Raw genomic sequence first — 106,817 nt, forward strand, 5'->3', positions numbered from 1 at the left:
TTTCCTAAGGGCTATTAAAAAAAAGATCATCTTAGGTGTGGAGAGAGAACTGCATGTTTAAAATATGAGCACCTCAACACACCCAAAAGGTGTGTCCCCTTGAAATCATTACCTCATGCCCTGCGCCACATGATCATTCCCATGTGAATGATCCAGCACACAATGGCTGGTGTAAACTGTCATTACTGGCTCCTAACTCCATGGGAGGAGGAGGAGGCACGGAGATCTCTATATGCTTCCCAACTGACATTTCTTTCTAAAGTGTGTAGAAACTGGAAACAATGTATGATTTCATTATCCATTCCTGTTACAGAAAGTAATACGATTTCTCCTATAAAAGATTTAAAAAACCCCAACAAAACAACAAAACCAAAACAAAGAAAACAAACACACACAAAAACCCCACGAAAATAAACACCTTTCACTTTAGCACATAAAGTGAACATTTACCTTGATCACCGCTTTCCAAACACAACCAGACAAACTGAACTGGTACATGCTGCAAACGTTACCTTTTTTTCCCAGCCTTTCAGGAGACAAGCAGTTCATCTAAAAAGACACTTCGGTTTTCCTTTCCTGTAAATTTAGAGGAAAAAAAAGAAATAAATACAAAAGCTTTAACTACAAAAAGCCTTCAAATGCAGAGTGTACTAATATCATACATTATAAGGATCTTTGGGAAATACATACTATCTGCAAAGTCAAGATTTTAAAGAATAAATTCAGTCTCTGAAGTTATTTATCACAAACACTTTGAACAACCCCCCCCTTCACAGATCTTTTCTAAGATACTTGAAAATGCTCTGGTTTACTAGGCCCCTCACTTGCCTGGGAAGACTTTTTTCCTGCATTTACACAAACACAAACAAATGCTTTACCAGCTCCACCGAATACTGTTGAGTCCACCTAGAACTCCCTCTGTTGGCAATGCAAATAACACAGTAATTTCACCTACAGGTCCCTCTGAAGACAATTAAAGGAAAAAAAAGTGTTAGAACAATTAATTAGCAGAATTATAACACTTGTAAACTTTCAGAAGTGGGCAATCCTTCAGGTTATGAAAATTGAATGGCATGGCAAGTTTCTATTTAAGTAGCTGAAATAATTTTAACAGCTTCTTGATTATGAACACCTGAACCCAACAGCTGTGACTCTTCCTAAAATATTTAACTTTATTCACCTTCATTTAAATCAGCTTGTTTTTCTAATTATCCTCAGCAGCTAATTGTCAAAAATCAGCAGTTTGATGGTTTAGGATTCAAATAAAAAAAAAATCTTTATATAAAAGCTCATTTATTAAACCCCTGTACACAACAATGAACACGTATGTACAGCAAGTTTACATGAAGGATGATCTTACAAAAGATACAGTGGTAATTAAAACTGACCCACATAAATAATTTATAAAAATATCTGAAATGGTGAATATAATGCTGGTAATCCCCAATTATTTTAATCCAATTGTCAGGATTTTTGCGTGGGAAATCTTAACATTACACCTTTTTAAAAAACATTCTGAATATATTAAACTTATCTACAGGATAATTAGCAAAATGTATAAAGTATAGATTATTGTACAAAGGACAAATATTAAAAAAATCACCAATACACCTGAAACTCAAGGACAATAGAAATCTTAGCCAAAGTAATGAACAGCAAACCACAAACTCTTTTTAGAGTTTCATGTATTGGCAAGTAAATTGCTCTTAACGAAACAACAGTCCTGTTACTCCTTAGTGGAAGGATGCAAACTGGGAAAATTCTTCTATATTTTCTGGCTGCATCGGTGGTCCTGGTCAACATGGAAGCCCTGCGCTAACTTCGGTTCCAAGGAAGAACGGGGTACAACTGTATTTGTCAAGATTTTCTCCTTCCCACAAAAGGATGAGGAAGATCATCTGTGTTTGTAAAACTGGTGGAGAAGGGAGCAGGGATTTGGATATAATGAAACAGAGGAAGACCAGTCATGATTAAGTCTTTTTCTTTTGCTGGTTTCTTGGGGAATTTTTTAACACACTTCTTATTCGGAGATAAACACCTGTTGACTCTGCCATGTTTTCAAATTCAAATGGTGTTATGCCTACAGCAAACTTGCTCATATCAGGAACAAGACTGGAGTTTTTTGCAGATGATTCAATCCTTGTGACCACCTTATCACTGCCTGTATTTTCTCCACCATGCACCTCATGGTTGGGAGCAGGCATGGTGTTATCCAGCAAGCCTTCAGAATCCATATTATCAGGATTTTCCTTTAAGTCAAGTAAACTATCTCCTGGATTAGAACTAGTTATAGAATGTTCATTTTCTGGTATCTGCTCACTGATGTTGGAAAACTCAGTTTCCACAGTAATCACCTTATCAGATGATCTTTCTTCTGCAACAAGATCTACTTCGTTCCTAGAAGGTGAGGATGTAACAGAATTTCCAGTTAAAGGTGTATCAACAGGAATATCAGAGTCACTGTTTGTGCTTTCTGCCTGCTCTAGTGCCGCCCAGATTAATCGCTGCTGTTCCTCTAGCTCTTCCAAGGTCAGAGTATCCTCATCCATGATTGAATCGACTATTTTTGGCTGAGGAATATCACGGGAAGGATTTGAGGGCACAACAGTCCTAGGAAGAGGAGGGTGGGTGGGTGCTGAAGACTGAGTTGGTGGAGGTGTTTCCTGTGGTAAAGGAGGAGGAGTTGACATCGATGGACATCCAGGTGGCAGCGGAGGTTGGAACTGAAAACTGTTTTGAGATCTTTGTGACACTTCCAGATCTAGAAACAGATTGAAAGACATCTATTAGAACCCAGAATCTGGCTAGGATAAGGTTCAACATGCCAATGCTCTGATTAACAAGCAGACTTTTGTCTTCTCATCCTTGGTTTTCAGCTGAGATAGAACAAACTTTTTGAAGGTTTTAATATTCACTATGTTTTTGGGAATTGCAACTCTGCTAGCCATTCAAGAAAAAAAAATACTCTTGAATGTACTGAGAACAAACTTATTCCATGCTGAGACACACTGACGGACTTCCTCATAGGAAATCCAAAAGGAAAGCCAGAAGTTTCTCCAGCTATTCTAACATTTAAACAACACTGTAAGTCCTCCTGTGAGTTTGACTCATTTTTAAGAAGCCATGACCTTGTAACTTCCTACATTATTTCATCCAAATATTTAAGGATTTGGAAGTCTTCACAACAGAAGTTTCTTTACAATATACCTGAAGTAAAGAGACTGGAATTTGTAACTTAACATTTCAATTGCTCTAGCATGCTTGAAACATCCTGCTTGGTATTGGAAGATATGACAATCACAGCAACAGGGAACACTTCTTGTAGAGGCCCAAATGCAGCTACAGTAGGACACTGCTAGCATGTGTTAGCAGTTACATTAAACCACCATAACAAATACTAACATATTGGTTTCTTTTTATGGACACTGATATTTCAGCTCAGAGCAAGTCATTTTGAAAGTAAAATAAAACGTGAAACTAAGAAAAAAATTGCAGAATAATTATACCGGAATCTAGGTCCATGTCAGCTGCTGGTACCTCCAAATTTTCTTCTTTTGGTCGTTTTGAATGACGAGAGCTTGACTGAGATGCGGCCCTTTTATTGCTAGATTTTGGACTTGGCTGAAGAGAAATTACCCAGAAAAACAAAATAAATTAGTATTAAATTGTACAAGGTAACATTTCCAGCCATAAGAACATATTTCAAGCAATTTCATAACTGTACAGTAATTTGGTGACTCAGTGTGTAAAGTAGACATCGAAGTTTGCGAGACTTAATGCAACCGAACAGAACTGTAATCTTGTTTAGGTGTAAGTGGCAAAAGAAGAGACTCTGCATTTCTAACACAGGATTATGACCAAGTTTCCATGTGGACACCTAGATCTTATGAGATCCATCACAACGCAAGTATTGTGCTTCCCTTCCTGGCAGGCTTCGAAATTACTGTTTAATTCCATATAGCATTATGCTTTGGGACTGAGGGCAGAGCATACACCTTCCATCCTCACCCGGCAGTGTTCTGCAGCAGCTAACACTAGGCTAGAGTTGCATTAGAGAAGACCTGAGAATGATACAGGACAGGACTACCATGTGTTTTCTCAATTCACTGTAATAACTTTACTGTAAATCATGACTACGGCAAGTAAGCTCTTCACTTATTAGGGAAGTTTGGAACTAAGATTGTTTTTAGGCTGTAAAAATGTATAGCAAACTTTTTTCACAACTGTTTATAAAATATTGCACAATTGGGATCTGCTTATATTAATTGAAATAATGGAATTTGTTCTAAACATGAGGCTCCTTTTTGTTAGAATAGATAAGCCAAGCATCAGCATTTCACACTGGTAGTGTCAATAGGAAAGTCCATTCCTTCATGCAAAAAAGAAGATATACAGAAGAGATCATAATTAGCTACATTAACTACAAGACTTTTTTTTTTTTTTTTTTTTTTTTTCCAAATAACAAAGAGAAATATTCACCGCATGAAAATTAGAAAGGTAGTTGGCAAAAACATCCTTCTGTTGAGATGGCTGCATGGGGATGGAACCAAATATCTGCCATTCCTACAGGGGAAAAAAAAAAAAAAAAAAAAAGAGAAAATGTTGCATATGGTTGGCTAATAAAATGACAGAGAAACACTGAGAAACTAAGCCAAGATGAATCCAAGTTCTCATCAAAAGCCTCATTTATCAAAGTAAATAGATCTTTAGTAGGAACTTCTGGCAAACCAAGTACTCTCTCTTGTGAACACAAACTACTGATGCAATGCACTATGACTGGGTAGTGGGAATAAAAAATCATCACCTTTTTGAAACGTCTTGTTAACCATTTCATAGCAACAACTCTACAACATTTGTAACACAACTACAAACCTACCCTTGAAATAACTGTTCAGATGAAAAAGGCTGACTTTGAAAAACTTAATTTTTTGTGAAAACTGAAAAAGACTTGAGGACAGAACTTTGGCTATGAATTTTGAATGCAAAAAACACATTTTGAGGCCACTAAATGGGGAGATGTAAAGACACAAAAGAAAATGCATAAGTGCTTATTTTTAATGCACAGGTATTAATATCAGTGATAAAGTTCACTACTAAGAAGGGGTAATTTTCATATTCCAAGAACATTCAGAAAATTTAGATATATAGAAGGAACAGGCACTTGTGTGTGAAGTTTTGTGTTTGAAAAAAAAAAAATAATAATCCCACTATCCTTCTAGGCTCCCGTTGGTCTCATAATAGAAATAATCACCACAGAAGCACTGTCAGACCATCCCCACAAGAGTTGTGACAGATATCAGACAGATGGATGTCATGGCAATTACCTCAACAGCCCCCAGTCCCAAAACAGGTGCTTAAAACTAAGAGCCTGTGTAAGGAAAATGGTGAGATGCAGAACACAAAACATTAAAGTTGACTAAAAGCAATTAACATCACTCAGCATGTTGTTGATAAGGTAGAAGACAGCGACTTACATCTGGGATCCCACTTGGAGTGGATATATTAAAACCTGGATAGTTTATCAACTTGGAGACATCGTAAGTGATGCGTTTTGCTTGACAAGATCCTTCATCTTCTGTCCCACCATCATCTATAATTAAACATAATTATTACTGATGATAATTAAGGATGTTACTGAAAAAAATCCATGGGATTTAAGAACAGGGTTTTGGTTTTTGGAATGCAAGCATTGATAGAAGGCTTTGTAATCCACAAAGGCAATAACAGCGACCATGTTTACCAGATACATGCACGAAGCTTTCTCAGAAACCTAACCTGGTATTCATAATACTACTATTTATCTGCCATTAGTAGCCTCAAGTCTTGCACAGTTTCACAGGAACTCCATGTTCTAGTATCAAGGGAAAATTAGAGTGAAATCACACTGACAGAGAGTCTTCATCTATGCAATCTAATCATTACAGAAGCTGTTTCACTGTCACAGCACAGCTAGGTGAAAGGGGAGTATTTTTACATGTCTTTAAAAACTTGATTTACAACTCTCTCACCCTCCCATGAGGAAGAAGGTTTACAAACTGGGTACTTTATTGGCTCCTGAATAGGGTGCCAATAAAGTGAAGAGCCTGCATACCAAAAACTGCATTCCTGCAGCACATTCCTTACCTTTTCCGTCATAAAGCGCCAGTCCTGAGTGCTCCATTTCAGCCTCCTTGAGCCAGCCTGGAGGATAACCCAGCTGGCGCATGCGATATATAAATGGAGGAAGACTCTTATTTGTGACACCAAGTGCATCCTGAAGTTCCCCACTAAGTTGAGAAAACAAACAGAAAACAAAAAGTCCTCCAGTAAAAACCCAGAACTGACTTTTGACAAAAGGAAGTTATGAACATTTTGTGGAATTTTAATCTGTCAAGTTAAAATAACTTAGTTTTAGCTCAAACTATGTTGCCTGTCAATCTCAGACATAACAAATTTAGGTCAAAACCAGCTTTGATGTTAAAGATAACTTTTAGCACTTTTGTTTCTCCTTACAAGTGTACATATGCTTGAACATTTTATGAGAATTTATTTTACACTGAGAACAACTTAATCAAATTGTTACTTCTCATTCATGGCCTTAACTGTAGCTATGGGTGGAACTTAATGCAACACTAAATTTACCAGTGATTTATTTGGAGTTTGCTACAGACATATTATGATTTTTTTTAAACATTTTGAATAGAGAGAAAAAGAGAGGAAGGGACACTCAAAGCTCAAAATTTTCTGAATCTTGCATGCATTTTTAGCTTCTTAGAAGTGTAATAAATTTGCAATTTGAGTAGCCAAAGAGTATAGTTTGTCTCCCTACCCTGGGCAAAGTGCCATAAGAAAGGGCAGGACTCTTAAGCTAGCCATGAGTTTTCACTTGAAAAATATCTGTGCAATTTATCAAACAAAATTTTATTTAGCAAACAAATTTGAACATAATACACCCACAGTTAAGAGTAGCAGATGGACTTATAGAACTCTGGAAAAGAGCGTCTGGCAGTCCAAAGTTAGAAAAGATATTCCAGAAAAGCAGTGCAACAGTTAGAGAAAGGAAAAGAGATACCTAATTACTCCTGGTTTAAATTTTCCAAACCTCTCTTCTACTTCTTCTGCATGATAACGCTGCTGAAAATTCTGACTGCTCGCTTCGCCACAAGCCTCCATAAACTCCTTTCTCTTCTCACTTATACGAGCTGCATTTCGTGGCTTAAAGATAATACAATTGGGAAGTTTAGATGTAGACAATTTACAATTTATGCACTCCTTCATCCACTGTAACTGGTACTCCTTGCCCTCAGCATGCTTCATCATTTGCCACAGGGACATGTGATACAACTACAGTTGCAATGAAAACTACACGCCAAAAAACCAAGAGTATTTGCACTGGATCTAATAGAGCTCTAAAACACAAGAAAGACTGTTCAAACTGAAAAGTGTCCCTCCGTAAATTAAAGGAGACATTCAAACCATTGTGCAACAAAATTAATTGACGTTCTGATTTAGTATGTTAGAATTTGTAAGTATGAACAGTAAAATCTAATCATCAGAGATGGAATTACCATTTGTACATCCTGACCCCAATGCATCTAATTTTTTTTTTTAATTGTGCAGTACACCAAAACATTTCTTGGAGAGCAGCAGTCTTTGGAATACTGATGTAGACTTTACCTTTGGACAGTCTTTCATTTGATGGTCTTCGGAACCACAATTGAAACAATGCGGTTTTGGCCTGATTAAAAAATACACAAGAAATTAAATGTGAAAATCATTTTGAAATATTAAATGCACTTAATTATTTTAAATCTTGTTAGATTTTTAGTTTTAGACAGAACGAAAAATGTGTAAGCATTGCTTGCTAATTTCATGTGCTGTCTTCTGCTTCTTTTAAATTGACTGATTAATTAATTAATCTTCAAAAGAGTAACAGAATGTTGTGGGTTTTTTTCACAGCCCTAAGTAGAACACAAGAAATGAGAAAAACACAGGCACAACAGTGGGGGAATACACGACAGCACTAACAGCATGTGGAGAAGAAAGAGCTAACTAAAATTACAGTGGAAAAGTAGTACTTCCAGGCAGAAATGGAGCTTTTATATCCCATGTAATAGAGATCTATTCCTTTAGATAATAGAATAGTCATAGAATAATTCAGACTGGATCTCGGGAGATCTCTAATCTGATCCCTTCATCAAAGCTGGGTCAGCTATGAGATCAGACCAAGTTGCTCAGGGCTTTATCCAGTAGGGTCTTGAAAATCTCTAAGGATGGAACTGTGTAACCTCTCTAGGCAACCTGATCCCATAGTTTACTGTCCTCCAGGTGGAAAAGCTTTTCCTTACATCATGCTGCAGATAGACGAGTATTCACTGAAGGATTTCTGCTTCTGATTAAAGATGCGAACATTTGATTAGATAGTGCCAATAAATTAAAACAAAACCTACATACTAAAGCTTATGCTACATCCAGAGGGAAGAAAGCAAAGATGTTAAAATAATACTTTTAACTCTGGAGTACAAATAAGGAACTCCTCAATTTAATATGCCTGTAGTACTTTAATACCTCTATTTCTCTTTTTATGCTTCCATCACCCAAACTCTGATCCTTCTTACGATACTGTCACAACTAGAAACAAGTAGGAGACCATGACTCCTTCTTTGGAAAGTCCTGGTCCACAGTTTGAACAAGTTATACATACTGTGAAATTGTGCACTGAAAACCTGGAATGGAACTGCAGCTGGCTTCAAGATTAACACTCCTTGTAAATTCATACCACGGCAGCAAACATTTCCAACATTATGGGGGGGAAATGCCAATCTCTTACAAGATTTTAGAGAAACATTTATTTTCTGAACATTAGTTTTTACCTAATTAGGATGGGAACCAGAAGAGGAGACAAAAAGGGTGACACAAGGATGAGTATCCAGGGTAACCCCCAATACACACAGATTACAACCTCTTGAAGCCTCTAATTACATAAAGTGTGTCTTCTGCTTCATCTTTATATAATATTCAAACAGAAACCTTTCATGGGGATCCAGGTACTTTATCATCATCATGAGCTCAACCCGTCAATCTTCTTTCCCTTCAGATGGTAGCATTTCTAATAAAGGCAGAGTTTAACTCAGCATACCCCTTGATCTTTGAAATTCTCGCTAAAAGCTTGCCTGGTCTTCATTGCACCTGAAATTAGTGACTTGAGATGCCATGAAGACCACATGAGTTGTCAGCTGAAAACGTGATTAACTTTATTTCTTACCCCCATAAAAGCTGTACAATTAACTCTATCAGTCTGTCATAAAAGTCTATAAAATAAGTCACGACAGGAGTTGTTCTACAAAACAGTAAGAATGATGATAGTACACCAGTGCAAGGATGACAAAGCAATCACTAAAAAGGCAAGCAACAGAAGGAACTGAGCATAAACTTCAGAAAGTTTTTTTACACATTGATTTTAGGCCCTTCCTTAAGAAAGTCAATAAACAAGAGAGACCTTCTGACTGCAAATCTCAGCATTCGTTTGCTTCCTTTAAACTCATTGCTCAAGTATGTTAAGGGTTTAGTATACTGGGGAATAAGCACAGTGTACATCTGAACTTTTCAGCCCAAAACTTTATATTTAAGGATAATACAAACCTTTTTGGTTTTACTTGTATTTCTTGTCCATCTAGGGAGAGAATCTGGCTGAAAACTTGCTGATATCTTTAGATTTCAATAAGGAACTGCTACTGGATGAAGCAAAATTTCAATCTTGTTTAAAATATCAGTGAAAACCTAACAGTGCTTTGAATAGAATACTGACTCTTCCCAATTAAGCTGTAGATGGGTCCTTGATATGAAGTCTATAGTATAAACTATACAACTCTATCAACTACAAACTATTTGCTATGATGGGCTTACATTGTTTCTTCCTACCCATTTATATCCAATAACCTAAAACTACAACCCCCTTGTTTATAGGCAGAAGTTTCAAGCTAGTAATTCTGATAGGCTTCACAGCAACTTTATTAATAACATATTTTGATAAGAGTTTCAAAAATATAACTCACTTCTCAGGTAGGTGGAGATAGGTCCTATCATGCTATTAGAGTGTGCTTTTGGATTGCAGGGTCAGCTGCTCTGTCCGTTTGTCTAAAAATGTTCGAGAAGACAAGAGGGCCACAAAAGTAAAGACTAAGAGGTTCAGTAGAGCAGGGAAGCACAGCAGTTTCCAGAATCTAACAGCTGCTTTTAAAAAAGAAAAGCAGATGCCAGACGCTAGTCGAACTGACGTGTTAATTGAGTGTAGTACTTCACGGTCCCTGATACACCATTTCACTTCGAGGTGCTATTTTAGGCTTAATATCATCTCAGGGAGCTCTAAAGAAAGATGCAGTGAGTACATTTAAAGACCAATACCAAAGCTAAGCTGGTAGACATGAAAGTTGAGCCACATTTAACTTTGCATTTTAGGAGAAATTCACCTGTTAGGCATGTACCTTCTTCAGCTAGAGGCTGGGAGAGAGTATAAATATCATTTGGAGAACAGGATATCTTAATGCACCTTAGCAGAGGCAGCTTTCCCAATGTAAAATTACAGCACAGTGCATATACAGTCCAAGGTAGGCACAAGAAAAGCCAGGTTAGCTGGCTTTTAAATTTGCAATTTTTGTTCCCATACAAGTAATCTTTAAACACTAGGAAATGACCTTTACTACAAGCTTGATAACTAGATATTGCAGAAATTAACTGTGAAACTGGTTCTTGTCCTGACTCCTTCTGGGGCAGAAGCAATACTGGAAAACTGCGGAGATGAGATTACTTGAGAAAAATGGAGAAATTTCTTGTCTAATTTATTTTTGTCACAGAAGACTACAATATTAAAACCCACTTTTTCCAACATTTCTTTCAATCCAACCTTTCAAATACTGGTGTTAGTAAGCAGCAAAGAACCAACTTTAAAATGTATTAGTTAAGAGTAGTTGATAATTAAATTTTAATAAAATACTGGTTTCCACATTCAGAAAAAATCACCTTGAAGCACATTTGAGTTTGCCAAGCCCTTTTCTTTTCCCACATACCAGATTTGATAGAGGGAGAATGCTTATTCATATCTGGAATGAGCTGTCATTCCAAACCTGACGGCAGACTGGCTCAGGAAATTCCTACAGTCACAAGACGTATTTATGGGGATATGGCATTCACTCCTCCCAAGCATAAGTCTTCTAAAAAAAATCAGCAAGCCAATCTTATCAAAACACTTGTATGTTTTGAATAAAAAAGTCATTAATTACTCACTAAAACTTTTCATTTATAATGAGTGATACAGTTTTGACAGAAACGTACAATCTACTAAACAGGAATTGAGCTCAATTTACCGACTGGAATTCTTTGGATTTGACAAACAGAAAAAACCCTTGTTTTAGTAAACAGGATACTTAGGTATTTCCCATCCTTCTGTCAGCTGTGGATTCTCATTTAATATAGGCTGTCCCAGTTTATCGAGACAAAAATTGGTAAAATACAGAACACTTCCTACAACCTGTAGAAAAAAAGTCAGAAAATTGTCAGAAATGTGTCAGTATTTAGGTCAGATTGGTAGTACTTCTACAAATTTACGCTGCTTGAAATACTTCCAGGTTTTTTCCCCCGCTCTGTTAAGAATTTACCAATAATACCTGCCCACTCCTGTACAAGTAAGTATTTTTTACATTGATGTAGCCAAAACATGCTAAACTTAACTGCTATTACACTGATAAATGAAATTTAACAAGATCTTATTTTAATGGCAGCGTATATTGAATAGGTAGAATGAAGAGTCAGACCTACCATTGAAGAGTATAGAGTCAAAAACTTACACTAAAAGCTTCTTTAATTTTTTTAACAGAATTTGAGCTTGCTGTTTTATAGTCCTCTTCCAAAAGAACACTGGAGGGCTGACATGAAAAGTAAAACCACAAATAATTTATTTAAAATAACAGTAAAAGGAAGAGCTCCTAAATTACTAAAGTAAGTAAAAGGCAATAAATCGTCTATTCTCTCATGGAACGGTAGTTAAACAGGAGGACAGAGATGTCTACGTTAGTCATAAAGCTTTCCACAGTCCAAAGTATGACACAGCTCATTTCTAATGTTTTCTTCGATGAGAAATATGCTGCATAAGAACATTTTTATTCTTATCTCAAAACGTAAGAGAAAGATGGAGAGAATCCTGCCATTGCCCCCTCTTATTCAAAGTGAATGCCAAAAAGTGGTTAAGTAAAACTCAAAATTCTAAACTAAGAGAAGAAAGTAGAAATTTCTGGCTGCTGTTGTTCATCTAGACTCTTATATGTACTAAAAGTTGGGACAAATATTATCAGAAGATGATACATTAAATTTGTATCTTACAGTCTTTTCTTGATTATTTAAGCCAACTTATTACTTTGTTTTTACTAAAATTTCAATAGGAACAATTTTAAAGAAGCATTTTCATGGGCAGAAAGGGTATTTTTTTTTTGTCCCGGTCCTCTCGTTTTAGAACAAATAGTTATATAACATTTGTTCGATAGGTACTTGATTTGCAAATTAAGCAGGAAAAGCCATCTAGAATTCATCTATTTAGCAGTGTAATATTTCAATATTCCCACTACAAAGATGCAAGCGAAGGAGCAGCTAATAACAATTTGATTTTAAAGTACCTGTGGCTTAACATTGATGGGTGTTGTTTCTTCTTCACATCTCTTCTGCTCCTCGTATTTCTGAACTAAATTAAAAACAAAATCTTCAATTTCTTGATGATACCGCCTATAACAGAGTGAAGAAGTATACAGATACAAAGAAATGAGAAAGGTTGAAATACATGCCAAATGTCCCTTTTTAAAGTATTTCTCATTTACTACTTCTTAAGAACTCAGAAAAGGGACAATCAACTTCTGTCCTCCTCCCAACCCCCACCAACATGAATGTAATCTATTATTAGAGAGCGCCCTTATATCAGTATGGCAAAACAAATCAACTCAGAGGCAGGAAAAATTTAATTTACTATATTTGCCCAGAACTCTCATGAAACTCCAACTGCTATTCAGACCGACTCCAAGTTGCTGGAAGTCACACTTCATTTCATGATAAAACCAGATATTAACTAATGAAAACAACAGAGCCCCTGTCATATTGCTCATTATCCTTTCTCCCCTTCAAGCTTACAAGTTCATGTTATTAAATAAAACATTCTTTGGGCAAACATGAATATATCCAAACAAACAACAGAAAAAGTCCCACTTCCTGTCAGGATTGCTTTTTCTTGGAAAGTACTTACTTAGAAATTACATTGTTCATAAATAATATCTGTAACAGAGGTCCATCAAATTTGGAGCTGTCCACTGAAATTCCACTAGAAGAGCAGAACAGAGACACAACTGTTACTGTTATTAGCTTTACTGTAAATATTCTCTATCCATTTTAACACAGCAAAGAGTCTGTAGTCCACAGAAAGAGGAAGGTTTGGCCAATACGAGTTCTGTTGTTTTAAAAAGTTCCTGTTTGCTTAAACAGAAATCATTCTTGTCCAAGCAAAGCAGTTTGCCTGGCATGAGGAAGAAAGAAAATGAGAGAGAACACAACACTACAGAAGTTTTCTTCTAACTGTGGTAAACTGCTATAAGCCCTTATAAATAAGATCTCTCATTTATTCAACCATTTAAATGTACTTGTTCTCACTGCTGAACTTTGCAAAAACCTGTTTTCCTAAAGGCCACATAAGTTTCATGAACAGACACACACACAAAGAAATAAACCTACAGCAACACAAACTAAATTCTCAATACTCAAGTGTAAAAGACCTTTTGTGAATGAAAATGGCATTTTGAAAGTGCAACATCTGAGCAGGGATGGGGGCGTAGAAACCAGGTTTCTAAAAGACGTGGCAGATATTGTTACCTCAGGCAGCTGTTATCTTGGACAAACTCTATTTCAAACACATATAGGTCATACAAAGTGTTTTAAGTCAGCATTAACATACCTAGGACGCGTCAGAATATTCAGCTTCCTTTTAAGTTCTTGATGTTAACATATTGTTAAGGAACATTACTCTCTTCAGATGACACAGACTCTTAATTAAAGGATCAAAATGAATAGGAAAACACCTAACAAGAATTCCACAGAATAACATACACAGTTTTAGACCTTCCTTTTCACTGCACAGAGGATTATTTACGAATCCACCTGTTGCTAAAGAAACACAATAAAATAATCATTAAAAAAATATATATATAAATTAAAAAAACCCAACACACGACCAAAACAGATCAAAGAGGACTAGCTGTGACAATCCAAATGGTGTAATTCATTACATGCACTACGGTTGAATAGTCACATTTCTAGTATTTTATTTTTAAAATACCTACAACCATCACAAAAAAGTCAACAGCATGTAAATAGAAACAGTATGTAAGTAGAAAACAAACTATAAAAAACACTTCAGATTCCACTCTGCTACAATATCTAACCCAAAAACCCTTCAGGGAACCAGTCCAAATATAAGTCTAAAATTATTTCTAGCTATGTTAAAAACGGATTTTCAAAGTGAACATACAGCTATTTATTTTTCTTAGAAAAACAGAAAGGAGGAGTCAAGCGTCAAGTGTTTTAAGTCACCTCGGCACTCCAGAACTCAACCACCTCCTTTGGCAACTGGAGCGAAACTGACACGGACCCGGACATTCTGAGAATGAAAGTTGTCCGTGAAAACTTCGTCTGAAGTGACAGAAGCCAGGAAAAAACAGCCACCGGCCTGAGCCGCGGGCTCGCAGCTGCCGAGGAGAGGAGCCGCCGCGGAGAGGCTGCCCGAGCCAGCCCCGCTCAGCTCGCAGCGCGCGGCAGGCCGCGCCAGGGCCCCGGCTGCGCCGACGGGCCACAGGGCCCGGCCTCACGGAGGGGCCCGGGCGGCGGGAAAGGCCGGAGCCGTCAAGGCTGGCCCGGAAGGGAACCGGCGGCAGGAGCGGCGCCCCCTCTTCCCCCCGCGCCCTCGCCGGAGCAGGCCCTGCCTCTCCCGTCAGGATATTCTCCGCCCGGAGCCGCCGCACCGTCTCCTCGCGGTCCCGCAGCCGTGCGTACAGCTGCTCCAGAGCTTTCTCGGGTCCCTCCTCCTCCTCCTCTTCCCCCTCGAAGCCGAGGCGAGGCGGTGAGGGCGGCCCGTCCTCTTCCTCGAGCTGCTCGAAGAGCTCGCGGTCCCCAAAATCCACCTCAGCCGCCATCTTAAGCTGCAGCAGGAAGGGAGGGGCTGGAGGGGCGGGGGGAGCTGCCGCGAGGGCAAAGGGCAGGAGGAGCCGCCGCTCTCAGCGGGAAGCGCCGGGCGAGCGGGCCCGAGTCCCCTTGTGGTGGCGGAGGACCACAACTCCCAGCATGCAATGGGCGCAGCCCGCTACGGCAACGCCCGGCCTCGGCCGCTGTGCCTGCTGGGAGTTGTAGTCCGTACTCTGCGGGCGGGAGCGGTGTGTGCCGGGATTGCAGCGGCGCAAGGCACGCTGGGAGCTGCAGTTCTGTGGAGAAGGGTCCCCAAAATGGGAGGCAGCAGCTTTACCCCCCGAAACCACCTGCTGCATTGGTACCTGCCTCACCCAGGGCATGAATCCCCCTCTCTTTACTAAAATTTACAAGTATCAAAATGACAAAAAAAAAGTTCAACATCCATCAGGAGCTGTGCTCTACACTGCAAATCTTATTTTAGAAAAAAATCCTACTTCAAAATCTTCCAAATAAGCAAAAGATAAAGCAAAACAAGCACTCTTTCTGCCTTCACAACTTGTTTTCCTGACTTGCCTTCACTACTTTCCTTAAAGCTTAATTAACATAAAGTAAGACCTTAGAGAAAAAATGTCTTTATTATTAACCAGGTTTTTTGCACTGGATTATGTGCCTATTGGCCCAGACCGCTAAATAACATCTACACAATGTTTCTTTTATGCTTCAAGAATTGAAAATAACTGTACAAGGTTAAAGTACAAAAGTACACAAGACAGTGGACACGAAATATTCATGTATGAGCATTTCCCATCTGCTGCGTGGTTTGAAAAGTAGAACTTTAACTAAAAAATACTGTCCTTCTATAGTTCTGTCAAGTTTAATGGAAGTGGGTATAACCTGATTACAACACTAACACCAGTATCACTGATCTGATATTTACAAAAAAATTGTATTTTTCAATAAATTAAAGTCAATGCAACACCCATGCAAGCTAGAATGCTAGCTTTTTGGTGAACAAGGACCCAACATTTGAACAAGAACCTTCCATAGTCCCAAACTTTAAAACTGCCTCTTTTTTTCTTTTTCAAACTGTATCCATTCCTCGCATTGAAGATGTAAACCCCAATCCCATTCCTCTTTGCGTATGAGTCTGTGATCTTGCCATTTCATACTGTGCATCTAGATTTCTGAAAACCTCTTCCTGTTGTTTCAGCGTTTTGTAACTCTCTTCATCAACTGAACTACATCCAGCTTCATCCTCACTCTAGAAACCAAACAGAACGAAACAAACGTTAGTGGTGTTTTCATGTACTGCGGGTGTCCTAAGTGTCACAATTTTGCATTACTGTTTTCAAAAGCTAGTAAGAATTCAAGCATATGCTTTTGTTGGACCATTCTAGTATAGCTTTCCTCTCACTGCCACAAAACACACAGAGGCCTTCATCACATTCCTTTGCTAACTCATTCAAATAAATGTCTCCAATTAACTCATCTATACAAACAATACTATTTATCAGATTAGGGATACTGGTTACAGTTACCACTGCTGTTACAGATTGTAACAGTTGCCTTGTTAGACAGAAACATAATGAAATTCTAGAATTTGAACTGAATTCAGATTTACATGGTGCTTGTGAACTTTAATCAGAAATACTTATAAAGTTCGTAACTACATCAGGCAGTATCAGGTCTTTACTGGTTAAGGTACACTTTAAAATAAAAAAATAAAAATAATTTTAAAAAAGAAATTACTGTCCTACAAGTAATAATACACTTAATTACACATTCAGAACTCTTTACCTTAATGCCCATCAGTTTTCTGAATTTGACATTTTGGTCCTTGTTTCCAAAATTTAGCTTTTCCCATATTTCTGCAGACTGCGATTTATCCTGTACAAGTTTAAAAAAAAAATCACTTTTTAACGTAATTTTCCATTACTATCACAATACAGTAGCAAGCAAAAAAGCAATATTAAAAACAAGGCTTATTTGTATCTATAACTTTTGTTAGAGTTTGTAATGCATTACCCTACTCCTGAAAACTTACTAGCAAGGTCTGCAGACTTGTTTTTGAAGTCTGGAAATGGACAGGATACAAGAATCAAATGAAAAATCACTACAGTCACAAAACAGAGTGGTCAATTATAGCTTCTAATAGCTTAGTCATCACTTTTCAGTAAAAAGAGGTCATCTATATTTGATACTTAGTTGCGAGCTGTAGGCAAACTGACAAAAGTAACATTAAGATCCAACTATACCTCTTAAGTTTTATGACATTAGGAGTTTTCCTAGGTCTAGTTATCTTAGTCCTTTGCCTCCTGAAGTTTTGGGCTGCTGCTAATAGGGAAACTTTGTAACAGGTATGAAAGTAATTTTGCTAGAAATAACACTGACAAGTATCCTTAACCTGTCTTGAGTGCAAGTTGTTTCCAAACGAGTTTTATGAAAGTGAGAAAAGACAACATTACCCCTTCCTTTTTGCCTTGCCAAAGCATCTTCCGCTTTTTCTCTTGCTCAGCAAATTTCATTGGATTCACGGCTGCTGGGTTGTAATAGCTCGGGACAGCTATTCCAGTCTCTGCGAGTGCTTTCGCTTGCAGTGCTGCCATCTGAGCTGCCATTGCTATTTGAGGAGTTACTTGTGTTCCCGATGCCAGCAGAGCAGCAACATTAATAACAGAACCTCCAGTGGCTGCAGCCGCTGAAGAAGAAAGATAATTTGCTATCAGACAATAAGTTCAGACTTTATTGGGCAAAAACAAACAAGAAGCAAACAAACAAAAAAAGAAAGCTCAAACGCTTCCCTTCATCAGAAATAAGTTGAAAGTGTCCAAATAAATACATGATAAAATATACGTTGTTTGTAAATTAAGAAACATGTCTCCAATATTTTCAGGAAACCAGAACTGAAAGTGAAACTAACGTACCTCATGCATCTAAATACGCCTGACCTGGTAACAGATTTCAAACTGTTGCTTAATGATGCATAAAGGAAGGGTCCAATGACTATCACAAAATCAACTACCAGCCTAACATACAACATTTTTGTTGTATACCCAGTAAGTGACAAGAAATCCTGATTGTTTTTATTGGGGTTTTATGCCTAGTTTGGTTGGATTTGTTTTTTCAAATGTGTTCTAGTTATGGTTCTTATACATGGACCAAGTTAACAATTATACAAAGACAGACAACTTGCACATCTGTTGGACAGGACTGTAACACTCAGCACAGGAGTCTCCACTATATTCCACCCACACTACTGTTTAGGAATGGATGTAATACACATGCACTACCTGCAGCCATTTCCTGTTGCTTCTGTTTTTCAACCATTTCCTTCTCTCTCTGTTCTTGCAGTTTCTTTGCTCTTTCCAGTCTAGAAGTAAGTACATGAGAATAAAAATATTTAGACACGCAAAATCAACAGCAGCAGCTTATTTATGTCACATATCATTAAAATCATAACAATTTCTGACCTTCTGGCTAATGCTTCCTGTGCATCCATAGCTGTATTTCGTCCCCGAAAAGGTGGTGGACTTGGACTCCGGCTATGACTCCTGCTGAACCTTCGGGGCTTTTCAATTCTTTTCTTTCGCTCTCTGCAACCAAATTTAACAGTTGCTAAAACAATGAAGGTACATATATACCTTAATATTTAATAAAGTTATTTGATCATAACTCCGAAACACTGCTTAATGATGAATTTGGGGAGCTCTCAAGAGCAGCTTTCACAGAGATTATACTAGAACAATGCAACAGTCACACTTGCCTTGTTACAAGGGAGAGCTAAAACTGAAGATTACCAACTGCAAATACAACAGAATGTGCAATTCTGGGTATTCATTTACCCTCTTATACTTGATGTTTAGAATAAATAGATCTGGCTCTAGAGATTTTCATTCGAAAACCTGACAAGGAAAAAGATTGTGTAACTTTTAGGCAAGAAAACTGTAAAATGGTTCGAGTTACAAGAATGCTTTAAAAACCACAAAAGACCTCACAGCACTGTAATTATGTAAAAAACGAGCATTTTTAAGAGGTCCGATTTAAAAACTGGACTAGTACTCAGGGAAGTTATTATTTCTCTCCCCTCTGTATAGTCTTCGCTAAATGTGCTTTGGACAACTGTTTGAGGACAGCAAAATGGGAGAGCTGGTTTAAACACATGTGGTTTGTCTTGGGTTTGCTCTTGGGAAGGACAGTACTGTGCAGAGAAGTATGAAGCATGCATTATCTGGAGCCTGACAATCTGAAAAGAACCCAGTTAAAATCTATTTTTAAACAAAATACCAAAATATTCTGCTCAATTCTCCTTTAGTAACTTTCACCCCACCTCCTCTCAAATAGAAGTCATTCTTATGACATATACATCTAGTCCCACTTAAGCAACAGCTGCTCAAAATACACATGTAAAGTGCTAATAGCGGTATCTCTGCCATGATCATTAATATCTACATTATAAAAGATAAGGGTTTATCCCTGTTTAAGCCTCTGACACTGATGTTTTAAACAAAAAAGTCACAGATACTAGAAGTGTCCAAGAAAGCTTAAATGACAGGAGACATCACTCACGTTTTCCCCAGATTTGCCATAAACAGTAAGTTGAGATGTACAAAAATATTTCTGCAACTTTATACTTAAATGTTATTATCAACCATTTGAGATAATAGCTAACTTGACAACAGCCACTCTAAATGGCATTCAGATATTCTGTTTCTTCTGTTTGCAACTTGGGCAGCATCTACAAACATCACAAAACACAGGCTGAAGTTACAAAAAGAGATCCTTGTTTACATGACAAATCTGGTAGAATACAAAGGAGGCGAAACTTATCTTTTCATAGAAGATGACAAGATGCAGATTCAGGCACTGGGAAGTGACAGATCTGCATTCCTGAGATAGGATGTAATGCATGTTTCAAAGATACCTTCATTTTTCCCGTGCTGACTATTGTAGTTTGGTCTTGTCTTTGGTCTGATGCTTTATTGCACTGGTAAACATCAAGGAAATAAATATTTGAGCTTTTGTATTTAAGTATTTCCATTTGAAACAAGCGGATGGTGTCATGTTTTCCACCCAGCATTTCATCAGAGCAATGCTAACAAAAGAACTGCCAGGAGGGTCTACATGCCCACAGAATGAAAAAGTTCGTTTAAATGCTAGTGAGCACAGATCACTTGAAATCGTGAGCTTGAGACTATGCAAAGAACCCTCAAGAGGTCAAGCTTTACTATTTGCAAATGCTTCTGTCATAGCCTGCTAACTGTAACACAGCAAATTTTGCATGTCATGAATGAGGGAGTTCACTCCATGGTTCAGTTTTAATAGGGTAGGTTTCCACATCCTGTTTATCTGGTTTGTGAAGAGTTTTCCTTGAGGCTTAACCCAGAACTTGATGAAGCATCCTAGCTACTGTTCAAAAATACTTATGCCTCACTTATTTTCGTTCTCTAGGATCTGTGAGACAAAAACAGTACTCGAGCGAAATGGATTCTTGCAGTATATCCATCATTATGCAACAAACCATGTCTCCAGCTGAAGAAATTCCTAAGCTATGACTATCCCTTACTTTTTCTTCCCACATTTGCTGTTCTGTTTCAGGTAATTTGAATTCAACTGCAGAAGCAAAAAACTCCTTGGGATGTGAAGTTTTCAGAGCCATTAAACACAGAGTGTTCAAAGTGACTTTCAGTAAGTGCACATCATCTATAATAAATGGAAATAATGGGGAACTGAAGCCTTACACATCATGCTGAAGGTGGCTTAAATACCATTAAATGCAAGTAACATGTACACCAATTGAAAACCCAGCTCTACTCACCCCAGCTGAAAGTTTGGTAGAAAGTGCACGCCAAAATAAAATGTGACACAAACACTGTAATTCAACTACTTCTTCAGAAAGATAAGTCTTCTTAACAGTTTCACAAGTGGTGATGGAGCATTACGCGAGTGTGCTAGATTCTTAAGTCTCCAACGATCCATCGTAATGTTGAGTAGTCATAACCAACTTCTACATCCTTTAAATATGTAATTTGAAATACTCTAGTGAAAATACTACTAAATGAACTGGAACACTGTCAACACTTTCTCAGGAGCACTGAAGGGACACCAATTTGTATTCAAACTACTTGTTTTACTTGAAACAAGCAGGAGGGAACAACAGAACTGTAGTAGCCACTAAGTCATATCTCAGCTTACTCATTCAGAAAATCCTACAGGGTTTAAAAATGCAAAGGTGATACATACAAATAGGCTCAGAACTCTGCACCAAGATATTGAAAGATGAATCAGTATCGGAAAACATTAACTTCTACACAGTGATGAAAACCTCAATTCTAGCATACTCCAGGTGAGGCAAGGATTTCGACTCTGTCAAACAGACCCAGAATATGCCAGTATGTGTCTAGCTAGAGTGTTTCAATCTGTGCTTCAAGAATTTAAGGAAGAAATAAAAGCACCCAAGACAGGGAGAAAAATTAACATGATAAATATTCTCACATCTAACCTGACAAAAAGGAGTTGGTAATCACTAACACAACAGTACATTCAGAGCAGAAATATTCCATCTGACTCAAAATCTCCATTAGCACTACACTAACTGCTGGCTCATAGATGACGAATTTTTAAGTAAAGTCTGTAGAGCTGATCAGGTTTAGCTTCTGATCAGTGTTATCTGCTCTTACAACCAGTGATTTCCAGTTAAACTTCCCTTTTACAATATACACGCAGAGAGATAAACACAGTACTTTTTTAAACTACTCCTTTGCCAACCACATTACTCTCATATCAAGCACATGAAAGGACCGGTTTTATCTTATTCTTCAGTTTTTTGCACTTAACTATCATTTAAATATCCTATTAAAAACAGTAAATTCAGTTGTGGTATAAGAAACCAAAAAGAGCTTGAACTGTGGTCATCATTACTACTCAAAATATTAAGTTATTGTATTTATTTTCCTTCTGCTTTATCAGTCAAAAGTTCTAAAATGGTGGTTTTATAAGATACCCACAAACTAACTGGTTAAATATTTCTAATTGCTAACATGAAATCATGCTATGAAAAGCCAAGACTCTGAGACACTCAAGCTGGCTAGGACAAACGTTTCTGTAAGTGTATACCCAATACTTAACCCACTGTATCAATACAGCTGAGAAAACACCAAACACACATTAACTGGCAAACCCATCATTCTTCTATACATCAGCCCGCCACAGAACATTCAACCAAATACCACCAGTAAGGGTATACAAAAGTTAACACTTACCTGCTTCTACTCCTAGTTCTGCTTTTACTTCTACTTCTATGTCTGTGTCTAGATCTTGATCTAGAACGAGATCTTATACGTCGTTTTCTCTCTCTGCTGCGAGATCGGGATTTTTTCCTATCACGACTTCTACTACGATGACGTCTGAAACACACGTCCCAAATTCTTACATATATCCTCATGTTTACACTCAGCTTCTACTTAAGGACCTACATACAGATTCGTCACCACAGGGCAAAATGCATCAGGCAGGGTGGGGAGACTGCAAATTACACATGAAGAGTTCATGCCTGGAACAGTTTAAGTTGTAAGACTAGGAGATGAAATGGGAAAGGAACTAAACACACCCACCAGCCACAACAGATGAGTTACACAGAGTTTATGTAAACAATCATACTCATCAATACAGCTACTTTCAGTTGTTCATTAAAGTGTATATCTCAAAACAAATACACAGCCAAACAAATTTAAGAATCCTGCATCAGATTAAAGGCAACAAAACTCCCCTTCTCCCCATGGTATTCCAACACCTTAGGGAACAGATGCCCAGATTTCATTTTGTGAGTCACACACAGTCCTTCAGCATATTATTAGCTGAAGCCTGTTCCTTGCCATCATGTTTGCTGCAGATCCTCAGCTATGAGCAGAGCTGGCTGAAAAGTTCTGCTGGCAGTAACCTGCTTGTCCTGAGTGATTCTCCTACCAGGAGCGTGCCAGGTGGCCTACAGCGCAGGGAGGCTTAGACAGCACTGCCTCTGGGCAAGTTCTTGATTAAGGAGGTAAAAAGCCAAAGCATTGCTAAAATGTATTTTCTTTCCTGTCACTGACAACATAGAACATTCAATACATTCTGTTTATGTATTTTCTATACTCTGTATACTAATTATAAATATGAGACAGATCACCTATGTAAGTAATTTTACGCAGAACCAGTCTGAAAAAAAACATAGCAGCAAATGCACTACCCAATGAAAACTGAAACATGCAATATAAATGGATGTTTTAGCATTAAATTAGGTCAAGCTGTACTTCAGAGCCTACACAAATCCCAAACACTACTTTTGCAAATGCTCTTGGAGAATAATCATGTAAAACAACTCACCTTTCACGAGACCTGGATCTTGAATGACTCCTCCCTCTTGATGATTTTCTCTCTTTACGTTTGTGTCGATCCTCACCATTTTCAGATGAATTTAGGCTCTCTCTTCCCTTGTCAGAAGAATGTTCTTTGTCATTGTGGTCTTCAGATTTGTGCTTCTTGGAGGACTTCTCTTTGGATTCATGTCTTCTTGCCTGTTTTAAGAAGAAGTTGGTTCTTTCAGGAAAATAGTGCAACAAAGAGAGTTAGTATGGGTATCAGAAGATAAAAAATGATAAGTTGTGATGCAACATTAGTAACCTTAGGAGTGTGACTCAATCATGAGTGATGGCTGTTTTACCTAATGCCACCAACTACCCAAAATTGCAAATGCACGCTATAACTTTTTCCCCTTTTCCCTCCTCCCCACTGCCTAAAGGATTCCTAAAGCATCCATCAAGGTATCTTTACAGTGTTTCCATATAAGAGTTCACAACATTGTAACAAAAACAACTGTCATTCTCAGTTGTCTCCTTTCCAAACAGGTAATAAGTACCTATCTTTAAGTACCTGATAATTTCTGAACGTGCATATATGCATACGTTTGTAATGAATATTCAATATTTGCTTAAGCCTACCACGTAGAAAGTTACTAAAATCCATACATGGTTGCAGACATATACTATTTTGTTTGCTTTTAAAACTAAAACAATCTTCTGTCCATCACTAGATAATTAGTTTTTAGAGCACAACTCTTCAGTCAGTAACTTCCAACAGTTTTCAAAAAGCAAAGTAGTAAGTGACATGGTTGACATCCCATTTTTAGTATTTAAAACTAACATGCATCACTCTGAGACCTCCCACAGTAGTTTTAAATTACATATATGCTGCTCTGCTATACTGCAATTTCTTCCTGCAGTGCCTCTTAAAAAAGGATTCCTTTTTATAGCCACAATGCCAAAAATATTTAGCAAGGTCAGGTCTGATTTTTGCCAGTGTTTTCCTTAGAGATTAAGTCATGACATCAACACCTTTTCTTAGTATATCCAGTTTATTTTGAAATCTTTCTAGCACAAAAGCATAGCTCACTTAAGTCTCATTTTTAAATAATGTTTTGTTTCAATTTAAGCGTGATACATTTATTTTAGAGTAAACCCCAATTCTTCAGGTTTGTGGGTTTTTTTTCCCTTACATAAATCTGTTAACCACTCATAAAACCTTTCCTACAATCATAACTGTCTCAAAAGAAACAAGTCTGGAGAAGATGCTACAATTAGCTTATTCAAGCCTAACTCCTTATTAACATATATCAATTTCTAAATATATTTCATTATAGTTTTTCAATAATACAATAATATTTTTTCCTGCTTTTACAGTACATTAACTCCTTGAATAATCAGTTGTTACATAAAAACACATCTGAAGTTTGTGATGTTACCTGTACATTAACTTTAAGTATGCATTTACATAAGTAGTTGTTCTGGTAGACAAAAAGAATTACTGATATGCAGTATTTAGGCTACAGACAAAGAGCTTAATCTTGCAAATGAATGAAAACAGTAAATATACTGTGAGACATTATTCCTTAACTGCTCCCTCCGTGAAACTTAGGAACTGTTAAATAAATTGTGTAAGATTAGATCCAACAGCATGGCAAAACACTGGACATAATTTTAAGCAAGGACCTTTATTTTCAACATTAACAGATCTATATATACTTTTAATCACGTCTTCCAGGCACACATTTAGTAATAAACCACGATGATATTCCATAACGGATTTAAGATATTTTTTAAGGGAAATATGAGTTTGAATGACTAATAGTTACCTTATCATGAAGTAGGCTTATAATTTTGCTATCTGAGTCTGCAGCGTCTTCAGTTCAGTCTCTTCGCGCATTAGCACGCTGAGTATGATTTATTATAGAAATGTTATCATGTGAGCTAAACAATATATTCAATTTCACAAAAACTCTCCTAGATTATTTTTTTCCTGCTTTTCTTTTTTTTTTTTTTTTTTTTCTCTCTCCTCATTTTTTAAACAGAGCTTCCATTGGCATGAGGGAAGTAGAAGTTCCTGACCTGGGTCAGAAGTTTAAGAGTCCCTCATCTGACCCAGCCTGCTATTGCCCCACATGGCTTAAGGGGTTTTTGTGACTATTTTGATGTCCATTTTTATTTTGCTCATTTTGTCTTTTCTCTGGTGGGTAAGCCAGTTACTTTCAAGGTATTACTCGTGCTGTCTCTTCTCACTCCCCTATATACACACGCACATTTATCTAAAAAAGAGAGACAGCCCTCTGAAATTTTTGCTACTACTGCCATGTTCCCAGCTGACTCAGCTTGTTTGTCAAGCTATGAGTCTTTACAATTAAAGGATGCAATAAACAGAGCTCAGTCATATGGGGTATTATTTTTAATACACTTAAGTAATGGGTATGTATCATTCGAAGTCCTGAACATGAGCCAAGAATAAAACTATTCAAGGCTTTTGGTTAATGGAAGCTCTGTGAAAGTCATCAAGCATACCATTCTATTTCTCCACATGAATTCTTTCTTTTGGCTGTTTCCACAAAAAAAGAAATTAAGTTACTAGTTTCTGAAAGCATTTTTATATAAAACTATTACCTTGTCAACATGATGGCTGCAATCATGCTTCACTATGAAAGGATCTCCATATCCATTTTTAAGCTTAAAGTTTCCAATTTCTTGTACTTACCATAAAGTCATTTATACAGATTTACACATATGTGCATTACTACAAGATACTTTAAGATGTATTGTACAATTACCTAAACGCTACAAATGTTAATTACCTCTTTGCTTCTGCTCCGGCTTCTGTGTTTTCTTCCTTCAGTATCTGTAGAATAAAACATTTATTGTTTTTTACCAAGTTAAAGAGGACATCGGCTGGCTATAATGTTTCTAGTTCCTTTCAGTTATTCCACCCCACTAAAGTAAAGAACAGAGATTTAGAAAACAAACAGCACTATTTGAATATCTACTGCAGAAAGCAAACTCTAGATGTTATACCCTGTTTTTTGTTCATGTTTATTTCAGCTCCAACAGCGAAAAACTAGCCCATCTCATATTCCAGTCACATTCTTGAGCCAGGTAATCTTACTTATTTACAACCATGCAAAAGTATCCCAGTCTAAGCATATCAAATTAAAATGAAGACAAAATAGTATGGTTTTCTGTTTGGTCTTGTCCCCCCACCATCCCCTGAACACCGATACCCTTTTCCTTAGCACTTCTATCACTGAAATAGAAAAGTTTCAAAACAAGACATTTAAGATACAAAACCAAAATTAGTAGCTACTTTTTTCCCCCAACAAGTTACTAGAGCCAAGTCTGTATGTTTTTTCCAGAAAAGCTTTAAAGAGATTTCAGTTCTACAAGCACACACCAGAACATCACTAAGCAACTCACTTATATGAAGACCATACCTGACTTCCGTCTTCTTTCCCTTGACCGTGAGCGTGATCTTGAATAATGATGCTTTGATGTCCTGGGAGAACTGGAGGCATCTGATTGTTCCTTTTTCTTCTCTCTTTCTGGAGAGGATTTTTCTGGGGCTACTCCATCTCGTTCTGTATCACTACCCTACATATGAGAACAGAATGTTTAAAAAAGAAAAACTTAGGACTGAAGAACAGGAAAAACTATTTCCCTAGTACTTCCTCTGGAGACAAAATTAAAATCATTTTCTGTAAAGACAATCTCATGAGTAGCCATGAGTAGTCCCAACAGTTCTAAGTCACAAAGGACTTGAACTTGCATGGTCTTCTACCAGCTTCAGTTTTATTTGCAAACGGAACAAGACACGTGAAAACTTCTCAAATGCTGAGTTAAATACATTATTTTGAAAACAAAGCAGCTAGTTTTTCTTAAACCACAACAGATATTACAGACTGTCAGTAATATATTGTGTATTAACTGTACACTTCCTTCATAACATGCTGCAGGTAAATCTTTGGATTTATTCTTCAGTTACTACTCTTTAGTCTGTCCAATTTGTTACTAATTTGCAACTGTACAAAGATATATCTATTGGAAAATCTCTTAAAGAGTGAGAGATAAAGCAGCTGTTCACTTCTCTGTTTGTGTGGTATACTGATATCTAGTTCAAAACACATCGGCATATGGACATCTGCATCAGAGTTTGAACTACAGTCTGTGATGCTTTAGAACATTAGATAAAGAGTAGAAACTGACTACCCTATTTGTGATCTTCGCCATCACAATCCTTAGCATTCCACATTTATCATCTGCTTATCTACACTTCCCCCCCTTCTACTCAGACCCTCCCTTCTCTATCTAAGGCTTCCAAAAAATTCAGTTACAAAGTGTTTCAAAAGAATTTTGGTATTTCTATAAATTTACATTTTGAAGTCACTTGATGTCCTGGTTTCAGCTGGGAGAGAGTTAATTTTCTTTCAAGGAGTTGTGTTTTGGATTTAGTATGAGAAGAACACTGATAATACACCGATGTTTTTGTTGTTGCTGAGCAGTCAAGGACTTTTCAGCTTTCCATGTTCTACCAGGTGCGTAAGAAGCTGGGAGGGAGCAAAGCCAGGACAGCTGACCCAAGCCAGCCAAAGCGGCATTTGACACCACATGGCATCATGCTCAGTACATATTTTGGGGGAAAAAAGGAGGAAGGAGGGGATGTTCAGAATTATGGCACTTGTCTTCCCAAGTAACCACTATGCACGATGGAGCCCTGCTTCCCCGGAGACGGCTGAACAGCCAGCAGATGGGACATAGTGAATGAATTCCTTGTTTTACTTTGCTTGCATGTGCAGCTTTTGCTTTACCTATTAAACTGCCTTTACCTCAACCCATGAGTTTCCTCGCTATACTGATTCTCGCCCCCATCCCACCGGGGGAGAGTGAGCAAGCAGCTGTGTGGTGCTTAGTCGCCAACTGAAGTTAAATCACAACACTTGAGAAGGGCACAGAGTATACCAACAAACAGTCTAAGCGAACCAGGTTTTTAAACATACTACCCAACTGAACTTGAGCCTGCCACATTTACCAAGGCTACTAGTCTCATTATTTATACACATCGCTACTCATTAATGCCCTTGTGCACTGCACCTTAGAGAAATCTCTCAGCTCTACGAAAACACAGCAAAAAAAAAGCTGACAGACTTCAACTAGATGGCCGCAGGGTCTTGAACACAGCCTTCACTTACTGCTTTAGAGGAACCTCAAAGATAGTGCCTATAACCTAGATGCAAAACTACAAGTCCATAATTCCTCAAACCATTTTACAGAAAAATTTATCTTAAAAGGCTAATTTATATAAACCTAAATTGCATTAAAAAAAGGGGGGGATTCATTTCTTCCAGAAGTTTTCAGTCCTCTTGTTTCACCACTGACAGGCCAAAGTTTCAAAACAAGAACTTAAAATACCAGATTGAACACCACAAGGTATTTAAAGCCAACTTCGAAGAGTTTAATCAGTTTAGAATCCCGTTTGTTTGGTATTTTCTTTTCTTGCACTCAAGACTATTTAATAACTTTTGAAAAAAATGAACCACTTCGGGTTCGAGAACTATTCATATTGGTTCTTCAACTCAATTATGGGACAAACACCTTTATATATTACCAAGCCATACGAACACCTTTATACGTTAACAGGCCACACAGAGAATAAAATTATACTCTTAGGTCGTATATGAACATAAAGGACCGTGATAACTACAGCAGATGCATTTCCTCTCGATATTAATCGTAAATACAGTAGGACAGCAGGCCTGTGACCAAACACAAAGAGAAATAATAGGGCAGGGAAAGCTACAGGAACGTGAACTGAGCACGGCCCAGCCAGCCTGGCTGCTCCCTCAGTCCCTCTGAGAAACGCCTGCTCCCATCGCAGCAACACTTCTCTCCCCGGCCAGAAAATGACACGGCCTAAGCCACAAGGCCTCTTCGTTTCTCTTCAAGCCCAGAGAAATAAAAGAGAAACTTCTGGAAACGGGGAGAAAAGTAACGGGTGAAAGGCGGCCACCCCTCCCCGAGGCCCATCATGGCGCCGGCAGACGAAGGAGCGGCGGGCGCCATTTTGTCTCTCCGCGCACACGGCCGTCCGACCCAGCCCTCCCCGTCTCACACGCTCTTCCCTCCCGCCCTGCGGCAGCCCCCTTCCCAATCCGTCTACTCCGCAAAAATCCCGACGGCGAACGCCACTCACCGCCATAACCGAGCGGCCGGGACGTCGCTTCCCTCCCCAACAACTCCTCACAAGCAGCTCTGCCTCCCTCAGCGGCCACAGCGCTCGGAACCGAGGCGACAAGCCCCACCCTCCCTCTCCGTTCAGGCGCCCGGATGTAACCGCGGGGCGGGGGCAGGCGGCTGGGCGCGCGGGAGCCGCAGTGCACTCTGGGGGCGCACAGGGATTAGGCGGTATCTTAGCAACAGTGCCGTTCGCGTTTGGAAGTGGTTTGGCCGTGCTGTGACCCGTAGCGGTAGTCAGAACTCCCGCCAATTTGAAAGCCTGAGGCGGCGGCGGGGCCGCGATCGCGGTTTGTCACCGGCCCCCGGAGTCGCGGTGAGGGGATGGGAGGGCGGATCGCGGTCCCTGTGGGCAGGGGTTTCCGCTGCTCGGTGGGGAGGGCTCTCTGCCGCGGGATTTGCCTCAGCCTCGGGCGCGAAACCTGTCCTGCGTTCGGTCGGGCCCGCTGGGGACATCAGCTGGGAGCCACATTACTCTTGTCACTTAACTTTGTCTTTTTTAGACACGTGATTTGCCTTTAGGGGGCTCACTGTACTACTCTACCTCCTAGATGCAGAATCACGATAGAATAATAAAATCGTGTGTGGTCATATAACTTTTTTAAAGCTTTGCAGCGTGTTCCTTTATCGCAGGTAAACATGTGGAATGAAATTGAACTTCTGGCAAACGATGACACAGGGACTGTGCAGCTCCCCGTAGGTTTAGGACACGAATGTGGAACTGCGTTGTACCAAGTGGATACGCTCCTTCAGATCACATCTTCAGAAAAGGTAGCGTTCATCAGAGCTGTGTTTTTCTTTTTCTTAATAATTACCAGAGCTTTGTCATATTGTATTCAAGATCCTTTCTCTTCTTAGGTCTCTGTTAACCCGCAGCTGTATGCATGCAGCTCAAGGGATGGCAGTATCATTGTTGTTGACAGATCCGTGGCACTTCTGGACAGCACTGGGCAGCTGCTCCGGATGCACATTCAGTTTGGTAAGTTCATTCCTTTGGAATTCCACTGGAAGTTAAAACTGACTTGTAAAATATCTATGTTAGGTTTATATAGGAAACTGTAGCAGGTATCTTGCGTATCTAACTAGCCCGTAAAATAAAGCATTATAATAAATACCTAAGTAATAGTGATTGGTGATTCTGTATACTATTAACTAAGCAAGCTGTACAATTCAATTAGAAGGCTCACTAACTTTTCACTGAAATGGGAATAATGGATACCAAAACCACTCCCTGTATGCCCTTTCCTGTATAGAGTTTAATCAAAATAAATAATTTTGAAGAAATCAAGACACTGTATTGTGCAATTCCTGTGTTTCAAATATGAATGTCTATTAAAAAACAAATCTTAATGTTTGACATTTTGCCATGTAACTTTTCAGATTCTAATGTGGATGTAGTTGGTATGTGTCAAGAAAACCAATTTCTTGTGGTGGGTGAGAGAAGTGGCAATTTCCATCTTATTCACATACCATCTAAACAAACCTTGCTAACCAAGGTACAGTAATTTTTCTGCTCTAATTTTGCTGAAAACCTTTTGTTCTTAGAATTTCTTGAGCTGCTTTTTTTCTTTCTTCCAAATATCAAAATGTAAACATTCTTGTTTTGTGAACACATCTTCTAGTTTGAACAAACAGATTAAAGGGACACTTTTGTTCCCATAAGTAACAAATAAGCACAATATATTTAGGAATGACATGTTTAAACAAGAACCAGTTCTTCATGAAAGAAAAAAGTTTAAAGTTTGAACTGATGATCAGTATTCAAAATATTTTTTAAATAAAATACAGAATAATAGTCTAATAGTCTTCACGTTGATCCTATTTTAGATTTTGGTTGAAAAATCTTCAAGTGAAAAGACTTACTTAAATCTATTTATTGAAAAAGACAATGCAAAAGCAGGTAGGAATTTGATTTTTTTTTTCCCTTGTCTCAATTTTTGGGATTTTGTCCCCCTTTAATATATCTCAGGGAAAGAGACTACAAAATAAATAATCAGATACAGCTTTATTTTGCATCGTACACATTAAATGCACTTTCCTTAATAGTTTCCTTTAGAGATATTGTGACAGAACAAGACTGGGATCTTATAGAAAGAACATGTAGTTTTTTAAATGTAGTTTTGTCATGAAAACAATTTGCAGTCTTATGGGTGCATACAAATATTATAATTTCAAACGAAACTCTTAAGATGTACAAACTTATTCTACTATTCGTTGAAGGTGACAAAATTTTTGTGTAAAAATAGCCTAATTTATTGGTCAGATTTTTTTCCCAGTTATTTCACTGTCCTACTCATAAACAAGTAGTCTCTTTGCGGTTATTGAATACTTCAGTTTGAAATATTTGTATTGGATTTTTTTAGGTGTTTATCATATGTTCATTCTCACAAGCAATGGATTCTTCTGCATTATGTGTCTCCCACTTGCTAGAACGCAGGAGGGTAAGATGATCTACAAACCACTTGGGATTTCCATTTGAACAGAAAGAGCTGTATTGAAAAAGCTTTTCCATGCGTCTTCCTAGTGGGAATAAGATATTGAGCTGGGATTTTCTGTGTAATCTTTGTTTTTAAAGGGAAACTGATATACAACTACTTCTGTAATACAATTGGGTTTGTATTTTTCTAATAATTCCTTTAGTTTACGTTCCTCTGAGTCACTTTAGAGAGAGTACCAAATACTATGGAAACAGGATTTTAGGCTATAATCAGTCTTGATTGCACTGAAGAATATTGGGAATAACTTAAACTTTTGATACTGTATAAGTGTAGTTATTAGTTAATTTTCTGTAACTCAGTACTGTGGCTCGATAGAAATAGACCCTGTCAAAGATCCTGGCTGAAGTGTTTTTCAGCATAGTTAGGTTAGAACTAAACTATCTTATATAGCATTTAGTGGCTTTTTTCCATTCTTAAAACATTTATTTAACATCGATTTTATTTTTTTTTTAATGCAGCAATTGACAGGATGGATATGATAACAGCAAAGAAAGTAAGAAATACCTGCTAACTTGTAACATATGTCTGAAGTGTATGTTTCATTCACTACTTACCAGTTTATTATTACAACTCATAATTATGATTATTACTTTTTCTGTACATGGAGAAGTGAGCAGTTCAAGGTTTTACCCACTGACTGTATAAACAATTTTTTTCTTCCCCTTTTGTTTCCTTTCCCTTCATCTTCCACCCCACAAGCTACAAGGACAGATAAAGACAGCTTTCATTTCCACAGAAGAGTATCACGGCCTTGGCTGTCAGAATTTTGTGATAAGTAACTCAGTCAACAAAATCCATTTGATAGTTGGGGTAAGTACTAAGAATATGTTGATAACAATCGTTATGGGATCAGTGACATTTTTTGAGCTGCAGCAAAACTTTTTCTCTAGCTGGTTGAAAAATAAGACAGTGAACTTTTTGCACTAAGACTTGTCTTTCATTTCCCTCACTGTATATTTAAAGGTTATCAGTTCTGCAGCCTGTTCGTAGTTTTTCTTGTAAGGAAATCACTGTTGTAATTTCGGAACTTGCTCTATTATGATGGATCAAGGAAAAATGTTTTCACCCTGGTCGTATGACCTTAGTAAATCACTGTAGTTCCTAGCCTGCACAGCCTGGTCTAATTGTAGTCTCAACCTTGAGCTCAGAGACAAAGCCAAAGCTGGCAAGAGCTTTCCAATCAGGTTCACATTCAACAAAGGCTTGCCAAAGTAACAATTAAGGTGCTGATTGAACAAAACCCTTAAGCTTGAATTAATAAAACTAATAAAAACTAATAAAAAAATTAAAATACAGACATATTTTGAAATGTTATTTTGGACTACAAACAAGTTTTTTTTGTTCATTCACTGAAGCCTATTGAATTCAATGCAGTTTTTCTCAGCGGGTTCAGTGTACATTTCTTTCAGGTTTTATGTTCTATGAGAATGGAAAGTGGATGTTTTTAGAAGAGTCGAAAATGTTTGGAGATGCTGACTATAATAATTACTATAGTAAAGGCCAGTCTTAAAAGGAGAAAGGACAAAATTTAAATAAATAAACAGATAAATATCTTTTTTTCTGAACATTGACATCACCCAGTAATAAAGTTTAAATTAGTTTTGCAGCTTTCCAAGTGTGTTTATAAGTTAAGGGATTGATTGAATTAGCAGACATGTCAATGGCCAAATTTCTAATGTATAACTGCATTTTACTTTGCCTTTACTGACAGGGTAAAGGTGATTATGTACTCTCCATGTGGGAGGTAGACACTACCAATAACCTGGTGTCTGTTCAAAGTTTTGCTGATTCAAGTCTGATCAAAGGTAAAGAGGTTTTTTTACTTTTTATAGACAAGCGTAGAATTCATATTTAATTTCAGAAAATACTAAGACATTTTATTATTTTTAGTAAATACACACATACCAAATGGAACACTTCTTGTAAAGGTACAGCCAAATATGGGCTTCAAAATTGTTGAGTTTAATAGGTAAATTACAATTCTGTTTAAGCTAAACTTTTTACAGACCTAGGAGGTTCCTTGAGGTTAAACATCTGTAGATTTCCAGTTCTTGGTTGTACATTTTAATGTTTTTTCTTCAAATACATTTCTATGTATTTGAACTATGTATTTGACTATGGATATTTTTTAGATGCAGCAAAATTTCAAGTTCTGGACAATCTGCTGTTTGTTTTAGATACAGAGGTAAGTGTAATTATTTGGTTTAGTCTTTGTTTTACAGCATTCTTGAACCAGCTCATAAAAATATTTTTTAAAGTAGTAGTTTTAAAATACATTTCTATAAAATAAAGATGCTTATATTTACAGAGGATCTTGATCTTACTGTGTTTTTTTAATTTTACTTCTAGTTGTTATTTAAGCTATAGAGTGTGTTAATATTCTGCTCAAAAAAAGACATATTCTTTTATGAAGACTATATGAAATCTCTATCTGATAATTTTCTTTTTTAATATCTAGAATATCTTAAGCATGTGGGATGTTTATTCTCTTACTCTTATTTGGAATTGGCCTTTAATACATATTGAAGAATTTCTTCTAAGTACAGAGTCAGAGTCTCCTCCAGTCGTACGGTAAGTAAAGCACCAGTTTTGAAAACTGAAAAGTTATTTATCATTACAGGAAACGTGCCACAAAGACTCGATTTTCTGTGGTGGTGAATTCTTAGAAATCTTTCTTGAAATCTTTCTAGTCAGTAGGGCAAAATAATTGAACTGCGGGTATCATTAGCTCTGTGTTGTAGAAAAGAAAACCTTGGTGCTTTCTGCTTTCTCTTGGTTTATCTGTTGTTTACTGCTAAGGGATCTTGCATGTAACCTGTATCATTTAGGAAATGCTTGTGTAAAACATGGTGTATAATAATGCTTATGAGTCTGATGTTATAGAAAAAGCTTGTTTGTCTTTTGGAGAGATAAACGGTAAGATCTTCATTGTGCAGATAAAGAAGCCAAAATATCTATGTGTGTGTATCGGTTAAAATACAAAAGGAATTAACAGCAATTAAGATTAGAAGACTTTTGGCTCTTTCCATTGCTCTGTGACAGTTTAAAAAAATAAGAATCAGATCAATTTGAAAAGCTTAAAAATGCCAGAAGTAAATGCATGTCCTCCACATGCTGAAACATTGTTATTTTTGGGTGCACTGTAGGGTTTTTTAAATGTACCACTTTCCATGGAAAACTAAATTTTCTAAAACTCAGAAGCAAGAATATTTCATGCTTTTAACATAAGACTTATACAGTATATTTTGCTTTCTTTTTTCTTTCTTGTTCTGTAGGCAAGGGCTCGCCAATGCTAAACTGATAGTCATGACAATACCAGATAATAAACAGGTATAAACTCTTTATCGGGGTTCTGTTCCTCAATTGTTATGCAGTCACTCATGGAAAAAAGAGGGGAGGGAGAGAAGAAAAGAAAATGGCTCAAAATTAGCAGCAAACAGAATTCTTAGGAGCTGAAATGCTACTATCTATATATTAAGATATAGTGAATGAAGGACTTCTTTTTTTAGTGGTAGGCAGATAGGGGAGAGCAACAAAATATACTACTGTCTTATATGCATTCACGGAGTTTTTTAGAGCAGTATCTGCTCCATGTACAGTCAGTGGAGGTAGCTGAAATAGCATGCCAGAATGAACATGATACAGGTTTAAAAATGAAACTTATCTAATTATATATAATAGGCCTACATATAAGGCAACATCTAAAACTTCATTAAACTTTCTCAAATTGTAGAGATCTGGTTTTGGTAAAAAATTATAAAAATAGTGTCTTCCATCTAATTCCACAAAAATCCAGAAATTATTCTGCAAGCATAACTCCGTCACCAATGAATGAGGAAAAAAAATATTCTGACGTTTGTTTTCACTTTTTTTTTTTTTATAGATGAGAAGTCTAATGGTTTTTGCATTGTCCACTATGCAACCCCTCTATTCTTTGGAAGTATCTGTTGTTTCTTCACTTGTTCAAAGTGGGATTGGCACAGTACGTTTAGATCATTTTTGTTGTTGTTGTTTGAATATAGCTGTCAATAGGTATAATTATTAAAGAGAGTACTGTGTTATTCTTGTTAGATTACAATGAATTTGTACTTGAAACTGCGCAGGAACTATACAAGGACAGATTAAATGATGTCGCCAAAGGATGGAGAAAAAGATACAGTATCTAGCAAACGGAACAGTTTAATTCTAGGCCCAGGTCTATTGCAATGTTTATTGTTCCTTATAAAGACTTTAACAAAAGAAGGTCAAAAAAGATGGCAAGAACTTTTATGAATTACGAACATTGTAAAGACTGGTGGAGTTTGTATGTGAGAAGACACCGAATCAGAAGCCTAAGCAGCAGCTCTTCATTGTAGTCGTGACAGTAAATGTAGTAAGCTCTGGATCTGATAAGCAATAAAACACAAAGCTGATGAAATTGCTTGCCTTGTAGGAAGCACTTGGCAGAAAAGACTATATATGCAGCTGCATAGTGGAGAAAATAATGCCTATTACGTCCCTTTTCTTTGATCCGAGGTGATAAAGTCAAGGTGGGAAATGCCAAGGCATATATTGCCTCTGTGGAATGTAGCAGAGAGGTCAGATTCTAAAAGATGTGAAGATGGACAGAGTGTGACCTCCTTATGGCTTGGACAAAATCAAAGTGTGTAATTTTGAGAAGCTGATTCACTCGTGTGGAGGGCGCACTGATGCTCACTGAACTGGGGTAGCAGAGTGGTTTCAGTCTGAAGTGTCCAGTTAAGGCCCTCAGAAATTTTAGATGGTGCAAACTATCCAGGAAATACCATGATAAGCATTTAAAAAAACCAAACTTATCTGAGAGAAAAGTAGTCGTTTGTTTTTAGATTAAGGAACATTTAATGTATTACAGTTGTGCTTTTTTATGACTAATTTCCCTTGCCACCTAATGATTTCTGTTATTGCACACTACAGGATACAATATACTTCTTGGAAGGAATTCATGAAAAACATCAGATGTAAGATAATGTTTTGTTTCTTACTAGATCATTATTATATTAAAATGGCAGATTACTTCTACATATAGTTGTTTCACATTTGATAAACTCACGTAGCTCCCTCTCATCCTTAGACCCTCTGAAGGCCCAGTTTCTATTGTTGTGATGAGAAGTTTAACCGAAGCCTTGCCGGAAAACAGGTACTAGTTTTGATTAAATGCCTTTTTTTTTTTTTTAAGTCTGTGGTTTGACACATATTAAAGTGGTATGCTTTACTTTATTTCACCCCTAGACTTAGTCGCTTACTTCACAAACACAAATTCACTGAAGCAGAGAATTTTGCTATTCAGTTTGGACTAGATGTTGAGGTAAGTTGTCCATTCTTGATAAATAAATTTGGAGATTAATTAGTATAACTGAACTTAAGAGCAAGTTTCTTGCCCTACAATCCAACAAAAAATGTTAAAAAAATATTACAAACGTAGTGGAATGTTACCTTTCAAAGCAACTCGCTATTCTTGAAAGCTGATTCAAAACTAGATGACTACATGGTGAACTATGTTTTTTCTTTACAATAACTAACAAACCTTGCAATGAGAAGTGGTGCTGAAGTACATCTTCTGATCAAAATAAGCGCTGCTGGTTCAGGAGAAGGCACGTTTATCCCTTTAAGTAGCAAGAAAAAGCATTGCCTAAAAAAAAAAAAAACACCAAAAAACACCCCGATTTTCACATGCATTTATTAGCACATAATCTGACTTAATTAACTGGTTTTTAATAAAAACACAGGCTTAGCTGGTGAGATAAAAAGATACCATAATTGTTAGGGACTAATTGGTGATTTGTTTCTGTAATGAAATCATTCAATGTACATGGACACACTTTATCTCAAAAACATTGTGAAGGAAATTGTGGAGTTTTCAGTTGAAAACTGTCTGCTTAAGACTTCATTGTGTCAAACTGAAAACTGTTGCTTTTCTTTAAACAGCTTGTATACAAAGTGAAAGCAAACACTATTTTAGAGAAACTTGCTTCAGCTTCTGTTGGGAGTTACGGTCACGAAGTCTGGCTAGATCTTGTGAATGAAGCCAAAGAAAATTTGCAAAAAATTCAGGTATGGTTTGATTTCTACTCTCTTTCTCTTACGAAGTAATTCAAATTATAAAAGACCTTGGAATTAACGTCAGTTGTGTCCTTATGCAAACAGGATAGCCAATTTGTTGTGGATTACTGCATAAATGCTCCTTGGCCGCTCTATGAAACTGCTCAAGAAATGTTGGACTATGCTAAAATCAAAGTAAGGGGTTTTATTTCTTTAAACTGCTTATACCCATCCATTCCTATTACATGCCTCTGTCCAACTCGAGAGGGAGGACAACTTCAAACCAGTTACAGTGATTCAAAAAGTAAATGCGTTATAAATTGTATGTTATCAAACATGAAGCAGCAGCAAGGCTTGTTCCAACCTCGTTCTTGCTATTGCTTACGGACGAAAAAGCTTATGGTTTTATTTTCACATCAGAAAGCAGGTTTTAGTTTTGAGCAGTAGTCTTTTAAAATACCTTTTAAATATTAATTTCAGCACTAAAATCTCAAAATACGTCACCTTTTTTGTTTTCTTTATTTTCACCTTTCCTGCCTTATCAAACAGAATCAGAGAGATACATATTATCTGTCTGATCCTGCACACATGTAGAAATCCAGTCTGAGTCTCACATTGTAAAATAAAGACTTCCGTTTACAGAGATACTAAGTTTTTGCTTGTTTCTTTGTTAAATTTGTAGTACTATCTGGCATGTTCTGCATGTACTGAGTTGTCAGCCAATCCATTTCATGTATTTGTTTCAGATCTTGAAGAAAGATGATAAAACCCTTGCTCAGTCACCTGATGGGGCTCTGGTCTCCGTAACTGAGGTGGGGACAAACTTCTGGGCCCCACAGCACCATATAATAAACAATTACAATGTAGAGTTTTAAAAACTGTATTACTGTTGAACTTTTGAAAAGTCTAAACAAGAATATATTTTAGAGTATGAAAGAGAACCACAGAAATGACAAGCTGCTGAAATAAGTGATTCTTTCGGTCATAGAAAGATTCATTTTCAGATGCTCTAGAAATTGAAGGGAGAAGCTTTCTTAAGTGCTCTTAGGTTTTTAGTTTTGTTTCTTATTTAGTCCTATTATGTTTTGGACAGGCCTCATCTGTCTTCAAGGCAATTCGGTCTAGTGTTTACACAATTGAAATTTTGGATTAATGCTTTATTAAACAAACTTACATAAGTAATTAAATGAAATTATTGAAAAGTCTTTCTTTTCCTCCATTCTTCACCTTTGTGATGGTTATTCGAGCCATGTAATATGACTGTTTGGTAAGCTAGATATTGACCTTAAATCTCTTGTCTGCATTCAGGTATTGAGAGCTCAGGCGAGGCTCACAACTTTTTATGGAGCTTTTGGACTAGAGAAATTCAGGTTTGTTTCTGTTTCTTTGTCAAAATTTAAAGTAAATTTAATTGTAACGGTTAAGTATGTGCCATTGAAATTAACTTTTTCATTTTTCTTTAAATTTGCAGTCATTGATCTTTAAACCTTTCCCTGTCTTCCTGCAGTTTCCTATCCTTTACTGTGGTGAAGGGAGAATGCAGAGAGGTTCAGTCATCCTGTATGTTGAAAACATACATTATCTGTTCCACATGCACTATCTTGTATAGATTTTTGGTCTTTAACACAGGAGGGGATGTGATTTTGTACATGCACAATCTAACACTACTGTTGTCTCTTACAGCATATAGTACTAGCTAGAAGAGCTTTGAGGTTCTCCCCCAAACTCCTTTAATGTTGACATATATCAATAACAATTTCTTTTCCTCCTCTCGCTTCTAGTGGTATTGCTTGGACAGAATTCTTGAATAACAAAGACATTTTCAAGAATATCCTTTTCGAGCTAGAAGAAGGAAACTTATCTTGTGCACAGTACCTCTGGCTTAGGCATCAGGTGAGATGGCATAGACATTTCTTTGGTATTTATGGAGAATGTTAAGTCTCTTAAATTTACCATCCTATTTAACAGAATCAGACCAATGCAGAAGCAAAGTAAGAGAAGCAGCAAAGATCTATGGCAGAATCTCATCTACTATCACAATGATTCACCTAGCTCCTTAGAAGGCTGAACTTATTGATTTAAGAATAAACTGGTATTTCTTATGTCAGACCACATATTTCTAGGTCTGAAAGCTGATGATTCTTTGATTTATTCTATGGCGGTTATAATCCTCCATTCACTTTTTTGCAAGCACAGCTCTCAGAACTTTGAAATGGACATTTTCTGGGTACCTTAAAATTCTTTAAAAAGAATCACAGACTTCTTACTGTCAGTGACACTTTCATAATAGTGGCTATGGGCTATTATATTCTTTAGTTCAGGACTTCAGGTCCATGCCTGTTGTTTTCTTAATAAGGCAGGATTATAGAGCAAGTCCTAAAGTAATAGGACATGATCCTGCCACTGTAATTTGCAAAGAAATTGCTTGAATTAGCTCTTGTTGAAGACGACCAAGCTCTAGATTTTTCTGAACAGGACTATGGTTTTTTAAATTCCTATCTATGATTACTGAGATTTTATCTTTATATTTGTGAACTACATTGCTTCTTCCTATTAGTGAAACAGCTTTACAAAGTACCGAATAAATGTATACTTCATATTTCTGTAATTGTTTTGATATTTTAGGCAGATTTTGAGAGCAGCTTTGATGAGAAAATGCTGGAGAACTTGCTTAATGCCATTCACTTTACTGTTCCTCTGAAGCAACTGTGTTTATGGCTTAAAAATGTCGTGATCCCTTTCTTAAGAAGAGTTGTACCAAAGGGACAGGTAGGTGTCCTAATAAATGCAAAATGTCATTTTCTCAGGCTAAGATAATTTTATAGACAGACCTACAGACTTTAATTTTCGAATGTCAGAACCTCGTTCCTCTATCTTTTAAATGACTTTTTTCTCTACAGTTTATATTTCAAGTGATTCTAATGGCAAATTTTATTCTTATAGATAGCATAACTCTACTTATAACTGTATTTTTTTCAGAAAATGTTAGCAAAATGGCTGGAACAAGGTGCTCGAAATCTTGAATTAACTGATAAGGTAAGTCATACTGCAGAAACTTTGCATGTCTTATATTTCTATATGTATAGTACAGTTTGCTAATATCAATTACTTTGGACAGGCAAATTGGCCAGAAAATGGACTCCAAATGGCAGAGGTTTTTTTCACAAGTAAAAATCAAGGTGAAATGGGACTGGCAGCTTTTGACCATTGGACTCCTTTGGTAAGAAATGTACCAAATATAAGGATGTACTACTAAGAGACTTCAGAACATATGCTCTGTGCTAGAGTTGGAATGGATGATGATAAGGTCACTAATGTTTTTGGTGAAAATTGACTCAATTCCATGAAAGGAAGTAACTGAGTTCCAGTTGTCTTGGGTTTAAAGATTAAAAAAAAAAAGTCAGTGCAACCTGAATACCCTTTAAGAGATGTATTATTAGTCTAAATATGAATAATATTATTGAATTTTCTGTAGAACACGAATAAGCCTGAGTTCTACAAAACACTTAAATTTCAGTAAAGATTCTCCTTATGAACTTAAATTAAAAACATGTCTCATCTCTGTCAAAGTTTTTGGAAATTAATTTCAATTAAGCATGTGTTATGTCCTGGAGAAAACAGGTATTAAAAATCAGCTTGCTGTAAGGTTACGAATACTGAATTTGTGCAAGCACAAGTAAATTGTCTATGTTATATATTCTAGTTATACTAGCATCTATAAAAGTGGTAGTATGAAAGTGAAGAAAGATAAAGCTAACCAGCTGTGCATTTTAGAAACTGGAAACACTGACATTCTATGTTAGTTAGACCTGCTGTCGTAAAGTCCCAAATCCCACATTCAAAGCGCATAATGGAAAGAAGATACATTTACGTTACGTTCAACCTGTACTTGATTTTCCTTTGTTATATGCCCTATAAATATAACAGTTCAGCATATATATTCATAAAATATTTAAGACGGCAAGGCATGAAAAATTGTGAGGTTTCTTAGAAAATCACATTAAAAATAGGGTTCCTACTCTAAAGAAAATGCCAGCTGTAGGTACATTGTTCCCAGCCATTTGTCTTACCTGTCCTTTAGACTTCAGAGAGTGAAGTGCTCACCCCTCTTACCTGTGCAGGCACTTCTAGTGCATCACTGTCTTTATATTTAGAAACAATCTTTTCCTAATATCTTACTTCCTCACTGCATTGTAAGTAAGCTGCTCTTGTCTTACACCAGCAATGTGGAGAATAATTTGTTTTCTTCCTGTTTATGAAAGCACTTAATGGTCTTGAAGATTGTAGTAAGTCTTCTAACGTTTCACTTCCAAACACTGTTTCAGAGATGTAGTGACTGCGAAGAAGTACATAGGTTAAAGAAGCTGGTAAATGATTTACAAGAACTGATAAATCTGTACAGGAAATACAACTGCAGGCTGGCACTCTGTGATTTTGAAAAGGTAATTCTGCAGGCACTTCGAAAAGTGCTTTTGGGTAGTGGATTGTTCCAAGAAGGAGAAAAATCTTGTAGCACACGATTTGAAGTCAGACAAAAGAGGAATCCTGATGGATTGGTTGGTTAAACTTGTGTTCATAAGCTGCTAAGACTATTTGATATGTCGTGTTTGTTAGAAATTTTGTTTCAACCATGGATATAAATATATAATGTGACAAGATACTATGAGAAGGTAAGGCTTAAACTCCATGATTTGCAGTTCAGTACAGATTGTATACTGTGGAGCGAACATTAGCAACAGAGAAATTAGAAGTACAACTGAACAATAAAAGAAACTTTGTTGTAAAAGAAAGCTTTTATTTGAGCTAAAGAAGGATGCTAGTTCTTGAAATCATTCAATTCATTTCAATGACACTGGATGTTGTATTATGAATTAGAAATATAAAGGATCGTGTTCTAACATGTCATTGTTCTACTTGCCACCCAGGAAAATGCAACTACTATTGTGTTTCGCATGTTCGATAAAATTTTGGCACCAGAGCTTGTCCCTTCCATTTTGGAGAAGTTTATAAAACCCTACCTGTGTGAGCATAATCTACAAAAGGATGAATTACTTCTACAGTATATAAAGGTATCCATATTTTCTTTCTTTTCAAGAAAACTATTTAAACACGAGTAAGGAGAAAACAAATCTGATGACCATTCTTATTTACACTTGAATTTTAGGGCAAGCTTTCAGATTAGCTTACTCCTATCAATGAGTTTTATAGTTACTGTTTCTGTAATAAGGCATTAACAGATACAAGGGAAGATAGCCAAATCTGTCCCTTAATGTCAAAAAAAGTTTCATTTTTTGTTTATATCGTAAGATATTCCTATCTTTTCTGAATTCAAATATCCTAATAATCTATATCAAAACATACAGGATTTGCTAGAACGTTGTCGTACACGGTCTGCTTCAGTGTTTGAAACTTCATGGGAGGCAAAGGCAATTGCTGTCATTGGCTGTATCTCTGATACAGATGTAAGTATATTTTACAAAATAGGCATCAAGTGGCTCTAATATGTCAGTTCAGAATGAAACACGTAGTTTTTTACATAAGCATATGGGTACATTTTTACATGAGGGGTATGAGATCAAATAGTACGCCATCTTAGTAATCTTCTCCCATGTGATGTTCTTTGCTTGAAAATTTAATTGTAGTTTTGATGTCATCACATGGAAAACTCATCAACTTTAATATGTATGAAACTCAAGCTCTACAGTGTCATAAATTACTATAAGCATTTTCTGATCTAACTTGATGCATTATATTATCATAATGAATGTCCTTTATGCGAGTGAAGATTGGATCAGGAAATAAAGTGAACAATACATCAAGAGATTACCTTGTAACTTATTTTTAAAAGTGACCTTTTTATGTTCCTTTTATAGTTGAAATTTGATGCAGTTGTCCAGATAATGCACGCTGCTGTAGTACCATGGAGCGCAGCAGTGGAGCAGCTGGTAAAACAGCATTTGGAAATGAATCATGTCAAGTAAGGCAACGTTCACAGTCTGCACTTCAGTTCTGTGTGTACTTTCAATTAGAATTCTGGTTTGGGGGTGGGAAATACTGTGTATCTGACATAATAGGATTATTAAACCACATAGCTGTAGGTAGCAAATAAATCAATAATAGTCTAATTTGTCTGTAGAGTAAAGTTACTACATGAAAGTTACCGACTGATGGAGATGAAGAAGCTTTTGCGAGCCTATGGCATAAGAGATACTAATCTTTTAAAGGACAAGCAGATGATAATGGTAAGTGATTAGCATTACTCTTCTTTCTGTTAAACAAAAATCCCTACAGTTACCTGCATGTAAAGAAGCAAGACTTTTCAAAAACTCTTAGTAACTGGTTATCAATATCCATTTTTCTTGTCCTGTTGGGACATGTTTTTTGCCTGAAAGCCCACTCTTTTCTTGAGAATTGGCAGATTAACTTAGCCCAACCTAATTAGCATAGCACTGATAATATAATGCTCTCTGTATGGGGGATGGGAAAGAAAAAAGGAAACTAAAAAATGGAAGGATAGGTGCTCTCAAGACTTCAGATCCTAAGGTCACGGTGAACGATACTCGGTGATTTTTTAATTTTTATTTTATTAATTTTTTTTGCATCTCCTTTTATGAGGGAGAAAACATGAGTATTTCTGGAAAAGTTCCTTGCTATCCTGTGGAACCAGATGAGTTCCCTGAATTTTGAGAGTTCCCAGGATAATTCTCTTCTCCAAGCCCAGTTTTCTCCCACTCATGCTTTACTCAGGTTTTCTCTAGACGGAAGTTTTAAACTCCTGGTTTTAAAACCTCCTTGGTACGAGCTGTACAACTGCAATGCAGAAGTAGTGTGTATATATGACTTCCCTTGTTGTCCTATACATCAACAAACTCAAGTGCGTATCTGTTTTCTTCTTACAGAGGCTAGTGAAGTACATTCTGAAACAAGATACCCCTACTTCTTTGGAGGATGCTTTGAAGATCGTAGCAGCATACATGTTGCCCACTGTGAAAGTCTACGTTCTGAGGATGATAGACCTGATTGACAAAGAGAGGGTATAAAATACTTCATGTCAGTTGATCTTAGAATTTAAAGACACTAAGGCCTGTTTTCAAACAGGGGCAATTTGTACTACTTACAGAAATCTTATATATGGTTTACATATAATTTTTTTTCTTTAAGGTTCTATTAATTGTATGCATAACTGCCTATACTTAACACTGAAAATTACACCTTTGTCAGAGTTTTAAATATCATGAGCCATCCTTCATTCCTGGCAAGAAAGGATGAAAATTGTGACTCGCAATATACAAGTTTGGAATTGAAGTCTCTACATATTTTCACATACTGTTTTTGCTAGAGCTGTTTTTGGACAAGTTGCTTTCTTGTCATCAACAACAACAAAAATAGTCTTCTGAGAAATGCTTTCTTCTACTGCAACGGTACCCCACATGAGTACAGACCTACCCCTTTAGCGGATGTCCTAACTAGAAATATTTAACTTCGCTTGCTACATTACACTAGGTGTGATCACCTTTATACCCTGTGTTTTCCCTGTGTTATGTTATTGGGATCTCTTTGACCTGTAGAAAAGGAAGCTTTTTGATTAAAGAAATCAAATTAACTCCTCTGCAAAATGGTGTTTCTCATGCTAACGTTTGTTCTACCTTATTAGCACATGGTATTCTTGATAATCATACTGTTTTAAAAATACTGCATAATTGCCAATGAGCAAAACTGTGTTTTAATTTGCCTATTATAACTCTTAGCGAGCAAGCACATAGATTTTACTGAAAGCCTTATAGATTTAGTAAGAAATTATTCAGGGAGTTTCAGGATGTCATGTCATAGTAAATGTATTTTATAAAGAGATTTGAAGTTCATCAGCGGAAGGTTAATTTTACCCAATTGGCCATCATGCAACCCTTGTATCAAAGCAAGAAAGTACACATAACTTAGCTTTTCCAAAGGAAATGCCCCTCCCCCCCTTTTAAAAAATTATTTCTGGTTTTCTTTTCCTTTCTTTTTCTTCAGGGAGAGGAATCTCTGACTTTGTTAAAATCTCTGACTCTTGCCGAAGCTGAGAAAGTTGCAGAAAGATTGACTGTATGGGGAACACTGGTATTACAGAATAAAGCAGATAATTCTGAGGAGGTACCAAGTCATTTCACATAGTAAATTGTGTGTACAGATTATTCTAAATACTATTTTTACTCAGATGGTTAAAAAAAGATAAGGGATGCAAACGTAAAAACTGTCTTCCAGCAAAAAGGGATGATGAACTGGTCCTGTTTTGGACTACATAACCTCTTGAAGTGTTTTCCAACTTGAGTTTATTCTGATTCTGTATGCTATGTAATTGTTTTGAGTTATTTTTAAAGGCCTCTCCACACAGTGGCATATCTATCTGAAAATTAAATTAATAATTTATGAATTCTGCTACATTATTATACCTCTAGTCCTATGTATTTTCCCATTCTTTCTTTAGTTGCTTGGAAAACATCTAGTTAAAAACTGTAGGCATGTCTTTGCCAGGCACCAAAGTGGGTTGAAGCTTCACAGTTGACAGTACACATTATTCTGAGCAAAGGAAGGATGGAAAAAGAGGGAAGGGCAGATATTTTCAAAACTCCTGTGAGAGCTAACATACTGTAGAGTGCATGTGTATTACAGCTGTAAAATATTTGCTATTTCTATAAAGGATGCATACAAACAATAACTTTCTGTTCCCTTACTTTTCAACTGGTTGTATCTTAGACTTAATAATTGTTGCATGAGGCCTTTGTAGAGCACTGTGTAGTATTTTCATAGAGCAGAAACCTGAGGGTCACTGTCTGTTACTCGCAACTTTTTGACCAAACAAAACATTAACCTCTTGCTTTCTTGCAGCACAAAAAACAGATGTCTATGACTAAGACACTTGTGGAAATCCTTAAGTTCCTGTTCAGCATTCAAAAAGGTAAGCTACAGCTTAATCTTACCTTTTGCTTGTAAATGGAGTCAGGAAGTAATTGTTTTTCTCCTCCAACAGATAATCCTCTGAAGAAAGATGAATGTGAAGCAAACCTGAAAACGTTTGAAACACTTGCCACCCTGCAGGTAAGTGTCTTTATAGTTTCAAACTGCTTTTGACTTACTGTAGTTATTCCAATTGTTCTTATAACATGGATGATATCAAAAATTAATTCTATTTACAACTTATATGCAAAGGTTGTTTTTATTATTGACTTCAAAGAGATTCTGAGGGTAATCTAGCAATTTAAATAGCACCTTGGAAGGTTCCTTATTACTCAGTTGTCCATTTGAACGAAAAAAGTAGATACTCTCCCAAAAGTCTTAATTGCTAACACTTCAAAGATTTCATAATTGAGTACTGTAATATTTTATTAAGGATCTAGTATGGTTTGTAAACTTAAATTCTTTAATGCATTTGAGCATGCAGTATCCTTCAGGTTTTTTCGTTTTGCTTAGCTACTGCCTAGCAAAATTCTCTAATCTATGACATAAATCGGTAATTGGTAGAAACTAGTAAAGTCAACTTTGTACTGAAAGTATTCCTCAGAATGAAACAAGAAATAAAAACATTAAAAAAAATAAAGGAAGCTACATAAATACTAATACATAATCTTTTTTGTTGCTGTTGCAGGAAGATTTTGAAATCTTTCTTTCAGTCAAAGAATTTAGGAACCCTTCACTGATGTCCAGGCTTCTTGAGACGCACATAAAAGCTTATGAAACTGTCAGATCTCTGTCCAAGTCTAGAAAAGAACAAAGGACGATCTGTAATTCAGAAGATGGTAAAACCAAGACCCGTTCTACAGAGTCAAGGTTGTACAAACTGGCTTTGCTCCTGCAAAGGTCAGAGCAAGAACTGGGAGAAAAACTGGCCTTGAGAGCACTAGATGCTGGAAAAGTTGAAGATGCTGTAAAAATATGCAGGTAAAGCTGCAGAGGTTTTCAGGATTATGACTTTTAATGGGCCTTTCTGTACTATTTCTGATACTTTGCAGAAGTAAGTAGATGTAGAGCAAAGGAAAGTATGTTTTGTTTTAGCTTTTTTTTTTCCTAAAAATTAGTATCTCAGCAATATGCTTATATTGCTTGTATACAATATTGAGTGGAGAGTTAAGTCGTAGTCTCTGAAGATTGCCATTGGTTCTGCCGTAACATGATTACTAACTAAAAAGAATCCCTACAGTTTTATAATGAGAGATAAGTAGGGCACAATATTAAATAACCATTTTGAGAGCTTCTCAGCTTACACAGGTAGAAGAAAACTGTTGTGCACTGACTGTACATACCATGTCATGGTTTCCAGCTGGTCTCTGCCTCATGCTCAGGTTGTCAGATAATTTAAACTTACTACCACCTCCCCCCAGAAGAGATGAGATGAAAATGCTAGATATATTTCTTATTGTTGCCATGTTCTATGTGCTTCAGTATTTATCTCTAAGGTGAGCTCCATTGTATTCTTTCACTTCAGTCACAGAAGTTTTAGATGCAGTGACTTATATAGATGAAATAAGTAAAAGATAATTAAATAATTAGAACAGAATGTGGCCTTAAGTGAAAGCCCTAAGGACTAGTTTTTTATTTTTAACTCTTTTTTTTTTAAATAGGGACTTCTACGAAAATCACTGTAATGAAGAAACAGGGAAGCTGCTGTTTTCAGCATGTCAAAGGCTTTGTCATATGTTGGGAACTGATGTTCCAATGATCACTCCTAATGACATGAATCTTCCAGCAGTGATCTATGAACTGGCTTGCCAAGCAGCTACGATATGTAGCCCAGGTAATTACTATTATCACTTATTTGTGTTCATGCTGGAAATCCAACTTTTCAAATAGTATTTAATAAACATGAAAACAAAGTGAGTTCCTATATATGCCTCTGTAAAAACAGGTGCTGCAAAAAATTGTTTCCTTTTAATAGGACGTATGAACCATCCGTTCATAGTATGCTAATAATATTAATATTTTTACAGATTTACTATTAGATTCTCTGGAACTATGTAAATATACTTCGGCTGCCAAGGAAATTTACACACAGTGCCAAATAGAAAACTATGGATTTACAGCAAAGGTATTTTCTGCTAACTTAAATATATTTTTTAACATGTCTTGATTGACTGAATAGTGTTTACTGTAGATACATTTTTTTCTCCCATTTTCCTAGCAATATTTCATCAGCTTGTTTAAAAAACAAATGCCACCACCACAACCCCAGACAGCTCTACAAATAAAAATTTCCCTGAATATTTGTGTACATCGGCATAAAGAATAAACTGATTTGAGTACTAAAAAACAGTGCAGCTCTGGCACGAGCATCATTCTCCACTTACATTTCAGTATAATAGATCCGGCTAACATGCCTGAAAATATTAGTGATTTTATTGAATAGCTGCTGCCAGGACTATGAGAGAGCATAGAGAGCTGACTTTTTAAAAGTGCTTTTTTAAAAAAAAAAATAGTGGGTTTGATTTTTAAATGCATGTCTTGTAAAACCATAAGATGGATCAAGTTCTTGAATAGCATCTTTGTTTTTTTGTTCATGTCAAGCAGTGCTTTAGGCTACGTGAAATGAATGGGCTCTTATTTTTTGAATGAAACAGATCAAAGTGGCTAGGCAAGCATATTTATGCACGAAATGTTATTTTTCTAAAAACTGTCCATTTGAAATATTTGCTTATGGTATTTGGCCAAGAGTGTTTATGAAAGCCTCCATTAAATTAATCAAGAATGCATTTTGACTGTACAACTAAATAACTGCAACATTAAGGGGAAATGTGGCCACTCTAAGTAGGAAATCTGTTTAATGCTACTGGCTATTTAACAAAAAGTAGTATAGTAGAATCCATTTTCAAATAGGAGGTTGTGTTCTGTTCCTGTATTTGAAACCTGGAACCTCTTGCAGCATTCAGTTTGTCAGTAGACTTATTAGCTGTTCTTTTTATTTGGTGTACTTTTGACAATGTTCTTATTTAGACAACGTCCTTTGGAGGAGATAAAGATCCTTATGAAGAGTGGACTTACGATGACTTCTTTAATGAAGATGGAGTGGTTCTTGATCCACAAACAGCTCTTCCAGTTGCATATGAAACTATTTCTTCTCTTCTGCCTATATGTGGTAAACTTGCTTTCCTGAATGTTGAGTCACTATACAATCTGTATTTCATATTGATTTTTATCTAGGAATAGAAATAATTCAGCACTTGTGTGGAAATTATCACCTCAAATCTCGATTAGACAAACTCATGGAAGAAATTTCCATTGGAGGAGGATGTAGAATGTAAAGATTACTTTGGTTTTTGTTCTGGTTCAGGAAGAGTCTGAATGTCAAATACCTGAAGACATGGAGAATGCTCTGGAGAAGCGTTACTATAAACTTGCCCTGTTCTTATGATCTTCTCTAGACATCTTCTAGTAGCCATGAATGGAGACAGGATTTTATCAAGATGAATTTCAGCTTATTCTAAAATGATCATCCTTGTACTATATACCATTGTAGATACACACAACTTTTTGAAAATTTCAAGTGTTATGAACAGAACTCTACAATGTTTTAAGTGCTGAAAAAGACACTTTCAGGTCTCTAAAAAAAGTGCCGAATATTTTACGTTATTTATTTTTAATACTTCTTGGTGTAAATGCTTTCTCATTTGTGTATTAAAAAGCATATAACTGCAAATACTGTTGCACAGTGCTAAATCTACCTATAAAGGATATGCTGATTTATTTGAATAGATTTATTACTTTCACAGATGAAGCGTTTATGTTAACTGTCTTATCAAGACAAAGGGATTTGCACACAAAGTAGTTACTGCAAACAATTGGTTTGTATTACTTCGTGTGCTTGAAAAGATATTCCCTCCTGTAAAATAACTTCTGATTAGGCACAGTAAAAAATAGCAGTCCTGGCTCTTAGAGGTGATGTGTCTTTATTTTATGTACCATCCCTGAAGTATCATGTTTTTAAGGTACTTCCAGGCTTCCTAGTGTTGCTGAGATCCTAGCACGCTGCCGATGTGTTTGTCTGTCTTTCAGAGAACAAGCTGTATCCTTTGGATTCCACAAGCCTGGCAAACTGCGCATTTATTAAAGGTATGGTGGCAGACTGACCATGCTTAAGTATAAACCAGACCACTAGAAAACGTGAAGTTTAAATTAAACCATTGCTTTTTAAATAGATGCCTGGGTGTTCCACTTAAAGCCATGTTCTAGGGGAATAGCACAGAAGACAGCAGTTCAGATGGTAATTGCTATAATTCAGCCATGTGATTTTGGGCATGTTGTCAAAGCCTGTACCTCAGTACAGAAATTCTGCCACTATGAGCTAGAATCCATTAGAGCCTTTCCAAGAGGATGGCCAAATTAATTACTCTGTATTAAATTAAAAGCCCTGAAAATTTAAGGTTTCAAAGGAAGCTAACACTTATCTTGTGTCATAAATTTAATGAAGAAAAAGAGAAACTGCACTGATATTAATTCCATGAACAATATGCTTAATATAAAGATACTAATTATTTTCTGGGTTTGTTTTTGAAATATATTACAGGACAGAACCTTCTACTACCAGCTCGAAGTCCCATCTGTGCAGTGCTACAGAACCTCATGGAGTGCAGTCAGTGCGAGTTAGCTTTGCGGATAATCATCTGTTCATTTGGATCCTGTCTTCAGCATGGGATATCAAACAACATGGATTTGTCCCTGAGTGAAAAGGCATGGCAAGGACGCTGCTGAATTTTGCTGAGAACAAGTCTTACAAATATGCTATTAACAACTTTAGAGTAGTTGCATAAGAATTTGATACGTATGAGAGAGGCTATTGCCATGACCTTATAAAAATTGCTACCACTTAATCAGATGTCAAGACATTTTGTGAAAGAAGCTGGTAATTTCTTCCCTATTTTTCAAGGTCCTCTGTTTCTCTTTGCAAAGTAGGTTCTGACCTAGACTTCTGGTCTTTGCAGAGAGCCCAGGAATAAAATGAATGTTAACAATGGTGTATTATGTTCTTTCACATTGTTTTATCATTAGTTAGGATGGGAAAAGTGGCAAGTAGAATATTCAAAAAACACTACTCAGTTCAAAAGCACTTGGAAACAAAGATCCTTTTTCTGTGGAGAAGAGATTTTTATAAGACCTTAATTAAATCTGAAAATACAATTACTGTAGTACCTCCTATTATGCTATAAATGACAAGAGAAGTTGAAGGCTTAGAATTTATTTTTAGCCATGTGCTCTCTTTTTTTGTACTAGCTACATGATGACCATATGCTAGCTGAAACCAAAAGCTTTCTCATCGCTATGAAACCAAAGTGTACTTCAGGAATTATGACCACTATCCTGACCTTACTACACAAGGTAAGAACACTCTGAATAGGCTGAGAGTTGAGCCTCTTTCTTCTGCTCTGTCAAGAAAAGTGCTGCCCTTCCTATTGCAAAAGCATATTCTGAAATTGTTCTGTGGCCAAACACCACGAAAACCTTCAAAAATCACAGACCTTAGAAAACCACAGAGAAGGGGAAGGGAAGTACTGACAGTATTTTAGTGGTGGGAAGGGACTGGGTTCCACAGCCTCGTGTCTCAGTACCAGAACAGGGCAAGGGTGGGCTGGATGGTCTGAGAACGTTGGCCTCCACAGCCCCAGCTGCTCTGCTGGGAGTTTCGTCTTTGTGGGATCCTTTAAGGACTCCTAAACTATTATCACAGAATCACATCATACCAGGTCGGAAGGGACCATAGGATCATCTGGTCCAACCTTTCCTGGCAAAAGTACAGTCTAGACAAGATGGCCCAGCAGCCTGTCAGCTGAATCTGAAGTATCCGTAAAAATGGCCTTTATGACCTGTAGGTTTTCTCTGTCTCATTTTCACTCCTGGTTTCATTTTAGATTTGTAGATTTCTAGTTGAGGGGAGTTTTTTAAAAAGGCACCTGCAAAACCTGCCATATGTCATTTTCTAAGGCAGTCTAGACTAAGGGAAGTGACTCTTAGCTTGGCTTCAGCATATTTAGATTTTAAGTTCTAAAACCTGAAATGCATTTTTAATCTTTTTTTTTTCCCCCCTCTAACTTAAATGCCAAATACACTTCCAAATTACAGAGCACTTTTCATGTGTTATACTTCATACAAAGAAACCTATTGAAATATCAATTCCTAAAGTTTATAACTTGTTCTTACTTTTTTTTTTTTCCCCCTGAAACACAGGTGTTCAATTGTCGTGTCATAGATCAGAACCTGGCATTGGGATATTGCACAATTTTGCACAAGGAAGACATGTTCAATAAGCTGTGGGATGTCATAAACAATACATGGCAAAATTACAGAAAAGTTTTGGTAAATCCACAAGGCAATGTATTTCTTCAGCAAATAGAGAATGTTAAGCAGTTTCTTAAAAAAAATACATCAGCAATGTAATATGGATGTGCACTAGTTTGCCATTATTAAGAGTATAGCTGATACTACCATCTGTGAGGTTTGTTTTCATTTTACACAGTTATGTGATTGTCTATGAATTGTTTTAAGTACCTCTGAGGATTTAGACCTTAGGATTCCAGATTTTCTGATTATTTATTATACTTGTATTAACCTCCCTTCTCACTGCTTTTAGGCAGTAGCTCTGGTTGGAGCACAGCTCGCTAACCAATGTGATGAAGCAGAAGAAAAACAAAAATTCCAAGAATTAGTTACTGATGCAGAATGGGGCATCCAACTGGCTAAATTTGGTGTAAGTTTGATCTTTTTTTTTTCTTTTTTATTTATTTATTGTAGGGTTTTAGTTACTATTTAAATATCAGTATATTCTGAGATGTATTGTGATTTTTAGACAGATTTCCCATTCAGATGTAAGGAAAGTTGGGGTTTTGTTTTGGTTTTAAATTTTCATTCTGCTTGTCTGCTTAAATAAAACTCAGAAACTGAGAAATGCAGTAACTGAGGGTGCTATAAAAAGAATTTTTAAGTGCTTAAGTATTGTTTGGCACAGGGCATAGTAAGCAAATGCACTTTTTCCTGCTCTGAAAATCTCTGGATTGAAACTAAAGGAAACATAAAAGATTAACTATATAAGGAATTAGTCTTGATATTGTCTAAAAGACTTATTTGAGATGAAGCTAAAAATGTTTATTTATCTGTAGATTTCTTTCGAGACTGTATTTAGACAACCACCCATAAGGAAGAAGGAACTCATAAGAACGCTGGTACAAAATCCGAAAGTAGACACAGATCTCATATTGAATTACTGCAGGTAATAACTGAAGCAAATCAATTGTCTTTAATTGTTGCTGGGATAAAACCCATGCCTACTGAAATCTCTTTTAGTTTAAATAAATTGTTTGGGGGTTTTGTTTGCGGGGTTTGTTTGGCTGTTGTGTTTGGGATTTGTTTTAAATACATACTGGTCTCTGGTGAATTTATTAATAAGGAAATAAGCACCATGACAACACCAAAGGTCACAGAGAAAATAATATTCTGTCCTCGTCTAGTACTTTCATGCTGGACAGTGATGCCGCACTGCAGCTCTGCATCGAAACGCTGCTTCTCCAGAATGCTAATACAAATCACGTTGAAGATGACTCTGCAGAACACAGCGAGAAGCAACTTCATTCCACATTACTCGCTAGAGCGCTAGAAATAATTCCTCTGCTGAAAAGCACAAAAGACCTGGTCACTAGCCTCAGTGGAATATTGTACAAGGTAAAGAAATGATTAAAAAACAAGACAAGAAAGCAACACACCAAACCAAAAAGAATCCCTGAAGAATGCATTTAGTCTCAAATGCTGCACATCACTTGAATGACAGATTAATAATTCCATAGAAATGAGAAAAGGGTTTTGTTTTGTTTTAAATTTCCTAAAGAATATAAAAGTTAAGTTTCAGTTTTCTACTTCTCTAGAAGAAAAAAATAGAGCGACATATCTAATTTTCTTTAAAGACAGGTAGAGTCTTACCTCCCTTAAAAAACAACCAGAAAATAATCAAACAAAAAAAGTAATTTAATACTATTTCTTCAGTGTTATGCCAATATATTTAGTATTAACATTTGAAAAAATTAACTCAGTGGTATGTTCTTATAGAACAAAACATATAAATTTTTTATTTTGAACAGCTTGATCCTTATGACTATGAAACCATTGAAATTGTCCTGAAAGTGATACAAAATGCTGATGAAAAGAACACCAGCATCCAGCTGAATCAGGTATGTCCAAACATGTTGCTGTTACCTTGCTAATGGCATCTGTATTCTGGTTTGTCTGTTTATTAGTGTAGTTATTCAAGAGTCTGTTGAAATTAATTGAGTTATTCTGTCTACACATCTCTCATTCAGAAAATACCATTCAAGAAAGTGATCTCCAGCTTTTTTGTTTGTTGGTTGGGTTTTTGTTTTGTTTGTGGGTTGGGGGAGGGATTTTTTGGAGTTTTTTTAATTATGTGTGAGTTTTGGGTTTTTTTTTTTTCTTTCCCTAGGCTTTGAGCCTCCTCAAACATCTGGAATCTTATAAAAGGATTTCTCCACCTGTGGACCTAGAACACCAATATGTTTTAGAGCACGGGATTCCCTTATCTCCAGCTGCACAAACCAGACTGCCCTTTCATCTGCTGTTCTTTAGAACCACACAATGTTTCTGGAATATTATATGTACGTTCAGTATTTTTTTGAAGGCTAGATATCTGTATAATTCCCTTTCTCTGCTATAATGGGTATACAGTAGATGTTTCATATTAACTGTATTTCTTTATTAAAGCTGTTTTCATCCCAAGTACTTGTGAAAGCACTTGTGCTCCCCATTTGCTACTGGTGAGGTAACTGGCTGTCAGTGGAGCTAAGAAAGACAATATATACAATGCAGAATTCTGTTCTCAAATCCTTTTCTAAGGACTTCTCAAGGACCGAAGTAATCCATGTATCCCGCTTCCCAGGCCAGTGTGGATAATTAAGATTGTATTCTTTCTCTCCCAACGGAGGTCTGCATCTAACAATAAACTGAAAATACTGAATTTCTTAGAGAAAGCTGCGAGTGGACTGTGACACTATCATAGGCAGCTCTTTTTCCTTTCAGCTGCAGAGCTCAGCGAGGAGTCCTTCCCAACACTTCTGTTGATTTCCAAACTAATGAAGGTATGTAGCATCTTGAAATAATTTATTTCAAAATTATTCTTTTTCCTCCTGCACAAAAAAGAGCTTTCGTCTTTCTTTTGCACGATTTTGGTCTCACTATAGAACTTCGGACAACTCTTAATCTACTTTAATGTTTTTCTAGGTTTCACTGGATACCTTACACATGTCTGCAGCTCGACACATCTTTGAAAAAAAATTGAAACCAAAAATATTTGAAATGAGAAGCAGTGGATATACATCAGTTGTTAACAAGGAAACAACTAAAACAGTACAGACAATTCAGTCTTATCTGCTGTCTATAATTAATCCAGAGTGGGCTGTAGCTATTGCTCACAAGATTGCACAAGAATTTCCAACAGGTAAAGTGCTTATGTGGTGACCTGAGGGGTGAAGTAATGGGTGCAGGACAGTAGGTTTGAGAAAAGAAGAGCTAACCTGTGGCCAAACACTTGTTCAGTGTTCTTGGATAGAAGATGGGAAAGTTTGAGAATAAAAATGCGTTTGTCTCCTAAATGCAATTTTGACCAGTAGGCTAGAAAAACAGCCACTTTGTAACACAGCATCTCTATTGAATCCTCTTTTCTCTCTTTTTAAACCATTTTGTCTTGCTTAAAGTTTCTGCATGTTCAGAACATCTTCAGACAGGTTTTTCAGCAAAAGCAAATATTTCAGCCAAATTTAAGCTATCTTCTCGATTATCTGAATCCAGGTAGATTTTTTTTTTTCCTCTTTAGGCTTTCCTAATATTTTAAATAGTTTCTATTTTTTTTAACTCTTTGAAATAAAATAGATATAGTGTATACTGCAGAAAGGATTAATGAAAATTTATTTTATTTACTTCCTTCCTGCTCTTTTTTTTTTTTTCCTTTAAAAAAGGTCCTGACCAGATTCAGGCATTGAAATTCTGTCTCTATCTGGCTGAGAAGTGGCTAAAGAACACTACAGCTAAGGTAACAGTAAAGTGCTTGCAAGACTGTTGTTGTATAGTCAGGTACCTATGTCAGTGTTTTGTCTTTTGGTATTTTGGATAGCAATGTGTAAATTGTCCCATAACCAACCCTGACTCGGCAAGTACTTTCTTTTGGGGAAGTGACCATGTAGGTGACCCCTCAGAAGAACCTTCTCTGTCCAGTTACATTCTCCTGTTCACATCCTTGCAAAAATTAGGCTTACAGTTCTTGGAGGCTGGACAAAAAAGATACCATTTTAAGGAAGAATAATTTGTTCTTTCTCCTGTTGTGTGCATTTTTCTTGCTGCGGGAGAATGAGTTAGAATCTGTTCCAGCTGTGAGATCAATAGCACTATTAACTTTTGCTTTGGGTTCCAAGACTCTTTAGCTATTTTTAGTAGGATATTTAAAGAAAATCTGCTTTTACTTGATTCTCAGGCTCATTTTTACGTGGTTGGTAGGGAAAGGTGACTAAGAATCTCAGCCTTGCTTATAAATATCAAATTTGCTATGGAGTTGCTGAGGTACAATGAACACTAAATAGTTCTCTGATACTTAGTCACATCTTTGGATAGATTTGTGCCAAAATTAAACTGTAATTCTAACAGCCAAGGTTTAACATTAAATCCCTTTTCTTCTCCATCTTACCTCAAAATGTCTTAATTTTACATACTGCCTCATGTGGTACATATTTTATTTGGTTTTTTCACAACATATCTTTGTTTATAGTTTTTTTATAAATACATTTTTGTGCTAGAGCAGCATGGTTGATACCATCTGTTTACATTAAAAAAATATTTGTAGATACAGGTATGGGGACGCAGTTGAAGAACAGATCTTGCTACCCAATTCGCTGGTTTAGACTATAAAAAGTTAAGGTGATTTTTCTAGTGCTTTTGAGTAAAAGAAGATTGTTTTCTATAAAACTGTGGTGTTTTGCTAAAGGATGATTCACATGAAAAAGCAGAAGTCCTGCAGAAGAAATTATATATGCAGTACAAGCGATCAGCAACAGAAAATGTTCTAATAATACATAACTTGAACACTGGAGAGCATTTAAAGTCTATTGGAAAACCAGCAAATCTTATCATTTTACTATACGAACATCACAGCATAGACCAAAGAATCCAAAATCCGACTGGGAGAGATTATCCAGGTCAGTACCCATAATCTAATTTCAAATAAGTTCTTTAAAAAAATGGTAAGCAGGATAATACTAGTTTGTAAATATATTATCTCTACCCATGTATGTAGATATCCATATGGCAGCCAAGGAAATAGCTGAAATTAACAGTTTGGATATGAACAAGATTTGGGATAAACTGCTGGATAAATGGCTGTGTCCAAGTATTCAGCCCTCAGAGGTAAGTCATCGCTGGAGATCTGGGGTTGGAGAAAAAAGGCCAATTACATAATATATATTGTTTTTAATCACTTGTTCAAAAGACTAAGGCTATTTTGCACAATTTTCCTTTAGTACTCATGAATCTATTTAAGATGCATCTGAATTCAGATAACTAATAATTTCAGTACCTTTCCGATTTTGTTGCACACCGCTGTCTCTAGCAAGAATGATTTGAAATGCTTTCCCTTCTCTCTGTGTAGAGATTAAAATCTCATCTTTGATGCTACGGTAAGGTTGTATAGCCAGCCTAAAGGAGTTGCAAATATATTCGCCTTGAACACTGATTCTGGAATCAGAAAGAGTTAACAGAGAGTTAATTGCTGTCTGTGCAGCATATAGCTGGGTGAGATAGGGCAGGGAGCTTCAAAATCCCGGTTAGCAGGCTGAGGAATGGTGTTGACATTACAGATAAATAAAGAAAGGACTGATAAAACCAGAATTCCTTTCCTTGCCTGCATTAGCAGAGGCTCCCATCTTTTAAGACAGAGTTTAAGCAAGGATATGTCCAAGCTATTTATCCAAATAATTCAGAGAACTCTCACAACTAGATTTTCATGTCTGTTTAAAGCAAACTCCAGAAATCTTTGGAGGCGCACAGGAAGATGAAAAGCTCCGAAGGTACGTGTGTTTTCTTATGTATAATATGGCAAATTATTGTTAACTTGCAAGTTGAACTATATCTGGCTTTTTCAAGAAATCTGTGTGTGATTCAGAATTCACTGTTGTGTTCTAATTTTTACTTTCTGATGACATCAGTTTTGAGTCATCAAGTACTTATGCAATGAAATTCCATTTGCAATAACTTACAGATGTAAGTGCGTGCTTAGGAGTAGCTATTTGGAGGTTTTCTTGTCATTTCCATATCCTTGGAATGTGTTATCCTTAATCTCTTTTTGACAATGAAATATATTTGTATTTGAATGAACGTTGATACATTGTATTTCAGCAGCTATGCTGTACTTGTCTTAAAAACAAATGTATTTTTCCAGAGTTATATATCTACTTCAGTCACGCCCAATGGATTATAGTTCAAGAATGCTTTTTGCAATTACAACATCTGCCACATCTGTAAGTTTCTAAATTCTTGGTTTAGCTTGCTTCTTATTAATTTTTTACCTCTAATTGAAATCAAGTGGTGCCTGCATAACTGTATGGGTTTCAACTTAAGGCCTTTGCATCTGTGAGAGTTTATATATCTGTATGAGATCTATGCTTCTCCCCTCCCACCTTTGGGGTAAAACCGTGGTGTTCGTTGAATTTTACTATCGACTGTCAAAAGCAGCCCTTGAACTCTGGGTGTTCCAAATTTATTGTTGATATTATGTGAAAATAATTTAAGTAAATGGTTTCTAGAATGTGCTTTAAACTGGTGTAATACATTGGCTCGCTTTAGGTGGAATTAAAGCAGAGGGTAAAATTATTTTAGCAGAACCCTAACCTTCCTTCTCCACATTTACTAAATGTATTTGTGGTACTATATGTCACTAATATTTTTCTTGCCTGCATTAATAGTCTTTAATCTATAAAACCACCAGGTTTAGCAGTATTCTTTGAGGCTGACAAATATTTCAACTGGTTAATATAAAAGTTGAACGGGAACCAGCCTGTTACTTAGCATACATTTCCACTAAATGAATCAAAAAAGCTTAGAAAGGATCATACTAGACATTTATAACCCTCTTTAGTTGTTCAGCCAACTGTTGTGACTTTTCACTGTGTTTCCCCTCTCAGCCAATTGGTGTTACTCAGCTGACATTTGCTCACAGGAGCAGAGCACTGAAGTGTTTGCTCTACTTGGCTGATACCAACACGGTGGAATCGCTCTTTAAGAAACCCATTGAGAAAGTCAGGTAAGACGATTTTTCCTTAAGGCGTTCATTAATAATGAATTTTTTTTTTTTGGTCTTTAACAGCCATTGGGAAGAAATATAAGATATTTGGAGAATTACTTTTTACTGATCTGGTTTTCGTGATTTTAAAATCTATTTCTGAAGAGCATAACTAGATCTTTTAACTTCACCGTAACGCAGTCCAGTACATCACAGTCATAATTCAAAAATCTGAAAGTAATATGACATTATGTGGAACATATTTTGTTCCATTTTGCATAGACTACACTTACTTCTCTAATAACTGAAACATTTTTTCCTACCCATATATACGGTGTTCTGTTTATCAGATTTCAGAACTGGTCACCTTGCAAAGACAAAGTCCTCTGCAACAGTGAGGAACCAAAATCCTGGCAGAATAACGTCGTTTCTCCAAAAATATCTGTAGAACTAACGTCCTTAGAAAAAAGCCTCGACTAGAATTTCTATGCTGGTAATCTGGAATTAGGGCCTTTTTAATGGAAAGTGATGTTTTCAGAGTACATTGTGCCAACTAGCTACATATGGGTTTCTGTAAATATGCAGTCTCTGCATGAATACAGTCTACATATTTTTTCCTTATTTTTTTTAAAGCAACAGAAACACTTTTCCAATATTATCCTGAGCTTGATTATGTGAGTTATAATGTAATAATCACTGTAAATATCATTAACTCCTGTTTTTTGGGGGAACTTCTTTTTACAGGTATTTTCTAAAATGCTGCATTTATCTAGCAGAGTTTGAAATCTTGAATATTCCATATACTTATGAATCATTTCATAAGAGTCCTAAGGAAGGAATGATTAAGGGGCTATGGAAGAATCACAGCCATGAACCCACGGTATGATTTTTCAAACATTTTTAATTTCTTGTTTGTTACTCATTGTGTAAAATGTGCACCTTCCTACATAGAACATGCATTTCTAAAGAGATGTTGCTCCAATGTACTTTGTCCTATTCATACACTACTCATATTTAAAAATACCAGCAAATGTGCAGTTACCCCAAAGGCTCTCCTCTTTCAGAGCGACCAAAAAACCCAAACCTGTTGATATGCTCACTACTGCTCATCACAGAATCATTCCCTAGTACTTGCCCACCTTTGTGGTCTTGTCTGGGAAACAAGATCTTTGGTGCAGAAGCCTCTTTTTTGAAGTTGCTTGAACCTCAAACTTACTGTGAATTAAGTATACACCTTCAACATAGCTGTTATTTACTTATCCAATACACAAGGGATGGGGTTTAAGTTATGCTCTGCTTAGGAATTTAACTTTGACAATTACTTTCTGTTACCAAATATCTTTTGTAAACAGCTAACTTAATTCTGAAGACAAGGGCAGGTAAATGTAATATTTCTGATTTAGAGCCATAAAATGGAGGTGATCTGTTCTTTAGTTGGCATATACACATACTAGTCTAAAATTTGAAAATGACAGGTAAAAAAACCATTTAGCTCTAGAAAATAAAGTGAATCACATATCAGAGTGGGTTTTTTTGTTTTAATTCTCCTCACATTTAAGATAATTTTGACAGTGGCTTGGTTGTGGCCTTTCAGGAGTTAAAGATCCTGGTAATGCTGTAAAAATCTACAGTTATGCTGGCAAGTACTAAAGGCTTGAAGATCATGAATGTATGTAAAATACAGCGTGTCCTTGCCCTCCTTTAGGCTGTTAGACTGGTGACAGAACTCAGTCTGGAATACAAAGTATATGATTCCCAGCTGTGGAATGGGCTACTACAGAAACTCCTTGGTTTCAATATGGTAAGGAATTTTTAAGCATGAAGTCCTGCAGCAAGGTGAGATAAAGACAGTTCTGTAGATTATCATCAGATCTTCAAAAACACTGTAGCATTTTATAATTTTTTTTTAGATTCAATATCTAAGAAGAGTTTTGATAGCAATTACTGGGATTCATTCGTTATGGGAGGTAAGCAAATATTCTGTGACTCCTCATCTTTTTCTTCATTTAACAGGAGTTTGGCATCCTATTTGTGTGTGTGAATGGCAGCCATCTGTGCCATGAAGTGTTATGCACAAGAAGATTCTTTTTGAAATATTATTTTTATGACAATGCAATATGCAGATGAGTATCTATCACTGAAATAGCGTGTTTTGCACTTGTGGTTCCTTCAGTAATCACTTACTTGGAGGGCTTTGTAAAGTTGGACAGAATAATTTTAACATAAGTCAAAATATGGCTAAACCTTAGACTCTGAGAGAAGGAAAACAATGCTATGGAATAATTCATCCAGGATAAAAAGAAAATAAAATGGACAGGCTTCTTCCACCTACAGTAGGTCAGGATGTCTGTGCGTCTGGGTTTACAAGGATACTTAGTTACAACCACGTTTGGCTATTATTATACTTTAAAACTTTGTTGTCAACAGATCCCCAACTTCAGTCGAGCTTGGCGAGGTGTAGTTCTGTCACCATTTCTCACAGGTAGGGTTGTTATAATAGCTATCGTGCTTCTGTAGCAACTTGGTTATATATTTACGTTATCATGTTTTCTTTTTTCCTTAGCTTCATGTCCACCGAGTCCTAAACAGTTAGAGGAATGTTGCGAGTGTTTTGTGATTCTGGTCAAGTAAGTAGATAATACATATGTGTTAGTTTGAGTGGGAATGCCCATGTTTAATTTCTCGTCCAACAACTTGCCCTGGGAACAGGTGCGGGAGCTCTGAACGCTGAGGAACCTGAGACGCGAGGAAGAACCTTGTGCCTCTTGGGGGAACAACAGGATCAGGGCACATACCCAAACAGAAATTCTGTGTTTGCTCACAGACTATTGACAACACGTGCTGGGACTCGGTACCTTTGCTGTTTAAACTGTACTGGGAACTGCTCTCAAAACTGGGACTCAGAATCAGCAGCACAGACTGCCAAAAACCAGTTTATCTGCCCAGTCGCTGCCCCCACGAGGGATATCTGTTCCTGTCCTGACATTTTTAAAGGACTTATGGTCAGCCTTAAAAGTCCAGATAATATTTTTCTTAGCCCAAAATACAGTACATTTCCTAAACATTAACACAGAATATAAGAAAGAAATAATTTCTTTTCCTACAAAGAATAAATCTGAGATGACAAAAATCTAATACCTGCACATGTATAAACATGGTTAACCTATGGTAATAATGTTCCAATACACAAAGCAGTTTTGCATTGCTTTTACAATGCAAAAAAGCACAACAAACCATCTTATTCACCACAATGCTCTGACTTGCTCAAGGAGAAAAATCAGAGGTCAGAAAGCGTGACTTGAACCAAAAGCTTGTCAGGAAATACTGGAAAAGGATCCAGCTGAAGAACATGCCTGCACTACAGTGCATACACACGAGTACCAAAGCATTACTCTGGGCAGTTGGCCAACACTTCCCCTCAAGATAGTTTTGGGCGTGTAGAAAGAGAAATTGAGGTTGGTTGGTTTTTCCAAGCTAGAAAATCATCGTGCATTTGTATTCTGTGAAACTTCAACTCACATAGCTTGGCCGTTTCTGAGAATGAGATGAGGTAAAGATGTGCATTCTACCTGGCTTCAGAATCTCAGTGCAGTTTGGTTGACAGTACTAAGCCATCCAGTTGTACATATCATAGCTGAAACCGTCACTCCTAATCTTCTGAAGGTGTCCTGTCCTGGCTGACTTGGATGTCATCGGAATAGCTAAACAATATGCACAGTTGGACCTCCCAGCTTTTGCTTTGGGGTGCCTGTTACTGATTCCCCAGCCTGAGAAGCGAGAGCAGCAAATTCAGGTAAATAATCTGTGCCAGGGAAATGTCTTTAAGCACACTGTGTTCAACAAAGACTGTGAAAGATGGTAACTTGGAATTCCAGCTTATTTAGACATGCCATTGCTGACAGATGCTTGGTATTTCCCACCCTCAGAGGCTATTCCCTGAATTTGTCCTTCTGAAAGGGATCATGTGAACACCTCCTCTTTTTTTTAATTTAAAAAAAAAAAAAAAAAAAAGGCAAAACCAGCAAGCTTAGAGTCATCCCCAGCGGCTTTGTCATATGACTTTGTCTTTTGTGGACTGGAGGATATTTGCTGGGATCCCACACATAATACCCATGAAAAAGACCAACAAAACCCAAGCTGTAGCCATACATCCGCTAGACCAGTGTTTGATGATGAGGTATATAACTGCTGAGGAGCTGCCAGTGGGCTAGTCTCACAGCACATTTTAAGAAAAGTCCCAAATCCTACTTCAGAAAAGTGTTGAGTTGAAATCTCCTGACTTCGCAGAAAGATACTTGGTGTGAATCACAAGTTCTGATGTAAACCTTTTGCCTTAAAGCCACATCCTCACTATCCCTGGATCCTGAGTTTCATTTCTCATCTGCTTCGATTAATTCATGCTCTGTGTTGTTCTCCCAGATGAAGCATTATAGGCTGTTCCCATACTTGTCATGAGCAAACTGGCACTAGTAAAGGCATCTTAAATTCTTCGACTTCCAGTCATGGGAAGTTAAGCTCAGAAAGATTTCCCAAATCACAGCATTAGTGTAACACATGTATTCTGCTGGCAATGAGTCAAAAAATGTGTAACAGATACAGCAAAACACCCTTTGAGAGTTAAAAACTAGTACTACCCTTTCAGTCAAACTGTACAGACCCTGGTTTGATAATTTCATGTTTGTACCTCGAACTTCAAAATATTAGCTCCTGAATAAATAAAATACTTGCTCTGAAGGGAGAGTTTCTACTTTAATCATTCTCTTTTTTTTTTTTTTTAAACTTATTTTTGCAAGGGTTTCTTATCAACATGTAACACAGAAACCGTGCTGCAGCAAATAGATGAGCATATGAACACTGGAGAACTAGTGGCATTTGCTTCTCAGGTAAATAAATAAAATTTACTTCACTTGCCTTTGACTTCGAGGCTTTTTTGGTATGTGTATACAGAACCTTTTTTCTCACTCTCTCTCCTGATCTTGCCAAGCATTAGCTGACATAACACACGCTTCTAAAATGTAGCAACATTTCTTAACTCATTCCCCTATCTGAATCCAAGATTAGTCTTCATAAAATATGCCATTTCACAACATGATAAAAAATAGCAATTTACAAAAAAAAAATCTTGCTCTATAGGAGTACAATAAGAAAAGTCTGAGCTCTTTTCATTCAAAAGTACAATTTCTTATGTTTAAAGTATTAATACTTTTCCACTACTAAAACTTAAATCTACAGATTAGATCCTCCGTTTTGGACAGTATCATAAATGAGAAACAATATGAAAAGTTCTTGAAAACTAAGTATTTTCCACTGTTGAAGCAACAACTGATGCATACTCACCGAACGAAAGAACTGGTGGATTATTTTGCCAAAAAGAACTGGTAAGTTAATAAAAAGTAAAACATGTGATGCATTACTGATAGCAATTATAGAAACTGAATTTCTAATTTTATTTTCATTTATTTGAAGTCAAGATTTTTCTAGTACTTAGTCTTCAAGAATTTTTAAAGTATTTCTAAGTTAAATAAATAAATACAAATCTCAACTCACTACTTTGCATACTTAGGATATGGAGTTTTACTGTATCATCCAAGCCAAAGTAACAGCTTGTTGAGCCTAGACTGGCAAGCAGATCAAATGCAATTAAAATAACAAAAGTAACCTGACTAAAAAAAAGCAGCTTTATTTTTAATCACTTCATCTTACCTTCAGATGAATTTGCCTTTGTGCCACCATGGAGTCACAGCTTCAGTGATAAGAACACTCTGAAGAAATAAATTAACTGCTTCTACTCAAGACTTAGGAATTAGTGGTTTTGCTGCTAAGTTTTTCAAGAGTTAAATCTCTTCTGTTCCGCTTAAATAAAATAAAGGGTCACAGCTCTGAACCTACTGCAGCACAGTTCTCACTCAGTTCTCACAGCACCTGGGCTGATTGCACACAGCTGCAAACTTGCATTACAGGAACCAATAAATAACCATTTAAATTCTAGTATATATTGGTTTTATTAACAGCCCCAGGTTAACGGCTCAGCTTCTCATGGCTTGATTTCCTCTACGGGGAAATGACAGAGCCTAACTTCAAAAATGTGGGACCTTACCTTATTTTTATACTTCAGTGTACGTAGTCTAAATTCTTGGCTAGTTAGAGAACTTGTTGACAAAGCTGATGAACTTTTGTCTCCTACAGCATTGATGATGCAACAGCCCTAATTCGAGAATATCAAGAGAAATGTGGGAATCCTACTCTGGTAGACACAACATCATCTGACCTTCTGAAGGTAAAACCAACCACTTCTGTACATCATGCGGTATTTTCTCCTTTTTCTCTAAACTAAGACTTTCACTCAGCTTTTAGCAAAAATACTTGTTAGCCAATTTATTTTACTAAAATATATTGAATATAATAAAAGATCCCTTTATCAGTTCAAATAATTTATTTTACTTGAACCAAATCTAAACCTTCTGAAGCACATTCACAGGTCTTAGATTATATCCTGTTTTCCTAAGCCTTATTAATAGCGTCCTCTGACCTTCCAGATGTATCTGACTGGACCAGAAGAGACCTGTGCGCAGAACTGCCATCGATAAGGTCTTGATTTACCCTTTTCTTTTCTCCCTGTATTGGCAAGATGGGGGCCATGGACTGAGAAGGCTCAGACTGGTCAGGTGAACATGAAACAGAACCCTCAATGCTCTTTTACCAAAAGCCACCACAAGCTTTCCACATTTTTTGAACTGTTCTAGGCTGTTTCTTCTCCGTACTCTGTCCCTATGGAAACAGTTTAGATTTATAGCAGAATTTCCTCTTTCTATTCAATAGTAATGTTCATATTCAGCACTTTGATTTTTAAGAAGGATTAAAGTTTATTTCCTTTACTTCTATATTTGTCAGGATCACTAAGATTTCATTCACACAAACAAAACCTTGTGTAATTGTGATAAAGCTTCTTAAAAACTTCAAGTTATATACTTCATGTAAAATACACTTTGTAGACAAATTTGTAATTTTAACTACAGCGAGCACAAATAAAGACACTTTGATATCAACTTTGGCCTTGCAGTATTCTATAAGCCTTTTTTAATGATGAAGTTGTCAGCAAATTGATGTTTGCCAAGGGTGGGTTTTTTTAACTTTGTTCTTTCTGTACATCTGCAGCAGGATAAGGCAGTAGGCAGGTGTTTCACTGCAGGAAGCAGCAGTTACTCAAAGGTTCCTGAGATACCAGGCTGAAAATGCTTCGTCCTTTTCTAAGGTAAAGCAGGTTTATTTTGAATAGAAGTAAATTAAACTTTCTACAGTGAAATGACTACTGTAACTTACAAGTTAAGTGCAATATTTTCAGAATCTATCAGTCCATTTTATTCTTTTAACTTGATTAGGAATGTTAAATTGAGAAAATTAAGTATCAGCTGGATTCTGAAGCAAATGTAACATGGCCCCAGAGCCCTCAATTTTTCTGTTCAAGTCCTTTACAAGTCACCAAACCAGGGAAAGCATCAGGCATTTGAAAAGCAACTACAGCTGTTGCATTTTTTCCAACAACAGTGCATAGAGCTTAGGTTTTTTTCTATGAAGTGGAGTTTATTACAACATAAAGGAACAGTATTTAAACAGTTATTTTAATGGAATATTTTACAAATCAATTCATACAGAGAAAAGCAAACACAATGTTAGTTTAAAGTTATTACCAATAAGCTACGTTGTTAAGCTGTTAGCGAGTAAGTGTAGTACTGCAAACTAGCAATCAAGTACTGTAATAACTTGCAGTTCAGAATGAGATGGTAAAAATACCAGAGAAACAAAGACATTTTTAAGACTTTTTGTACTCAATTCTTTCTACTTTCACATCATCTCCAATTAGTTGATAGACATATGTAACTACTGTAGAGGCCTGGATATCCATCAGCACAAATGAAGGAATGATGTTGCTAGAAAGAAAGGAAAAAATTCATGTTAATTGTGCATATATAATCACCTGAGCAGTGTTCCACCACTACTTAATAGGAATCACTCTAAGAAAAAGGGATATTATTTTTTAAGCACAGATAAGACGCTTTTAAGTATTTCATCTGTTTCAGTCAAGGAGATTTAGCAAGTGCTACCAACCCTTCCCCCTCCCCAACATTTAGAATGGAAACATGAACCTTCACAAGGAGTTTTGTAGTTCAGTTTTGTTATCAAAAAGAAACCCCCACAGGTGTTTTTCATACTTCACTTACTTCTCTAAGGCATGATAAGCTCCTGTAGCTGATCCTGGATTGATATAGAACTTGTTTTCATGTTCAAATGCCTCAAATTTGTGTGTGTGTCCCGAAATGAGGATGTCCACATCAAACTGCCTCTGTAGCAGCGCCAGGCTGGCCATATCACCCCAAGGAATGACCTGGTGGCCATGAATCAGCCCGATTTTGAACTGTCCAACAGTTACAACTTTCTGTTCAGGATAATTCAGGTTCTAAAAATATTTTTTAAAAAAAACAACACACACCACAGGTTAGATGTACAGATTTATATTTAAAAATCTCTATGCAACACAAAGAAGAGAGGGGGAAGCTTATGGAAATATTCAATAAAACTGGCCCTACCACTACAAAATGAGAGCTACAAAGCTGCTTTTGTGAACACTGTGGAGAATGTGGTAGGATACAATGAACTTCAAAGATCTGACAACAGCAGATCCTGTCTGCTGCAGTCCCAGACACAGCTAAGTATGCAAATTACTTTTAATCATTCTGATGACAGATGAGAACTTACTCTGCAATTCACATTATTGATTGTAACCCCAAATCTTTTGCCCAGTTTGCTTGTCACATGCTCATAGTGCCACATAACCTCAGTTTGCCCACTTGTACTTGAATTACAAATAACCCAAATGTTGCCTTTATATAAAAAAAAAAAAAGTCATCATCAAGAGAGGTCCCTACCTCATCAAAGTCCCCTCTGACAACATGAACGTCCCCAGCCAGAGTCTTGAGGTAGTCGTAAGTGTCCTTGGTGCAGAGGTTTCCTGTGCAGAGGATGTGTTGGATCTTTCCTGGAACCAGCAGTTTTTTGAATTTGGCTGGGAGGCTGTTGCAGCGATGTGGGATGTGAAGATCTCCTAATACTAACACCAACTTATTGGGTGTCACAACAGGAAAGAAAGATCGTTACAGACGCTTATCAAACAAGCATCACTGGCAACCAGAAAGCATTGCAATGTTTTCTTCAGTTTCACAACTTTGCATTTTGATGTAAAAACTACTAAAATAAGGATGAAGTGGTGATGGAATACTGCTATATTGAGGGAAAACATGGGACCTTGCTAACATAGAACATTATCCAGAGGGGAGTCTTACAAAGAGCCTACAGAATTCTTTATTTTGTTGCTGAAAGCCATTGCAAGGTATAACAACCTTGACTTGATGATCTTAAAGGTCTTTTCCAACTAAAACGATTCTGTAACAGAAGTGTTACTACTTGATGTATTTTACATAAATTTGGGAACTACCATAAACTCTCTCACATTTTTCTCTCCTTAAACATAAAAAAAAAAAGAGACATCTCTAGTACATGTTCTTAAGCACAGACCTGGCTAAACCACAGCCACTTCCCTTTAAAACTCTTTATCCAAATTTCTTTCTACTTTAATTAGCTTCTGTTTTGTCCTCTATCAAAAGGAAAAAAAAAAAAGCAGCGAAGTTGCAACATGTGTTAACAGCTGACCAGAATAGGAACCTTGTTCAGAGTCCATATTGTGGGAACCACTGAACTGTAACAGGAGAGTAACAGTTTAAAAAAATAAAACAAACAAAAATAAAGGGGCACTGCAGAAAATAAGCCACACAACTGCACACAGTGGTTCTGTTACCAGTTCTATATATTAATTCATTAGTTGCAGTACAACAGATGCCAGGGGAATACAAATTTAATGGGGGCTTCAAAATTATGGATTCAGATGAAGACCAGTTTAATATCACAGGCTTTAAATCTACGAATAAAGAAATAATTAATGCGAGCAAAACAGCAATAAATTAATTATGCAAAAAGGGGATGAAAAGTTCTACAAAGCACAGGGTGTTATGCCACTACACTGTAAAAACACTGGAACTAGAGCCAGTCATCCCTGTGAACTTGATAAATAGCTCCATATTAACAAAAGACTGTTTATCTTCCAACCATAATGCTTTGTTAGTAACACAGTTCCTAAAATGGCAGCCCTCAAATGGGCTTGTAAAAGATACAGCCCAGATATATATAAAAGCAGTACTAACTATGCTAAGCAATTTCATTTTTTAATATTTGCTTTTTACATTTTCAGGCCATGCAGCTATCTTCATGCTAACAGTGATCAAAAAAGGCAGAGGGAACTTGGGTGCACTTTTCATTTGGATTTTTGGGGTGTGGTTTGTTTTTTTTTTTTATATTAAGAATGTCCCAGTGCCATCATCAAAGCCATGCATCTTTGGAGAATAATTGGTAAAGCAATACAAGATTTTTTTTTTTTTAATCAATGAGCTGCCAATTTAAAACTAACCCAAGAGAGATAAAAAAAAAAAAAAGACAAATTTTTGATGATCTTTCAAGAGTTCCCAGTAAAAAACACTCTTACTAGCATCAGCCTAGAGATTATATACTTGAATGCAAATAAAAAATAGATGTTGCTGATTTATTGAAGTGGCTACAGATAGATTATCTTAATGACGCTTAAAGGACTTAGACATACAATACCAGTTTATTTAATGTTTAATAAAATTATACTGCCACTTAAAGCACAGAACCCCACTGAAGTCAGCAGAGTTTGTGCATTCAACACAGATCGTTTCCTTCGCTGACCAAGTGGCTGCCCCATAATCATGTTTGAACTCCCGTTAATTAAAGAAAAGCTCAGCAAGCTACAATAACACAAACGAACTAAAAGCACTGAAGTGTGTTAAATAATCACGGGCATCTGCAACATTAAATAGTGGCAAAGAATGTTACGATATCAGGCTTTAATGAGGAATTTAGGTGCGATGGTATGAAGAGCAGCCTCTGATTCAGATGTACCGTCTGACATGAATTTATATCACGCAGTAAAATTACCAAGCCCTTACCCCCGGTGTGAGCAACAGCCAAGAGGAGGAAACTTACTCTGTGCCCAGCCTGAGCGGGGTGGAGGAGTTGATTGCAGACAGGGGGGATGAAAAACAGGGCGAAACATGATCAATGTTAAGCAAAAGAAAGCAACAGAAAAAGAAAACATAGCCAAATGAACAGGCAAATCATAATTAATGGATTGTCGATGTTATGAGAGAAGCGTTAAAAAAATAAATACGACTTAAGATGAGCTCCAGCTCTCCCCCAGCGCGGCCTCCGCGGGGCTTCCCCGCCTCGCAGCGCCCCCGCCCGCCCTCCATCCACCCCAGCCCCGCGGTAACCGGGCTGCTGGGCGGCCCCTGCCCCAGCGGGGCTCTCCCGCCCGCCGCGCTGCTGACCCAGGCCCGCCGGGCGGCGGCCAGAGGAAACAGGCCGAGAATCCCCCGGCGCCGTGGGGCGAACCCCGTTGGGCAGAGGGCCCCGTTGGGGACAGGGCCCGGGGACGGGCCGAGCCGCGCTCACCATCCTGCTCGGCGCCGCGTCCCTCACACCCGCCGCTGCGGCTCCTCCCGGAAGCGAGGCCGCCGCCAACCACCCGCTACGGCTCCTCCGAAGGGCCAAGGGAGCCCGAAACGCGTTTCTCCGCAGCCAGCCCGCTGGCTACATCCGGGTCTCTGATGAGCGTTAGGCCCCGCCCCTCGCCCGCAGCGGGGCGTTTCCCGCCCTTCCCGCAGCCGTCGTGTGAGGGCAGGGGCTGCGGGAGCCATGAAGTGCGTCATTGGGGGGGCTCACCTCAGAGGTACCCGCGGCCCCAGGGGAGGCAGCAGGCCTGGGACAGAGGGGTGTGTGTGTGAGAAACGGGGCTGCCTCAGAGTGGCAACAGCTCAGCGGCCGTGAGGGTGTGAACGGGCTCCTGACGCTGCCCTCAGCGGCGTCCCGGGGCTGTCAGAGGGTGTAAAATGGGGCACGGAGCAATGGGAGCTGCTTCCAGCGCCATGGCGGCCACAGCAGCGCTGAGGAGCTGCCTCTTTCTCATCCCCAGGAGGACAAAAGGCGGTTTTGCGGGGCCTCACGCAGCCTCTGGAGGTTGTTCAGAGCAGAGGGCTGGAGCTGCGGGCCTGCAGGTGGAGGAGGAACCGCTTCCCCGGGTGCCTCCCAGTGCACACAGTTCTCCTTCCAGAGGCCCAGCTCAGCCTCCCGCACGCAGCGTTCCCTGCAAAATGCTGCTCTGCCAGTGTCAATGGGCTGAGGCGAATTGTGAGGCCCACTAGCTGTTTCTTCTGTGTTTCTTAGGGCTACATCTTTACAGGTGTCCAACGGCTTGCCACGTGATCAGACTTGTTCCCATCTACAAAGTGTAACTTCTAACTTCAGTGGTGTTTGGTCCGATTAGATGGAATTAATTTGTAGTGGCATCAGGTCATACCAGCTGCTGCAAAGGTGACATTTGAGGTGCACCTTGTTGGATGCAGCTTTTGAAAACATCGAGGTGTTTGCGCTACTAAAAAGGAAATAATGTTTTCCATCGTGTCATCAGTGTAGGAAATTTGTAATGTTTCCTTTTAAACTGTTCTGGGGAAAATGCAGTATAACTTCTTTTTACCTCATTATACATATTGCACTCTCTTCTTTTCCTGCTAGTGTTCAGAAGAGCAATACATGCCATAGCACGTATTAGTGATGAATTTTGGTTTGACCCCATAGAAAAAGGCGTAAGTGAATTTGATTTATTGTAATTTTAAAATATTTCTCAGAAATGTGGTATTTATGTTGTGGGATATTGTGTTGTTTTCCTTCAGGTACCTTTCAGTCCAAGTTACATTCTCTCTCAGCTTCCTCCACTTTCAATATGGACAAATGCAATGTTTTCTGCAATTGTAATTGTGCCGTTTCCTTCACAGAAGGTTCATTCCTACTCTGCCCCTAATATTCTTTAGGTTTTTGTTACCTAAGCTGAAGCTTGTCCAGGACATCCGGGTTAATACCAAGGGTGTTATTTCTGTTGTCATGCGTCAAAAGGTTTTTGTTTTGTACCGCATCAGGAGATGCCTCTAAACACCGTGTTTTTGTACCGGTGTGACGCAACAGGAAGAATGCAGCCATTAATGTGCCTCCAATTAATGAAACACCATTTCCAGCAGAATTAGGGTTTTCTCTAGAGGTTTCTTAGTAAAAGTGATCAACTCTCCTTAACTTGCTGGGAGGCTGGAAAATCAGAAGTGGACATAATTTCTTTTTATACCTGAAGGATTTTTGAGGTGCTATTAATGTTGTTGCTCATCTGTACGTATCATGTGGGTGGGTTTACAGGAAGATTGTTTTAGAATAAACTCCAGTCCTTCAAATGCCTCAAACACAAGCTGAGCTTTAAGTGTTTCAGTAACTCATACTTCCTGGCCACTTATCCATAGATTGAATTCCTATGCTTGTATCATACCAGTGACTTTGGAGTAGTAATAATGAAGGTGATTAGTTTGAACATGAATGTCTGCACGATGCATCTGTATTTATTTTGAGATATACACATTTAAAGGTTTTATGGCTTAGGCACAGTACTGAAGCACGGAGATAGCTTTTTTGTTAAATGTTCAATATTAAATAATTTTGAGTTAATAAATTGTCTTATTTCTATTTTCAGCTTGCCTTAAGATCGGTGAATTCTTCAAGGTCCGCATATGCATGCGTCTTCTTCTCATCTATGTTTTTTCAACATTACTGCTGGACAGCTGTGTCTCAGCCATGTCAGAAGGAAAAACAGTTATCCCTTCCATGTAAATTGATAATTAAGGTACTTTTTAATGAATTGTCATGCACAGCTGTGTAAGCAGCAAATTAGCAGAGTTTCCAAATGAAATTATAGGGGGAGGCTCTTGTAGGCATGTGGATGGCTTTAAACTTGAGCAATTCTGCAAAAGGGAGCGTTGGTGTTTAATGATGCATGGAAGTTGTGTCCTGAGCTGCACCCTGTGGCGCCCGAATGCTGAACCAGCTTTATCTTGGGGTGAAGGAAAAGCACATTTCTGCCTCTGGAGCGTTTCTCCTGCAGCCTTCAAAACCAGCCTGAGGCAGGAGAGCTCCGACCAGTCGTTTAGCAAACGGATCTGTTGGCCATGTCTTGGAATCGTGGGTGAGGATGGTGAGGATCGGCATTGGCCGCCCCAGTGTCTGCTTACAAAGCATTAAAAGCAGGAGCTTGGGATAAACTGTACAGAACTCAGGAAACAATATTGCAAAATTGCTTGGTGAGTAGCCTCTGCACTGATTTTTCTGTTTTTGTTTTACAGTCAGTTCTTCCTGTATTTAGATGTGTAAATGTGCTGGAAAGGAATGTAGAGAAATGCAGCATTTATACAAATATTAACGATCATCACATAACTTTTCAGCTCCTCTGCAAACATGGTAGGTTACAAATAAAGTGACTTGACGGAAACAGAAGCAGTTTAGAACAGCAGGGCAACACAATATTCAGTGTCATTATTAACTGAATGTCTTTGGGTTTTGTTCATATCCTTTATACTTAGGTGTTGTAAAAACATATAACCTGGTGTTTCAAGACTGTGATCCATTGCAGGCTGTTTTTGCGAAGCACTTGTGTCCAAACATACTTAAAGTCCACTCAAGGTAATGAATACAAATATATTTTTCTGAAAGAAAAAATTTTAAAAAATCATACAAGAGGCAATATTGCTGTCATAGGCGTTAATCAAAATCTCATTAGAGGACAGTGAAAAATAGCAAATTCCTAAATCCTGTATCCTAGTGCTTCATTTTTCACGTTACAACTTAAGAAATTTGGATCATGCTGCCATTAATGCTACTCAGTCTAACCTCGAGAAGCGTGCGATGTGTAATTTGAATTCACACCTTTGAGCAAATTCCACCTATGACAAATAAAGTCGTGCTTTCATTTTATAGGCAAAGAATCCAGTGGTAAAAGTACTGATTTTTAATGGAATAAAGCAAAGTTCTGGTTCAAGAAGCAGCTCCGGGCAGAATCCCAGAGTTGGTTTGTTGCAAGCAAAGGCAAAGGACGGTTAAGACTCTGCTTTTCCTGACAGGGTTTCTGTTAAACATGTTTCTTGTGCACAGGAGCTCTTGTCACAATAATTAACCATTAAAGCACTCAAGCTGTATGAAGTATCTCTGTATAAATATTACGTATCGTGTTTATAAAAAGATTCTGCAAGTTTAAAACTGCAAGCAAGTATAGAACGCTGAGGTTTGCTCAGAATTGTGATATACACATAGAGAAAGGAAGCAGCAATATGTGTGTGTGCGAGACTGATTTGGCAGCATACACAGGCATTAAACAAGTTTGCTTTAGTAATAACTGGTTGTATTTTTAGATTCCTATATTGCTGTATAAATCAATTAAGAAGATACAGCACACCGTAAGGAGAGCACATTTCCAAGGGAGTTTTTCAAGCAGTATTGCCAAGTAACAGTTTTCATTTCTAATGTGAGGAACAAATGCTAGCTAAGTAATTTGTGGCATGTAAAATAATTTTAATGTTGAATGAAATGTTGTAGGCTGCTGGCTGAAATAATGATTCACTTTCCGACCAGTCAAGAAGAAGTAACCTTATCAGTGACTCCAATGAAGGTTTGTTTCAAGAGTTACACCGAGGAGGACACTGGTAAGGAAATTCAGAATACAAAACAATATTGGGATTTTAAAACAGGTGAACTGAAGGCATAGTAACTATTGCAACATAAATGGAGAATGCATTTTATGGCTGAATGAGATTTTTAAGAGAGGGAATATATATAGGGAGATTTTAAGTCATACTGCCCCCCTCTGGTTTTAATATACATGTATTTAATAACATTTTCCTAGTATCAGTAGCAGATATCAGACTGAGCAGCCAATTCAAATCAATTAAGCCACGTGCTGTAGGCTTGAACAGAGGTAATTACTGTGCTGTGCTGCAAGAGCAGAAGCATGGCAATAGACAGGAAAAATGAGAGAATTTTATGTTTTAAAAAGAATTATTTAAATCTGAATACCATAATTATAGAATTGATATAATTATGGAGTGTATTTTAGTAGAAGGGCAATAGGGGGTGTCAGCTGGCCTGGCGCTGTTGCGCTGCCATGTTCACATCTCCAGCCAACATGGAGAACTATCTGGATTCTTGGGGTGTGACTCAAAGTAATTTTAAAGATATAATTTTGGTTTTGAAGCAGAGGTTCTTGTATATCGTATAATAAAGGGGTGGTTTTCGTACTTACTTGTGACCAAAGCTGAGGATAAGGACCTGGAAAGAGATGAGTGCCTAGAGCATAGGGGTGGGGATGGGGCTGAGGCTAAAGTGGTGCTGAGTGAGAAGGAAGGAGTGAAACAGAGAAGAAATTACTGAAAAGAAAGACACACTAAAAAAAAGCACATTTTGAATGACAAATTTTGTTAGTTTAGAAGCACACAAGGGTTATTGTAAGACAGAAAGTGAAAAAAATAGCAGTTAAAAAATTTATGAAATACCAAAAACTGAACGGTCAAGGAGAAAAAGGAGGAATTAGGAGCATTGTTCTTGTGTAGCGTGGGATGCAATCCACCGCCTGCAGCAAACGTTCTGGGAAACAAAACGTGTCCTTTGAACAGATCTCCTGCCCAGGGCTTGGGTTTTTCCACAGTCAGGTTTAATTTTTACAGAAAGAAATTCCACCTTCTGCCCAGACTTGTTTTTGTTTGTGTGCTGTAGGCTCTGCCATGCAGAAGAGCTGGCAGCTGTGCTAGAAATAGATATTTCTACAGTTTTTAGGAATTTTACAAGAGTATATTTGAACACCCTCGTTGTAGGCTGAAATTAAAAAAAACCCCTCTTGAGCAGAGAAACAGAAGACTGGGAATAGTTTGTGAGGCTTGTGAGCAGTCTGGCTGTTCAAGCTGCCGTAGAATTTTTGTTAATGTCTCTGAAACTATAGCACATCAGGGAAGTGCTCTCGTACTTTCTTTTCACACACCTAATATCAACTACGGACTAATCTAACGAGAACAAGCAACAATTAAATACCTGAAACTGAAGAGCCTGTTTCCTGTTACCACTTACATATCAGGAAAAGATTTTAATTTAAAACGAAGAACCCAAGTTCACCTTAATTGTCCTCTGATGAGTGTCAGCAATTATGATTCAGCTGTTAAAGCCATGCTGCAGTTTGGTCTTCCCGTTTATGGAACAATAAGCAGCCGGTAATGCTATTTGTGATGAACGTCTGTCGACAAAGCAGATTTGCAAGAACAACAGCAGGTATCAGGTCAGATCACACAGTGGAACATAAAACAGGTTTTGTTAAAAGCCATTTAAATCTACATAATACACTGTAAATAAATAGAGGACTTAATTATGGAATAAATTTAGGTAAGCTAAATATTTATTACTGTTAGTCACTATAAAAATACAATTTTTTGTTCAAATGATACTGATGTAAATATCTCGTGGTTATAATCATAGTTTTGTTGAGTTCAAACTTCACTCCTTTGAGTCCTGGACCTTTCTGTTATTTTAAACAGATTTTTCAAAGACAATGCTCACTGAAATACAACTAAATCCAGAAGAATTTGACTACTTTCAAGTTGGAGTCGATTCTGAAGTGACATTTTGCCTTAAAGAATTGAGGGTAAAGTAAGAATTTTTTTTTAAAAATAAAATATTTCCTGTTAACTTGCCTGATGCAACCAGGATGATGCAGAATGGCCCTGGGAAGTTCCACCAGGTCCTGACCAGCATTTCACCAGCTGGTTGAGGCTTGAGCTTTACAAAGCAGGATCTTCAGGACACCGCGGACTCCCGCACAGAACAAAAATGCAGTTTCAGTGCTGAGCGGACGCACTGTAACTGTACTGGAAAAATATCGTGGCCACAGAGGTTCCACGTGCAGAAGCTTCTCTGTCAAAGCTTCAGGCAGGGAAGGCAAGAAACTTCTTCTATAAGCAGTCAACTTTCACCCTCTTTTTGCCAGTAAACAACAGCTGGGATAAACTTTCATTCTAATATTAATCTTCTGGTTTTAAAACAGCACTTAACCCTCCACCCCTTCTTTTCAGGGCCTGCTGGCATTTTCAGAAGCAACCAGTGTTCCTGTCTCAATCCATTTTGACGTGTCTGGAAAGTACGTTTCGGAACATGCCTGTCTAGACCTGCTGCAGTTACAGCTCTACACTCAATTTTTGTCTGCAGGTTACTCAATGAGTATTTAACTGGAACAGAAAAACAGATTGTCATTTTGTACCAAAAGCCATATTTCTAATCTGCAAGCCACAGTTAAGTAGTTTGTTATTATGCATAAAGCATTTAATGTAGGCACTACTACAGCAGCCATGCTGACTGGTAAGCACTTGTATATGTTACCTGGACACTTCAGGCTCTGTCTTAAGTGTGCAATGATTTTATTTCATAGTCTAAAGAAATAACACATTTTCTGTTTAAAACATAATTTTAACAGTTCTGTATTTAAAACTGTAATTTAACCAAGTGGAATATTGTGTGACATTTGCTCACTGGTGCATTTAAATCTAGCAGGAAGCCATCTCGTAGGCTTCAGCAGCAAATATATTCGATTTTCAGCGCTTTTAATGTGTGTATAGAATTCCATGAGCTCTGTTTCCTCCTACAACATGTGGAATTATGCGTGCTGGTTTAGTCTCTGAATATTTGTGTTTAGACCAATTGCTTTCAGCATTGAGGACATGGTGCTAGAAGCCAGCTTTATTTTGGCCACCCTGTCGGACGTTGAAAAGGAGAGGGCGTCCCAGCAGGCTCCGGAAAGGTAACGCTGAGCCTCAGGGGCGGGAGGCAACTGCCTTAGGAGCATCCAAAATTGAAGCTTAAGGTTTTCCAGCAGAATCAGGTTAAGATGGAAGCGATTTGCTCATTCTTGTGGGGTATCAGTAAGTGCCATATGGATCCTGGATTCTTTGTTCATAGGAAAACTGAAGTAGACAGGGTCGGGAACATCTCGGCTTCACACAGTGATAGAACCCGGTGCCACAGAGTGCTCCGTACCAGCGTCTGCTTTCCTGTGTCTCCACAGGGTTCTGTTGCAGTGGGAGGGGAAGGGACTTGTTGAGAATCTATTCTGAAGCCATAATGCTTTTCATGAACACAAAATAAAGACATTCTAACAAAAACATGTAAAAGGCAGTTACTAACCTGACCCACTCTTTCCAATCCAGCTCAAAGACGCGCACAGGTAAATCTGACAAAACCTCCGTGGACAGAGAGAACAGCGGAGCAGTTGCTTCCAAAAAGCCACAGTGGAACAGCAACGCAGCGAACACAGCGTCAGCAAAACCCGCAAGTCCTTTGGCAAAACAAGAGATTAAAGATATTCCCAGAGCTGCAAAGAGAGAGGTGACGGGGACAGAAGGAACAGCCATGACCGAGGCAGAGGAGCGGGCGGCGCTGGGAGAGGCCGCAGGGGCTCAGTACCAGAAGGTAAGGAGACCCAGACCCCAGTTACAGGGATCCCCCAGTGAGCGTTACCCAAACGCTGCTGCATGTTGAGATTCAGTTCCGCATGTGGCGTTTCCACAGAACCAGCTTTCCCAGCAGCACAACGGACTGAAACCGCCACTACCGTGTTTAACTGTAATGCTGGAAATACTCATAGAGGGGAGGGGTATTTTATTAAAATCACTGTAGACTGATAAAGATTTTGAAGTGGCAAAAGCTTCAGAAATAATTAACCCCCAAATTCTGTATCACATGCAGTTTCTTACTTCTGTAAATGTTGCATTTTCCAGTTTCATTCCTTATTTTTCGGAGCCGTTTCTTGTCAGAAGGATGCCCCCAGTCACTCCTTCCATAGTTTAGCTACAGCGAGTGACACCGAAGAGGATTTTGGCAACGCACAGAGCTCCCCAGTTCTCTAGGGACACAAAGCGTTGGAGTCCAAGTAAAGACTATCAAGGATTGCCTTGAAAGATAAAAGGGTGTTTGACGTGGCAATTGTGGAGCTGTTTCTCATTTTAGAAAGAAGTTTAATTGCAGTTCTTCAGCAAGTTAGAACTCGATGGAAACTATTTGTACTCTGAGCTTGTGGGGTGAGCTGCATTTCACAAACACCTATTCAGACACTCTGGCAAGTGGGAATCCTATGCACATGGTACTTGTTTCATTTTTTTGCAAGACAGATATAAGGACAAAACTCAGCTCTGTACTGAGTTCTTTATCAGCTCCTGCTCTGCCAGTCCAGGTTCAGTGTTTATTCACTGTTACTTTAACCACCAGCATGGGTCATTCTAGAACTGTTAGATGCAATATAAATTTAGGTCACGATCTAAGAGATTGAGGTTTGTGCCTTATGTATTCTGTAGGTGAACAGCCTGGGAGGTTCAGCTCTCCCATATGTTCTCAGGTAATTCAAACTCTGTTACCACTTCAGACCAATTAACCTGCTGTTGTTAAGTGCTGGAAAAATAAACCCACCCCCAAACACCTAACAGCTGGTATTCTTACGGAAACTTTGCAGAGCTCGTAGTTACCTGAATAACCCACGTTGTCACAGAAATGCGTTTAAAAAAAAAAATAAACTCATGCTTTCAAACATTGGTTTTAAGAGGCTTTTGTTTCAGACTTGCATTAATCTTCTCCCTCTTGTCTCTTCATCCAAACGCGGCTTTGAGAACAGTGTGCAAAGGTCTGAACGAGAGCCCAACGCCCCAGGTACCGGTGGTGGCTGCGCAGCTCTGTGCTGCCAGTGACACCGCTAACAAACAGAGCTTTTGCAGTCTACTTTAAAAACCACATTTTAGTATAAATACTATATTTATTAAATATCTTTACAATTCATTTAAATGTATTTACAGAACTATTCCTGCATAAGTTATACCTCAGACATGAAATTCACATAATTGCCTCTTAGGTAAGCATAGATGATAGTCTCATTTTAACAACAACAAAAAAGCATCCTCATTAGATACAGACTCAAATTTGCTTCATTATTTCAGCTATCTTTGTAAGACACCACTTCATACAGCCACTTTCTACACACACAATCTCTTTTTTTTCCTGGGGAAAGGATGTCCATCACCGAGAGATGGAGATTCCATCACCAAATCCTTCCCATCTTTGCCAGACCTTCCCCTCTCCCTTCTCCTTGACTCAGTCCTAACTGTCTGGTCCCAAAATCTGGGTTTGGTTTTGTTTTCCAGCCACACCTTCTTCATAACCCCAAAAAAGTATATTTAGAGGGCAACTGTATGTTGCAGGTCTCCCAAAGATAGCCAAAGTAGCAAGAAACCACAGAGTTTTTTCAATTCACCACATTTTAGCCCTGTTTTACCCAAATACCAGTAACGCTGCTGCTGGAATCCCAACCCCTGCCAGTGCCGGGACGTTACGTGGTTACTGGTGTAGAAAACTCTTCCTTTTCCTTCAGATCCCAAACCCGCTCCCGATAACAGGCTGAACACCAGCCTGCGCTCCGCTCCCCACCCCGTGTCACAGAACACCTTCCTTGAACCTTCCTCTCATGAATAGTCACAATAATCTAAAATTCCTAGGAAGTGTTACTGCTTCATGCATCGTTTAACATTATTTTGATAGTATGGGCCCTGTCATTTCCTTTTCCAAAAATTCATTGTGCGCAGACAGCTTAAGTTCATAGGAAGAAATTAGGTTTGATATGTTCAGGGTGCACATCTTAAAAAGAAAAAAAAGAAACCACAACAACAAAACAAAACCAAAACCAATCAAGCATGTGATAAAAATATCAATTCTTTATAATACAGTATTGCTTTATAAACAGATGGAAAAGCTATAAGCTTTACTGGTCTTTGGTGTGTCCAGTGAGGGATAAACTCATGATTTGTAAATCAAAATCCAAATTTGTTCTTTGTTAAAAACAAAACAAAAAAAAATCCCGATGCGATATGAGGCAAATGGCTCAAAGGGGCTCAAAGAGCGCGCGGCTCAGCACCAGGCAGGCGGCCGAGTCCCTCTGCTCGGGGATGCCAGACCCCGGCCGAGCCGCGTTCGGCGCAGGTGACACCTCACACGGGGGTAAGCGCCTTCGCCATCCTCTGTACTCACCCCATATACATCTCAACGTATAGATCTAGAAAGTGGGGGGGAAAATACTGAGGGTTGGGGACGAGCGTGCAGAGGGCGAGGGGTCAGAGTGCAGCACAGCCCCAGTCTGCGGGGAATCGGCGTAAGGGAAGTTCGAGGGAAAGAATAATTGATCAAATCTGCTCTAATCGAGAAGCGTGAGAGTAAATACTGAAGAATAAAGTGTAAAGACACCCAGATTTAAGAGGGGAACCCCCCTCCCAAATGCTAGAAACAAAGCCCTGTACTGCAGCGTGAATACATTCCTCCCAACGAGACAGCTACAAACAGCTTGTTCAATTTTAAAATACAACGAGGACTGACAATTTGTGCAAAGTTATTCCACCACTCACTGTTCCATGGATGGCAAAACTAATTAATTTTTCTTCATTAATATAATCCTCCCCGTACCCTCACCAAAATAGTATTTTGGTCAAGTTAGGGTAGTTAAGGCATTTTGACGAGTAATTACAAGGTGATTTAAAATAGATAGCTAACATTATGCCAATTTAGGAATAGCAGATAAATTACCAAAGAGCTTCCAAATTAATCACTTATTATAAATGAAATGCCTGTTACAAGCATGATGCATTGAAATATAGTAAAATGACATGTACATGGTACATGTTAAATGATCTTAAATAAAAGCTTGACATAGTTACGCAAATATACAGTACAAGTCCACAAAAATTCTTTAAACAAGTTGAGGTAACCTCAAACTTAAACAGTTTTAATACAATAAACCAGGTAGTAAAAATCTCCTTTTGAGAGCAGGTAAGATTACTTACTGACCAAGTTTAACTGCACTCACCTAAACAGCAACATTACCCGACTTTTTATATATAAAAACATGGCTTTAATTTATTTCTACATACTTTTCTACCAGCAAAAAAGTTAATGAAAAACTGACCAAAAATATATATATCTTTACAGCTATCAGCTTTTTGTATGAACCTCGGGAAAGAAAAAGGAAAGCTTGCTGGAAGAGGGGGAACAAATGCGAGCTACTGTAATCCAAAAGGAAATGTAATATTGCAAAGTGGCTGTTAGGTAACTGTAAACATCATTAAGGTTCATTCCAAAAACCCTACACTTTAGTTACTGAAATGTAAATTTTGCTGATTATTCATTAATAGTTTCATTTCCGTACTTACTGCTGCTGCCACAGCATAAGCAGAGGTGTTTGGTTGAGTCAGAAAGATAAGGATCGACTGGACTTAAACTGGTGCAGCATATTCTGTTCTACATAAGCGAGAATGACAATTATTAACACAAATTATGTTTCATTAACAACAGAATTTGCTACCAAAAGTGAAGACGTTCAGAGCTGAGGATGATCTGGTTTTTGTGCAACCTCCCACTGTTGCATTTATGCCGCATCATCCGCGCTGGTGAAATGGGTTAAAATGCTGAAAGGACCTCAATTTTGGCCAGCTTGGCTTTTTGAGACTGAGTTACAATTTTTGTTTTAAAAAAAATAATAATAATTATTATCCACAGCCAAAACATCCAGAGACCAGGCCCATTATGGACGAATGATCTGCAGAACTTTTAAGATCACAGTTAAGCACCTGAAATCACAAAACACATTTGCATCCATATAACTTGAATTAAGTATGTTTTTTGAAATTTCGTACTAGAAAAGGCTCCTAGACTGACACCATGTATGGCAAAAGCAGAATGTTTACAGCAGTTATAAGCCTCCTGAAAACTGGAGCTTAGAAACACGAAACCTCAGCTACCACTGTAACAAGACTATGCTTATGAAACTGTGTTCTGTAACATACCCTTTAATGAAGAGTGAACGTTTCTAGTAAATAGAGTAATCTGCCCCTTTGCAGAGGTTTTACCTATTGAATCTAGTTTGAAAGACGCTAAACCAATTCTACTCCTTGGAAAGTCACATTTCAAACGCAGTAACAATGTGGGATTGATCCTCCCCCTTTTAAGCTCTGAAAGACATGCTTCGAGCCTCGAGCTTCTTTATTTCTGGCTGGCAAAGCCCAGCGTACTAGAGTGGTTCTCAACAAGGACGTCAGTTGTGTCTCAAGACAGGCAACAAGCTGGAGAACTGGCTGCCGAGATCGGCTGCAAAGAACGAAAGCAAATCCTGCCAGCAGGAAACCGTACGAGTGAAGCTGGGAGCTCGGGGACAACAAAAACGTCAGAACCTGACGCTCCGGGCAGATCAGTCTGTGTACTCGGCTACAATCGAAAGAAGGACGGTGATGTCATCTGGTTTTCCCCCTGCAATACAAGAAAAACAAAATTATTTCATCAAACCACAGTGGGTCATCATCTTATAGTCCATGACAAGCCTCCCATGGAAAGCCCTTAAAAAAAATAGTTCAAATACCAAAAAGTGGTTTGTGTAGAACTCTACTTCCTCCACCTCCTTTCCAAAATGCAACTGAGGGTAACAGTGAAATTTAACACAACAAAAAGCGCTCTCCTTTTAACCTGTAGCAAGAGCACAAACTACTAGAAGGAGTAAGAACCTTGAACACTGTCGTTAGCTGGTAGAGCAAAGCCTGATTTCTAGCAGACTGTATTTATTTAATACACATACAAAACACCCTGACATTGCTTTGTTAAACAGTATCTGCTCAGGAATTTCTACTGCAAATCAAACACCTCTTCAGCACCTGCTCCAGGACTGTATGACCACGGATCTTTCTAAAAGCTACTTAACATTTTTTGTAGTCACTTCTCAAACCTCAGTAAGAGCAATACACTCAAATCCCAGAGAAACAGACATTTTGTTACGCAGGAGCCACACCAGCCCGTCAGACTCTGTATCTCCTGATACAGAGATAACATATTTACCAGCAAAATTGTATTTATTTAAAAAAAAAAAAAAAAGGAAAAAAAGAGAGAAAGGAGTTTGATAGGACTCTGAACTCTACCAGGTGTCAGTATCTTTCTAGAGCATAGCAAATAGAACCAGAGATCAGGGCAGGGATGTGAAAGGTACAAGGGTCAGAAATTTGAACAAAAAAAATAAACCAAACCAAACCGACATCAAAACACCAAAGAGTGGGCAGCAGCTCAACTAAAAAGCATCAATAACAGAAGACCTAAAAATAAAAAAATAATAATAATAAAAAAACCCCACACCACACCACACACACCCCACCACCCAAATCCAAGGAACAAGTCAAGTACAGTTTCCCTAAGAGCCTGGAAAACTTGTGTCAGGCAGGACTCCTGGAGCAGGAGTGGACGTATTAGGATTTAAAAAACAAAAAAGAAAGAAAGAAAATCAATGTGCTGTGTTCTCTGCGTTCCAGCTGCTTCCCCACAGGAGGCTGCTGATCGGCCGAGGCCAGGAATGACCCACATCAGGAGCTGGGGTCCTTGCCAAACCCAGCGCGTGAGATCGACGCTCCACTGCCAACCGCATTTCTTACCGCCCTGTTCTCCTATCAGAATTTGGAATGACAGAACTTCGCTTTGCTGAAGATTTCTCAGAGATAGCAGGAGTGGGAGGGGAAAAAAAAAATTCTTACCTCTCACATTCAATCCATTGTCACACGCAAACTGTGCAAACGGCGACATGTAAGTGGGATCATATGCCAGCTCATGAGCTTGCTCAGCGATGCTTCTCGCAGTCTGCTGTATGCTCTCATAGTTGGAGTTCTAAATTAATGAGGAAAAAAAGGTTATTCTTACCAGGAAGTCTACCGGTAGCTGTTTTGCTGATGTGTGTCAGCACCTTCTCTTCCAAATAGAACACTCACGATCTTTTAGGTTTTGTAAATTTGCGTTAGAACTGCACAGCTTCACAACCGGAGTCCAGACCTGTACTCCCTACCAGCAGCTATGAGACTTGGGTTTGGAGGATTTCTAGAATTTAGAAGCTTAGACAACTAATACCCCAAATAGACTCAACCTGAAGGAAACGGGATATTTGACAGTGGCACTGGCAGCTCACGCTGACAGAACCAGCCTTCCCTCACAAGTAGGATCTGTTGAGGTAATTACATTTTACCTTGAATGGGAAGTTTCTTTTCTCTGACCCTCTTACCCAAATCAAACACACAGCTGGGGAAAATGGGCACTCCAAAAGTTAGATGAGAAAAAAAAGAAAATTATCAAGCACAAAAACTTTGTATAAACTACATTAAGTGCCGTTTTTTTTTTTCTCCTGTTTCAGTAACTCTGCTGCTTTACTCCAAGACTTCTTACTCAAGCCAACATGACACAACCACCACCACTCTTTTTGTTTGTAATTATTTTGAAATGCCTCATCGTTTCAAGAGTCTTCCCTGCACTTTGGGGAATTAACAGGCATTTACATGATTAACTTTTGGTTCAACCTCGCAGGGAACTTTAGTGCCTCTCCCAAACATGCCAAAAGGTGGAGCTCAACTTTTTTCCACTGGGAATTCCATCTCCAGTGTCCGCCCAGGGGAAGTTCAGACGGGGCAGGAGCCACAGCCCCGCAGGTTGGTGACCAGGCCCTTCCACACAGATACATCCTCGGTGCCATCACTGCCTTTGCTGACCAGACTAAAGCCTCTGCGACAGCTTGTGCCGCGGTATCATCACATTTTCCCCATCCTCGTTTTCTACGCTCCTCAATTTCACACCTGAATGTTGCCCTGAGGGGAGGGTGACAGTGGGGACCGCAGGGAAGGAAACCAAGCGCCTGCCCGAGGGACATATTTTCTGCGAGGAGCCATTCTCTGACACCTCCTTTCAGTTACGTAGCTGCAGGATAAGAGCAGGCAAAATTTTTTAAAAGCGCATTATAATTCTACACGTTAATCTTATTTGCATTTGGTAACATCAAAATAGTTTCCTCAGGGAGGTTATGCATATTGATACCTCCTAAGTATACTTTCCTTTCTGCAAGTAAATAGCCTCAAGCTAAATGCTCTCATCCAAATTAAAATATATTAATGGATTTTTACTATTTAAAGAGAACATCTGTGTTTGCTAACCTGGAAAAATTGCCAGGAAATTTTTTTTTCAGAACATTGAAGACTTTCAAGCACACACAACCTACAATTCAGAGAGCCCATACTTCTTTAGAATTACTGTTTTCTAAGCCTTGAGAGAAACTTCAAATGGTTTTTAAGTATACAGCTTGCCCCCTCAAATAACCTGTAGAATGCTGTATTTTCATATATATCATCTAGAAACTGCAAGTACAGATAAAATCCAAGGTGTGAGCAGCCTGGGTGCAGATGCAAGAGCCGGTGCTTGGGGGTCACTGTCCCCTTCTATTGCTGACATGTGGAATTAGGTGACAAGTCTCTAAATGACAGCACTTTGTGGTGGGTCTTTTTATATAAAATACCAAAGTTATGTGCATAAAAAGTAATGGTAGCAACTACGAGGGATAACCAGCGCAAAAGATGTGAGAGATTCAGGATACACACACCAACCTTGAGCTTTTTTAACTCCTGCAGGATCATGTAGTCAGGCATGTTGTCAAACAGTCCGTCTGTTGCAGTCAAAATGATGTCTCCGAGTTGGACGTCAAAAGAAGTGCTATCAGCAGCATCAGGGCTGTGGACATGACAGATTTGTTAACAACAAGGACTCCAGCTTTCACTAAAACACCAAGAAATGTCAAACTAGCACATCAACAGCTTTTTAAAATTCACTACTGTTCCATGTTTTTCTGCAAAAGAAAGAAATAATCACCAACTGTGGAGCTTTTGCACCAGGACAGCTTGTCAGGGAAGCTACAACAGAAGAGCTGTGATTGCAAACAGGTAAGTACTCCAGCTGTTACACAAAGGATTTGCATTTAAAATTCCCAGATGAACAATCCTGCCATCTAATCTGCTTCACAAGTGTATCGCCATGGAAACTATTAAGCAGAATGGCAGCTCAGAGCATCCTTCTCAGCTTCAATATGTGAGAGAGCAATACTTGAAAGGACAATTCATAACAGGAATGGCCAAAACACTCAGGGATTCCGAATGACTTTCTAATGCAATGGAATATGAAACATGTCTGGAAATCACTATCAGGAGACCACAGCTGGTTGGTCTACTTATGTCTAATACATTACACAATATCACGAGGAGAAAAATATCCATTTTGGTCATGAATATTACTGCAAAATCCGATTCTCAGAAGCAGAATAATGTCGAATCCTTCCTTTTCTAAGATTCTTCAGGGGTCTTCAAAAGTTCTGCATCCCATGCCATTTGGCTGTGTCAAACAGCAGAAAGCTGCTTTGTTCAACTGATTTGTAACTTCGGAAAGGTTAATAGAGTCAAGAGTGCTCGCCTATTCCCATATGTAGCCAAATTTAACATTTAACTCAGACAACAAACCAAAAAAAAAAAGTACTGGAGAAGCATTTAGACAACACACGAGTACTAATTAACGTCAAGAACGGTGCAGAAACTAGCCAGAAAGCTATAATCATGATTCAGAACTGAAGTGTGGGAGTTCATTTATCTTGTGCTTTCCTTATTATGCGATGACTCAGGTTACTTTGCTTTCTTGACTTCCACTGGACATTATCAATTATCCTTGTGCTTTTTGGGGTTTTGTCTTCTCATGGATGACAGGGAATCTCAGAACAATTAAGTTTTTTACAGTTCTGCCATTTCAAACAATCATTTAATTTTAGTCTAATAAAGAGGTGAGATTATTTAAGGCTCTAATTTCAGAGTTCCACCCTGGCTTCCTCTCTGCAGACTTATGATGAAGAAATAAAACCACATGTGAGAATGGTCAGGAGTTCCAACAACTTCACCAACATTCAAGGCTGACGCAGTACCAAAAACTTCAGATGCTTATTGCACTCCCTGGATACTCTGGTCACTTTGAAGATCCCTTTATCATCCACCTGTATTCAGAACAGGCATATCGCTTTAATGAGTCTATAATCATTGATTTGACAGCTGTGTTTTAATACATATTTAAAACCTGATTTTTTCTTTTTTTCCAATATTTTATTTTACTGACAAGACTTCATGAAGTCAGAGGATGGATCAGCCTGACATTCTTCGGGGAAAACACAAGTACAAGTCTGCCTTTGAATCGACTCATTTCTGTGAACAGATTGTCCTTTCCTAATACTCTCATTTCCCAGCTTGATGTTCCGCCAAACAGGTTTTTTTCGCTCGTTTTGCTCAAATACAATATGCTGCGGGAAACACAGCTATTTGGAAACACAAGTTACAGTCACATGTCCCTCTGCTTTATTCTTCAAGTACTTGCTACTTCACTGCCAAAACATCTAAATTAGCGTACTCCAAACAGCCCCAGGAGAGCACAGACAGGGACTGGGGATGGAAGCCGCTGATAAAAGAAGCTGCTCAAGCAGGATGACCAGCGCGCAGACGAGCCACAGCATTGCTACAGCAGCTTTATGGCGTAACGTCTTTCCACGGGTCAGAACACGCCTTGTACACACCACAGACTACGGGAATACGCCATCACAAATGAATAATCATTAGCCCGATAAATCCGAACTGTGCAACAACGTACAAAATTTGTTACATACAAAGTGAGAAACATTTGCATTACCTAAAGATGGGAGGCAGGTATAAGACCCTTTGATTGGGCACAAGGTTAAATACACCGCACTATACAGAGAGCACTGCAGCAGCAAAACCGCAGCCTTCTGGGAGCTGATCACACAGGCAGATTAAAAATTTAAGATCCTCTCCCATCTTACCTGTCACTTAAGACAACTCCTTCTGCTTCTGGTGGAGCTATCGACAGTTGGAACGGAGTGTTGAAGTAATGCTGTTGCTCATCAGATCGATGTACTACTTCTCCTCCTCTGACTACCAAAAATCCAGAATCTCCCAAGTTGGCTGTATGTAAACGGTGACTTGTTCTGTCCAGAACGACTATACAAGCTGTACTGCTTCCTGCGAGCAAACAGAACGGGGAAATGGAGTCAGCCGTACAAAAACTCTTTATTCTTTCACCAATTTCATTCATAGTCCAATTCTTCAAATATTTATCAAAGCTTACAAATCAGGAGAAATGGAAATACTCAATAACACCAAAATTAACATACACTAAAACCAGCAAAATGCTAGAAATCTTTGCAAGACAAACTATGATTTTTCATAGAACTTACTTTTCCCGCTTTGATTTTGGCAAACACACTATGCTGACAAATACCTGTTTTGTTCCACTTTATTTACAGTTTTCCACCCCAACATATGTCAGCACATTCTGCTATAGGACTGGATTTACAGAAGTCCTATAAAATACTGAAATTCCAAAATCATTGAGATAATAGAATTCTAGTAGCATCCATACAATGCTAGGTGCTCTCCACACAGTTTCACTTATTGACTGTAAATAAACCACATCCAGTAAAGAACTGCTTGCAATTAAGGTTTAGGTATTATTGCATTTCTCTTGTCAGAAGATTAACATGTTTTTCTTCATAGTATGGCTCTGTGGAGCTATCTTCACATGTAAAAAAATAATAATCCTGTCGCATCTTCAGGATACTAACTTCACAAGTTTAAAGAAAACATGTTTCAGAGCAAATACTATTCCAGATGAAAGTCAGACAGAATGGAAATGTATCAACTTGTCAACCATGCTCAGAACTATCCCAGCCATGCTTGAGGGCACTGAGGAATTCTTGATTCATTCACTGGGAAGCAGCCACCAACTGTTCCTGGTTGCAAGCCACAGAAATAACTGTATTGAGAAGATACCCATCCACAGATTAAGTCCTTCCCAGCAAGCAGCAATCACTTAATTTCTGCAAATAGGGCAGCACATCCACCATGAGAACTTTCACTTCTGAAGAGGGTGAAATACAGCTAAAGCATTTCTTCTGCCTCTAACATAATTCCCCATGTCACCAGCTGGTGAACAGTCTTCATATTCCATCCTAACGCTCTTCCAGCAGGAGTTTCCAAGCACAGCTACACGTTGGACAGGCCACAAGCTCGTAATGAGCTGAACTTACAATCAGGCTTGTAGTGCAGAAATCCAGCTGGCTCTAGGCATCACCTATTCCAGATGTTTCCCTTTCTAATACTGGGAGTTCCCTGCAATACACTTGCACTTCATTTGTTCTCTAGTGAATATATAGAACCTTCTACACTCTTAGTCAATGGAAAGTCAAAGCAGTATCTTATGAAAAACTCAGATTTTATATGTGATGGCACCCAATATTGTTCTACAATACAAGAACAGCATTTAAATAAACCACACAGTTTCCTCCCACTTCAGTTTTATTTTGAAATATTTGCTACATCTAATTCTGATGAACTAAGTGTCAAGAATTAATGCACAACGGCAAGGAAAAGTTATTGCCTAATGAATCCTCCTTAATGAAGTTCTCTCACCCTATTTTAAATAAACTCTAAATGCTCATTGCTGTGATAATTCCAGGGTTTTATTTCTCCTTCTAAAAATACTGTTCTCGGTTAAAGGAGAAACACTAAGGATCATTAGTTTCAAATTCTAACTCTATTAGCAGAGTGTAACTAGGAGGCCACGTGTGGAATGCAGATCTTGTGACTCAGCATATGCCGCTTTTCAGAATTCGAAAGGTCAAGCCGAGCAGAGCTGCCTCCGTCTACAAAGCCATGGCCAGAGCTCTCACCAGTGGCCCACTTTGTAGATCACTTACGGCTACATCTGCTTCGCACAAATAAGCACTATTAAACACACAAAATCCTAATGTAATCACCAACCACTGCTATTTTAGTGATACTTCAGGTCACTTCTGAGGTTTGAACCTATTCTTTAGGCGTATAATGTGAGAACATCTGTTCCGAAGCTCAGCAGGCAAGTTAAATATAGCTTACACAGCGCTCCACTGGCACCCAAGTTTAAGGTCAGGTGAGAAGCATGCGTATGACGCAGGGTAACACTTTCTTGGTGCAAAAGAGGTCACACGCCCTTTAGAAAAGCATTCTGGTCTCAAGGTTGTCAGCAGAGGGCAAATGTTGCCTCTCTATCTGCTCGCCATTCCCAAGGCAGCTGGATGCCCCGTCTGAAATCGACTTTGACACAGAATACACTAAGCATCTACTTGAGTTTGCTCTCAAAAAAAAAAAATCTGTAATGAAGCCCCCACAAAGAACCATAAAAATAATATGGCACCAGCGATTGTATGATATAAACTACTTAAGTCAACCACTTAGGTTTAAAGTTCACTGGACATAAAAGGCAACGGGAGCAGTAAGGCAAGCAATGAGCAGAACTGCATCCAATTATCGTCAGAAAATATTTCTGCCTGCATAGCTTAAGCAAAGAGCCACAACCAACCATTAAGAGTTTTCAACGGAGAACAGTTATTTACACATACATAACAGAGAGAACGAGCGCGCACGCCATAGCGTGTTCTACTGCTGAACTCATTTTGCAAACTCTCTGAGCGCGCTGGTGAATTACCAACCTTCACACGGTAAGGCTGTTTGCCTTTTTTTAAGATACAAATACACACACACAAACATTCCCTGCATTACTGAATGAATCAAGACAGTTTTTAAACATACAAAAGAAAATAAGTATGCTATCAAGACAACTACATTTCTACATTTTTTTGGTTAATTAAGAGAAGATAACTGCCTGTAAATTTGATGTAGAAGCTGACGACAGATTTAAGCAACCTTGACTGAGTATATGTCCTAGATAACATAAAATACGGATCCAACTTATAGATTTTTGCTCTCTTACCAAGCAAAGGTACTTTGTTCTGCAGCAGCTCACAATAACCTGCAGTGAGAATCCCAACAGGATTACTTGGTACAAACCGTCCTTCTTTTACTAAACGTTCACATGTTCGCATTAGAGTCCCTGAGAACTGCGAAGGGTCAACCCCATAGTCTCTCCAGCCACCTACACCATCTGCTACTCCTAGAAGAAAACAGAAAACAAGATTTATATGAACAGAAATAGTTTTCAAAACAATGTTTTTAATTTTTTACATCACTTATGATACTCAGTAACTAAAAAGTAGGACACAGCCCCTGCGTGAAAAACATTTTTGATTAAGAAAAAAAATTCTGAGCATTTATAAGATTTCTGACATCAGCTCCTAGATAAATCTCTAAATAGAATCTGGATTGCTGAAGAAAAGGTAAAAGTCTAATGCTGAGAACTCTAAAGAGGCTGATTTCATTTGGGAACAGCTAATGAGGAATTTGGGAGGGAAGGAGGAGGATTCAATCACATTAACCTTTGATTAGCCCATTAAAAAGGAAGAAGAGTTTTTATTAGTTTTAAATATGAAGGTTAAGACTTTAAATAGGAGAGAAAAGACAAAAACTCTTCCCCACTATGAGTTTTTTCTCAAGCTACCTGCTCATATGAAGGATAATGTTTTCTATCCGGTAATATCAATTCCTGTAGAAAACAAACTCCCATTTTAAAGTGTGTTCAAAAACCTACGTAACCAACACAATGCCGGGACCTATCCCTGCAAGGATAGTTTGTCGCTTACAGCTTCGCCCAAGCAGGAGAATGAAAACTGACTATGATACAGTCAATTTTCATTTGGTTATTCAAAACAACCTCGACAGCAGAAAATTAGACCCATTCTGCCAGGGCTTAGGAAGCTTCTGCGCAACTACGGAGCCAAACAGCGAAGGCACACATAGAAAACGGGAGTGGTCAGAGAAGACAAGCAACAGATGTGATATTCTGCTGCCCATTTGGCTGAAGTATATTGAACTTCCTCAATTGGCTTTAATGATAAAAGTAAGATACTGAATGAAGGTATTATTTATGAGATAAAACTATTTCTACTTGGAAATTTTTCCAAAAATCTTTTTGATCCTCAGCATGTAAGGGAGTAAGCACTCCAAGCACAGGTTTCTGTAACATGATAAAGCTAAAATACTATATTCGTGATAAAAGCACAAAGAGGCGATTTCAGAGCTCAGATTGTGCTGAAGAACAGCAGCCTCCTCAGGAAAGGATGTCACTATTAGCAAAGGCATGAAAATTTGACCAAGAAGGTAAACCCAAGTTTGCCTCATGTACAAATGCCCTTCACACGGGACATCATCTGAAACTGAGACGGAAGGTTTAGAGCCGACCTTGGCAGGAACTATAATCTGACAGGAGGTTATAGCCAGATTCTGAACAGCCTATCAACATTAATCAGATTTCTCCCAAAAATAGTGCACAACCTTTTAGACACCTGCTTTGTCCGTTTGCTTTCTTAGAAGAATGCTAAAGGAAGGTGGATCCCTGTATTTGTCTCTTCAGAGCAGACCCTGGGAAGCAGCCCATGCAAAAGCCACTCCGGCATTCTCAGAAATGCCTTTTCTAGTTTTCTCAAAAACAAACTGATCTTCTGGTGCTACAGGTCTCACAACTCCGGGTTAATGCTGCATTAACCCTTTGCTTTCTGCTGCCATGCAGACAAGTCTAGACTAAGAGATTATTACCAAAAAGTTCTAGATCTAGAACTTGAAACTAAACTTCAGTTGGGATGATGATACTTGCTGTACATGAAGTTGCCAGATAAGTGGCTTTTTTTCCCTTTAAGATGAACAATCCAGATGTGCTTTTGCAAGCTGAATACAGCACCGCTTCACCAACAACAGGGTTAATGCAAGGAAAAGATGATGTTTGACAAGTACTGTCCGAAGCTTTTGGCTCTGAAGGTGGTTACAAAACAAGCCCATCAGAAGTTACAGAGTTCCCTCAAGCCATCAGTAAAGCCATTTTTTTCATTAGTCTTCTAGGGAAATATTTAAACAGAAACACTACAGCATTAGTATACATTACAAGAAAGCCGTCGTAGCAAGCACCTAATAAGGTTAATTATCAAAAGCTAGTTCAATTCTTAAAGCAAAAATAGGAGTATGGCACCTGATTTTCTTTACTCACTTCTTACTCCAGGCAGGGAATCCGTAATTATGGCAGCTCACTTCACGCTCCATCTTGAGCCATCGAATGGCTTTGTCTGTCTGCCTTCCTGTCCACTTTTTGCAGAATGGCTCTAAGTGCATTCTGCCAGTGCCTTCCAAAACAATCACCCTCTAGCTCCCAAGCAGGTGATCTGATTTGCTTTGTACCCTCCTTACGAGAACAAGACGGTCATGCGTTCCTTCTCCTTTGCTGGCACAGAGGCAAACAAGACCGTCCCACTCATGAGCAGGAAAAGATTCTTACATTCCCTAAGATCTTCAGCCACCCTGTCCCACCTTCAGAATAGTTCTAAAATAAAAACTGTATCTTTGCAGTCTTATGGTAAAGGAACCTGTGATTTTAAAACAGATTGAATGAACTACTACTGAAATAGGTGCGAAGTAAACGAGAATAAAGTTTAAGAAAACTTTGTGATATTTGATATAGCAAATGAGGAACAAAACTATTTGTGAGGTATCTCAAACTCCAGAAGTAGCAAGAACTGAAAATTCAACTCATAAAAATGGACTAGTTTTTATGTAATAGCACATTTTCCCTCTTCACCAAAAGAAAATTCAAAGGTACTGCTATTGGCAGTATCACCACCAAAGAATAATGCCAAGCTCTATTCATTTATACTATAATTTCATCTGAGACCAAAAAAAAACCCCTATAAATATTCAAAATAACTACTGTTTTAACAAGTGAAAAAGATTACTCAGGTTTTCATTTTCTTAGATTTCACCATAAAACATTCAATATTGTCTTCCAGCATCCACCATTTAACTTAAAACAACCATCTTACAGAATAGGAATCACAGGACATTTAAGATAAACTGCATGGCTGAGAAGAATTGCCAAAATTAAACTGTACACGAGCCTTTATTTTTTTCTAAGCTATACAGTAAATCAGAACATTTTATAGGAAGAATATTTCTTTGGATATTCCCTGTTCAAGACTATGCAGAAATTACACAAATGTCCATGTGACACAGTGAAACGCCTGTGGCCAGATGAACAATCGCTATAAATAAAGCAATTGAAAATTTCACAACAAATTACTTCAAAAGACTAAACGCTTCTCAAGTATTTAACTATATTATGGAGACCTTTCAGAATCTTTGAGAGTTAACACTCCACTCCATCGCCTTCTGCTGGAAAATATACAAATACTACTGCCAGATTAAATACTCGCTGCATGTGTCAGCCCAAAAACTGGCTCTAACTTCTCAAAGATTCAGCGTATCAAGATCTCTGAGAGAGAGACAGTTGTAATGAAGTTTCAAGACAAAGCACAAGCGAGTGATGCTGCAGCGCTGACACTGAGCGAGCGAAGACACTGGCACCGAAACTTGTTAAAATTTATTTCAAAATGCTACAAGCGCCTGGGATAAAATACCACTTGAAATGCAAACGCGAAGTTGTTTTGACTGCCAGCACGTAAGGTTAACTGCAGAAGCCCAGGGAACAGCCAGTGCCAAGACTTGTAATATGTGCTTTTCAGCGCACACTTTTTGAAGTTAGATCCAGATGTTCTATCTAGCTCAGAGCAAATACAAACTAAACAGGCTTAAAGTGTAGAGAAGATAAAAAGAAAAAAAAAAAAAAAAAAGAGAACACGAAACTAATAAAACCCTGTTGAATATAAATGAATTATGAGTGGAAGTTCTGGCTACCTGGCAAACTAACCTGCCCCTGGTGAGAGCCCAAAAGTATCACCCTGTCCCAAAAATCTCTTGAAAGATGGATACTGCTGACACGTTGCATCAGCTAAGAATAATCATCGTGCCCAGAAGCACCAGGCAGGCACACGTGTGCCAGCAGGAATTGCTTCTGCATGCAACCACAATTAACTTTGTAAGACACTGCATAAATCCTACTGAACTTCAAATTTCTTGACATACTTACCTGATCTGGCAATGAATCACTGACAAAAGATCACCAAAAGGATATATTTGTGACTGAATTTATTTTGCATCAAACACAGAGGAAAGGCTAAAGTGGTAACGCAGTGCAATCTGTTGCACTACACGAGTTTGAAATGCAGTACCTACTGTTTGTCAACACATCAAATTGAGGTAAACTGATAAGATTTCTTGTTTCATATGCGATGAGATTAATCACACACCTGGACGGGTTCCTCATCCAAAGCAAGTCCCGTGCTCAAAGTCAGCACTAACTCTCCCAGCAGCTTCACTGGCAGCGACTACAGGATCACAATGTTACAGCCAAAACAGGGCTACTTCCCCTCCTCCAGGTTTTGACAAAGAAATAACCTGGTTAAATACAAATCCCTGAAGGCAGATTGTGTGTGACTGATAACTCATTACAAAACAAAAGGTTACTTCTTCACAATATGCATTTTAAAAGTTACAGCAGACCTTAAACTATCTTTGCATTAAATAGAAATGTGCTGGAAGAATAACTGGCTATGTTTTTTTTCCTCATTAGAGGAATAAAATACAAGAGGCAAAGTGAGAGATGATGTTGAAGAACAGATGAAGGAGAAACAAGGAACTGAAAACATTAAATTGTGCATCTACTTCCAGGAAAAAACAGTAGTTCCTTGTATCATTTTTAACTGCTATAGTACATGGTTCTTGAAACGGGTTTTTACCAGGTACATCTCTTACCTGTTTTATTCAAGCCTGAGAAATCGCTCGGCAGATTTTGGGAGCTACAGGAGAACAATGAACTGTTATTTATCTCTGAGAGTCTTGTAAAAACTTCCTTATGTGGTTGTAACTACTTATTCTCTCAAGGTGTTGAGCAACCCTGGAACTTATTTTTGCAGCTGAACTAGTAGTGGCGTTTGGCACGTAAATGATGAAAAGGGAGAGGTACTGCAGACAGACATCAGTCAAGCTGCACGGAATTACTTACAGCCTCAACAGTCTCAGGCTCACAATGTTAATGGCGCGGATGAACCAAAGTAAACAGCTGGAGATTTTTGCAACATTTCCTGCGACATAGGTATGATTAACACCTCACCTACTGTATTGTGTTCAGCTTTGCTTATTTCCTTCTGTGATTTCTGACAGAACCTGTTTTTCATTCCCACCAAGATCTGCATATAAATGGAAAATTGTTTGCCATCCACAAGTATCAATAGCGCTTAAAATTAAAATTGGTGCTCAATTGCAAATTCTGATCAGAATACATTGCAGGCAATGCCCTTCCAGAAACTGTGGTAAAGATGAATAACCAGATTTCAGTTTCATTCTCAGAAAGAGAGCCACCACATTTCTAAGTGGTTACATTCAATGCTACTTCAGAACAGCTCTGCTGACATTTGCATTAGCTGCACCGACAAGAATGTCAGTGAATATGATTCTTAATGGGGACGTTTCTCAGTTATATGTAGTTTCTCTACAAATGATGGTATTTATGTTATCACATTAAAAAGAAAATTTCATTTGGTCTATTACAAACTAAGATGATACATGATACAACATTTTTCAAATCACTGTTACTCCCTCTAAGATGTCCTTAGTTCTCTCAACGGAGTAGGTGAAAGGCTACTCCGAAGTAAGCAGATGACTTACCTCCTTCAGTGTGGTAAGTTGTGATAAGGCAGCAATCTCTTTAATAGGTATGATACGAAATAAACCACTTAACGTAGTCTTATATGACCTTCAGGCAAAGCAAGAATCCCTTCCTCCTCTAGAAATGCCAGAACAACCTTGATGTTTCACCTACAAATCCTTTTACGCTGTGTGTAGTTTACTTTTGTTGATAACAGTGAGACTAACAATACTCCGGGGGCTTTGCCACTCTGGAGGTTTCCATACCTCCTACGCAGGCTGCTGACAAACTTTATTTTAAAATAAAGTGCAACTCCTTTCTGTGTAGAGTAGCTGCCCTACAATATCCAACCCTCTCCCTCCACCAAAAAAAAAAAAAAAAAAAAGAAAAAGAAAAAGATTTGCAGATAGAACAGCAGCCAAATTTTAACTTTGCAGTGGACAAACAGTCCCCTGCTGCCCGATAATTTTTTCCTACTACTGCTGGGGGACAGAAATAGTTTGGAAGACTAGTCAAGTCACACCAGCTACACCCAAACTTCTACCCAGCACAGATATTGTACAAGTGATGCTGTCACGGGATGCGCATTGGTTGCTGCAATGTTTCAATAATGAGTCACATAACAGCTTGGAAAATCCATTAAAAAAAATAGCAAAGACACAAGGAGCCCAATAAGGCAGGAATAAGGAAAAAAAAATTAAAAAAAAAGAGGCAGACCTCAACCAGAGAAAAAACGATCACCAATACGAGACATCTCAAAATTTATAAACAAGCTTCAATGTTTACTTTTGTTAAGTGAAATCTTTATATAAAATGTTTACATTAATTTTAAAAAATTGTGGTTTGCTCCCTATGCACTTGTGCTGATTATGAAAAAAGCCAGAGCTGTCAGTTTCTGAAGGGTTTTGCTTTTCAACTTTGAAAAACAGTATTCCTGTCCTCAAAAGTTGCAAAGGCATGCATTCAGATGTGAACAAGAACATAACATCTACCAAGTCTCAAAAAGATATCTGAATATTCTGAGGCTCTGGACAACCAACGTTGGCAGTGAGCATGCAGAAAGGTACAATATGGTAAAAGCAGCAGCAAAAAGGAAATACGGGCCTGAATCATAAAGCTCAAGAGATTAACGTTAGCAGTAAAGCCGTTTCCTTTTCTCAGTGATCCCAAAGGAAACACTCTGGTTTTGAGTTTCTAGTTTCTCCCTGTGCTCAGGATGGGAAGAAAACATGCAAATTTAACAGGTACATACCAGACAGAAGTAAAAATAAGAGACAAAAACTCCAAGGATTCAAGTACACCAATAACAGGCCTTTTCAAGCCTTTAACTATGGGTTGGAAATAACAGAAAGCTCATGAAGATTCATGTTATCTTACTATGAAAAGATAAAGCACAGACTAGAAGACACGGTTAATTTTCAGCCTTAAGACTATACAGCATACATATAACAAAAGAAGTGTTTAACATTCTTCTGTTTGCTATAAACACACTGCCCAGTCAACTTTTGTTTGACCTAAGAAAATGAATCCCCAAGCACTCCTGCCAAGCGGCTGGGAGTTGCTCTTTCACTGTTACACCACACCCGTATCCATCCCACACAGGCACGCTTCCCGTATACTGGCTCTAGAAAAGACTGGCGCAGAAGAATTTTCAAATTAATTACCTGGCATGGCTTTGTCACTGATGACTACTAGGGCAGACTAACTCTAAGGGATGCACTTGAAATTTACTATTCTCTAAAACCACTCTTACTGGGGCTAAAACCACGTGAGCCTCTTCATTAAACTAATACTGAAAAACGAAGCTTGAAAAGCAGCAGGTCAGCTCAGCGAGTTTTATTGAGGTGTAGAGTAAGGCAGGTATTGAGTCCATACAAAATTTATGAGGGTCTTTAAAAATCAGGTATAGAACCCCAGATTTGTGATGAGAGTAAGAGCAACTGAGAGCAGGAAAGCACTGGTGCTGAAACTCTTTTTGCAGCAGCGTAGAAAAGCTGACTGAGAAAGGGAGAGCAGAGAGATGATCACAGTAGCCGAAACAAGGAGAAAACTACTATGTCTGCAAGCTGAAGAACTCCAGATGAAGAAAAAGCATCAACTTAGATTGCATCAAAATTCATCCTGAGTGTTACCATTTGGAGAGTGTACAGTGATCTTGGGTTTTTAGTATGTATATTAGAAAAGCAACAAAGAACTACATGAAAACAGTTTTACAGGGGAAACAAAAACCCCACATAACGGCTTTTCTATTTAAGTTATTTTCTTCTTGGTACATAAGACATCCTGGTCTGAAGCCGCCTTCGCTATTTGATCCTTAAGTAGAGTTACAATTCAGTTTGTTTTCAAGTTGCCATGAAAATTAATGCAAAGACCAACTTAGAAATGCAATTCTCTGCTGATTCCAGCAGGAAGACAAGATAAGCTGTAGGTCCACATATGGTAATTACCAAATATGGCCAAAACCCCTAAACATCAGCAAATGTGTCTAAATCTACCCGCTTCCCCATGCAAAGAGTCCACCTCTAAGTAAGAGAGATTCTGCGTTTCTTACGGGCAAATACCGATTGCTCAGTTATTTATCAGTGCTGGCCCAGTATGAACTTTCAAGGCAGGCAGCCTTAGTCACATGTTAATGTAACGTTGTCCAACAGCTCATTCTACTAGAAAAAAAGTTCCTCTGGAACAGGCGCAACAGAAAAGGTGCAAAGTATCTCAAATGCAGTGAGCAGTTTTCCACATCTCCTTGTAGGCTGTAGCGTCGCCCTCAGAGTAACAGCTCCCGTGAGACTTCGCAGCAATCCTGTTACCTAGCACCAAGTTCCAGCTTCCTGAAAAAATGCCTCAGCTATATTAAACGGCAACCAAGTTACAATGACAGCACCAAATTGTGAAGAATCACCAAGCACGGTCACATCATGAGACACTGCAGTGCAAACCCACCAGTTTTAAATTAAAAAAAAAGGGAGGGGGGCAAGGTGGAAGCAGCTTTTTAATGTCAAAGTTTTGGTGGAAATTTAGTTCTGTCAGTTGGCCAAAAACTAACTTCTGCAGAGTGTCTGTTAGCCAAATTCAACCTTGACTACCCAGGACAAAGGCCAAGCACTGTCAAAAACACTGCTGCTCGCAAACTGCAGATTCCATTGATTACCTATAATTATTCACTACTTCTAAAATTTGAGCCCTTAAGCTTCATTTTGCACGACTCCAAACCAGAGAGTGTAATCAGGATAGAGCAAACACTGCAACTGAAGTTTGACATTTGAAACCAGTCTCAATGTCACTTTGCCTTTCACTTGACAAGGACACAGCACGCGCTAAAATGAGGAAGTGTCTGGTTCCAACAATCCTTTATGTAGAAACGCCATATGTACATATGGGGCTTGGTTTTAAAGGCAAAGTGAAATGCACTACAAGCTGTTTCTCTGGCTTTCGCGGCCACTTGGCCTTACAGGCACCTACATGTGAAACGTCAAGGCCGGGCCCTGACCACCCCATGCCAAAGGCCGGCTGAGCAAGGCGCTGCAGCGGAGAGCGCGAGCGCTTTCTTTCCAAACTAAAAAAATGAGAACTCGTGCTGACGCTTACAGGCGCAACCGGCTCCTTTGTCTGCGACCAAAGACTGAGCCACTTCGCCCTGCGCGGCTCAAGGAGGGGAGGTCAGGTCGTGACACCGACGCCAAAGCCACCTGGGCAGGCCGGGCAGGGCCCCGCCAGCACTTACCCAGCACATCTGCCGTCCGGTGCCGGGCCACGAAGCAGGCGTCATCCCCGTAGCACATGCCTTTCTTGAGGATGCCCTTGCGGAAATCTTTGCCAAAGCCACAGCTAGCTGTCACCAAGCTGTAGTCACGGGAGTCCGTCTGCGAGAGGCCGCCCAGGACTGCCCGGGCCACCAGCCTGCCATACGAGAGCACCGAGAACATGGCGTGGGGCGCCCAGCAGCCCAGGGCCAGGAACGCGGGGAGCCACCGGCGCAGCCGCCTCCGGAGCTGCGAGCGCCCGCCGCAGGGAGCCAGCGTTCCCCTGCCCGCCGGCCGGCCCCGCTGCCGCTCGTCGGCCGGCCCCTCACCCCCCCGCCGCGGGCCGCCTCTCTCCTCAGGGCCGGCTCCCGCCCTCGCTGCTCCTCGCGCGCCGGCCCCTCACAGCCGGGCTCGCCGGTAGCGCCCCCGCCTTCCGCGCCACCCCGCCCCGAGCTGGGGGGGGGGGGGCTCTGCCTCCTCCCCGGCCGGCCGGCGCTGCCCCGCGAAGGCCTCCGGGAGCCCTCCCGCCGCGCCGCGGGGTGGCCCGGTCAGAGCCGGCGCTGCCCGCTGTGCCGCCCCCGCGCCCCGCCGGCCGCAGCCGCCATCTTCCGCCGCGCGTGCTGAGGCCCCGGCGCTCGGTGAAGCGGGCGGGCGGACGGGCGGGGAGGTCAGCCCCGCCCCCGGCCAGCGCGCCTGCGCACCAGCCAGCGGCCGCCCCTCATTGGCTCCCCGCCACGCCTCATTTGCATGTTGCGGGACAATAACACCGGGCGCCTCCCGGCAGCCCCCGCGGCGGCGGCACGGAGGGGCTCAACGGGGCGTCCCCGCTGGAGCCCCCGGTACGCAAGCGGGGGGTCGGCGGGGGCGGGGAGGTGGTTCCCTGCCTTGCTGGGTTTTCACCTGTAATTATCCCAATTACAACACCGGGGCGAGCGAGGCTGCACCTAACCCAGATACTTGCCCTCCACGCCCATATCGGGCCGCGTGTCTCGCGTGCTCCGAATAACTTGAAGGGACTTGGTGGCCGTTTATGCTTTCTGGCTATTAAGGACGGTTATGTGAGTCATACCGCACAAAAAATTATATTTAAAGTACGGCTCGTCCTGTTTTTCCCCAGCAGGGTGCAGTTGGGGATAGAGCCAGCTTGCTGCAGTGCATGATTTTGATGTGGTTTCTGTGGAAATCTATGAAAGTGCAAACCGTGAATCCATTTTGGGTAAGGGACATGAGATGTCAAACAAAACCCTCACGAGAAGGCCATAGCATGCAGTCACCACACAAAACCCCCACCAAAATAATCATAATTGCAGCTGAGCGTGTGATACAAAGGCAGCAAGCCAGGTTTCAGGTGTGCCCCTGGACAACTTGAAAACATCAACAACTTCGAGGCATCAAAAGTTTGAAGACCCACCGTGTTCAAGAAGACCCAATTCCTTCTCTTTTCTGCAGCTCGGTTTTCTGTGCTGCCCGTAGGTGTACAAAACAGGTTGTCCCTTTGGAAGTTCCTAGCAGGTGGCTCTGCACAACGCGCGCAAATTCATTTAATGCTCCATGTACAGACGCATAAAGAGGCTGCTGCTGCGTTAGATAACCCGAGAGACGTAAATAACAAAATAGATGGGTGTAAATAAAGCAGAGGTGGGTGTGAAACCTAAACCCCACGCTGACTCCAGTGAAAGGAAGAGCTGTGCGACATACTCTGCGGACCCAACCCACGGGGAACATTATCGAACACGTCACTATAATGGCATTAAGAGATGGCAGGAATTTCACTTGCTGTGTGTCTCAACAGAGACAATATTCCTCCCCTTTAGGCTGCTAAAGGCTTAGCAATGCATGAAAATTTTCTGCCTAAAGCGGAAATTGTACCCAAACTTATTAAAAAATGAATCTGCCCGTTAGAATGTGGAGAAGGAAAGTGCAGGGAACACAAAGCCCAGCCCTGGTGAATTAGGAAGCTGCCGCAGAGCCGAATTTGCCAACAAGCTGGAGATAAGGCTGTGCTGCTGCCAAGGCCTGTTGGGGTGTGTGAGATGACAAACAAGGTAGCTCCCCTCCGCGGCAAACGTTGCTGCCTCAGCCCCTCCCGAATCTCCAACAGGAAAGGGAAGCGCATGTTTGCAGATTTTCCCCCACAGAGTCATTTTTTCCCTCCCTTCTTTCTCATTCTTCCTCCTCCTTGTCCAGCTCCCTTCTAGAGTAAGTCCAGCCTGGCCTAAACCCTTTAACACCGCAGATTTCCATCCTGCCTGCAGTGCCAGGTGCCCCGCAGCAGCTCTGGTTAGTGCCAGGTGACCTGTCCCACCGCGGCTGGGTGTGCGTTGCTTCTCAACCTCCCCACACTTCCAAGCAAACCCGAGTTCTCCACGCCTCATCGCAACACGTTGCCCAGAGCTGGCCGGGACGGTCTCCGTACCGCTTTGCAAATCGCAGATTGAGAAAGTCAGTATGAGCGCAAACACGCTTGGCAGAGTGTGACTCCGTGTTTTGGTAAGAGCTCCCACACCAAGGTGTACCAGGAGCAGTTCATCCTCCCTCCAGCCCTGGCCACCCACCCAGGTTTGCCCAGCCAGCCAAGGAAGACGACATAATTTACGAAATAATTAGTAACCTTTGCTGAACTCCTTCACTCCTGCATGATGACGCTGTACCCAGATGAAAAAAATTGCTATTGGTTTTCATTCAGACACTCACTCAGCTCCTGTGAGACAAACAACAACTATTTTTAATGAAACAGGACAGAATTGGTTTTCCGCACTGCTCAGTATCCTCACTGATTGCTCTCCTTGTAAATCCCTCCCAGGACATGCCCTGCTCTCTTACTCAGTGTTATTCTTGCACCCTGTGAGTTGATATCCCGCCAAGTGATATTTGTTTGAAATTCTCGAACGCACAAATTTGGCACAAAAACTGGAGCAAAGGGCATCCCCCTGGTTACTGCAGCTGGGAGGAATCTTCCCACTTCAAAGTCCAAGATCCACACGCAGCCGTTCATTTAAGCTGCAGAACAAAGTGAACTCTTCCTGCTTGGCTCGCTCCGACAGACTAATAAATGCAGCAGGTAGCAGTAAGCAGAAATGTTGTACAATGGAGTCAACTGTTGAAGGCACAAGCAGTTTTTCAGCTTGTATTAAGACTGATTCACTTGTCGCTGACGTCAATCCCCCCCGTAGTATCTCAGCCTGGGGACTGGAGTATGATAAATACTACCTGTAATGCCATCTGCTGTATGGAAACAGCTCAGGCTTCTCACTATTTATTTAAGTGGTAATGTGCTAGAGCAGAATAGAGTTTATTTCAGCCTGATTTGACTTTGTTTTGACTCTGATTAAAAATGCCTGTCCACTTGAATTTTTAAAGTGATCTGGCATAGAGCAAAAGCAATGCTTGCCTTGAAAAGACGAAGAAGTTCAGACAGCAGAGTCAGCATCAAACAGAAAACTAATGTGAAAAAGACAATACCAAACTTCTCCATCTGGAAGAGTCAAGAGAAGATGCAGAGTCAGATGATCAGCACCTCAGGATGGGGAACTGGGACGTCCCAAATCCTGGCTGTCTGAAATCCTGGAGAGCTGATTTATCTTGTTTATCAGTTTCTCCCTCAGTTCCTTTAGAACCTCACCCAAGTCATCCAGTTTCTCTATAAAACACAAACTACTGTAGTTTAATGGTGACTGTGACTTTTGGTTGGTGGTAAAATTGTTTTGAATGGCGTCAAACTGAAAAAATGTATTTAGATCAAGTAATACACATACAAAACTGCTTCCTCTTAGGATTTTCTTTAAAAGTTTAAAGGAATTATATGACTTCCTAGATAACCTAATTCAGTATAGTAGTTCTTTTGAGCATTTTTTATTACTAAAAACTTCTAACACCAAAACCTGAGACAGTTAAAAGCCTTGTATACGGTGTGTTCGGAACAACCATGCTCTGAACACACCATATGTCCAGCTGACAAATAACAACACCTCATCCATCATCATTTAGAGAGACTGTGGTTATTACACTAATT

The 106,817-nt window shown here is 38.6% G+C and overlaps 6 protein-coding genes across 10 annotated transcripts; 2 read left to right on the top strand and 4 right to left on the bottom strand.

Moving 5' to 3' along the window:
- Positions 1–512: 512 nt before the first annotated feature.
- On the bottom strand, positions 513–15,235 carry ZCCHC8 (zinc finger CCHC-type containing 8). 3 transcript variants are annotated; one of them, XM_065646666.1, is made up of 15 exons: positions 15,003–15,235; positions 13,964–14,004; positions 13,262–13,336; positions 12,645–12,750; positions 11,823–11,900; positions 11,403–11,506; positions 9,622–9,687; positions 7,657–7,717; positions 7,052–7,194; positions 6,124–6,266; positions 5,475–5,590; positions 4,480–4,563; positions 3,507–3,621; positions 2,355–2,761; positions 513–576 (listed from the first exon to the last, which is right to left on the bottom strand). In XM_065646666.1, the coding sequence occupies exons 1-15, from the start codon at positions 15,195–15,197 to the stop codon at positions 550–552; spliced, it is 1,761 nt and encodes a 586-aa protein (XP_065502738.1). In that variant the 5' UTR covers positions 15,198–15,235; the 3' UTR covers positions 513–549. The 3 variants fall into 3 exon arrangements, with proteins under 3 accessions (XP_065502738.1, XP_065502737.1, XP_065502739.1); XM_065646665.1 differs by lacking the exon at positions 513–576 and having other exon boundaries at positions 1,277–2,761; XM_065646667.1 differs by lacking the exons at positions 513–576; positions 9,622–9,687; positions 11,403–11,506; ... (3 more) ...; positions 13,964–14,004; positions 15,003–15,235 and adding an exon at positions 10,035–10,310 and having other exon boundaries at positions 1,277–2,761.
- A 570-nt stretch (positions 15,236–15,805) lies between these two features.
- RSRC2 (arginine and serine rich coiled-coil 2) lies at positions 15,806–29,848 on the bottom strand. 2 transcript variants are annotated; one of them, XM_065646660.1, is made up of 10 exons: positions 29,728–29,848; positions 26,975–27,131; positions 26,342–26,385; positions 23,551–23,741; positions 22,449–22,592; positions 18,660–18,782; positions 18,480–18,559; positions 17,655–17,887; positions 16,987–17,076; positions 15,806–16,450 (listed from the first exon to the last, which is right to left on the bottom strand). In XM_065646660.1, the coding sequence occupies exons 1-10, from the start codon at positions 29,731–29,733 to the stop codon at positions 16,271–16,273; spliced, it is 1,248 nt and encodes a 415-aa protein (XP_065502732.1). In that variant the 5' UTR covers positions 29,734–29,848; the 3' UTR covers positions 15,806–16,270. The 2 variants fall into 2 exon arrangements, with proteins under 2 accessions (XP_065502732.1, XP_065502733.1); XM_065646661.1 differs by lacking the exon at positions 29,728–29,848 and adding an exon at positions 25,355–25,432 and having other exon boundaries at positions 23,551–23,763; positions 26,975–27,015.
- A 559-nt stretch (positions 29,849–30,407) lies between these two features.
- On the top strand, positions 30,408–67,638 carry KNTC1 (kinetochore associated 1). The gene is made up of 62 exons (XM_065646653.1): positions 30,408–30,539; positions 30,627–30,747; positions 31,149–31,264; positions 31,596–31,668; positions 32,132–32,209; positions 32,725–32,759; positions 32,966–33,076; positions 33,978–34,071; positions 34,399–34,451; positions 34,725–34,837; positions 35,542–35,596; positions 36,150–36,248; positions 37,199–37,242; positions 37,356–37,421; positions 37,514–37,589; positions 38,210–38,335; positions 38,429–38,518; positions 39,632–39,693; positions 40,105–40,216; positions 40,949–41,092; positions 41,303–41,359; positions 41,442–41,543; positions 42,649–42,765; positions 43,249–43,392; positions 43,687–43,785; positions 44,197–44,300; positions 44,460–44,565; positions 45,223–45,357; positions 46,337–46,456; positions 47,192–47,261; positions 47,334–47,401; positions 47,949–48,241; positions 48,922–49,094; positions 49,288–49,387; positions 50,293–50,429; positions 51,347–51,403; positions 51,858–52,021; positions 52,562–52,666; positions 53,513–53,641; positions 53,916–54,032; positions 54,442–54,551; positions 54,790–55,000; positions 55,414–55,503; positions 55,773–55,944; positions 56,366–56,424; positions 56,567–56,783; positions 57,301–57,374; positions 58,320–58,530; positions 58,629–58,738; positions 59,348–59,397; positions 59,769–59,847; positions 60,511–60,629; positions 61,353–61,488; positions 62,314–62,409; positions 62,519–62,575; positions 63,036–63,090; positions 63,172–63,235; positions 64,272–64,401; positions 65,402–65,491; positions 65,841–65,986; positions 66,795–66,885; positions 67,145–67,638. The coding sequence occupies exons 1-62, from the start codon at positions 30,408–30,410 to the stop codon at positions 67,193–67,195; spliced, it is 6,615 nt and encodes a 2,204-aa protein (XP_065502725.1). The 3' UTR covers positions 67,196–67,638.
- VPS29 (VPS29 retromer complex component) lies at positions 67,486–72,268 on the bottom strand. 2 transcript variants are annotated; one of them, XM_065646401.1, is made up of 5 exons: positions 72,189–72,268; positions 71,721–71,732; positions 69,533–69,724; positions 68,828–69,063; positions 67,486–68,536 (listed from the first exon to the last, which is right to left on the bottom strand). In XM_065646401.1, the coding sequence occupies exons 1-5, from the start codon at positions 72,189–72,191 to the stop codon at positions 68,419–68,421; spliced, it is 561 nt and encodes a 186-aa protein (XP_065502473.1). In that variant the 5' UTR covers positions 72,192–72,268; the 3' UTR covers positions 67,486–68,418. The 2 variants fall into 2 exon arrangements, with proteins under 2 accessions (XP_065502473.1, XP_065502474.1); XM_065646402.1 differs by lacking the exon at positions 71,721–71,732 and having other exon boundaries at positions 67,487–68,536; positions 72,189–72,265.
- Positions 72,269–72,400: 132 nt separating this feature from the next.
- On the top strand, positions 72,401–81,107 carry RAD9B (RAD9 checkpoint clamp component B). Its single transcript, XM_065646504.1, has 11 exons — positions 72,401–72,465; positions 73,308–73,378; positions 74,305–74,454; positions 74,951–75,065; positions 75,188–75,287; positions 76,197–76,303; positions 78,179–78,285; positions 78,713–78,777; positions 79,330–79,434; positions 79,841–80,102; positions 80,411–81,107. The coding sequence occupies exons 1-11, from the start codon at positions 72,432–72,434 to the stop codon at positions 80,537–80,539; spliced, it is 1,245 nt and encodes a 414-aa protein (XP_065502576.1). The 5' UTR covers positions 72,401–72,431; the 3' UTR covers positions 80,540–81,107.
- Positions 81,108–81,415: 308 nt separating this feature from the next.
- On the bottom strand, positions 81,416–103,510 carry PPTC7 (protein phosphatase targeting COQ7). The gene is made up of 6 exons (XM_065646323.1): positions 102,787–103,510; positions 93,357–93,536; positions 90,370–90,568; positions 88,112–88,235; positions 86,228–86,357; positions 81,416–84,965 (listed from the first exon to the last, which is right to left on the bottom strand). Exons 1-6 carry the CDS (start codon positions 102,986–102,988, stop codon positions 84,907–84,909), a joined length of 894 nt encoding a protein of 297 aa, XP_065502395.1. The 5' UTR covers positions 102,989–103,510; the 3' UTR covers positions 81,416–84,906.
- Positions 103,511–106,817: the final 3,307 nt, after the last annotated feature.

The sequence above is a fragment of the Caloenas nicobarica genome, chromosome 16, assembly GCF_036013445.1.
Source record: "Caloenas nicobarica isolate bCalNic1 chromosome 16, bCalNic1.hap1, whole genome shotgun sequence".
Lineage (NCBI taxonomy): Eukaryota > Metazoa > Chordata > Aves > Columbiformes > Columbidae > Caloenas > Caloenas nicobarica.

Coding starts and splice junctions, on each gene's coding strand:
- ZCCHC8 (XM_065646665.1), bottom strand. CDS start 15,197: ATGGCGGCTGAGGTGGATTTTGGGGACCGCGAGCTCTTCGAGCAGCTC. Junction 14,005..15,002: donor GGCGGCTCCGGGCGGAGAAT/ATCCTGACGGGA, acceptor ATATGTTAACAT/CAAGAACTTAAAAGGAAGCT. Junction 6,267..7,051: donor TTTAAACCAGGAGTAATTAG/GTATCTCTTTTC, acceptor TTCTCAACTTAG/TGGGGAACTTCAGGATGCAC.
- RSRC2 (XM_065646660.1), bottom strand. Junction 23,742..26,341: donor GCCGGAGCAGAAGCAAAGAG/GTAATTAACATT, acceptor TTCTTAAAACAG/GCAAGAAGACATGAATCCAA. Junction 22,593..23,550: donor AGATCCAGGTCTCGTGAAAG/GTGAGTTGTTTT, acceptor CGTGTGTTTCAG/ACGTCATCGTAGTAGAAGTC.
- KNTC1 (XM_065646653.1), top strand. CDS start 30,408: ATGTGGAATGAAATTGAACTTCTGGCAAACGATGACACAGGGACTGTG. Junction 31,669..32,131: donor AAAAGACAATGCAAAAGCAG/GTAGGAATTTGA, acceptor GGATTTTTTTAG/GTGTTTATCATATGTTCATT. Junction 40,217..40,948: donor ACCTCTGGCTTAGGCATCAG/GTGAGATGGCAT, acceptor TTGATATTTTAG/GCAGATTTTGAGAGCAGCTT.
- VPS29 (XM_065646401.1), bottom strand. Junction 69,064..69,532: donor TCAGAGGGGACTTTGATGAG/GTAGGGACCTCT, acceptor AAATATTTTTAG/AACCTGAATTATCCTGAACA. Junction 68,537..68,827: donor GCTTATCATGCCTTAGAGAA/GTAAGTGAAGTA, acceptor CTTTCTTTCTAG/CAACATCATTCCTTCATTTG.
- RAD9B (XM_065646504.1), top strand. CDS start 72,432: ATGAAGTGCGTCATTGGGGGGGCTCACCTCAGAG. Junction 73,379..74,304: donor TTGACCCCATAGAAAAAGGC/GTAAGTGAATTT, acceptor TTCTATTTTCAG/CTTGCCTTAAGATCGGTGAA. Junction 78,778..79,329: donor CATTTTGACGTGTCTGGAAA/GTACGTTTCGGA, acceptor ATTTGTGTTTAG/ACCAATTGCTTTCAGCATTG.
- PPTC7 (XM_065646323.1), bottom strand. CDS start 102,988: ATGTTCTCGGTGCTCTCGTATGGCAGGCTGGTGGCCCGGGCAGTCCTG. Junction 93,537..102,786: donor CCGGACGGCAGATGTGCTGG/GTAAGTGCTGGC, acceptor GTTTTCTTCTAG/GAGTAGCAGATGGTGTAGGT. Junction 84,966..86,227: donor CAATGGATTGAATGTGAGAG/GTAAGAATTTTT, acceptor CTTGTATTGCAG/GGGGAAAACCAGATGACATC.